The sequence below is a fragment of the Acipenser ruthenus genome, chromosome 50, assembly GCF_902713425.1.
Source record: "Acipenser ruthenus chromosome 50, fAciRut3.2 maternal haplotype, whole genome shotgun sequence".
Taxonomy (NCBI): Eukaryota; Metazoa; Chordata; class Actinopteri; order Acipenseriformes; family Acipenseridae; genus Acipenser; species Acipenser ruthenus.
The window spans coordinates 24,789-168,967 of record NC_081238.1 but is presented as its reverse complement, the minus strand read 5'-3'; the positions used below and the strand labels follow the sequence as shown (position 1 = coordinate 168,967).

General features: G+C 43.5%; 3 protein-coding genes across 9 annotated transcripts in view; 1 reads left to right on the top strand and 2 right to left on the bottom strand.

Moving 5' to 3' along the window:
• Positions 1–21,532, bottom strand: part of LOC117404581 (lysine-specific demethylase 6B) — a 78,265-nt gene extending 56,733 nt beyond the window's left edge. For 2 of the 5 annotated variants that reach the window (XM_059015505.1, XM_059015506.1), the window contains exons 1-3: positions 20,901–21,531; positions 18,278–18,396; positions 17,131–17,233 (exon numbers count right to left, since the gene is read on the bottom strand). The gene's annotated coding sequence lies outside the window, so the exon portion shown is untranslated. Of the gene's footprint in view, positions 1–10,217; positions 10,498–17,130; positions 17,234–18,277; positions 18,397–20,900 lie in introns of those variants that run through there. The other 3 variants (XM_059015507.1, XM_059015508.1, XM_059015509.1) reach the window with 2 other exon arrangements.
• A 7,777-nt stretch (positions 21,533–29,309) lies between these two features.
• Positions 29,310–107,906, bottom strand: LOC131721962 (dynein axonemal heavy chain 2-like). 3 transcript variants are annotated; one of them, XM_059015381.1, is made up of 88 exons: positions 107,645–107,905; positions 105,935–106,216; positions 104,942–105,021; positions 103,896–104,066; positions 102,934–103,162; positions 102,364–102,474; positions 101,584–101,822; positions 100,618–100,809; positions 99,454–99,611; positions 98,315–98,402; positions 97,456–97,661; positions 96,636–96,765; positions 95,762–95,944; positions 94,899–95,113; positions 94,541–94,687; positions 93,714–93,870; positions 93,109–93,348; positions 92,367–92,555; positions 91,622–91,769; positions 90,905–91,097; positions 88,590–88,790; positions 88,022–88,178; positions 87,249–87,423; positions 84,861–85,024; positions 83,884–84,045; positions 82,839–82,942; positions 82,026–82,182; positions 81,541–81,623; positions 80,672–80,852; positions 80,042–80,180; positions 79,165–79,382; positions 78,493–78,591; positions 77,989–78,114; positions 77,319–77,429; positions 75,640–75,828; positions 74,914–75,017; positions 73,513–73,702; positions 72,717–72,897; positions 72,131–72,258; positions 71,546–71,698; positions 71,128–71,253; positions 70,468–70,686; positions 69,711–69,828; positions 65,697–65,833; positions 64,998–65,135; positions 64,286–64,444; positions 63,519–63,671; positions 62,755–62,846; positions 61,857–62,055; positions 61,151–61,375; positions 60,048–60,152; positions 59,260–59,448; positions 58,886–58,971; positions 57,703–57,833; positions 56,782–56,931; positions 55,601–55,768; positions 54,786–54,946; positions 54,205–54,344; positions 53,471–53,603; positions 52,572–52,711; positions 51,672–51,882; positions 51,148–51,264; positions 50,374–50,515; positions 49,672–49,841; positions 49,326–49,442; positions 48,301–48,465; positions 47,904–48,026; positions 46,806–46,954; positions 46,119–46,185; positions 45,546–45,696; positions 44,369–44,517; positions 43,514–43,647; positions 41,581–41,725; positions 40,825–41,024; positions 40,359–40,485; positions 39,063–39,249; positions 38,008–38,156; positions 37,130–37,313; positions 36,554–36,744; positions 35,711–35,902; positions 35,015–35,199; positions 34,339–34,570; positions 33,817–33,968; positions 33,487–33,601; positions 32,443–32,619; positions 31,621–31,695; positions 30,684–30,834; positions 29,310–30,438 (listed from the first exon to the last, which is right to left on the bottom strand). In XM_059015381.1, exons 2-88 carry the CDS (start codon positions 106,161–106,163, stop codon positions 30,284–30,286), a joined length of 13,608 nt encoding a protein of 4,535 aa, XP_058871364.1. In that variant the 5' UTR covers positions 106,164–106,216; positions 107,645–107,905; the 3' UTR covers positions 29,310–30,283. The 3 variants fall into 3 exon arrangements, 2 of the variants coding, with proteins under 2 accessions (XP_058871364.1, XP_058871365.1); XM_059015382.1 differs by having other exon boundaries at positions 105,935–106,205; XR_009319966.1 differs by lacking the exons at positions 29,310–30,438; positions 33,487–33,601 and having other exon boundaries at positions 30,773–30,834; positions 107,645–107,906.
• A 4,895-nt stretch (positions 107,907–112,801) lies between these two features.
• Positions 112,802–114,592, top strand: LOC117404508 (T-complex protein 1 subunit theta-like). The gene has a single exon (XM_034007375.3). It carries the CDS (start codon positions 112,899–112,901, stop codon positions 114,549–114,551), a length of 1,653 nt encoding a protein of 550 aa, XP_033863266.3. The 5' UTR covers positions 112,802–112,898; the 3' UTR covers positions 114,552–114,592.
• Positions 114,593–144,179: the final 29,587 nt, after the last annotated feature.

Genomic DNA, 144,179 nt, shown 5'->3' with positions numbered 1-144,179 from the left:
TCTATCTCTCTCCCCCTCTATCTCTCTCCCCCTCTATCTCTCTCCCCCTCTATCTCTCTCTCTCTCACTCCCTCCCCCTCTATCTCTCTCCCCCTCTATCTCTCTCTCCCCCTCTATCTCTCTCCCCCTCTATCTCTCTCTCTCACTCCCTCCCCCTCTATCTCTCTCCCCCTCTCTCACTCCCTCCCCCTCTATCTCTCTCCCCCTCTATCTCCCTCCCCCTCTATCTCCCTCCCCCTCTATCTCTCTCCCCCTCTATCTCTCTCCCCCTCTATCTCTCTCCCCCTCTATCTCCCTCCCCCTCTATCTCTCTCCCCCTCTATCTCCCTCCCCCTCTATCTCTCTCCCCCTCTATCTCTCTCCCCCTCTATCTCCCTCCCCCTCTATCTCTCTCCCCCTCTATCTCTCTCCCCCTCTATCTCTCTCCCCCTCTATCTCCCTCCCCCTCTATCTCTCTCCCCCTCTATCTCTCTCCCCCTCTATCTCCCTCCCCCTCTATCTCTCTCCCCCTCTATCTCCCTCCCCCTCTATCTCTCTCCCCCTCTATCTCCCTCCCCCTCTATCTCTCTCCCCCTCTATCTCTCTCCCCCTCTATCTCTCTCCCCCTCTATCTCTCTCCCTCTCTCTCTCTCTCTCTCACTCCCTCCCCCTCTATCTCTCTCCCCCTCTATCTCTCTCCCCCTCTATCTCCCTCCCCCTCTATCTCTCTCCCCCTCTATCTCTCTCCCCCTCTATCTCTCTCCCCCTCTATCTCTCTCCCCCTCTATCTCTCTCTCCCCCTCTATCTCTCTCCCCCTCTATCTCTCTCCCCCTCTATCTCTCTCCCCCTCTATCTCTCTCCCCCTCTATCTCTCTCCCCCTCTATCTCTCTCTCTCTCTCTCTCTCTCTCTCTCTCTCTCTCTGGAATTATCTGCAGATTCATTTTGATTTCACCAGTCAGCAGAGCAGCAGCGGGTCCTGTAATGAGATCAGTCAGGACAGCCGGGGAGGTCAGTCTTACAGGAGAGGAGAGCTGGGGTGGGATTACAAGGACAGAGAGAGAGAGAGAGAGAGAAAGAAATATCGCATCGGCCGATTCGAACAGTCATGACCATGGTGTATAAACACACTCTATTTCGATGACTGTGGACTGGGGTTTTGGAGCCGCGGCAGTGGAAGGGTTAACTCCGCCTGCTCTTGGCTAACTAGATTTCCGGGCAGCCTGTCCAAGGGACTGTGAAGGACGGGCCAGCCCGCTGGTTCTGTGCGCTCCTCACTGCTGGAACATATGCCAGCCTGTAATCTCCCTCGACGCAGGCTGACCAGCAGATCACAGAGCTGGGCGATAAGGACATCTGCGTTATCGATGCTCGGCAAATCACGCCTGACAACTGCGAATCTCTCTCCCACTCTTGCATGCTGCTTTATCAACCTACAGCTACAGCCAAGAGTTTAACATTCCTCTGTAGAATGAACTAGTTTTGCTTGGTAAAGTCGGATGAAGCCTGCTGAACAATGTTACGTTAACATATTGAATTATTATTATTATGGAATTATTACTTATGAAAAGCGACTTACAGAGACTAGGGAGTGAGCTACACATCACAACTGCTGCTGCTGCAGTCACTTCAAGTAGGACCGCGTTTGTTTGACATCTCATCCGAAGGACGGAGCACAAGGAGGTTCAGTGACTTGCTCAGGGTCACACACACACAGGGAGTCAGTGACTGAGCTGGGATTTGAACCCATGAACCTCCTGGTACCAAGCCCCTTTCTTTAACCACTGGACCACCAAGCATTGTGGTTTTCCACAAGCGGAATGTAATTCAATATGTTAACGTAACATTATTCAGCAGGTTTCATTCGACTTTGTGAAGCGAAATGAGTTCATTCTCTATAGAGGGTGATGCTGCAAAACTGCTGCCCATAGTTGAACACAAGGCCTTCTGCTGCGGGGTCATGCCAGGTCACAGTGGGCACAGAGCAGCCCCTGCAAATTGCTACCAAATGCTGTGTTAGCAGTGCCGTGCATCCGATTTGAGAGAGAATCACAAAACAGCTTCACGAGGGAAATAAAGTCAGAATGCATCAGCCAGCGTCGTAAATCTAGAAAACTCTGGCTAACGCACAGCAAAATAATAAAAAAATACATTTTAAAAAGCCTGCCCTGGACTGGAGGGAGCCCCTTTCTCTTAGAGGGGGTGCGGGAGGGAGGGAGGGAGCAGTTCAGTCCTCATGCCTCAAGCCTGCCCTGGACTGGAGGGAGCCTCCTTTCTCTTAGAGGGGGTGAGGGAGGGAGGGAGCAGTTCAGTCTCCGTGCCTCAAGCCTGCCCTGGACTGGAGGGAGCCTCCTTTCTCTTAGAGGGGGTGAGGGAGGGAGGGAGCAGTTCAGTCTCCGTGCCTCAAGCCTGCCCTGGACTGGAGGGAGCCCCCTTTCTCTTAGAGGGGGTGAGGGAGGGAGGGAGCAGTTCAGTCTCCGTGCCTCAAGCCTGCCCTGGACTGGAGGGAGCCCCCTTTCTCTTAGAGGGGGTGAGGGAGGGAGGGAGGGAGGGAGGGAGGGAGGGAGCAGTTCAGTCTCCATGCCTGGTTTTCATTTGTGTCTAACTCCTAGGTTGCAGGACAGAAATAGCACTGGCACACGCTGAAGGTGAGGGGGAGGAGGGGCTGAACAGCTGAATTTCCTCACGAGTCCTGGCCGTGCTCCAGCTTTGTCCCTCAACCCTCCAGGAGCACACAGGCTTGGCAGGAAGGGAGCAGTCGGAGCTGGACCGCTGCCAGACTCCAGGGCAGGAGCAGTGGGGCTGTGGCTCTCAGGAAAACCCCAGGCTTCACGGTGAGGCCTACTTCTACCTCTGAAGGTGGCATTCAAAAAAAATAAATAAATAAAAAATTAGGACACAAATTTGCATTCCCTTTCCAAATTTACAGCACATCAACCAGGGGTGAAAGTTAAAAGGGATTTTTTTTTTTTTTTTATAAACAAAATAATCCATCGGTAGCCAATCAGGACCATCTCATCTATCGCGACAGATATCGTATCTCGACCTGCATATCGCGATACGTATCGCGAGATTAGTGTAGACAGGGCAGCCCTCCTGCGATGCTGAGATCATTCACAGAAACAAACACACACTGCGTCTGGATGAATCAGTCAGTCTGGTTGTTTCGCGATGTTCCTCATGAGTAAGGCGACCATACAGCTCTGTGGTCTGCGGGACAGTTTGAGACGGTTTCAGGCTTTTCAACCTCGCAAACCCAATGCATTCTGGTAAGCGTAGTCCTGCTCCTCTTAAAAGGCAAGAATGGTACCTGAGACAGGTAAAAACGAACCAAAATGCATCGGGTTGACAGGACAAACGTACCAGAATGCACTGGGTTGACAGGTCAAACGTACCAGAATGCATTGGGTTGCGAGTTGAAATGCCTAAGCGGTCTCACTGTCCCGCTGAACGCGGAGCCATATGGTCACCTTACTCATGCTGCTTGTTTGAAACTCATTTTTAAAAAGAGTGTCGGGTGTGTAACCCTGTCGAATTGGGGTGCCTCTGTTTAAATCTCCTGAAGTCTTAGAAACCGGAGAACAGTAATTCACGTATGAAGCACGCTTTAAAACCGTGGCTATCAAATGAAGGGAGATAGTACAGCTAGGCCTCTCGCTCTCCCTGGTCTCTTTGATGTTTATTACACAATACCCCGTTGCCGTGACAATGCAATCAGCTACCATTTCAACTGCAAAGCAGGTTGCCACGACGATACCGCTGCCGGGGATTACATCACAGCTGTTTGAATGGCGTTTAGCCCTGGCAGGTTCGTTTACAAAGGCGGGGGTGGGTGGGAGGTATCACTTAGAGAAAGGGAAAGTGGCCGACGGTTTTTTGTTTTTTTTTGGCACCCGATCGTGATTTCTGGGTAGCGCCCAATGCTAGCGAGGTACCGTACTGGCAAAGACACGAAAGTGCTGGCATCGACATGCAAGCAGAAAGCACAAGACACCAGCACAGAGCAGAGGGAGGCTGTCCAGAGAGTACAAGAGCCTCTCTTTCTCTGCTCCACCAGCACACAGCAGAGGGAGGCTGTTCAGAGAATATAAGAGCTTCCCTTTCTCTGCTCCACCAGCACAGAGCAGAGGGAGGCTGTTCAGAGAGTATAAGAGCCTCCAGTTCTCTTCCTCTGCTCCACCAGCACAGAGGGAGGCTGTTCAGAGAGTATAAGAACCTCTCTTTCTCTGCTCCACCAGCACAGAGCAAAGGGAGGCTGTTCAGAGAGTATAAGAGCCTCCCTTTCTCTTTCTCTGCTCCACCAGCACAGAGCAGAGGGAGGCTGTTCAGAGAGTATAAGAGCCTCCCTTTCTCTTTCTCTGCTCCACCAGCACAGAGCAGAGGGAGGCTGTTCAGAGAGTAGAAGAGCCTCTCTTTCTCTGCTCCACCAGCACAGAGCAGAGGGAGGCTGTTCCGAGAGTAGAAGAGCCACCCTTTCTCTTTCTCTGCTCCACCAGCACACAGCAGAGGGAGGCTGTTCAGAGAGTAGAAGAGCCACCCTTTCTCTGCTCCACCAGCACAGAGCAGAGAGAGGCTGTTAAGAGAGTATAAGAGCCTCCCTTTCTCTTTCTCTGCTCCACCAACACAGAGCAGAGGGAGGCTGTTCAGAGAGTATAAGAGCCTCCCTTTCTCTTTCTCTGATCCACCAACACAGAGCAGAGGGAGGCTGTTCAGAGAGTAGAAGAGCCTCCCTTTCTCTTTCTCTGCAGCACAGAGAGAGGCTGATCAGAGAGTGCAACAGCTTTCTCTTTCTGGGTGAGTCTGTTAAGCGTCTCACACACGCACACACACACAGTCACACTGCATCATGTGACCCTGGCAGCGCTGTGTAAACGCAGAGCTGACTCTGAGAACAGGCACTGCTTTATTTCGGAGGCTGCACATGTTCTGCAGACCTTTGTTTGGAAGAGGCTGTCTGAGGACCCAGAGAGAGGCACTCATGCATTTCCTCTTACTAACCCCCCCGCCCCCCCCCTCGCTCTGCACGAAAAAACACAGCAATCCCCTCCGGTCTTTTTTTTTTTTTTTTTTAAACTAAAGATATTTCACTTGGAAAGAAATGTTTTAAAAAGGCTTCATTGAACTGTCTGCTGTGTTCGTTTCAAGTCTAGCGACCGAACGAACAAATCGAAATGTGCCCTTTAATTCCCGAATTGGTTGAAAAACTAAAGCCTGATCCACAACGAATTGCAAAACGAGGTAATAAGACATACCGGCTTTTTGACAGATCCTTTATAACGGAGATTTTTCAGATGCGATTTTATAAAACTGACGTTCTTCCCAGTCAATCACTGCCCTGGAGGGTCACATTCCACTCCAGGTTTAACAGGTAAAATGAAAACGTTAATTACTTTAGGGCTCTGAATGGGAGTTTAATTAGTTCAATTAAATCATTTTGAACAGGGTTGGAACAAAAGACCAGTTTCACCCCTAGTTATATTGAACAGACCCCAGTCTCTGTAAAGTCAAAGTGGCAGAAACACACACACACAAGCAAATGGATTTCTTTGGAGACTGGCTGAAGGCTAGCTGTGATTGGCTGGTATTGCCCGAGCCGGGCTCCTATTGGCCGAGGGGGGGTATCCATTGTGAACGTGCGAACTGCCACAGTACCAGGGCTATAGGATTGAGTTTAGCAGACTGCTTGGGGGCAGAGAAACAAGAGCAAAAAAGACAGAGAGAGACAGAGATGGAGAGACAGAGACAGAGAGAGAGAGAGACAGAGATGGAGAGACAGAGAGAGAGAGAGAGAGAGAGAGACAGAGATGGAGAGACAGAGAGACAGAGATGGAGAGAGACAGAGAGAGAGGGCAGGTAGCTTTTTTAAATTTATTTTTTTGGAGCGTTACAGTTTCTTTTCATTCAAATTTTCCAATAAAATATTTCAGGTAATTCAGATTATTATTATAAAGCACAGAGAACGATTAGTCAAATTCATTTATTACATAGATATACACCTTCATTTTAATCAAATGTAAACCAATTTTATAGGGGGGCTCTGGGACACAGTGGGAGGCTGTCCAGAGAGTACAAGAGCCTCTCTTTCTCTGCTCCACCAGCACAGAGCAGAGGGAGGTTGTTCAGAGTGTAGAAGAGCCTCCCTTTCTCTTTCTCTGCTCCCCCAGCACAGAGCAGAGGGAGGCTGTTCAGTGTAGAAGAGCCTCCCTTTCTCTTTCTCTGCTCCCCCAGCACAGAGCAGAGGGAGGCTGTTCAGAGAGTAGAAGAGCCTTCCTTTCTCTTTCTCTGCTCCACCAGCACAGAGCAGAGGGAGGGCTGTCCACAGAGTGTAAAAGCCTCTGCTGTAGCGTTGGCTTTTGAGATCTCGATTCTAAATTGAAGAATGAAACACAAAAAAATAATCAGAAGCCTTTCCCCAGAATCAGAGTGGGCAGCGGAGACACTGCTGGGGACAGGAAGTGGTCCGGACAGCTCTGCGGCTTGAAGAGGTCAGAACAGGAAGTCTGGATACTGGCTCTCCTAGCCAGGGTCAGCGAGGGTCGCATGAACACACAGTGCCGAGTTTGCGAAGAGAAGGATGGTAAAGCACATTAATAAAAACCTGGCAAAGCACGGCAATCTCTGGTAAATGCATAATATAACCACATGGGGAGGGGGACTGTGACAAAATACTGTGCAAAGAGTCACTGTGAAAACTACGAAGCATGTCCGATCTCAAGTGAATAGCAAGTTCGTTGGTTGTTTGTAAGACAGCTGGGTGTACTGTGCTCGGTGTTAGCTGTAGTGTGTAGCTGGGTACGCGGGGGGGGGGGGGGTCCCCAGGGGTCGTGCACCCTTGTCACGGTGGCAGGTGGCTTTCGGGTCACACGCGTGGTTAGAGAGGCGTGGATGCCAACGGGCAGGTTCAAACCGTCACACAGGTGCTTCGAATTTCCTTTCTCTCGCTCTCTCTCTTTCTGACGTTTCTTTCTTTCTTTCCTGTCCTCCATCTGTCTGTCTGACTTTCTTCCTTTATACACACGAACAGAAGTTAGCTCTCTTATTTAACATCACGCAGAAACTACAGAACAATATCGCCTATGACAAGCCGTGATAGTCGTACAGTAACATTCAGGTTAGATTTCGAAATGTCACATTTCTTTTTTTTTTGTCCCGTTGCTTCGTGAAGTATACGGAAAACTACAAAGCGGTGTGCGATTCAATATGTTAACGTAACCTGATTCAGCAGCTTTCATTCGACTTTATGAAGCAGAATCAGTTCTTTCTATATAGCGGTTGATGCAAAACCTTTGGCCAGAGCTGTATAGACAATGTCAGCTTATTTCCCGTGATATCACATCAAGCAGTGGTAGGTAACGGGTTAATGAAATCCATCAGACAGCAGGGTTCTGTCTCTCTCTCTCTCTGTGTCTGTCCTTGACACAGTCTCTGGATCAGAGACCAGTAACCCTATCCCAGCAGACAGCTCTCTACACAGAGCCGCTCTGAATAGTCACTCGATATGGGAGATACGAGACTCCACAATGGAGCCAGGGTCCCACAATGCACTGCCCGATCAGACAGAAGAAGGAGCCGATTGAGCTCAGGACTTGTGTCAGGTCGGGTCTTGAAGGATCCCAGTGCTTCTGCCTGGACAGCTTGACTAGGTAACGCTGGGTAACCCGTTCCACACCCCCCGCCTCACCGCTCTCTGTGTGAAGACGTGTCTCCTTCCCTCTGTCTCGAGTCTGTGTAAATACAGGATCACAGTGCATCGACACATCTCAAAAAGATTCAGCACTAGTCTAACTATTCGGTATTAGCACGACTCTGTACAGGCAACGTGTGTGTCTGTCTGAAAGTCTGTGTGTCTGACACACTTTACATAATCTCGAGAGCACAGCTTATTCAGTTGGATGACAATTGCTAATAACCTTCTTTAGAACTGGCTGGTAAGTGTGCCATGATCATTGCAGAAGCTCTCTCTCCCTCATTATAAATTTACAGTCCCAGGTTGAATTCCATGTCGCTGGCCCTGTGCACCTGACCCCATTAATAAAGCTCATTTGAGTTCCGTGCTTCCTTCTACAGCAGTGCTGGCCTGTTTAACATGTTAAACCTGGGGGGGGGGGGGGGGGGCAGCGCTCTGAATAGAACAGCGAGCTCGTCCGGGGCTATAAATGGACCACTCCATTCTCACCTTGTTAGGATCTCCAGGGTGAGAGGGGAGAGGAGTGACTTCCAAGAAGGGGCGAGACAGGTCCCAGACACGCTTAGTCACACAACCCGTGTGATTGTATCTGACGGACGGCACAGTTCCCAATCAAATCGCAGAAACCGTGAGAACGGTGTGCATCTCTTCAAAACGAACAGCACAACACCCACTATGTTTGTCCCAGTTGCTATTCTCAGCATCACAATTAAAATCCAGGGAACATCTTAATATTTGCATGGCAATCGGAGGTTCATTTCTGCCGGATTCTCGGACAGTTTGCAAATGATGAACCGTACTAACTAAGAAACTAAAACTAACCAAAAAAAAAAAATGATCGCAACACTCTATTAACATACCATGTACAATAAAACACGCTTTCCTGTCTGTATTCAAAACTCCCAGTGCAGGAGTCTAATCAGACACACCTGAGCTTGTTAGCTATACACACTGTGGCTAATCAAGCTCGTAGTAAAACCTGGAATGGATCACACTGCTATGCAACAGGAGTCTTTGAATAAATTACCTGACACAGCACGCATCTTAAAAGACGACCTCTATACTTAAGAGAACACAAATGAGAGGAGGCCCCATTCAGCCCATCTTGCTCGTTTGGTTGTTAGTAGCTTATTGATCCCAGAATCTCATCAAGCAGCTTCTTGAAGGATCCCAGTAAACAGCAAAAAAACTCAGTCTTTGAAAACCCACACCCCCTACAATATTATTATTTATTAATGAATATTATTCATTAATTATTATTATTATTATTATTTATTTCTTAGCAGACGCCCTTATCCAGGACGACTTACAGTTGTTACAAAATATCACAATACAGAATATCACTACAGACAAGAGAAGCTATAAATCACAATAAAATCAGTAGTAAGAGCAAATTCAAAATGAGAGAAAAAAAAAACACACAGTAAATAATAACATTTCGACTAAGAGCAGTTAAAAAAATGTGCTTATAAGATTGCATTCCATTAAGAGCAAGTAGTCAGTAAAATAAACAGAGAAGAACGATTTCAAAATAAGAGCATGTACCGTCACATGAAGTCTGTGCGTGCCCCGGTAAATATGAAGTCTGTATCTCAACCAGCTCCCGGTGACAAAAGTCCTGGTTGTAAAACAGAACAATGCCAGGAGCCGTGGCACTTCCGTAAACAGTGCCACGCTGTTCTGGAGATGCAGCCACGGGAAATGCCAGCCCATCTTCCCTTACAATAACGAAGGCTTGCCTGACCTCAGCACCACGTCACTGGATCCTCAGCTGAGGCGCTATCCTTGCACTACTGCACTGCTAATCTGTCACTGTAGATTGCAATCCTAACTTGCTGCATCCTACTTCATATTGTATTTTAGGAGGATTATTTGCACTTATTAACTACGCTGTGTTTCAATATGAAGCTTGCATTGTAACCCTGCGCTGCCCTGTAACACCTGCGCGAGTCACCTGGGATAAAGGCGTCTGCCAAATAAATAAATTAATAAATAGTAATAACAATTTGATAAAACTACAGGCTTTACCACAGTGACAACAAAAGAAAAGTTTGGGATTTGTTATTTGGAACTTTTGAAAAGTTGCTATATAAATACGACAGATAGATAGATAGACAGACAGACAAAAGCAGGACAAGCTTTGTATCAAAGTATAATACAAAAATGCATAATCTTGCATAATGCCGTATGTATGTAAAATCTGAGGAAGGAAAAATGCTGTGTACCAAACGTAATGCAGGTCCACAAAAATGTGAATAATTGATAAAGAATCAATTCTAAAAATCGGGACGTCTCGGACTACAAGTCCTTCTGCAGCTGGATGTATAGATGCATCTGCAGGCATCTAATAGGGATAGATGTTTAATATGTAGGTCGACAGGAGGACAGACAGATAGATCAGTTCTAGACTGAATTATTTTTGCCTTCAGAATATCTACTGCCTCAGATAACTGTACACGAGAGAGAAATGCCCCCCCCCTCACTCATGTATTAATTCATTCACATGAATGTCACATGATACTCAAAATAATAAGAAAAAAAAACCACTCACCGCCTCAGAGCTGTAATTCCTTCTCTCTCTCTCTCTCTCTCTTTCTTTCTCTCTCTCTCTCTCTCTCGCCACCCTAGCTACCGCACCCTCACAATAGAAACCGAGCAGAAAGAAAGCAGGCGAGGGGCCAAGCAAAGAGGCTGGAGATACGGAGAACAGCCACCGTGCTCCTGAACCGAACCCGGGCTCCTCCAAGAGAGACTGACTGCCGCCTCCGTGTCCATTCAGGTCTCCGTTAAGCCAGTGTCAGTCTGAGCTTCTGAGAGGAAAAAAAAAAAAAAAAACACGAGCCCCTTCCAAACCGGGAGCTATTTATAAAAAATCCCTAAAATCACAAATCTTTTTTTTTTTTTTTTTTTCCTCCTGGAACGCTGCATCCACATTTATTCCGACATTGACATAGTCAGACTATTATTATTATTATTATTATTATTATTATTATTATTATTATTATTATTAATAATATTGAGGCTAGCACACTCTGTTTTTATAAAACAGTAACGCTGGTATAAAAAGGACCGAATACTTGGGGGAGGAGAGTGAACGACAGAGCGAGAGAGAGAGAGAGAGAGAGGGGGGGGGGGGGGGGAAGAGAGAAAGGGAAAGCTAGCTGTGTACGGATGGCTGGATCAGACTCAAGTAGCCGAACTCTGAATTCTAAGGTCATCAGGAATGGCTGCATTCCTGAGCAGGCACTGCTGCACACACACTTCCATCCAGCTGCATGCAAGGCTATGGAAGATGGATTCTGCATACTGTGTTCCAATATGATCCGGAATATAGCTACTGCTTCACAGGATTCCTCGTTCGCATGAAAACTGAGCACGTTCACCACGTTCATTTTGCACCGTGGTCACACAATGCATAGTTAATAATAACAGACTTCATGAGCTCTGAACCCCAGGACTGGGTGCAGCAGCAGCAGGGCTAGTGTGAGTCTGTAACCCTGCTCAAACTCCTGGCTCCTGATCATTTCAATATTAATAATAATAACAGACTTCATGAGCTCTGAACCCCAGGACTGGGTGCAGCAGCAGCAGCAGCAGCAGGGCTAGTGTGAGTTTGTAACCCTGCTCAAACTCCTGGCTCCTGATCATTTCAATATTAATAATAATAACAGACTTCATTGAGGGGAGCTCTGAACCCCAGGACTGGGTGCAGCAGCAGCAGGGCTAGTGTGAGTTTGTAACCCTGCTCAAACTCCTGGCTCCTGATCATTTCAATATTAATAATAATAACAGACTTCATTGAGGGGAGCTCTGAACCCCAGGACTGGGTGCAGCAGCAGCAGCAGCAGGGCTAGTGTGAGTTTCTAACCCCGCGTTAGAAACTGTAAACAGTTATTTAGATTTTGTTCATCAGAAATAAATAGATGCACGGACTGCATTGTGTTGGGAGCATGACTGTATCCACATACCACAGCAATCCACAGCGTTTTGTGGGGTTTTTTTCAACCTTGTTAAATCCCCTCTCTCCTTCCTTGCAAAGACAAAATCAAGGATACACAAAAGCAGCATGAAATATTCAGGAGGTCTCAACATGCCAAACTGCTCACCTCTTTAAAAGACAGGACACACACACACACACACAGAACAGCTGACTACTGCCAGCGCTCCCCTTAGCAACAGCCAAACACACAGCCGCCCCCATTGGCCAGCCCGGCAGCTGACATCACAATCCTGTGGTTGCCCGGGCCAATGGGGAGGGCGTTCTGCTCCTGGATTCTGTTTTCACCATGGTAACAGAACACTGCTCTGCTCCAGGCTTTGGTTTCAGTGTTATTGGGGGGCCCCCTGGAAAGATAGGACTGGATGCTGCTGTGTTTAAAGCGCCTCTCTTAAAGCGATAACGCTTTGTTTAAAAGATCAGAAAAGGACAAAGCAGAGACGATCAGCCAGGATTTCATGCCTGTTTCGCTCTGAAGCCTGGTGAAACAGTTGCACTGGCTAGAGTTCTTGTTTTGAGTTCTGCGTTACTGGATCCTTATTTAACTGCCTTCCATGTGTTATTTAAAATGACCTGGAGCTTGATGTTTAAATACACTGAGCCTCCCTTACAGCTGCATGAGCAACTCCTATCACTCCAACAGAGTGTACAGAAAGGTGTCGAATTAGAAGAGGCAACGAAATATCGAAGTACAACCTGATCCAGATTTATGCTATCAAAAAATTACACAGATGGAAGGATGGACAGACAGACAGAGACCACGATAACAAGCCCAGGGTCCGACTGGCGCCACATTTCATTACAAGTGCATCAGTGTTTCTGCAGATATACGGGGAGAGGAGACAGAACCTGCTTTACGTTACAATATGCAATGTGAAAGCTGTCTAAACTTAACAGCCAATTTAATAATGACAACGAAAGGAGGGCTTCGGTGCTGAAAGACAGCAGAGAGAATTCCAATACCGAGTTTAAGATTTAAATCAGTTCTTATTTATGGACTGACGAACACACACACACACACACAGACAGACAGACAGACACACACACATACATACACTGACATACACGCAGACAAACACACACACAGACACTGACACACACACACGTTAACAATAGGGTTAGGATCTTCAAAGAAGCGCACTTAGGGCAATTCATTAAATTACTTCGCCACTAAGATATTGTTTCCGAATCTTTTTTTTTTTAAATGTTAGTTTTCTGTACACTGACTGTATTTGAATTAAAGACGACCTCTGTACTTAGAGGACACAAGAAAGTTTACAAACGAGAGGAGGGCAGAGTCCCCTCTCTCTCCCCCAATTCTGTCCCCTCTCTCTCTCTCCCCCCGATTCTGTCCCCCCCCCCGATTCTGTCCCCTCTCTCTCTCAGCCCAGGGCAGGCTTGAGGCATGGAGACTGGACTGCTCTCTCCCTCCCTCCCTCACCCCCAGTTTGCTCTTTGCTTTCCTCTGATAAAAAAAAAAACCTTTCTTTCTTAATGCCAACCTCCACCCCCTACCTCCAAATCACCAACACTGTACAACAGCAGTGCTTTGTACTGAAGTAATTAGTTGCAGGACAGGATATCAAATCTAAAGGGGTTGAGATAATCATCTGCTAATCAATCTGATGTCTTCATTGTGTCGGAGGGTGTGTCTGTGTTTTCTTTAGGGGGTGGGGGTGGGAAAACAGGAAGCAAGCAGCAGTTGACTTTACACATTAAATTAGCCCCCCCCCCTCCCCCCTTTCCTCCTCCCTCCCCCTTAACTGGCCTCTCTTTACAGCAAAGAGGACCTCTTCAGAGCGCAAAACCGGGGGTTGGGGGTGTAGTTTCAGGTCACTGGGTTTACAGAGGAGGGTTCCAGATATATAAAAGGGAGGATGCAGCCCTCTTCAGGGTGCTTCAATGCTTCCCTATGCTTTACCACACCTCTCTGTGCTTTACAATGCTTCCCTATGCTTTACCACACCTCTCTGTGCTTTACAATGCTTCCCTATGCTTTACCAGACCTCTCTGTGCTTTACAATGCTTCCCTATGCTTTACCAGACCTCTCTGTGCTTTACAATGCTTCCCTATGCTTTACCAGACCTCTCTGTGCTTTACAATGCTTCCCTATGCTTTACCACACCTCTCTGTGCTTTACAATGCTTCCCTATGCTTTACCACACCTCTCTGTGCTTTACAATGCTTCCCTATGCTTTACCATGCCTCTCTGTGCTTTACAATGCTTCCCTATGCTTTACCAGACCTCTCTGTGCTTTACAATGCTTCCCTATGCTTTACCAGACCTCTCTGTGCTTTACAATGCTTCCCTATGCTTTCACTGTGTTGCATTACACTTTGCTGTGCTGTTACTAGGGGACACTTTTATAAGCATATAACACAAATCCCTCAGTTAACGTCTAAGAGACACGTGTATCCGCCCCCCCCCCCCCCCCCCAAATAGGTGTGATGTAATGAGTGATGTAATGCCCCCCCACTCACAGCACACTCCCTTTGATGTGGTCAGTGCAGAGGCGTGTGTGAGAGAGTGATTGACAGCTTCCCTGCCCTGTCACCCACTGCTTCCTGTGTGACCTCACCCTAGGACAGCCCCCTCCCTCCCTCAGCGAGATTCACACACCTTTGCAATCATGTGGCAGGCTTGAAGCTCACACTGGCCCTTTTCAGAGCTCCCTTTGAAATGATCAGGAGCCAGGAGTTTGAGCAGGGTTACAAACTCACACTAGCCCTGCTGCTGTTGCTGCTGCACCCAGTCCTGGGGTTCAGAGCTCCCCTCAATGAAGTCTGTTATTATTATTAATATTGAAATGATCAGGAGCCAGGAGTTTGAGCAGGGTTACAAACTCACACTAGCCCTGCTGCTGCTGCTGCTGCACCCAGTCCTGGGGTTCAGAGCTCCCCTCAATGAAGTCTGTTATTATTATTAATATTGAAATGATCAGGAGCCAGGAGTTTGAGCAGGGTTACAAACTCACACTAGCCCTGCTGCTGCTGCTGCTGCTGCACCCAGTCCTGGGGTTTAGAGCTCTCCTCAATGAAGCCTGTTATTGAAATGATCTAACCCCAGGACTGGGTGCAGCAGCAGCAGGGCTGCTGTGAGTTTCTAACCACGGGGTTTGTTGGTGGTGGGATAATTCTGCGCATTTATACTCTACAATATGGGAATGAATGAAAACAAGCAGCGATATGAAACAGCCAGGGTTCCATCGCAGCTGCAGCGGTAAAAAAAAACAGCTTGTAACGGAACCCTGTCCTATACTGAGATACTCAGCACGGGCCCGGGGGCAAGCTGTGTGCTTGAAAGCAGCAACCGCCACTTCCTGCCCTGTAGGTCAAAGGAAACTCGATCCGTCCTGGAGGAGAAGCACTTCTAAATTTAGACCCCCCCCCCCCCCCCCCCCCCCCCCTCTCGGAAGTTGAGGATGTGAGGAGGTCAGAGCGGAAACGAAGCAGAAAGGGGCTGACATCTGTACACATCTGGAGCAGGGATACAAACTCACACATAGAATTTCCTCTGTGTGTGTGTGTGTGTGTGTGAGAGCGTGCGTGCATGTCTCTATTTTAGTGTCTCTGTCTGGGTGTCTGTGTCTGTATGTGTCTCTGTGTGTGTGTGTCAAACCAGAAGCACAGCAGGTCTCTTCAGTGTGAAGAGTCTCTCAGCATCAGCGTGTGTCTCTCGCTGTGTGTGTGTGTCTGTGTGTGCACGTCTCTGTGTCTCTGTGTGTGAATCCCAAGTGGTACAGCGTGTCTCCTCACTGTGGAGTGTCTCTGAGACTGTGTGTGTGTGTGTGTGTGTGTATCTCTGTGTGTGCATGTCTCTATGTCTGTGTGTGTGCATGCGTGTGTGCGTGTGCATCCCGAGAGGCACAGTCTGTCTCTTCAGTATGGAGTGTCTCTCAGACTCTGTGTGTGTGTGAGTGTGTCTCTGTGTGTGTGTGTGTGAGTGTGTGTGTGTCTGTCTGCATCCTGAGAGGCACAGCCTGTCTCTTCAGCGTGCAGTGTCTGTGTGTGTGTCTCTGTGTGTGTGTGTGTGCGCGTGCATCCCGAGAGGCACAGCCTGTCTCTTCAGTGTGGAGTGTCTCTCCTCCTCTCTCTGGGGGTGGACAGGATTGCAGCAGCAGCACAGTCTCTGTTTGTTCTTCAAAGACACAGCGATCGCTCTGTGGAGGGGAGGGGGGCTCCTCTGTATCTCATTATCACACATCCTCTGATCACACAGCGGGTTACAGTCCTCTGTATCTCACAAGCTCAAGTGCCATTGTCCTTGTACTGCAGCTGCATCTCTGTGTAGGGGTGTATTTCTTTTCAGCTCTCAAATACCATAAGATCAGAGAGCAGCTCATTACCTGAGCAGCGTCCTGCGTCTGAAGGTCAATCTACACTGATTACTGCTTTATGGTGTTGGTTTTTTATCACTGGTATTGTGAACTGGACTGAAATTTATGATTATTTTTTTATGGGTATCAAATTATATTGTTTTTTTTTCCTTTTACCGGATCCATTAATTTATTTCATGATATGTTTGCAATTAATAGTCTTTTCAGTTCAGTCAAATTTTGTTTAAATCCACCGTGAACAGTTGGGGCCACCTAAAATTTTAGTGTTGAGATAGACAGATATATATATATAGATATATATATATATATATATATATCTATATACACACACACACACGCTGTATATATGAATATAATTTAGATCTTTTATTTAACATCATGCAATCAAAGAAACTACAAAATGATCTCGCAAAACTCTACCGGAAGCCATAATAGTAGTACAGTAGCATTTCATGTTAGAGTTCAAAATGTCACATTATTCCATTTTTGAAACTCCAAAGCGGTGTGTGATTCAATATGTTGACAAGGTAACATTATCCAGCAGGTTGCATTCCACTTTATGAAGCTGAATCAGTTCGTTCTCTATAGAGGGTGGTGCAACACTTATCTAGAGCTGTACATGCTGCACAATTAGCATTATTACTCCATTCAGTTTGTCATCAGTATAGGCACAGTGCAAGCATCAGCTGCTTTAAATACACACACAGCGAGACATCCGCAAAATGAAGCATTTACACTTTACAGAACTGCTTCTCTCTCTGGGTTTAAAAACGCCACCATCTACGCAAATAACCTTAAATCAGTTTATTTTAATACGAAATCTTCAAGAATTAGACTACGTGTAGTTAATAAACACTGTGAATGCTAATTTTTAAAAAAATAAATCGAATAATGATCACATTACGTTAATAACCACAAAAAAAAAAAAACCTGCTTCCATTTACTGATGTTTTACACCCAGGATCCGTGCAGCGAACATCAGCTCGCTATCCCCACCTTGTGGACAAAAGCCAGAACTGCAAACATGTTCATAGCGATACAAAATGCCGGCCCTGTTTTACAGTATTGGAGCCATTTGAAAATGGGTCAGGCATTGTTCCTGATCATGAGAATTAAACCCAGGACTCACCTTGACAGCTCTTGGGAAATCTTCTGCATTGAATTCTGGGAGATCTACCCAGGATCCTTTGCAGGGAGGTCCAAGACCCGCCCCCTCCAACCAGCATCCTGTTCTGCAGGACAGAGGAGAGAGAGGAGGCAATTGAAATGGCCATCTAAATACATTTGAAATAAGAAGCTAAAATCTGATGCCAAGACATTTCTGATGGCTGAATCACATGACTGTCTGGTTATACAAGGGTAGTAAGTGGATCATATTTGGGGTGCCACTGCACTTGCAGGACAGACCCGCTCATTAAAATCCTTGGCATATTTCTAAAGAGGAGACTGTTGTCTATTCAGGGCTATCAAGAGATTTAATGATCGTGGCGTCCGAGTGAAGTTATCCAGCAACAAACTCCCAGTCCACAGCGGTGCTGCCCTCCTAGAAACAGGAGAGCATTTCGAGGGACCAGGCTACTTCTGAGATGAACTGTTCATTAAAATACTGAACATATGTTTAAAGAGGAGAGGATTTCTCTATTCAGAGATGCCAGGGTATTTAAGTAAGGGGTCTGAGTGAGGAAACATGGGCCCTAGTCTTGCTGTAAATCAGCTGTTGCAAAACTTTTGAACAGTATTGTATATACTGTTATTATAAATTTAGTCATTTAGCAGACGCTTTTATCCAAAGCGACTTACAGAGGCGAGGGGGGTGAACTCTGCATCATCAACAACTGCTGCTGCTGCTGCTGCAGAGTCACTTCCAATAGGAGCTCGTTTGTTTTACGTCTCATCCGAAGGACGGAGCACAAGGAGGTTCAGTGACTTGCTCAGGGTCACACACAGGGAGTCGGAGGCTCAGCCGGGATTTGAACCTCCTGGTATGAAGTCGTTAAAAGAGGCACCCTCACGAGACGATCGCTTCTCAAGTATACTGTAGTACAATAGGATTCTGCAGCCTTGAGTAAACATGACCGTGATCGTATAACAAGCTGCTTACCCACCAGGACTTGTTCTGATGTACTGTGCTCAGTGATTGAGCACCACTGACATGTATATACTGTATTTAAACTGCTGATGGCTCGCTTGTGCTGATCGTAATGTGACAGAGCGGCCGAGGACAGTGTAAATGATCAGGCTGGAGTCTTGAAACCCGTGTCGGAGGCCCCGCCCACCTGCAGTGACACGCCCACTGAACTCCACGAATCCTCCCTCGTGCTCTGAAGCAAATCCGCCCGGATACAAGCCTCCTCTCCCCTCCGATTGGCTGCTCCGTGGGATCCTGCTCCATTCTCTGCCAAAACGGAAAAAAGGGCTTATTAAAACTGATTTCAGTGTGAATCCACAGCTAAAGGAGGTAACGTCTTAAGAAGCTTTTTTTTTTCGCTTTTGAAAATGGACGCGTGTAGAATTTATACAAGATGACCAGAAACAGGACAGCAGTAATTTCACATCCCTAAAAAACAACAACGTCACTCTAAAAGACATCATACGTTCAACCTGGGATCAGAAACATTCACAATTCCATAATTCTTGGAATCTCATATCCCGGATACTCTTGTCCTGACTATTCCATGCCATAAGGGGGCGCTGTAGCTAAATGCTGACCGGGCCAACCCAGAACCTTCTCCAAAGCACTTGATAAATAAGAGCAAGACTAGATTGCAAACTATACTTGGGTAGATTTAGCTGTAGCTACACATCTACTACAGTTTGACACGCAAAAAAATACCCAGCGTAACTGAAATTGAAACTGTAAAATGAAGTGAAAGGTTAGAGGGTGGCATTCTAGTCCAAATCGGGCTGTTTTGTTCATAATCAAACAAAGGAAAAACACAGCTCTGAACATGCTTTCTGCTTTCAACATAATTAAGTAACAGTTCAACACTTTACAAAAAAATGAACCTAACTCGAATTACCTCCAATGTGTGGTTTGTTTTAACAGAATTAAATGGCATAATTTACAATACAGCAGAATAAAGGAAAATAAATGGATGCACAGACGCCTGCAGGTTTAAACAGACAGGACTAGCTAGATCGCTACATCATTAGCTATGTAGTCAATGACATCGCAAACGCGTTAATAGATTTCAATAGAAATAAGTGAGTGTGGTTGCCATGGCATCAAAAGCCTAGAAGCCCCTCCAGTGTTTGTTTTCAGACACAGGCGTGTTAGCATACAGAGATCTAGTATTTTCTGCAGCAAAGTGACGTTCGATGACGTCTTTACAAAGCTCTGGGGGCCCTTTTCTATGCATCTGGCGCCCTCTTGCGGATTATTAACGGTACTGCACGTTCATGCTGTACGTTATTAGAACATCATGTTTTTCTGGCACACTTTCTTTTTGTTAGACCCAGGTGTGTTCTAAACTTTAATGCAATGGGAATGCTGAGAAGCACTCAGGTCCCTTATAAAAATTTACCGTAGTTTACCCTAGTTTCACATTTTTAAAAAATGTTTTCAATTAATGTTTATATGCTTTACCATGCTTTCACTGTGCTTTACTAGACTTTACTGTGTTTTTACTATGGGAAGCTTTTATAAGGGTTAGTTTACCATTTTTTAAAAATATGCTTTACCTCTCTGTGCTTTACAATGCTTCCCTATGCTTTACCACACCTCTCTGTGCTTTACAATGCTTCCCTATGCTTTACCAGACCTCTCTATGCTTTACAATGCTTCCCTATGCTTTACCACACCTCTCTGTGCTTTACAATGCTTCCCTATGCTTTACCACACCTCTCTGTGCTTTACAATGCTTCCCTATGCTTTACCACACCTCTCTGTGCTTTACAATGCTTCCCTATGCTTTACCAGACCTCTCTGTGCTTTACAATGCTTCCCTATGCTTTACCAGACCTCTCTGTGCTTTACAATGCTTCCCTATGCTTTACCAGACCTCTCTGTGCTTTACAATGCTTCCCTATGCTTTACCAGACCTCTCTGTGCATCAGAGTACAGTGCTGTGTACTATAAAATGGAGTTCGGGCGACCTCTGGCGGTCATTGCGGGTACACGCCTAAAAGAAAGTAGGAGGTAACCGAAAAAAAAAAAAATCTAAAGAAAAAAAAAAAATTCAAAATGTTCTTCCTGAAAAAAAAAAAAAAAAAAAAAAAAACTACACCCGCGCGCGCGCCACAATGTAACCACATGACATTTCAGAACGAAAATGCGACACTCCTCCTTATTTCCTAGGCCCAGATGAGCAACTCTGGAATAAAAAAACATTGTGATATTACACACACACACACACACACACACACACACACACGCGTATGCACGTTTTACATATGAAAAAAAAGTGTGCTTGTGCCACGCAACATTTTTGCAATATTATGAAAGACTCCAAATCAAAAACGCTGCAGTTCACGTAAAACTACTCCCATTACAACGCCTCGTCATTCAAAGTGAACAGCGAGACGCAAACACACAACAGCTCTTGTATCTTTGCTAAGTTCAGAAGCAGGGCTACCCATCTTGCTGCAGAAGTGTGTCGCGCACAATATTATTAAACGACCCCCAAATGCTTTGAATTGTTAAATGAACAGAATTGCTTAAAATAACTACACTGCATAACTACTGTATTTCATTATTATTTTGAAAATAAAATAAATCCATGCAACGTTTTCTAGATATATACGAACACAATATACAATATATACACACATATATAAATAAATACACATATGCACACACATTATGGATTTTAATAGAGAAGCGGAAAAAAAAGTGCGTCACGTTACAGTTAAAAGTTGTGAACTATAAAGTCCTATGATATTATTTTCTGGCACGCTTACCTTGTTTGTGGGTGGCGATATGTTGTTACGCCGCACAGTATATTGATGTAAATATAAATATATCCGTATATTTTCCCTGCAGCTTTAAAATAACAATGCGGACTCCAGTTGTATTCTGCTGATTGACAGTCATTCAGCCACGCAGCCCGAAATTGCAACCAAATTATGTAAGACGATCCGCAGCCAACGAATCGAACCATTTTCTTTAACATTATGCCCTTTTGCGCGCAATCCACTTCTGCGGGCAACACAACTTCACTGCAAACGTGCAACAGCAATAACAACAACAACGACACTGTCTCGCCAAAAAAAAAGGAGACATTTCGCATTTTTTTTTTCTAACAGTTATATTGTTCACGTTTAGTATAACTGCATCCCACGGACATCAGAACGTCCTTATATTTGTAGCAAACACGACGGAAGCACCTCTCCCGGTTTGCAGATAGGTAGTTTGTTTTTTCTCTCTCAAGGAAGAAAACAGAAGCGGTCCTGATTTGAAATTGCGCAGTTTTTATTCCTCCGCTACAGCAGTGACACACACACAGCTACACGCTCCCTCCCTCCCTCTCAGTCTCTCACTCGCTTCAGTTCTATTGTCACGGTGGGTTTTGCTGCTCAGAACGGCCCCGCCCCCTCCTCTTCTGATGCGGTGAGTCAGAGAGGGAGAGCGAGCGAATCTCTCCCGCTAAGTTGGACGAATTTAAATGAACAGACTCTTCTTTTCTCCTATACAAGTTTGTATTTTTGCTGTTTTCCTGTGCCTTCCCTCCCCGTGTTTACACTATGCACGTACCACAGTTTACCCTGCGTTGCCGTGTTTCATAATAAGAGTGTGTTTTACCATACCTCACTGTTCTTTACAGTGATTCCCTATGCTTTACCAGACCTCTCTGTGCTTTACAATGCTTCCCTATGCTTTAACAGACCTCTCTGTGCTTTACAATGCTTCCCTATGCTTTACCAGACCTCTCTGTGCTTTACAATGCTTCCCTATGCTTTACCAGACCTCTCTGTGCTTTACAATGCTTCCCTATGCTTTACCACACCTCTCTGTGCTTTACAATGCTTCCCTATGCTTTACCAGACCTCTCTGTGCTTTACAATGCTTCCCTATGCTTTAGCAGACCTCTCTGTGCTTTACAATGCTTCCCTATGCTTTACCACACCTCTCTGTGCTTTACAATGCTTCCCTATGCTTTACCAGACCTCTCTGTGCTTTACAATGCTTCCCTATGCTTTACCAAGCCTCTCTGTGCTTTACAATGCTTCCCTATGCTTTAACAGACCTCTCTGTGCTTTACAATGCTTCCCTATGCTTTACCAGACCTCTCTGTGCTTTACAATGCTTCCCTATGCTTTACCAGACCTCTCTGTGCTTTACAATGCTTCCCTATGCTTTACCAGACCTCTCTGTACTTTACAATGCTTCCCTATGCTTTACCAGACCTCTCTGTGCTTTACAATGCTTCCCTATGCTTTACCAGACCTCTCTGTGCTTTACAATGCTTCCCTATGCTTTACCAAGCCTCTCTGTGCTTTACAATGCTTCCCTATGCTTTAACAGACCTCTCTGTGCTTTACAATGCTTCCCTATGCTTTACCAGACCTCTCTGTGCTTTACAATGCTTCCCTATGCTTTACCAGACCTCTCTGTGCTTTACAATGCTTCCCTATGCTTTACCACACCTCTCTGTGCTTTACAATGCTTCCCTATGCTTTACCACACCTCTCTGTGCTTTACAATGCTTCCCTATGCTTTACCAGACCTCTCTGTGCTTTACAATGCTTCCCTATGCTTTACCAGACCTCTCTGTGCTTTACAATGCTTCCCTATGCTTTACCAGACCTCTCTGTGCTTTACAATGCTTCCCTATGCTTTACCAGACCTCTCTGTGCTTTACAATGCTTCCCTATGCTTTACCAAGCCTCTCTGTGCTTTACAATGCTTCCCTATGCTTTAACAGACCTCTCTGTGCTTTACAATGCTTCCCTATGCTTTACCATACCTCTCTGTGCTTTACAATGCTTCCCTATGCTTTACCAGACCTCTGTGCTTTACAATGCTTCCCTATGCTTTACCAGACCTCTCTGTGCTTTACAATGCTTCCCTATGCTTTACCAGACCTCTCTGTGCTTTACAATGCTTCCCTATGCTTTACCAGACCTCTCTGTGCTTTACAATGCTTCCCTATGCTTTACCACACCTCTCTGTGCTTTACAATGCTTCCCTATGCTTTACCAGACCTCTCTGTGCTTTACAATGCTTCCCTATGCTTTACCAGACCTCTCTGTGCTTTACAATGCTTCCCTATGCTTTACCAGACCTCTCTGTGCTTTACAATGCTTCCCTATGCTTTACCACACCTCTCTGTGCTTTACAATGCTTCCCTATGCTTTACCAGACCTCTCTGTGCTTTACAATGCTTCCCTATGCTTTACCAGACCTCTCTGTGCTTTACAATGCTTCCCTATGCTTTACCAGACCTCTCTGTGCTTTACAATGCTTCCCTATGCTTTACCAGACCTCTCTGTGCTTTACAATGCTTCCCTATGCTTTACCAGACCTCTCTGTGCTTTACAATGCTTCCCTATGCTCTTCCATGCTGTCACTGTGCTTTACTACACTTTGCTGTACTTTTACTGTGGCACACTTTCGCAAGGATTAAGATGCCTTGAATTATATGCTCTGTTTGGTTGTATTTTTGGAGTAAACAAGAATCAAATAAAATGGGCAGAGCTGCAGGAATCGATTACTCGATAGTTGTGATGGAGCTCTCCACAGTCGATGAAGAAACAGCTGCTCGGGTTTGTGAGGGTCGCTGCTTATCTTAACGTCTTCTATAAAGTCTCCTGCATTTTACCACGTGTGGCTCTGTGTTCCTTTTCTCTTATTAAAGTCATCAATTCAATTAGACAATCACCAGTGTGCCTATTTTGATAATTTTCCAAGATTTGTTTCAGCGACAGCGGTCTGATTTCATACTCACAGCAAATCAAAACCACAGAAGCAACGGCGGGGCGTTCTAAATTCTAACCCACATTTGCACACAACTGTACGGGAGAATTATCTTTTGCATACACAGCTCCGGAAGGCGTGGAACTGTTTGCCTCGTGGTATGAAGATGGAATTTGATCACCTCTCTTTCTCTGGTTTTCGTGTGACGGAATGGCTTAGAACAATCTGCCAGTGCTTCTCCTCCAGTCCACTAACAGATAGATACGCGTCTTATGTGTTCTGTAGACTGCTGGTTAAGTTCAATGTTAAGTTTTGGACTTTACTGCGATTTCACTGTTTTCCAGGACCCCCTTGTAAAAGAGGCCCTGGTCCAAATGCATTCATCTCCGGGTTAAACAAACACATGCATAAATACATGAGTTAACAAATGCATCCAATTGGTGTCTAATAAGGACGCCAGTGTGATTAATCCCCCAATGTTAAATCGAAGCTTGCAAAATAAAAAGCCACTGCCATCAGCAATAGATTAATGGAAAAACCAGCACATGGTTGTCAGTGAATAATGTTAAAAGCATGGGCAGGAACAGTAAAGCACAGCACATTAAAGGCAGGGTCAGCTGCAATGCTAAAAGACTCTTAGTGCCATGCTTGCTCCATTGAGCTAGAGGAGGGGGGCAGCTGTGTGTGCAATTTAATTGAGTTTGTATGCAAGTAAATGATGCGGTGGCTAAATGGGTCCTTTCTTTTCTATTTGTGTGTGTGTGTGTGTTTTTTGTGAGCGATTTCCATGTTTTTTCTTCAGAGCAATTGTGGGAGGCCTGAATGGCTGTTTTGCATCCCTCAGAAAAGAAGGACAAAACATTCCCACTTGACAGAGTTTCCAAAAGTGCAGGAGGCTGTGTGTGTGTGTGTGTGTGTGTGTGTGTGTGTGTGTGTGTAACAGTGTGTGCAACTGAGCATGTATGCATGTGTGTGTGTGTGTGTGTGTGTGTGTGTGTCTGGTGAATAAACATGACTAATTATTAGCTTACAATAAGGCTATACACTCCTGCAGTTTGTACAAACGGAAACAATGCTACCTGTTGACTGTAAATCACTCGAATTATAATCTAGAGAGAATCTTTCCCACTTTCACCTGAAGAAGAGACCTTTGAGGTCTTGACAGCTTGTGATTAATTACTGTTTAGTTAGCCCAATAAAAGGGATCACAGCTCCTTCTCTTTGTCTATCATCTGTAGATAATAATTATGGAAAAGGTCACCCGGGTTGAATACTCCACGCTGCAGCATGACTCCGCCCTCGAAATGCGTGGATTAGAAAACGTCACGCACTGCGAGAAAAGGAGACCCTACAAACAGGGCTGCTAATGGGGGGAGGTATGAGTTCATTAATGGTACTAATTTCTAAGAAATATACAACCATAGAAATTTCCCAGAAAACGCAGATGATAGATTTTTGTGTTTACTTTTATTAATGATTTGTCATAGATTTGTATCTCAATCTGGGATCTGAACTGGGGGGGATGGGGGGTGGACACTAGCTTTGAACTGGGGGGGGGGGGGGGGGTATGGCCCCTTAAGCACCCCCCCAATTGGCATCGTTCCAGATCAGCAGCCTTGTTAGCTAACCCAACACAAGAGACCTGGTCTGACATCAGCGCTCTTTCTACTGGAGGAACTGGGAGCTCAAGGGTCTGGAATGCTGGGCTCAAAAACTGGCTCTTGAAACATAATTATAATAGGAGTCCTCTATTGCCATGGTTACACATCCACCACTACAGTATCAAACACTCCCGTGCTAAGATGTGTACTGAATGCCGTCAGGCTCTTTGACAAATGAGCTGAATCTATATTGAAGGCTATGAGAAGGACTTCTTCAGAAATGTGTGTCAAATTCTTTTGTGTTAGTAGCACCCTTATAAAAGTTTCCCGGAGTAAAACAAAGCTTATCAAAGTGTGATAAAGCATGGTTGAGAACAGGTAAACGCTGTAAAGCCCAGAGAGGTATGGTAAAGCGTGTTAAAAAAAAACAAAAACATGGCGAACCATTGCAGACTAAATGCATAGTCTAACCATTGGAGGAGAAGCATGTTAAGAATGCAAAATTACCTGTGCAAAAATAGACAGTTTTTATATTATACTCACATTTAGCAGCGTGCTAGATTTGCACCATTTATATGCTGAATTGGAGGACAAATGTTTCATCTTGTACCATTATTATTATTATTATTATTATTATTATTTATTTCTTAGCAGACACCCTTATCCATGCTCTATAACCATCGAATTAATGCAATTCATTTCAGGTTTAGGGTTGGAGCTAGGGTTAGGGTTGGAGCTAGGATTAGGGCTGGGGCTAGGGATAGGGTTGCGGTTGGAGTCAAGGTTTGGGTTATGGAAGTATGGTTAGGGTTGCGGTTGGAGTCAAGGTTTGGGTTATGGAGGTAGGATTAGGGTTGGGGCTAGGTTTAGGGTTAGAGCTAGGATTAGGGTTGGATCTAGGATTAGGGCTGGGGCTAGGATTAGGGTTGGGGCTAGGGTTAGGGTTGGAGCAAGGGTTAGATTTGGGGCTAGGGTTAGGGTTGGAGCTAGGATTAGGGTTGGAGCTAGGGTTAGGGCTGGGGCTAGGGTTAGGGTTGGAGCTAGGATTTGGGCTGGGGCTAGGGTTAGGGTTGGAGCTAGGATTTGGGCTGGGGCTAGGATTAGGGTTGGAGTTAGGGTTAGGGTTGGAGCTAGGGTTAGGGTTGGAGCTAGGGTTAGGGTTGGGGCTAGGGTTAGGGTTGGAGCTAGGGTTAAGGCTGGGGCTACGTCTAGGGTTGGGGCTAGGATTAGGGTTGGAGCTAGGATTAGGGCTGGGGCTAGGGTTATGGTTAAGGCTAGGGTTAGGGCTGGGGCTAGGGTTAGGGTTGGAGCTAGGGTTAGGGTTGGAGCTAGGGTTAGGGCTGGAGCTAGGATTAGGGTTGGGGCTAGGATTAGAGTTGGAGCTAGGATTAGGGCTGGGGCTAGGATTAGGGTTGGAGCTAGGATTAGGGCTGGGGCTAGGGTTATGGTTAAGGCTAGGGTTAGGATTGGGGCTAGGGTTAGGGTTGGAGCTAGGGTTAGGGTTGGAGCTAGGATTAGGGCTGGGGCTAGGATTAGGGTTGGAGCTAGGATTAGGGTTGGAGCTAGGATTAGGGTTGGAGCAAGGGTTAGGGTTGGAGCAAGGGTTAGGGTTGGAGCAAGGGTTAGGGTTGGGGCTAGGATTAGGGCTGGGGCTAGGATTAGGGTTGGAGCTAGGGTTAGGGTTGGAGCTAGGGTTAGGGTTGGGGCTAGGGTTAGGGTTAGGGTTGGGGCTAGGGTTAGGGTTGGAGCTAGGATTAGGGCTGGGGTTAGCATTAGGGTTGGGCCTAGGGTTAGGGCTGGAACTAGGGTTAGGATTGGGGCTAGGGTTAGAGCTAGGGTTAGGGTTGGAGCTAGGATTAGGGCTGGGGCTAGCATTAGGGTTGGAGCTAGTGTTGGGGTTGGGGTTAGGGTTAGGGTTGGGGTTAGGGCTGGGGTTAGTATCCCCAGTAAAATCTATTAACATCAGCACTGCTTCTTGTTTTAAGCATTAAACCTGCTTGACAATCTGTGAGCCACACAGGAACCCTCCTGTCTCCTCGACAGCAGGCCTTTCACCTCTGAAAACCTGGAGTCAAACCTGGTGCCTTCGACTTCTTTAGTGCTCTCAGGTTTGAGCTCCCTGCAATTGCAAAGCAGTGCGGAATTAACCCGAGAAATAAACGCTGCAGAACCTCATTTACCCTCTTCCACCTCCCCCTGCAAAAAAAAACAAAAAACTTTGCAGTCGCTGTAAATTTCAGATTAAGGATTTTTTTTTGCACCCTTTTCATATACCCAAATCTGTCTTTAATTGAATTCTGTTTATAAAACGAGGCACACACACATACACACAGGGGGGGCTGTTTGTGTGGTTCTCAGGCAAAGCAATTAGGTCGACACAAAGCAGTTGCAACCAAAGTTATATGGTTTGGGAGAAGGACTGGGGAGCGGAGAGGGAGGGGTAATAATCACCTCTTAGAACGGGACCACCGGACATACACATCAAAATAAAAAAAAGGAGGAAAGAAAAGACTTCTATCTTGATCGTGTTCATTCAGGTCGGTGTGACCGAGGCTAGCTGGCCGCGACACTGTGGGAAATCTGCACTCTGGTATTGTGAAGGAGAATTCAAGTGTCTGTCTTTAATAAAGTAAAAAGCTAGCGGTGGGGAGGTGGGGGCAGAGGGGGTGTTCACACACAAACCTTTCTCTGCTGAGATGAGAGGCAGGAAGGAATATTAACAGTACATCCACATTCTGCTCTTTGCATTCAGGACACCATTGGGTCTGTAGTCTAGGATACCAGGGTGATTAACCCTGATTCAAGGCTGCAGTGCCAGTAACTGGGTTTGGTTATACTCTGATGTGGTGGTGGATACTGTCTTCCATAGTCCTCTGTGCACTTAGCAGAAAGAAAGAAGGCAGGCTCTGTATTAGTTTGCATTCCCCGAAAGGTAGTTTCAGCTGTTTTATGGGGTGTTTTTAACTGATCTTAACAGTACCGTATCTAAATAGCATTGTTGTTTAAGTCACTAAAATAACTTTGTCAAAATCTCTAAGTGTATGTGGGAGTCTCTTCAGTGCATATTGAGTAAAATGACAGGCTGTGTGTCTTATTTTAATATCTACAAAGTGGCTGCCCTTATAAAAGTTTACCACTGTATTTTTGCAGCTTTTACCATACTTGGTTATACTATGTATTTAGTCACAGCGGTCTGGTTTCGTATGCACAAGTCAAAACTACAGAAGCAATGGGGTCTTCTGATAAAATGTGCACATTACTGTAAATGAGCATATTATCAATGTTAAAATATTTTTTTTTTCCCCAAAAACTTTCTGTCCCCCTCTTGAGTGTGCGGGGTAATTTTTTTTAATTAGCAACCCACTCACCAGTCAGCCTTTCGAGAGGTCGAGACTGAAAGCGTTGTTTTCCACTTGATTGAAAAAAGCATCACGGTTCGCGTCCTGGCTGAGCGAAGCAGGCCGGTCTTCGCTGGGGACTCCGAAGGGAGCGTCGTATTGGCTCAGGCACTCCCTGTGGGTTTGGGAGGTAAATCCCGGCAGGGGACTCATCGCTCTGCAGCGCACCCTGCTGGCTAGGCGCCCAGTGAGCTTAGAGGGGAAACCTGCAGGGCTGTCCTCCAGAGGGCGGTAGCACACTGCCATCCGCTTTCGAGTTCCTGGGTGAAAAAGGAAGCTGGCTTGGTCGTGGGATCGGAGGACGCCCCCTGAACCTTCGAGCCATGTGGGGAACTGCTGTGGTGAGGAGAAAAGTGATCGGGCATTCCAAATTGGGAGAAAATCGGGGGGGGGGGATTATAATTGGACACACTGAATAAAATAATATAAAAAAATAAAAAACATCACATTTCTTTATTTATTTTTATTAAAGGTGTTACATTTTTTGAACCCGACAACTATGGCACCAAACAAGTAACCGTGGCCAAAAACTGCCCCAGAACAGATTGCATTTTAATATGACCCCTATCTACACAAGACTTCAATAATACTCAATGCACATAAGCATTCAAAAGATTTACCGCTGGTTACACGGGGTCTGATAATCGCTCATCTTGGACTTGCCCTTATCTAAAGTAACTTCAGAGCATTAGGGGTCATGGAAACAGCCGTGAAGAGTAACAACAGTGTTGGTTCGTTTGGGGCTTTTAATAGAAGCAGGTTAATCTGAAACAGACAGGAAAACGTATCAAAACGACAAGCCTGAGAGACAAAACAGAGGGGCAGAGTGTACTGGACAGATAGGGTCAGATCTAGCACAGTCTTTAACACAGCACGTCTTTAAAAACTCGTGACCAAAGCTCTGTGAATAGGTTGCATAAAACACCTTTAGTTTAATTTTCCCCTTAGTGCTCCTGGAGTTTAAAGCTGTTGCACGAAGCAGCTGAACACATTACCCTACCCTTACCCTAGTTAAGGGAAGATCCTGTAGAGTTAAAAACTTAAACTTAATACTTAAGGTGTTTTATGCAACCAGCCCCCGATCTTATAAAACTTGGACCAATTCTGAGTCCTTAAATGAATTCTTTGACACAGTTTGACTTTCTCTTTCACAAAAAATAAATGTCACAGCGGGTTAAAGCTCTTTTATAAATCCGGCCCATATTAAGTTAATAAATAATTATTTTTTAAGTTTTTATATTGTTATCCTGTGATATTATATGTTTTCATGTTATTGTGCTTTCTTTCATAGATACTTGACTGCAGTAGCTGAAGGACAGGAAAGCGCTCCTGAGTTTTTTGTTGCGAGCCATGCTGAGTGAGTTGTGGTTGTGTTTTGCTGTGTAAGGACCGCCCTGATGAAGGCAGCCCGCTCCCTGGGTGGGGCTCCTAGCTGTCCAGGCTCATGAGCAGGGCGGTGCCCCTCTTGATCCAGTGGTCAGGCTGCATGGCTCCTGATTTCAGGTCCACTCCCACCACAAAGGAGGCCCTGCCGGACAGTCCGGCGCGATTCGGGAAGTAGTAGCAAGGGCAAGCGTACGTTCCTGCAGAGAACAACAAGCTCATTAACACCACAGGGTATGAGGGGGGGGGTGTGAGGGGGTATGAGGGGGTATGTGAGGGTATGAGGGGGTATGGGAGGGTATGAGGGGGTATGGGAGGGTGTGAGGGGGTATGCGGGGGTATGCGGGGTATGGGAGGGTATGAGGGGTATGGGAGGGGTGTGAGGGGGTATGAGGGAGGGGTGTGAGGGGGTATGAGGGAGGGATGTGAGGGGGTCGTGCCACACCTTTCCCACTCTTCTTCTTGTTTTCCACAGGTTTGAAGTGGATGGTGGGAATCGGGCACACCAGCTGCATGGGCTGAGCCTCCACCAGACTCGAGTTCTTCTGATCCCAGCCAGCTCCCTCCAGGAACAGCCCCTTCACAAACACGCCGTCCTGGAAAAACAGCAGAATATCCAAACACGTTCCTCCATCAAGTGACAAACAACGACCCACGACAGACTGCGGATTACCCGACACACGCGATTCAGCGCTTTTGAGTTGGCGACACTAAAAGCTTAGAGAAACTTTTCAGCTTCTATGCCTTAACCTCAGGGTATCCGTCGCAATTGCACGTTTCACCTCAGCAGTGCATTCTGGGGTCGTATTACCGGCTGAATCAACAGGGGAAGCAGCAGCTGGTTAGTTAAGGACAGGAAATAAAGCCACTGCAGGGGTGGAGATAACTTCACCTCCCAAGCAAGTGCAACGCTCACTGAAAGCATGGCTTGCAAACAGAGAGTTCTTTAATCGAGTGTAGTACCAGATATCATGCTTTAAATTATTATTATTTGTTTATTTAGCAGACGCCTTTATCCAAGGTGACTTACAGAGACTAGGGTGTGTGAACTATGCATCAGCTGCAGAGTCACTTACAACTACGTCTCACCCGAAAGACGGAGCACAAGGAGGTTAAGTGACTTGCTCAGGGTCACACAGTGAGTCAGTGGGATTTGAACCGGGGACCTCTTGGTTACAAGCCCTTTTCTTTAACCACTGGACCACACAGCCTCTTTAAATACAAAAAACACACAATGTACAATGACATTCTTTCAAAATTGCACTCCTGGGACCTATATAAAGAATAAAAGTGTGCAACCGGCAGGGTTTATGGAACTCATAACCAGTATGCTGTAACGAGGACCAGTTTGTGAGGAGCTGGTTTGGGGTACTGGGGCTTACCTTGGGCGGGAATAGCAGGTTATTGTCGTCCACAGTGGAGACAATGAATTCCCAGGACAGAGTGTCCACTGAGATCTGAAACATACAGTGGAAAGAGTTCATTAAACACTGCTTGCTGTAATCCTAACTTGCTGCTTCCTGGTTCGTGTTGTATTTCAGTGGTATTATTTGCACTTACTGTATTATATATTAAGCTTGCACTGTAACCTCGTATTGCCCTGTAACACCTGTAAGTTGTTAAATAAATAAACAACAATAAAGCTTGTGAAGAATAGTGGGTTATCACTTCATGCTGCTACTCTTGTTTCTTCAATGCCAAAGGTTTAGACTGTAAGAGAAAACTATCTACAGCTATGCCTAAAGGTTTTTCATCACCCTAGTATGTTATGATTGAGACATAATTAAATATATATATATGAACATAATTAAGATCTTTTATTTAACGCCATGTAAATCAAAGAAACAAAGTGATACTGCAAAAAGTCTATACCGGAAGCCATAATAGCAGTACAGTAGTATTTCATGTTAGATTTGGAAATGTCACATTTTTTAAAGCCAGTTGTTCATTAAGTGTATTGTAAAATAACAAGGTGACATTATTCAGCAGCTTTCATTCCACTTTATGAAGCAAAATTAATTCATTCTATAAACTCTTGTCCATAGCTATAGTCTTGTCAATGAGTCTCTCTGGGTGTCTCTCAGTGTTTGTTTCTCTCAGTGCTTGTGTCTCAGTGCGGGTGCCTCTCAGTGCTTGTGTCTCAGTGCTTGTGTCTCTCAGTGCTTGTGTCTCAGTGCGGGTGTCTCTCAGTGCTTGTGTCTCACGTTGTTGAGCCGTGCAGAGGCCTGCAGCACTGCAGTCAGGAAGCCCGTGGGGAAGGTGAACCCAGACAGCCAGAACAGAACTGGGGGGTGGGCCGTCTCGGCCCATTTGGCAAACTGCTCGACCCGCTGCACCAGGTCCCGGGTCCAGGAGCCGAGGGGCTTGAGAGAGGGGTATGCCTTCGAAGAGAGAGAGAGAGAGCGAGAGAGAGAGAGAGAGAGAGAGGGGAAGGTTTAAAAAGGAGAGCGGACAGCATGTTTGCAATTTCATTTGAAAAATAAAACTCTTAAACAGTCAATAGTGCTAAATGGAGGAATAAATACCAGGCTCAGTTAACACAGCTTTAACTTGCGGGTTGTTTGATGTTGTTAATTACTACTGCTGTATTTGTGCAATGTAAAGTTACTGACAATTTTTTTCGGTTTAGCACCTTGAGGCGCGAGTCTGATTTGTCTTTTCTATCTGACAAATGTTTCTTTTATAATACAGCAGTCACTTAAAAAAATGTCACAATCATTTGCAAAAAGCTAAAATGACAAACAGAAATATTACTTATTACCACACATGCGTTGGCCAAACAAGCCCGTATTTTAAAAAATCAATTTGCAGCCACCAGCACTGATAATGCAGGTCGGCTGTTTTGAACGTCCAGCGAGGCAGCTCTGAGCTTGACTCGCTACTGTTAGGAAGCGCTCTCGGCTTGCCCATCGTTCAACAGAAAAAGCCACGCAACGCCCTGGGGCGCTCTGCCCATTGAACACATTCCTGGTGTATCACATTCCTGGGGTTAATTCCAACCCTGGGGCATTCTGGGGGACGTTGTCCTGCTACCAACTATCTCCAGGACTACATTTTCACAATCCTCCTACCCTACTCTGCCACACAAAATAATGTTTTTTTTTATGAATAATACAGTAATCCAGAACAGTTTCAGGAATATCAGAGTTGATTTGAGTCGCAAAAACAGACTTTTTTCTTTTCTTTTTAAAGCTTTATTTGAATAGTGCCCACTCTTCAAAGACATGTCTCTCCCCTTGGGTCCCTACCCTCTCCCACATGGGCGGCACTCTGGCATCGTAGATGCAAGTGAAGGTCTCCTCCAGGCTGGTTGACATGACGACCAGGCCCTGGATCCCCTTCTCCAGCTCGATTAGAGAGGACCTGCGGGGGGGGGGGCAGGGAGGGGGGTAACAAGGGGTTACAGAGAGCAGGGAGGTCTGATGGTCAGATCACGAAGTTGTATAGACAGAGGGACATCTACAGACAGGCAGACAGACAGACAGACAGGCAGACAGGCAGACAGACAGACACACAGGCAGGCAGGCAGGCAGACAAACAGACAAACAGACAGACAGGCAGACAGGGAGTGCACTCACTTGATGGTGCTCAGCAGGGAGTTGTATCTCTGGATCTCCTGCAGCAGCACCACGTTGAGGGGTGAGGGGTCGTCGGCCAGCATTTTGCGCGTTCCTTCGTAATCAAGCTCGTCCGGGATCTTCTGACGCACGTCAGCCGAGATCTCCAGAACCTGCAGGGGCAGGGCGAGAGGAGACGCTTTACAATGCTTCCCAATGCCTTACCGTGCTTTCACTGTGCTTTACAATGCTTTACTCTGCTTTCACTGTGCTTTAATACACTTTGCTGTGCTTTTACTATGGGAAGCTTTTATAAGGCTTAGTTTAACCAGTTTTTTAAAATGCTTTACCAGACCTCTCTGTGCTTTACAATGCTTCCCAATGCTTTACCACACCTCTCTGTGCTTTACAATGCTTCCCTATGCTTTACCAGACCTCTCTGTGCTTTACAATGCTTCCCTATGCTTTACCACACCTCTCTATGCTTTACAATGCTCCCCTATGCTTTTCTATGCTTTCACTGTGCTTTATTATACCGCTCACCTTCTCCTCCCTGCTCTGTCCCCCGGCTCCTGTGCTGGCGGTGAGCTGGGGCTGCAAAGAGAGCAGTGTCTCGAACAGCGTGCGTGCCTCTCTGATCTGGCTGGCGATGTCTGCGTTGGGGTGCTGTCCGAACGCCTCGGGGTGGTCCATGTTGGGCAGCATACTGATGTACTCCTTGTAGGAAGCCTGGTTCCCGTCCTTCGGGATGCAGTATGTGTTCAAGCAAGAGAGCCTGTGATGAGCGCACGCACACACACACACACACACACACACACAAATACATACAATGTTAAGCAAGACAATGCTGTTTACTTGACACACGTACTGCCTGTAAAAGAAAGTAAGCTTAAACCTAAATTAAACAGCTGACTTCAGACAACGTCCCCACCCATCAACAACACGATATTCAAAGAGCTGTATACATGCACCTGCTGTACCTTGCTTTCACACTGCTGTTCTGTCACGAAATAAGAGAGTAAAGCATTAAGAATTAAGAAAGCGTCTTCTCTTTCCCTAAACTTTTTTTTTTTTTTTTAATGTTCTTACAGTATACATGTACATGCTGTACCCTGCTTGGCTATGGTTTGCCCTGCTTTCACGATGCTGAGCTGCGCTTGACTATGCTTTCGCTCGGCTCTGCTGTTTTGTAATGAATGAGCGAGTGAAGCAGACTCACTTGAAGAAGGGCGTGGTGACAGCCTGCTCACAGAAGTAGTCGTTGATGTAGGTGGTGAGTAGCCGGCGGTCCCAGTCGTCCGTCACGTGCCCCCCATAGTTGACCCCCGAGATGAGGTAGCGGAGGGCGTCCCAGGGGGTCTCCTCGTACTCGTCCAGGTACAGGCCCAGCAGGTTCTCCGATACCTGGGTGGAGGGGAGGGGGGCTCAGAGTCACACAGTTGCATTTGGCTCCCTTTTATTCATACGCTATTATTTTGAGCTGCCATTGCGATGTCTGTTTAATCGCTAGCTTAAATGTTTTGCTATCCATAGCTTCAAAACGATTAATCAGAATTCTTGAAGTTGAAAAGTGTAAGAAACTAGGGGCTGTATCTGCAAAGTGTTTGCTCCAGTCTTTAATGAACTCCTGTTTTTTTTTTTTTTTAGGGAGGTGAAAAAAAGCTGCTGGTTTTATAAAACTAAAACTGAACAAAATTAAGCACTGCTATAGTTATACAAACTAAAACTGTTTGCTTCTCAGTTTTTGTATTATGAATTTTACAATACATTAATGTGCAATTCATTTTCATGCACAGTTCACCCCCTAGTCTCTGTAAGTCGCTTTGGATAAAAGCGTCTGCTAAATGAGTAATTCATAATAATAATAGTAATAATAATAATGATGTGGCCGTAGCTGTAGTGTTTGTTCGGGCACCTCAAAGTCAGAGTCGTTGAAGCCATATACGATGTTCCAGCCTAGCTGCAGGAATTTCTTTCTCTCCAGCAGCACGCTGTGGAAGAAGCACAGGGAGAAGAACAGCTTCTTGTAGAGGGGGGGCTTGGAGCAGCGGCTGAACTGCTGCTCTGTGATCAGGTGATACAGTCGCTTCATGTTCGCCTTCAGACCCTGCGGAGCAAGCAAAGAGTGAGACCCCGCCTCTGTTATAATGCACAACCACGGACATGGAAAATAACTCCCTGTGCGTCCTCTCGTGTAAGGTCATCTGCGTGGTGTGTATGCGTGTCTCTTGTTGTAAGAGATCTCGTGCAGTGCGGGCGAGCTGGACAGTTCCTGAGTGTGCGTATGTGTGTGACGGCTGTGTGTGTGTGTGTGTGTGGCATATGTTTGGCGGCTATGTGTGTGTGTGTGAGTGTGTGTGAGTGTGTGTGTGTGTGTATTTGTCTGTTCAGTGGTTCCCTGGCTGATGGTACAGTTTCTGTATGTGTGTATATGCGTGATGGCTCTGTGTATATGTGTGTGTGTGTTTATCTGTTCAGTGGTTCCCTGGCTGATGGTACAGTTTCTGTATGTGTGTATATGCGTGATGGCTCTGTGTATATGTGTGTGTGTGTTTATCTGTTCAGTGGTTCCCTGGCTGATGGCACAGTTTCTGTATGTGTGTATATGCGTGATGGCTCTGTGTGTGTGTGTGTGTTTATCTGTTCAGTGGTTCCCTGGCTGATGGTACAGTTTCTGTATGTGTGTATATGTGTGATGGCTCTGTGTATATGTGTGTGTGTGTGTTTATCTGTTTAGTGGTTCCCTGGCTGGCTGTACCTTGGGCGGCTCGGTGGTCATCTTGATGCCGGCCTGCAGGATGGAGATGGGGAAGTCGGGGTGCGGGCTGGAGCTGAGCCACAGCCGGAAGTCGGGGTGCGGTTCCTCCAGCTGCAGCTGCTCCACCAGCTTATCCAGCTGGGGCATCCAGGACAGAGAGAGGTGGCAGTTCGCCAGGAACACCCAGTTACCTAAGGAGAGGGTAAAATAAGGTCTTTAAATAAAATAACCTCAAATCCACTGCCAGCCAATAAGACCCACCTGTTTAGACTGCACTTGTAGATCTCTTGATCCACCCCTCCTACTATGTACAGGACTTGCCTGACCAGGTTACTGGATCCTCAGCTGATGCACTATCATTGCTTATTTGCACTACTAGTGTCATTGTAGATATAACTTGTTGTAATCCTAACCTGTTGCATCCTAGTTCATATTGTATTTCACCAGTATATTATTTGCACTTACTACAAACTATCCTGTACTTAAATATGAATCTTGCATTGTAACCCTGTATTGCCCTGTAACACCAATCACAGTAAAAAAATAAAACGGTGAGGAGCGCTGCTGTGGCCTCACCGTCCTTGACTCCTTCTTTGATCATGCGCGTGGCGATGGGAGCCTGCCCCTGCCCCAGGGAGAGGGCATGGAAGCGAGGTGCCATCCCGCACACCTCAGCCAGCTGGAGCAGGGAGCTGGTGGGATCCACCCCGGGAGACAGCACGAAGATCAGGGCAGTGCGAGGGGTGGAGTCGTCAAGTACCTGCACATGAAGGAGAAGAAACACAGGCACACGGTTAAAACATATTTATATATATATATACTGTATATAAATATTAATACACACACAGTACACCCCTACACAAGGCAGCTCTTTTTACCAGGTTACAAGGCAGTCCAGTAAACATGTGCTCCATTATGCCATTACACTTTTTTTTGTGTGAACTACTGTGTATATACACACACACACACACACACACACACACACACACACACACACACACACACACACACACACAAGTAGTGTGCAAATCTATTAGAACAGACCATTGATTTGCTGTGCGTATGAAATCAAATCGCTGTAAATGAAAATCTTGGTAAATTGTCAAAACAGGCAAATTACCGGTTGGCTAAATTAGTTGATGACTTTAATAGGCCACACATGCAATGAATTTAAAATAGCAAAAAAAAAAAAAAAAAAAAAAGGATAGCCACAAAGCGGTCTAACATTTTCACACACCACGAGCGCCTACTGTTTCTATATCACAGATTTCCGCACCGAGGCTGTAAAACCGACACCGTTAAAACCGGTACTCAATTGTAAAGGCGAGGCTTGCCAGTAAGCCCTCCTTCCCACTCCCCAGCGCTTTGGGGGTTCACACCTCCTTGTGATGTCAGCATGAGAATCTCATATTGAAATGTTTGCCTGCGCTCCCGCTCCCAGCCACTTTGCTCACCGACTTCATGTCCAGCACTGGCGGCTCTACGAATTTGGAGCCCAGGTTGTTGATGATGAAGGAGGTGACGCAGAAAGCCACCCTGTCCTGCCGCAGCGAGCGCACGATCAGCATCCTCTGTTGCTCGTTGCAGGCGTTCTCCCACTCCCCTGCAAACACAGAGTCACGGCAAGAGCTCAGCTTGAACAGCCTACAGCTGTGGACAAACGTTTTGCATCATCCTACAGAATTAACTAACATAAAGCTGAATGAAAGCTGCTGAATCATGTTACGTTAACATATTGAATTACACACTGCTTTGTAGTTTGCCCCATATACAGTAGATGCCTGTTATTAGCAACCCTGATAAAGATGAAATTTATTTCATTGAAAATTTATTTCATTACATGATGTTAAATAAAAGATCTAAATCATGTTCATGTGTTTTTTTGTATTCAGACGATGAAGGTCTTGTAGTCCGAAACGTCCTGATAATTGATTTGTAATCAATTATTCTACCTTTTTAAGTGCCTGAAATATCTTTCTCTTTTTTCTTATTGATCATTTTGGTACACAGCAGTTTTCCTTTTTCTCAAACTTTATATATATATATATATATATATATATATATATATATATATATATATATATATATATATATATATATATGCCATAGCTGTAGTAATATCAGTATTAGAAGAATCTAACTAATCGGACTTGACAGGGCCTCAAAAAAGAATAATCTTCTAAACTAAACAGGTTTCATGAACTTTTGATTTAATAAATGAATGGCTTCCTTTCGTTCGTCAAACTTTCCTATGTTCTTATGTTCTGCTGTATTTCTAGTTAATTACAGACGCCCCCCTCCCAACCCAACCCAACCGAACCCAACCCTGGTCCTGGAGAGCTACAGGGTTTCAATCAAGCGCTCAGTTACTTAATTGCACCAATTATTGGCTCAATTAGTCAAGATTAACATATGGCATGAAGACACCTTCAAAACCCGCAGGACTGTGGCTCTCCAGGGCCCGGGTTGGAGACCCCTGCTCCAGTCCCTGCCCGCCCCCCTTGCTCACCGGGCAGTGTGGCGGTCTCCGGCTCATCGCTGGTGAACCAGGCTTGCCAGTCGCGGGGGTACTGCTCGAAGGAGTTCATGATGCCGTGGAAGTTGGTGAGCTTCTCCAGCTCCGTGATGTTATCCCAGTTGGCATCGGAGAGCCAGCCTGTGCAAGGGTTGTCCATCTGGCCTTCTTTATCCAGCACCTGAACCCACACGCAGTTAATCAGCATCACTTGTTTGTTTCAGTAGTTCAGTAGGGCAAAACCCACAACGCAGTTAAATTGGAGTTTTAAAAAAATGATTTATTGATGATTATACGATGTATGCAATAACTTGTTCACGAAACACAGAAATTGACTGATTGATTTGGGAAACAGTGAATTTGTTAAAGAGAACATAAAGAACTCTGGATTTGTTATACAAATTCTGGAAGCCACAATTACTGACACCACAGCAGTCAGTTGCTTGTTTGTTCCTGAAAGCCAGTTGCTAAGAAGAGGAGGAATAGCAGCAGTATTTGGCAATGTCAATAGGATTTTAAATGAATTATAAATGTTTTAAGGGACACAAAAGCGGTGAATCAGTGTAACCTGCAGTCTTGTGTGACTGACAGGACTCAACAGGGGCTGAAAATAAAGATTTTAAACATAATAACAGCAGCAAAGACTCCTGAAGCCTAAGTGACATATAGCTGTGCCCAAATGCATTGCATTGCCAAGAACATTAGGATTGAGACATCATTTAAAATTGGTTTTTATATATGAACATAATTTAGATCTTTTATTTAACATCATGTAAATCAAAGAAACCAGAAAATTATATCGCAAAAAAGCCTACCGGAAGCCATATTAGTAGTACAGTAGTGTTTCATGTTTCGAAAACGTCACATTTTTTTAATTTCCGTCAGTTTTTCATTAATCATATGGGGGAAAACTACAAAGCGGTACGTAATTCAATATGTTAACACGGTCACGTTATTCAGCAGGTTTCACTCGACTTTACGAAGCAAAATGAGTTAATCCTATAGGGCACTTGTATTCAATTCTGGCTCTCGAGATTTATTCCAGTCCTGGTCTTTATTCCAACCAGGTTCTGAATTACTTAACTGCCTCTCAACAGCTTCGATTAACTACATTAGAACCTGTCTGGAGTAAAAACCTGGACTGGATTAGATCTCAAGGGCCAGGATTGAGTACCACTGCTATAGGGCGATGCAAAACGTTTGGTTTGGCCACAGCTACCCGGCCGCCTCCTCCTCTGCGCCAGTAACACGCCAGCGAAGGTCTCCGCCGCTGTGCGAGACTCCACTCACCACCCCGCCTCTCAGGAAGAAGTTGTGCTCATCCATGTTCAGCTTGCCAGCCACCTCCAGGATCTTGGAGCACATCTGAAAGCTGAAGAGCATCTTGTGACGTTCAAACAGCCCCCGACACGTGTACCTGTAAGAGAGCGCTACACCAGTCAGCATGGACCATCACTGTGCTTTCACATAGAGTTACAGGACGCCGAATGTACTGCAGGTGTATGTGGGTAATATCAGTAGCAGAAGTGAATGGATTGAGGCTGAAAGCAGTGTCGGGTTATATAACCCATACAAGAGGCTCGCAGTCCTATAACTATTATATAACTGAATTGATAACCAGGTATGGCAGTGTTACCTGCACACAGCGTAGGTATGGCAGTGTTACCTGCACACAGCGTAGGTATGGCAGTGTTACCTGCACACAGCGTAGGTATGGCAGTGTTACCTGCACACAGCGTAGGTATGGCAGTGTTACCTGTACACAGCGTAGGTATGGTATTCGTTGAGGTTGCTGATCCTCTCCTCCAGCTTGGTGCTGCGCTGGCTCTTCTCGATGCTCTGGTTGAACAGGTCTATGTAGGCGTCCAGAGAGAACTGGTACATGGGGTCGATGCGGCCCATGTCATTGAGCACGAAGAACAGGATGGAGGCCCTCTGAGCACAGGGGCGGTACGCCTGCACACACACACGCACACACACACACACACACACACACACACACACACACACACACACACACACGTGCAGAAACACACGCACAAAAGCACACACAAACAACCACAGACACCAGCACACAAACATAAAACAGAAACACACAATCATACACACACAGACACAAAAACAAAAACAATGAGACTATTAATAGTTTATATAATATAAATGCCTCCTATTATCTCTTTGTGTCTTTTTGTTCATATTACTAACCTTTGAGCAAAAAAGTGTATACATCTATCTATCTATCTCTATCTCTCTCTCTCTCTCTCTCTATATATATATATATCAAATCAATCTTTAATTATTTGTTTATATAGCACACTTCACATCAATAAAGGCGTCTCAGAACGCTTTACATAAAATATAATTTATAAAGATGAGAAAATATATACATAGATAAAAAAAATAAAAAATACATTAATGTTGAAATGAAAAACGCCCTGCTGGTTGGTCTGACTCTTTTACCCAGAAGGCTCTGCACTGCTCAGAGCCCTGTTCTTGAGGCGGGACCCCTCACCTCTCTGGCCATGTCGATTTTGATCTCCGTCTGCTCGGTGACCTGCAGCTGCTCGGCCACCTCTGTGGCGGTCACCTTGGAGGTCTGCAGGGTGTTGACCAGCTGGACATCGTCCAGCAGAGAGCCCGTGGCTTCGTTCAGCAACCTGCGGCATTCGAGAGCAACACACTGTGAGCTCCCATCCTGAGCTCGGATCAGGACTCCGCAGTCCAATGGGAAGCTTACACACGACACGGGCTATTCACCTGCTTCTAGCTGATGTGCAAAGCAGTTTTTGTTTGCAGGCGTTATGCATATTATAATGAATGTGTATAAAGTTTTGCATCACCCTCTAAAATTAACTACTTTTGCTTCTTAAAGTCGAATGAAACCTCCTTAATGATGTTACGTTAACATATTAATTTACGTATCGCTTTGCAGTTTTCCATGTACTGACAACAATTGAAAAATGTGACATTTCGAAATCTAACATGAAATCCTACTGTACTGTTATTATGGCTTCCGGTAGACTTTTTTTGCGAGATCATTTTGTAGTTTCTTTGTTCACATGATGTTAAATAAAAAGACCTAAATTATGTTCATACAGATTTTTTTTTTTTTTTAATTATGTCTCAATCCTAAAATTCTAGGTGATGCAAAACTTTTGGCCACATCTGTATTTACTTATATTATAATGAATGCGTATATAACAGGGGTGGAAATAAGACTCCTACTGCATAGCAGTTTCACCCATTCCAGGCTTTCTAGGCTTCATATAAACAGATTAAACACCTTAACATCAACTTTTTATTTTTTTCTATTTAGATTTAACAACTTTATAAAATGTTCGGTGACTGCCTCTAATCGTATTGAGAGAGCACTTTCTCTTGCGCTCTGTGTGACCGACCCCTCAGACACAGCCGAGAGTCTACGAGAAATACACTCTCGTATAGAGTCAGCCACCGAACACTTAGAAACACCCATTTGATGGAGTGCTTGCTACCAGGTTTACTTTGCATCAAATATATCCCTTCACTGTAATATGGTACTCTTGACAATTTTTTTCAGCCCATTCAAAATGCCAGAAAAAAAGCATGTTTTTCCCCAGCAATGATAATGTATCTTTGATGATTAAAATCTAATCTAATGTAATACTGGGCTGTGGTATCAAATGTTATTGAATGATAATGAACAGCGGATGCTCTATGGGGAGAAATGCTACTAAATCCATGGCAACAGATTGGATTAAAATGCTAGCTGCATATGGCTCAGGCTAGGAGTAATATACAGCTCAGTGCAGTATCCAGTTACACACGCAGGCAATTACAGTGTGTCCCAAAACTACCAGGGCTTTCTTTGTCAGTGTGGGCAAACTGTAAAGTGACACATAATATGTGGAGAAAGCAGTGCTCAAGCACAAGAAATCCTTAGGCAAATTCTGTACTGCACTTTGATGTTTTTACCAGGCTTACTAACTATGCCAGAAAAAAAGATTGCTCCTTAAGATAACTCAATTGCAGGGAAGTAAGGGGATGGGGTGGGGGGGGTGGGGGGATACATATTAGTGTAGCGCTGTGGCCACGTCACCTCCCCACAATCAGGCTTTTTTTTTTTTGCTGGAAGAATAGTTAATAGTTAATGATAGCCTGAGCAACTAGTAATCCAAACACAAACAAAACAAAAATACACAAATAAATCACATGTGAAATCTGTAGAAATTCCAGTACGTCTTATCCTGTGTACAGACGTCATCCCGTGCATAGAACCAAACACTTTTTTGAGTTTTAATCAAAGTTGCTGGTGACCAGATCAGGTTTCTGTGATTTAAATGATTTAAATTACGTCATGTGTAGGGTGTCCCTTAATCTGCCAAATAATAATAATAATAATAATAATGCAGTAGTGTAGGTGCCTAGTCTGTTTTAATAATTAATCTCTCGTCGGAGTCTCTCACCGCAGGATCTCGTCCTCCAGCTCCTGCAGTTTGTTCTTCCCTGACGCGATGTTGATGACCAGGGTGTCTTTCTGCTCCTCCAGCTCCGGTCTCTCCTTGCGCACCACGTTCCCCAGCAACTGTGCCTCCAGACCCTGAGACAGGGGGAGAGGGAGAGCCAGCGGGGTTACCACAAATTCATGCTGAGGCTTCCACCTGGCCTTTCAAAGGCCAACTGGCATACCAGGTAAAGCCCACTAGATTCTCAAAGCTGCTTACCACAGATCGCCTTTGCCGTTATTCTTTGTCTGAATTCTAAAACTGATCAGAAACAGCTCCAAGTTGCTTATTTGTTCTGGATTGGGCATTTTATTGGGTGCATTTTTACGATCTGATAAAAATCGTGGTTATGACATTTTCAGAGTAAACAGCTTTGAGAATTGAGCTCACTGTCTTTATATAGGGCTAGATTCTCAAAGCTATTCGATCTAAATCGTCACTATCATTTCCAATTCTAAAAAGAGTGAGAATTTATTTCCGGTTTCGTAACATTTATTAGGTGTGTTATTACTTTGCGAAAATAGCATGCTAATGAAAATTTGATGTGAACAGCTTTGAGAATCTGGCCCTTAGGCTTGCAAGACATTAACAGGACTGGTAAGAAATTCAAGCCCTCTATTTATATAAAAAGACAAAAGTACTCAACTTACACACTGCACAAGGTTTGGTCAGGACACATTGATATTTATTGATTAATTAAATGGACAGAATTTATTTTAAAAGGCAGAGTGAGGGACAGAGAGGGGGGGGATCGGGCAGGGCAAGGGTGGGGGTGATGGGTACAGTGTTAACCCAGTGAGTGCCGGGCATCCTCACCTGCTCTTTGACAGCAAAGTTGACAATGCTGGTTTTGGTGGAGATCTCCGGAGTGTAGTGCGGGTTCGACAGTTTGGTGGTGATGTAAAAACGAAACTCGGGGCTGTACTCCACCTCCTTATCGCCCAGCCTGATCAGCAATCGACCGCCTACACAAAACGGATCACATGTCAGCTCACAAAATCTCAAAAGCAACGTCAACAAAACCTTGTGGCAGGGCAGAAGCCCTGCTGCTGCATGCAGTGTGTGTGGGGATGTAAGGCTGGCAGGGATGGGTTTAATTCTGTCCCTGCCAACAATCACAGGTGTGGCCATTTCCCAATTAGGTAACTGAGCGCTAATTGGAGAATGGTCACCTGTATATAAGGGGAGAAAAATCCATTGCTTGAGGGGTTGGTGTATAGATGAGTGGGAGTGTTTGTACTTGTACTTGTACTTGTACTTGTACTGTTTGCAAGTGTTTTGTTCTTTTGTTTCAATCTTTATTTTGGCTCTTGTTCCGTGTCTGTTTGTCTTTGTCTTTCCAAGCCTCTGAGTCTCCTTTCTGACGCTATCCTCCCACAAACCTCAAGAAGCCTCGCTCATTTATATATATCGAAGAATAAGGTGGGGCGCTGTGGTCTGTGTGAAAGCTGTGGAAAGAACAGTGTTGAACAATCTGAAAAGCAACAGACTGCTGACCTAGTTTGTTCTAAAGCTGCTTATTTACGCTACTCAGAATAATGCTTTTCCTGAAGTTTCTTCAGTTCTGAACAGATTTCCTGGTTGAGTGTTGAAGTTACTGATGATCTACAGCTATGGACAAAAGTTTTGCGTCAGAACCCTATAAAATGAACTAATTTTGCTTCATAAAGTGGTATGAAACCTGATGAATAATGTTAACATGTTGAATTACACACCGCTTTGTAGTTTTCCAAAACTGACAAAATTGAAAAAATCTAACATGAAATACTACTGTACTACTATTATGGCTTCCGGTAGACGTTTTGCATTACATGATGTTAAATAAAAGATCTAAATTATGTTCATATAGTTTTTTTTTTTTTTTTTTTTAAATTATATCTCAATCCTAAAATTCTAGGTGATGCAAAACTTTTGGCCTCAGCTGTAGAAGTCTAACAGTGCCTCCCTCGGCTGCCGTCCTGTCCTGCATTGTCCTGTCTTATGCTGTACTGACCGACTTTGGTGACGGATTTGTTGAGGATGGGGGACAGCGACGGATCCAGCTCCTCCTGCACATTCTGAAGCAGGATGGGCGAGCCGAACTGGACTGCATTCTCCATGACCCGCATGAAATCACTCATCTGCAGGTCGATCACCTTCAGACCCTGTGAAGACACACACACACACACACACAAATAAAACAATCAACTCTCTGCAAAGGAATTACCATTTACAAAACCGCTTGGGAAGAAGACACTGAAACAACTGGCTAAAAACCATCCTGTTTTACAAATATAACACACATACACTCACTCACTTTTACAAATTTGTTACATGCAGACAGCTCTTTATATTCGAGGTGCGCGGTATATATGGGTGATGATATTTGATATAGTGCATGATAGGGCAGGATTACACAAGTGATGAAGCCCACAGTTCCCCAGCCATGTGTGTGGCTGTGTGTTTTAATGCAAAAACTACGGCAGCCAACAGATTTAGCCTTCCTGCACACTGCATATCGATAGACTGTATGAAAGTGTGGATTAAGTTACCATGTTTATTATACAAAGCCATTCCAGAATCCTACCTTTGACATCTCCATGTTCTTGACCCATTTAAGAGCTTGTCCTTGAGGGTCTACCATGAGGGGCCACCTAGAATGAGACACAGAGCCAAGCTGATACAACTGGGAGCAACTTTTATAAGGGTTAGTTTACCTTGTGATTTTGTCTGCTTTACCAGACCTCTCTGTGCTTTACAATGCTTCCCTATGCTTTACCATACCTCTCTGTGCTTTACGCTGCTTCCCTATGCTTTACCAGACCTCTCTGTGCTTTACGCTGCTTCCCTATGCTTTACCAGACCTCTCTGTGCTTTACGCTGCTTCCCTATGCTTTACCAGACCTCTCTGTGCTTTACGCTGCTTCCCTATGCTTTACCAGACCTCTCTGTGCTTTACGCTGCTTCCCTATGCTTTACCATACCTCTCAGTGCTTTGTAATGCTTGCCTAGGCTTTACCAGACCTCTCTGTGCTTTACAATGCTTCCCTATGCTTTACCATACCTCTCTGTGCTTTACGCTGCTTCCCTATGCTTTACCAGACCTCTCTGTGCTTTACGCTGCTTCCCTATGCTTTACCAGACCTCTCTGTGCTTTACGCTGCTTCCCTATGCTTTACCATAAATCTCAGTGCTTTGTAATGCTTGCCTAGGCTTTACCATGCTTTCACTGTGCTTGATTACACTTTGCTATGGCGCAGACGGTCACGTTTACCGGTTGCCGCGGGTGACAATGACCCCGTTCTCCGTCGAGAAGGCGTCGGAAGGCAGTCCCTGACGCTTCCAATCTCGGACCACCGTCGGCTTGGACAGGAAGTTAGCGAAGCTGAAGCTGGGGGAGCAGGGTATGGTCAGATCCCGGATCTGAAAAGAGAGCAAAACTGCGTTCGAAACAGCTACAGCTAGGGCCAAAAGTCCTGCCTCACCCTAGAGAATGAACTGGAATAAAGTGGAATGAAACCTGCTGAATAATGTTACGTTAACATATTGAATTACATACTTTGTAGTTTTCCATATACAGTAGATGCCTGTTATTAGCAACCCTGATAAAGACAACTTTAACAACATTTTCCCAGGAACCAATCCTGTCCCACAGACTTTAATGTTAATGGAATTCTGATATTAGCAACTGCACGCCGCTTATTGACAACTTTATTCCTAGTTGCCAGCGGTACAGAGCGCACTTGCATGATTTATGCGCATACTTCATGCAGCTTTTATAACACACTGACTTCACAACTGCGTATTTCTGGCGGACTGAGGCAGAATCGTGGCTTTGAAACTGGATACCAAGCTGCACGCAAAATTGAGATGGATTTACAGCGGGAGGTGGTGCATTGTAAAAGGCAGACCTTGATGGACAATTTCTTATTTTAAAATTGTGTTCTTTAGAATTGATTGTAAGTACAACACATATTTTTTTATGTTTGCTTTACTCATTGTAAGGACAATTGTAGCACATCGTTGTGTAATGCTGTTTAAGCCGACTCTTTTTGTTTGTTTCACACACGCGTGAAGTAAACTGTTCTATGTTTGGGTATTTTGTGTTTCTCATGTTAATTTGGCTTCCGGTAGACTTTTTTTAAGCAATATAATTTTGCAGTTTCTTTGATTACATGATGTTAAAAAAAAGATCTAAATGATGTTCGAAATGTAAAGTTAGAAATTGCACCCAGTTTATTAGCTGTTAAAATGTAAAATAATACCAACAATCACTTAAGCAATTTAGCAGCAGGTGACTGCCGTGCAGTTTAAACGGTCGGAGAACGGGGTTTGGAAACGGGGGCTGGATTGATACTCGAGCGATACAGACCTGTCTCCAGATTTTCGAGACGATTTCGTCTCGGTAGTTTGACAGGAACGGACCCATGTAAGAGAGGAAGGCTGCAGCCAACAGACAGTCTCCCACCAAGTACCCCATGTCTTCTTCCAACCCCTGCAAAAAAATAAATAAACATTAAATAAATCACGAACACGCACTGGCTGAAGCGCGTCAGGGGCGGCAAAGCTGCTCCTCATTCCAATTGCTGTAATCCTAACTTGCTGCATCCTAGTTCACACTGTATTCTAGTAGTATTGTTGCACTTATTGTAAACCACGCTGTATTTAAATATTAATCTTACATTGTAACACCTGTAAGTCGCCTTGGACAAAGGCGTCTGCCAAATAAATAAATAATAATAATAATAATAATAATAATAAAATAATACCTTGACAGTCTCCTCCCAGCGGATCTTCTCCCCGGCCAGCCCTGAGACCAGCTTGGCGGCCCGGTCCAGTTTCATCTCCATGTCCTCGGACTTCAAGCGCAGCTCCTCTTTCTGAGTCAGTTTCTCATCGTAATGCTTCTTCAGTAATTCCAGCTTCTCTCCCACCTGAGAGACACACACACACACACACACACACACACACACAAGAAAGCGCTTGCATCGGTCACAAGCAATACTGATAAAACACTAGGCTTACTTATGAGACAGACTCTTACCGCTTCCTCGGTTACACAGTAAATCTGCACTGTAATGCTTAAGCTATGGCCTATGGAATTAACTCATTTCACTAAGCTTGTATAATGCTTCACTACACTGTGCTACCCGTTTAACAAGGACAACCCCAGTAACACAGGCAGCAGTGTGGAGTAGTGGTTAGGGCTCTGGACTCTTGACCGGAGGGTCGTGGGTTCAATCCCCAGTGGGGGACACTGCTGCTGTACCCTTGAGCAAGGTACTTTACCTAGATTGCTCCAGTAAAAATTACTCTATAAATGGGTAATTCTATGTAAAAATAAATAAATAAATAAAATAATGTGTAAAAAATAATAATGTAATTGTATGTAAAAATAATGTGATATCAATTGTAAGTCGCCCTGGATAAGGACGTCTGCTAAGAAATAAATAATAATAATAATAACGCTTTATAAAAGGACGGTGTCCCGTTATTAACATTTTCATATTCTGACGTACCAACAGGATTACAGTGGCACAAACCAACACATATCAATACCAGGCAGCGCTCCGTCCTTTCGGATGAGACGTAAAACCGAGGTCCTACTGGAAGTGACTCTTCAGCAGCAGTTGTTGATGATGCATAGTTCACCCCCTAGTCTCTAAGTCGCTTTAGATAAAAGCGTCTGGTAAATGACTAAATAATAATAATAATAATAATAATAATAATAATACTCTGGGGTTAGGGTGTTGTTCCCCTGATAGTGTGTAATGAGGAAAGGCTTGGTACCGACCTCTCTGAGTTTCGCCTGTGCTTCGGCCAGGTCCCTCTGCTTCTCAGCCAGCTGCTGCATTGCTCCGTTGAGACGGGCCCGCTTGGGCTCCACCACTCGGTAAATACGCCCGTACACCTGCAAGACAATTACAAATAGTGATGATGATAATAATAATAATAAAAATAAAAGCAATTAGTTAACTAACATCTAGACTATTTAGAACTGCACTGATCACTCGGATCCGCTATTAATGAATACTTTCTGGTTTGCTAACTAAAGATATTCTGTGCATGCCTGGGTGTTTGGGTCAGGGTTAAGGTTAGGGTTAGGGTTCGGGTTCGGGTTCGGGGGCCGCGTCACTCACCTCCATGGCTCGGACCCACATACATAGGGACTTGGCTGCTGATGAGACACGGCCGATGATCTCAGGCTGGAAGTCGGGCTGGGTGCAGTACTGCCCGATCTTCTTCAGCACGCGGTCAGAGATGTTATCCTTGTCAAAGTGCACCAGCTGCTTGATGAAGTTCGACTCACCTGCGAGAAACCCAATCATTAAAATCAGTTTGTTTTACGTCTCATCCGAAGGACGGAGCACAAAGAGGTTAAGTAGTTCAGGGTCACAGACAGTGAGTCAGTGGCTGAGCCGGGATTTGAACCGGGAACCTCCTGGTATCAAGCCCTTTTCTTTAACCACAGCACGAAAACCCAGGGGAGGTTTGACTTTCTCAGCATGTTCAAGAACCCATATTCCTTTTTCAAACACCCCCTTCCCCCCTTTTAAATATAATAATTTTTCAATACTCGGATGGTAGGAGTTAAACACCAGGAGAGACAGTATTCAAAGATCTTAAAGAATAGGAGAGAGAAACAGCTCTGATATCATCTTAAATACAGTCACGTAAAACTGCTGGAAGAACTGCACGAAGCAAACGACATAATGATAACTTATTATAAAAAAATTACATTTCTGGTTTGGTCAGCATGTTACTAGCCATGTACGGCTCTGATTTGTTAAAAACAGTTGCAGGACCTGACAGGAGGGTCTCTAGTTTGTAGAATGGCTCACCCAGCTGCCTCTTGGCCTCTGCCCAGGTCGGCTCGTTCCCTCGGAGAATCATCACGGCCTGCATCACCGTCTCCACCAGGACGGGGGGACGGCCGTACGACTTGATCTCCGTCATGTCCTTCTTGTTCAGGGACTCGAGAGCCTAGCAAGAGACAGCAAGCCGTCGCCACTTTAATTAGGCAATGCCAGTTTCACAAAGCTAGCACTTAGCAGGCTGCTAGCAAGCAAGCAAGCAAGCTGGGTATCTTATTTTTAAACCTGTTTTCTAAAAATAATATTTTAAGATTAGTAACGATTAGTAGAAATCCACTCAGCAAGTCTATAGCTGTGGCCATAAGTTTTATATCACCCTAGAGAATGAACTAATTTCCCTTCAAAAAGTCGAATGGAACCTGCTGAATAATGTTACCTTAACATATTGTAGTTTTCCATATACTTAACGAAAAACATGAAATACTACTGTACTACAATTATGGCTTCCGGTAGACTTTTCTGCATTATAATTTTTTGTAGTTTCTCTGATTACATGATGTTAAATAAAAATATATAAATTATGTTCATATAGTTTTTTTTTATTTTTTTTATTCTGTCTCAATCCTAAAATTCTAGGTGATGCAAAACGTTTCGCAGTAGCTGTATACACTGGAAAACAAAATCCAATGGGAGGATTAAAGTGGGGGATACATAGGTTTTACCATTGCATTGTAAATCGGCACGGCCATAGCTGTGCACAATCACTGCATGAGGGTGCCGTGCTCGATATGATAGCCGTACCTTCATGGCCTCCTCTAGCGCTGGCAGGGCCTCATCCAGGTCCCTCTGTGCGTTCTCCGCCATCGCTTTGCACTTGATCTCCTCGGCGCCGATCTTCTCACTGTGTGCTGTCACAGTCTGAGGGGGACACAGGGGGTTCATCGATCAATGAACAAACCCCAAAGTAACTCTGCTACCTCTCTCCTCTTCTCTATCCTCTGCCTCCTCTCCCTCCCTCTCTGAAGTAATGGCCAGTTACTCCTCCCTCTATCGCTGAAACTCTGTCACCCCGACCATGCAAAAATATAGTGGTAAACTTTTATGAGGGCTGCCACTCTCCCATTCTCCCCTCTGTCTCCCCTTCTTCTCCTGTCTCTTTTCTCTCTCTCTCTCTCTCTCTCTTTCCCCCTCTTCTGTTGCCTGTGTCTCTCATTTTTTCTCGTTTACGACCACATACCCCCTATCTCTGAAACTGTGCCACCTCTCCCTCTCAGCCTCTCCTCTCTCTCCCCCCCTCCTCCCTTCTCTCTCTCTCTCTCTCTCACCTTCTGCTGCTCGTCGGCCTCTCGTTTCTGCTGCACGATGATGACCAGGTACTCCTCGCACTGCTTCTGAAACTCCGCCACTTTCTTCTTGGCCTCCTCCAGCTCCAGGGACATGGCCTGCACCTTGGTCCGGGTCTCGTCGATCTTGAACAGGCCGTTCTGCAGCTTGTTCACCTGGTTTCCCACTTCCTTGCGCTTCTCCCCCAGCAGTCTGGGGGCGAGGGGGTAAGGAGGAGAAAGCAGGGTCAGTGTGGGACAGGTTTAATAAAGACACCTGGGTGAGAATCCAATGTTTTTTGATTAAAAAAAAAAAAAAAAAAAATTATCAATCTGCAAAGCCTTTCTCTTCTTCAAAAACCCCACAGTTGAATAAACAGAATATCTTTTGACTAAAAGGAGTTAGAAAACTGAAAAATGCAAAAAGATACCTTGTGGCTGGACAAGATAAAAAACAGTAATACATATTAAAAGCCTGAAATCAACTCGATCTAACTACAATTACTTTTACCTTTACCACAAGTACACAGGCTAGTGGACAATAAGTAATTCTTAAAGGACATTAACAACCAGTAACACTTTGACTAAGCAGGAAAAAGTGGTGTGAATTTTGCACTGGAGCAAAACAGCAAAACATAAAAATATAAAAACAACTGGTCATACAGCAGCAACATATGCAACCTCAAGGTAAGGATAACCAGTACTTTATTACAGTTAGGAAGATTCAATTAATCAATTAACACAAGTGAATCAGTTACTATAATTTCAGGAAGAATTACCAAATTAGCTATTAAATAAATTCCACCGGTAATATTGGAAAAGGGCAAATAAACCAGCTGTATGCAGTTAAAAAACCCTGTTTAAAACATCTGTACTGATTATGTGACCCCCGGCAGCACACACTTTTTATAGCCAGACACCAGCTCCAGGTAGTTGGTTGGCGTGACGTAGTTGTGCCTTCGCAGTTCCAGCTTCATTTTCTGGGAATACTCAGCCACAGACTGGTGCACGGTGACAAACACCTGAGACACTTTGCTGTTTATCTGGAAAACCAAAAGAAATGTAACTTTACACAAACTGCGATTGCTTTCCAGGTTTGTCACGCAGTATTGAAACAGCGCGCCCTGTAATGAAAACGTTCTTGGAAAATCTCAGGTCTGTTTGGAACACGGCCACAGGAACCATTACCAAAATGATGCTTCTGTAACTTCACAACACTCCATCATCCCTTATACAAGTAAAATCACATCAAAATTGAAGCACAGTGAAAGCACTATAAAACACAGAGAGGTCTGGTAAAGCATAGGGAAGCATTGTAAAGCACAGAGAGGTATGGTAAAGCGTAGGGAAGCATTGTAAAGCACAGAGAGGTGTGGTAAAGCATAGGGAAGCATTGTAAAGCACAGATAGGTCTGGTAAAGCATAGGGAAGCATTGTAAAGCACAGAGAGGTGTGATAAAGCATAGGGAAGCATTGTAAAGCACAGAGAGGTATGATAAAGCATAGGGAAGCATTGTAAAGCACAGAGAGGTCTGGTAAAGCATAGGGAAGCATTGTAAAAAAAATGGCAAAGTGTATTAATAAACATGGCAAACATGGGTAAACTATGGTAAATGCATAGTACAACCATGAGAAAAGCATGGTAAAACTACACAAAATCCTGTCGTTTTAAAAGAAACTAAGTCAAGCAGACAAACATTTTGGCTACTGCGATTCACCAGATGAAACTTTTGTTTAATTGCCTTCGTTTCTTTTAGGTTTCCCCCATCGCATTGCGCAGGCAGGTTTGGTTCTTGCCTTACCCCTTCGATTGCCCCCAGGGCCATTCCTTCCAGGTACTTCTCTGCCACTTCCAGCAGGGCATCTTTGGGCCACTCACAGAACCAATCGATGGTGGTGCAGTTCACGAGTGCTGGGTACTGACGAAGGCGGTTCCTTTAGGAGTAACATGAACAGGTAGATGAACTGCAGTACAATGGTACATCACAGTTTTGCATCGCCCTATAGAACAGACTAATTTTGCATATTGAATAGGCTGCTAGCAACCAACCAACCACGCAAGCTGGCTATCTTATTTTTGTACCTGTTTTCAAAAAACAATATTTTAAGATTAGTAACGATTAGTAGAAATCCACTCAGCAAGTCTACAGCTGTGGCCAAAAGTTATGCATCACCCTAGAGAATTAACAAATTTTGCTTCATAGAGTCGAACAGAACCTGCTGAATAACGTTACCTTACCATATTGAATTACACACCGCTTTGTAGTTTTCCTCACACTTAACGAAAAATACAGACGAAAAATGAAAAATATGTGACATTTCGAAATCTAACATGAAATACTACTGTACTGCTATTATGGCTCCCGGTAGACTTTTGCGATATCATTTAGTAGTTCCTTCGATTACACGATGTTAAACGAAAGATCGAAATGATATTTATATAGTGTTTTTTTTTGTATTTTTATTATGTCTCAAGCCTCTTTTGGCCGCAGTTGTAGACTGTTTGGCTGCACGGAAGCTGAACCCCTCCTCTCACCGGAACGGGTCCCCCACGGGGCTCATGCACAGGACAATGTGCAGGTTGCTCCTCACTCTCTCGATCAGGTAACTGAAGATACTGTCTGGAGTCTCCGGAAGGCTTTCTGCTTTAGCTGCTTCCGCCAAGGCACTCTGAATCTGCAGAGACAAGGAGGAGTTAGGATGCACGACACTGAGGTCCATAAACAACACAGGCAACCCCCATTGCTGAACTGCTCGTAGCTAAACAGATAGCTACAAACCAATTTCCATTAAGTGTATAGATCTACAACGGGTAGTTTCAAAAAGAAACACATGTTATAGCAAACACTTATTTGACGCTACAGCTATGGGTGAAAGTTTTGCATCACCTAGAATTGTAGTATATATGATTTAGATATTTTATTTAACATCATGTAAATCAAAGAAACTACAAAATGATATCGCAAAAAAAAGTCTACTGGAAGCCATAATAGTCGTACAGTAGTATTTCATGCTAGATGTTAAATGTGTTAATTCTATAGGGTGATGCAAAACTTTTGGACAGAGCTGCAGACAGATTCCTTTGCGATTTTCAGGCAGGCAGATGAAGTCTCGTACTTCCTCAAACTCGTCTGCCTTGTAGAGATTGGGCACCTCCCCAGAGCTCAGGATGTTGTTGATGTCCTCTAAGAAGGACTCCTCCACGATCTGAGTGTCCGGAAACAGAAACACTGTGGGCTTGTTGTCGACTCCAGTCTGACGGTACAGCTTCTTGATGTCTGAAACGCCGGGACAGTATTATTAATCAGTCGTTTAAACAGACACCTTTATCCAAAGAGACTTACAGAGACTAGGGGGGTGAACTCATCATCATCAACTGCTGCTGCTTTCTTTCATCTCCTCCTCCTAACACACATTGTGCCACTCTGCTTCGCTTAAACTGCGCGGAGGTCCTGATTAAAGTGTTGTATGTATTAGTTGCAGGAATCTTGAACTGCCTTACCTCAGTAGTAGAATATTGCTAAATCGGGGTCTGTGAAACTGGCCATGCAGGTACTTGATACACACCTACGTTAGTATGATATACAGTTGTAGCAACTGCTAAATTTTATTCATTTTATTACTGTCCCCTTTCCTTACATTTTTTTCGCTGTAAGAACTTTCCTGTTATCAGAGGCGTACCGCTACAACTATGGCCAAAAGTTTTTGTACATTTTTTCAAGTCTATGGAAAAAACGTATTCAGCAGACTGTATTCGATTTTATGAAGCAAAATGAGTTAATCCCATAGGGTGATGCAAAACCTTTGGCCCTAGCTGTACACTGTCTCCTGTAAGCCTATCAGCATGCCACGTCAGCAGTGTCTGCAGAGAATGCACAGCCAGCGTGTGAGCGGGGAGAGCCAGCGTGTGAGCGGGGAGAGCCAGCGCTGACCTTCTCTGAACTCCTGCCTGCGGTAGATCTTGGTGACCTCGATCTGGAAGACGTCGTATTCGCAGATGAAGGAGGAGAGGCGGGAGAGGCTCTGCCTGCCTGAGCCTCCGATCCCAATCAGGAGCATGTTCCCCCGGGGCTGGCTGACCACACGCACCACGCGGGCAACTGCAAAAACACGCAGACGGCACGGCTCAAAACACACTCGAAGCCCACGGAATTGCATACAGTTAGAACATATTTATACAGTAACCATTTGCCCCATGATGCCATTACACTATATATTATTATTTATTTGTTTCTTAGCAGACACCCTTATCCAGGGCGACTTACAATTGTTACAAGATATCACATTATTTTTACATACAATTATATTATTTTTTACACATTATTTTTTACATACAATTACCCATTTATACAGTTAGGTTTTTACTGGAGCAATCTAGGTAAAGTACCTTACTCAAGGGTACAGCAGCAGTGTCCCCCACCTGGGATTGAACCCACGACCCTCCGGTCAAGAGTCCAGAGCCCTAACCACTACTCCACACTGCTGCCAATTCTCATAAAGTGGAATGCAAATTGCAAGGTCTATTATCTGTGTTTCTATATATACTCAAGTTTGCTCAAGGCACACTATGTATAACAGGCAGGGGTGTGTTGATAGTCCGAATTGCCTTTGAGAAGTATTTATCAGCAGGTATTAAATACATCCATTAATTAATGTGTTGGCTTTGAAACCAGAAAAGCTGCCGTTCCTTCACCTTTACAACCTTGAGTCCCAATCAATGGTGTCAGCACACCACTACCTGTTATTATACATAGTATGCACTGAGGAAACTTTAGTAAAAAAAACAAAGAAACATGTAGACTTTTCACAAAATGCAATGGCAAACATCCCGTGTGTGTATTAATTATTATGCATAGTGATATAATATATCACATTGAGGAGACTGTGAAAATGTAAGCAGGCATTTTCAGCAGCGTCTTCCATTTCTCAATACAACACCAACACAAGCAGAAGAGCTTTGGTCTAGCAATGCACGTGTTACTGCGTAGCTAGCTATGTGAGGTTCTGAGTAGGGACACCAGGGGTGATCCATCTATGGAGGTGTTATTGAGGCTCGGGAAATAAAAGCCACGGCAATCAGTAATTGATCAGTGGATTAGTTGTTGATACTGACTGTGCTCAATGGCGTCTCTGAAGAGCACGAGGCTCATGGGCACCACCCCAGGGGTGATGTTGTAATCTCCCAGCTGGGTCTCCATGAACTGCTTCAGAGCTTTGAAGTCCACCAGGTCCTCGTACACCCGCGGCTCCCGGATAAAATCACCTGGAAAAGAGAGAGAGAGAGAGAGAGAGACAGAGAGAGAGAGAGAGAGGGGGGGGGAAGAGAGAGGGAGTGACAGATAGAGAAAAGAGAGAGAGGGGGGGAGAGAGACAGAGAGAGAGCGTGAGAGAGGGGGAGAGAGAGGGAGAGAGAGATATAGAGGGAGAGGGAGAGAGAGCGGGAGAGGGAGAAGGAGAGAGGAAGAGAGAGAGAGAGAGGGCGGAGAGAGTGACAGAGGGAGAGAGAGACACAGAGAGAGGGAGATAGAGGGATAGGGAGGGAGAGGCAGAGAGTGAGAGAGGGAGAGGGAGAGGGAGATAGAGAGGGAGCGAGAGGGTGGGAGAGAGAAATTTTCAAACCCATTTTCTTACCTCCTGGTAAACCATGTAGTGTTAAAACATGGTAAATGCATAATACAAGCATGGGAAAGGTATGTCACAAATTGACCACTTAAAGGGCACTTTTCACTTTAAAGGACTGTTTTATTTCATGCGTTTCTATAAATATTCTGTTAGAATAAAACAGTTCTCTAACCTTCTCTAAAACAGTTGAGAAAATGATTCAATCAATCAAAACGGGCGTTAAAAAAAAAAAAAAAAAAAAAAAATGTGCTTAACTAAACATTCCTTAAAAGTCTCTGCTCAACTTCCATTTGCCAGGGAGAAATGATATCACGCGCTGTACTGTAATATATGATTACAGATACAGCTGAATCTTAGTAAAGAAAATATAAATCACTTCAGTGCTGGGCGCACTTTTTAAGGTGAGGTTTACCGAAAATGGGAGGCTGTTTGTTGGGGCAGATGTTGTGGTAGGTCTGGCTGAAGAGCAAGCCCAGTTTCTCTGCCATCATCCCAGTGAAGGTGTCCATGTCGCTCTGGTCAATCAGGCGATCTGAAAACACCCTGGCATGATACAAGCGGAACGAAACCATGTCAATGTCACCTTTCCGACTCGCTCAATTTTTTTTTTTTTTTTTTCAACAAGGTACTGCAGTCCAGTTGAAACGTGAGCACGCGTCTGTTGAATGTTTCTAAGTGTTAGATACCCTGACATCAACGCATTTCATCCGTTTATATAGAACCTGTAGTGGTTGAAATGTTTTGAATGCTTTGTCATTGATATTCTGGGTGCGAGAGCTACACTCTCAGCGATAGCCACTCGCTTCAAATCAACTCTGAAGACCCACTTGTTCTCTCTTACTTTCAATTCTCTTTAAGCCTGATATCTGTTATTAGCTGTTGTCTAAATTGCTATTTCAGGTTTTTCACTCTTATTCGTATGATCCTGTATGACACACGCATCCACAATGTCTAGAATTCACATCCTAGCCTTGTATTTAATTGTATTATGCCTGTATTTAATGTATTTGCATTGTTTTTTACTGTTTGTAAAGCGCTTTGTGATGGTGGTCCACTACAAAAGGCGCTATATAAAATAAATATTGATTGATTGATTGATATTATAAGTGTAGTTGATGCAAATAGGTTCCAATGGGGAAGTGACTTAGAATTAAGGTTACTACTACTTTATCCATTTACTAATCGTTTCAACTAATCTACCCTTCGAAACATTTAGTAAAAACACAGCAAAGTTTAATAAAGCATAGGTAAGCATGGTAAACATGGTCTTTTTTTGTTAATATGCTTTGCCGTGGCAAACCGTTGTAAACTGTGGCAGTGCACAGCATAACCATGGGGGGAAAAGTGCAGTACAAAATTAACTGTAGTAAAATGTTATCAGGTCAGATTGTGCTTTGTATTTTTTAAATTGAAACAATCAAGTGTACCCAGCTGAGTTTAGTTTACTGCAGCTGGTGGGTACTGCTATATGCGTTCTGCCTTACAACAAAGTACGCAAGAGAAGTATTAAATGGAAAGCGAGCGCTACGGCCGCACAGCTCCTGCAAAGGCAGTAGCTCATGTCAGTACAATGCCTGATTATTTTTCAGGTTTACCTGAAGCACTCATGTATCCAGAGCCGTGTGATGCTGTGTTTGGTATCGTGGAAGTCTCTGTGAGCCCGCAGCATGCCCTGGAACACCTGAGGGACACAGCAATAATGTTACGTTAACATATTGAATTACATACCGCTTTGTACTGACAAAAATGGAAAAATGTGACATTTCGAAATCGAACATGAAATACTGCTGTACTACTATTATGGTTTCTGTAATACCCTCGTTGCTGCTGTATTAAGCTCTATACTGAACTATGAACAGCTCTCGTTGCTGCTGTATTAATCTCTATACTGAACTATGAACAGCTCTCATTGCTGCTGTATTAAGCTCTATACTGAACTATGAACAGCCCTTGCTGGTTGCTCTGTTACCTTGGAGATGTCCCTCAGGTTGAACAGGTAGTGTATTTTGGCTGGGGTGGGAAGGAACTTCTGCACAATGGCGTTGTAGATCTCCAGCGTGGCTTGAGTGACCACGTTCCCAATGGGCTTCACCTCCTCCTCAAACTCCTGCAGCTTTTGGTTGATCATGGCGCCGTAAATACGCTTGATCTGGGACTCCTGCAGCGAGGCAAAGAGAGAGGTGGACTCAGACACAGAGACAGTTTAGTGTTTCTTTTTTATAAAAAATATTAATAGTTCACAAACTAATTATCGGTTCATCTGCTAGACAAGTATCAGTCGATATATATATACAGCTCTGGCCAAAAGTTTTGCATCACCTAGAATTTTAGAAACCCCCCAAAAAACAACTATATGATCATAATTTAGCTCTTTTATTTAACATCATGTAATCAAAGAAACTACAAAAAGAAATTGCAAAAGTTTACCGGAAGCCATAACACTAGTACAGTGTTTCATGTTAGATTTTGAAAATGTAATTTTTTTTTTTTGTCAGTTTTTCATAAGTATATGGAAAACTACAAAGCGGTGTGCAATTCAATATGTTAACGTAACATTATTCAGCAGGTTTTCATTCGACTTTGTGAAGCAAAACTAGTTAATTCTATAGGGCGATGCAAAACGTTTGGCCACAGCTGTGCACAAACTGTGGTTAAAATGAAAAGGTCAATTCAAGTTTAAGTAATTTAATCAAAACCCCTATCGCCACACTGTTTCTTTACCCACAAAACACATCCCTGGCTCCTCTTCCTTCTTACCGTGGGGAAAGTCATGTTGATGAGGTTGAATCGACTTTGCAGGCGTCCTGATATGTGAGTCCTCCCGCCACCAGGGGGACCCATAGCGGCCATCAGAAACATGTCCTGTCAAAACAACAACAAATTCAAAAACCGTCATCAAAGCGCTAGGAAAATTCCCTCTCGACTACGTTGCTGTTTGCTGTTAAATTTGAGGCCGTCTTGCCAAGCAGTTTAGAAGGTCCTTGCATATCGGGGAAAATGAATCGACAAAGTGTCGTTTGACAATTAATTACAAACTGTTGCAAGATGCGGTGTTGTTTTTGAATTCTTTTTCAGTTTTACATGCCGCTGTGCTTTGTCTGTGTATTTTCATGAACTCAATGTAAAGGCCAGCTTGTGGAAAGTTACTGATAAGGAGACGCATTCTTTATTCGAATAGTGTCTGGGTTTTTTGCAATCTACCGTACCACTGTCTCTGCGTTGTAATCTTTTGGAGCAATATATTTTATTAGCAAGGTGCGTCTGTGTCGAATGCATGGATTGCGAGTCTGTTTATCTTAGAAAATTAGAAAGGAGAGGAAAGGTCCTGGAGAATAGACTTATTATTTACTTCTTAGCAGACGCCCTTATCCAGGGCGACTTACAATTGTTACAAGATCTCACATTATTTCACATTATACAGATAATGTTTTGTTATTTTTTTACATACAATTTTACATACAATTACCCATTTATACAGTTGGGGTTTTCTTTTTACTGGAGCAATCTAGGTAAAGTACCTTGCTCAAGGGTACAGCAGCAGTGTCCCCCCACCTGGGACTGAACCCACGACCCTCCGGTCAAGAGTCCAGAGCCCCTGACCACTACTAGGTTAGTTATAAAAAGGCTTGTTTATAAATCCTTTGTTAGACCAGAGGAATGAAGAGAAGACTGCACACTCTGTCGTCTCCCAAATTAGTAATTACACGCACAAAATGCATTTTTCGTATTGCACGCCATTCCGGAAGCATTAGACTTGGCTAATCCACAGAATAAGACTCCCACCAGTGATCCAGGATAATAACACAGAGCTCCTGTAGAATCACGGCGCTGTCGTGAAAGCCCCGTCGCTCTTTGCTCACCTTGACGTACTTGACGGTCTGTTTCTGCCGGTCGTACCAGAAGCCGTAGTCGATCCAGAGGCGCACCAGCTCCAGGGGGGGCTGGGAGCCAAACGAGTCTTTGGCAGGCATGTTGAGATCGTCCATGAAGGTGATCAGCTTCTTCCCACCCACAGGGACGTACACACCCTTGGTCCTTTTCTCAACGCGGCTCTCAATGATGTCCTGGACGTTGTTCGAGGTGGTCTTGGGGAAAAAAAATAAATATATATATATATATATATATATATATAGATCACTTTCAGGTGTAGTCTAGTGAAAAGGGTGTGGCTGCATGATTTAACAGAGATCATCCTTATTGGTATAATATATGAACTACAGCTGTGGCCAAAGAAACTACGAAATGATATCGCAAAAAGTCTACTGGAAGCCATAATAGTAGTACAGTATTTAATGTATTTCAGTATTAAATGTAATTTTTTCAATTGTTGTCAGTTTTTCGTTAAGTATGTGGAAAATTACAAAGCGGTGTGTAGCTCAATTTGTTAACGTAACCTTATTCAGCAGGTTTCATTCGACTTCATGAAGCAAAATGAGTTCATTCTATACAGAGGTGGATGCCTAATTTATAGGACACCATGTGTATAGACTGAATCTCTGACTTAGATTAGCGAAGAAGACTTATCTTCAGAGGTCTTCTATGATATGTTTTTGGAGTTATCCTTACCTGGGCGGACATGTTAACGGTCAGCACTGACCACTTAGACGAATCGAGGGACTGCAGGGCATTCTGGGCCACCGAGGTCTTCCCAGTCCCAACCGGACCCACCAGTAACACCGGACACTGGTTGGACACCAGCGAGCTCACCAGGAAATTATAGCGCACCGTATCCACTGTGGGAACCATGATCTTATAGAACGGGGCGCTGTGGAAACCAAAAACCGAACACAGGGTTCAAACGACAGAAACACACAAACCTCTGCACTGTGCAAGGGTGTAAAAAACACCCAGGGTTTTTTTTGCGTGTGTTTTTGATGGATTAATAAAGGTTTGTATGCACGGGACTGGGAAAGAAGTCAGTCTGAAACAGTCTCATTAAAATCAAATGTTATTTCATCCATTAAAACAGACAGAAAAAAGTGTTCTTTAAACAACTCGAGTGAGTTAAAGGAGTTTTGTGAAGTTATTTAAACGAGACTTGTTGGTCAATCCTTGATTTGAACTCCACTACGTTATTATCCCTCGAATGCAGCGTGAAACCAAACTCTTCATTGCATTGCTACGGCTCTGGTCAAACGTTTTGCATCACCCTCTATACAGAATTAACTCATTTTGCTTCATAAAGTCGAACGAAACCTACTGAATAATGTTACATTAACATATAGTTTTCCATATATGTTTTTTTTTGTTTTTTTTTAAATGTGACATTTCAAAATCTAACATGAAATATTACTGTACTACTATTCCGTTAGAATTCTTTGATGATGGCATTTTAATGATGCCTCAACCCTAAAATTCTAGGTGATGCAAAACTTTTGGCCATAACTGCATACTAGGCAGAACAGAAATGTGGGGGAAAAAAAGCCTTCAGCCTTTCATAAGGAAACAGATAATCCTCACGTACTTTTGCGGGTACCTCCACCCCTTGGGAAGTTTATCCTCAAACGGGGCCCAGGTCTTGTTCTTGGCGTCCACATAATACTCATAGATAGTGTCCTTGGGGGTGGAAAACAAAATTATAGCACCTTTCATAGTGGACCACCATCACAAAAGGGTTTTACAGAGGCAGGCTGTGAACTGCGCATTATATGCAGAGTCACTTCCAATAGGACGTTGATTTAACATCTCATCCGCAGGACGGAGCACAAGGAGGTGAAGTGACTTGCTCAGGGTCACACACAGTGAGTCAGTCAGTGGGTGAGGTGGGATTTGAACCGGTGACCTTCTGGTTACGAGCCCTGGACTTTAACCACTGGACCACACTGCCTCCTTATTACCCTATGAACACAGCCTGCATGATGCATAGGGGTGGAACAATTCATGGTGTGCTACATTCAAAATCAGGTTTTATGTAGCTAGTGTGAATTCGGGGTTACAGAAGCACACACACAAACAGGAAAGTCACTAAAAGACGCAAGATGTTAATATAGTTATCGACCAGCTCAACATAAAGACCACTGTCTGTCAGTCCCTTTCAATGTGAAGGGTGAAGATCTAATAGGACAAAATTGCTGCTTATCAATAATCTTAATGACTGAAAATCACTTGATTTTACTCGATGTCTTTAGTGGGCGTTCGAGGAATCACAGAGTGATTGGCTAAACTCTTTAGATTTGTTCACCACGACGTGTTACAAGGGCAGGACTCGGAGACGTGATTCATCCTCACCTTGTTGGGGAAGGTGCCCTCCATCTCTCGGAGGAAGTTGTCTATCTTCTTGCGGCCGTCCTCGTCCACAGCGGCGCACACTGACCAGATCATACTGAAGGTGAACCACAGCTCCACCATGCGGCTGTAATTCTCAGAGTCGCTCGGGTTCACCTGAGAACAAATATTAACAAATACGTAAATACTATATATATATATATATATATATATATATAAATGGTAGATTTTTGGTATTTGTTAAGCTCCGGGATTCATGCTTTGGCTTCTTGCACATAAGGACACAGGAACATATAAAAAAGTTTGGGAACGAGAAAAGGCCATCCCCCTTTGGAATGAACTAATTTTGCTTCATAAAGTCAAATGAAACCTGCTGAATAATGTTAAGTTAAGATATTTAATTACACACTGCTTTGTAGTTTTCCATATGCTTATAAACGAAAACTGGAAGACAGAAACATCTGACATTTAAAAATCTAACATGAAATACTACTGTACTACTATTATGACTTTTGCGATGTCATTTTGTAGTTTCTTTGATTACATGATGTTAAATAAAATATAAAAATGATGTTCATATAGTTTTTTTTTTTTTTAAAGTGTCCTATAATTCTAGGTGATGCCAAACTTTTGGTCATAGCTGTATAAACATGGGAAAAAGGTTGGAGAGGGGAAACTGCTAAATTGCTGTGGTAAACCTTTATCAGGGTCAATTGAATAGACCCAGAGAGGTAAGGCTGGGTATGTGAGAGAGAGTCTTCGTTCCTCACCCCATTCTCCAGAGTGGCCAGCGCCTCATAGAGTTTGCACAGAGACACGACCCCGTTGAATTCAGCGATGGGGACCAGCTCCCTGCAGTTAGCCTTCTTGAACTCCATGGTCTTGTGGATGAATTTATCAAAGAGCCGCTGAAGGGGTTCCGCTTCCTCCTGAACAACGGCACAGAATCCTAAACTCGACTTCAGCAGACCAACATGTCTATGTCATGGTGAAAGCCCAAATATTGGCAGATCTCAAGATTTACTGGTAAATGTCTGGTATAAACATGATAACGTTTTACTTCGGACAATTACCAATAAGCTTTTGTTAAATGTCCAAAAACTGGGAACCGCAAACTGGGAACTGCATTGCAGTTTATTGGGGCAGTTTAATTATTATTATTATTATTATTATTATTATTATTATTATTATTATTATTATTAGTTTATTTGGCAGAGGCCTTTATCCAAGGTGACTTACAGGTGTTACAGGGCAGTAAAGGATTACATTGCAAGATTCATATTTAAATACGGTATAGTTTACAGTAAGTACAATAATCCTACTAAAATACAATATGAACTAGGATGCAACCATTTAGGATTACAACACATTATAACTACAATGACATAGTAGTGCAATAGGACATTAGCTGAGTGCAATAGTGCAAGAATAGTGCATCAGCTGAGCGTCCAGTAACATGGTAATTGCCCATTGGTTTGGTACCTTTTTGCGCTTGTCGATCCAGGACTGCACGTAGGGCTTCCAGCCCAGGTCGCTGTAGTCGGTGTAGACCATCCCACACCGGGACACTGTGGCTGGAGAGGCTTCCGAGAGGTCCTCCACCTCAAACAGCAGAGACACCTGCAGGGCAAACACGGACCCTGTAACTAACACTGTGGCACTGCTATTAACATGGTATTAACATCAAAACAGGTTCAGGTACTACTGTAGAACTGTCACTGAGTGATTACAGTTGAGGATGAGCAATGAGGCAATGAACTACTTCAGTTTTAATTGGTTTGATTAAACAATTTAGAACTGCAATTGGAAAAACTGCAATGTATGTACTCTATGTATGTATGTATGTATGAATGAATTTATGTACACCTGCATATGTTATGGAGTTCACAGTGACATTTTCTTTCAGACTATTAATCAGTACATAATCAATTTATCAAATAAACACGTGTGTTAGACGTCACATTTGTTATAACAAGGATGTGGTTAAAACATCACAGAAGCAGTTACTTTGCTTGAATGGGACGGAGGTTTGTGCCATTCCTTATGCCTCTTTTACATTATCCATATGGAAAACGGCTGAAGTTCAAATTCACTGGGGAATATTTTGCCATGCTTTTACTATGGAAATTGGGAAGCAACGCCTGCAAGGGCTCCTCTTGCTCTGGGAGTCTTGTTGCGTACCTGCTCTGGCATAGAGATCCTCTCCCCGTTGATCAAGGTGAGCACTTTGTTGTCGTCCATCACAGAGTTCATGCTCTCGATCCACAGGGTGTCCACCGGGCCGTCGAACATGATCCACTTCTCATCCGGCTTCTCATCTGAACAGCACAAAGCGTTAAGAGAGAAATGCACAGCGCTGTACACGCAGACTGCACGCAGACAGACAGACAGGCAGACACATAGGCAGACAGATAGACAGACAGGCAGACAGGCAGACACACAGGCAGGCAGATAGACACACAGGCAGACAGATAGACAGACAGGCAGACAGATAGACAGACAGATAGACAGACAGGCAGACAAACAGGCAGGCAGATAGACAGACAGGCAGACAGGCAGACAGGCAGACAGACACACAGACAGATAGACACACAGGCAGACACACAGGCAGGCAGATAGACACACAGGCAGACAGGCAGACACACAGGCAGGCAGATAGACACACAGGCAGACAGATAGACAGACAGGCAGACAGATAGACAGACAGATAGACAGACAGGCAGACAAACAGGCAGGCAGATAGACAGACAGGCAGGCAGGCAGACAGGCAGACAGACACACAGACAGATAGACACACAGGCAGACACACAGGCAGGCAGATAGACACACAGGCAGACAGGCAGACACACAGGCAGGCAGATAGACACACAGGCAGACAGATAGACAGACAGGCAGACATATATACAGACAGATAGACAGACAGGCAGACAAACAGGCAGGCAGACAGACAGACAGACAGACAGACAGACAATCCATTCACACTCAAACAGACGCACAAGCTAGTATTGATTATTTATTCTTAAGACTCAACCCAAACTAACTTGCATTTGCAGCAGACAGCAAAACCCACACAAGCAATGAACAAATTTAGCTTTCATAATTTCATCATTCTTTTTTTTTTTTTTTGGATGCAATTGGATGATGTGTGGGCAGGGGGCAGTTTATAAACTTCATTACATGGTCAATTTCCCCACAGTGGAAACCCCCTATATCTCAAAACCATCATTTTTGTTGATAATGTTTTTGATTTCAGTCAGTGATTTGCACACACACACACACACACATAATTATACACCCTTAACTTTATCAACAAAATTATTGCTGATAGTCAGCCGACACTGTTTGGAAGTGCCACTGGTTTGGTTACTGTGGCAGTCTGGCTCGCAGTGGTGATGTGGATGACGTCACGGACCAGGAAGTAACTCAAACCAAAACAGTGGATGGGCGGTTGAAGCTGAGTGCTGGTGCACTCAGCGTATTTAATAAACAAAACAAAAACAAAAGATTTAACAAAACACCAAACCAAAGGGCACGAGGGCCGAACGAATAAACAAACAAGTAAGTTTCGTGCTGGATACTCCAGCACGTTTTAGCAATTGTTTTCTTCCTCTCTCTCTCTCCCGTTCTCCACTCTCGAACACTCCACACCCCGAGTGCAGAGTGCTGCTGGTTTATATACTCTGGCCGAGGGATTTAACTAGTTGGTAATTATCTTATTATCCCCCGGCCAGAGTCTGCACGCGTTTGGTAAGGATGCATGACTGTCAGCTAGTTAAATAATCAGTAGCTGATCAGCCATGCATCCTCACGAGGTTTTTAAATATAACAATAAAAGACGCGGCGCTTTTACCCGCGCCGCAAACAAAAATACAAATAATAATAAATAGGGGCGGGACACTCCGCCACAGTTACATACACACTACGTGGAAATAACAACAATCTTGTCCCATCTGCCCCTCTGCATCCGCGACGGGGCGTTTCAGAACATTCAAAAACACGCCTTGCGGATTCCTCAGGTTCTGTGATTTGACATGCAATGAACAGCGATCAGAGCTGTTTAAACAGGCACTTCAATCCATGCTCACACGCTTTGTGTACCTGAACATACGTCGCGCATGACAGACGAGAGAACACCATCTGCCCAGTCGTTACTGTTAAGGTCAAACTCCCCAAACAACTCCCCAAGACCCAGAGCTTTGGGGTTAATGGGAAACTCCTGCAGACATCGGCGATATTTGAACAAAACAAAAAGCGGGGTTTGAGTGGGGTTTCTGCATGCTACCCTAAAGGCTGTACTGTAATTGCCAATATTAAATTGCTGGCACTTTTCACCGTTCTGTATTTCCAAACTGCTAATGTCTTTCGTAGTTAAATATTCTGTTTTTACCATACACCAACTCCACCTGCTGGTCGGATATATAAAAGCACTCAAATTCATGAAAAATACCAGTGGATAGTGGAATCAAATCAAAATGAATGTGGAAGATTCCATTAAAAAAAAAAAAAGTGGGTAATTTATAATTTTTATTTTTTTTTACTGTCAGACACACAACAAGCTAATATTGGCAAATTTACAAAGATTTTGTGCTAAGCGAGATGTGCAAAAAATGGGCCAACAAAAGTATTTTCTTTTCAGTTTTTACATTTTTTTTTTTTTTTTTTTACAAAATATTTCTTCCAGGTTGTTTAGTTTTTAAAGGATTTGCACCCAGACTTTTCTGCACAACTACATCAGAAATACAAAATAAATTAATTAAGGAAAACATCAAATTAATAAACAAAACTACTCAGTACTGCTGCTGGTTAAGCTCTTGTCAAAGCCCCCGTGGCTATTGCATTAGCCTTTCTTGTCCCTTCTCTAAAATTTTAACAGAAATCCAATATATGTAGGTGTTGACAAGAGCAGTTATGCTAATGAAAAGAAAAAAAAAAAATCTACAGAAAAGCTGAGCAGGAGAGAAGGGTTAGGGGGGAAAAAAATGGGGAAAACAGATTAGAGATGATTGTTTTATTTGTTCAAATCCGGCGACATCTTCTCGAATCCAATAAAATGGAACTGCTACTGCTTGACAAGCGCTAACGTTAAGCACACAGGGCTTCTGCAGTGCTTTATTGATTTATTCGTATTTTCATGGGGAAGAGGGATTCTGAGACGTTCATTGCTCATTGCTCACTGGGTTTGCTCATGGTTCGTTCCCTTTTACATGTCAGTAACTTTACTTAGAACATAAGAACATAAGAACATTAGAAAGTTTACAAACTAGAGGAGACCCCATTCAGCCCATCTTGCTCATTTGGTTGTTAGTAGCTTATTGATCCCAGAATCTCATCAAGCAGCTTCTTGAAGGATCCCAGGGTGTCAGCTTCAACAACATTACTGGGGAGTTGCTTTCCTTCATATTGTATTGTATTTCACAGTAATTTACTGTATAGTTTCGTACTATACTGTATAGCATTGTATCGCATTTTATTGTACTGAGTTGCAAAGATTAGTGCAGGTATGTGTTTATCTGAATTATCATTTGCACCTGTGTAATAGAAGACTGAAAAAAAAAAAAACAGTTTTGCTGCTGTGTTAGCATGTGGAGGAACCCCACTACAAGATTAGAATTATCCGTCCTATGGTATTGCATATATTGATTGATTATTTCCATGGCTATATTCCTGTAATTGATTGAGGTCATTGCACAGAGCTGCACGATTTCTTTAAAATGTCTTCAACGAAAAAAATACACCAGCTGCATGAAAGAAAAATTTCTGCTAAAGATCTCTCTCTGTCCAGTACAAGAAAGGGACATTGCACATTTCTGTTGGCATTTTTACATTTATTTATGTTTTTATTTTGTTTGATAACTCACTGATGGTGAAAACAGAATGTCTTTTAAAAAAGGTGGACATAAATAAAAACATAAAAATAATTAATCTAGAGAAAATTATTTTGAACGAGACAACGCTGTTTATTTCTGCTTTAATAAATATTATGTTTAATGGTGAAATATCTCGAAATACTTATTTTTATAGACAGTGAAACGCTGTGAAATAAACCATTTTGTTTACCGTGATTGCCCTAGCTTATAACCCAAAGTGGTTGTTCAGGAATCTTGTTTCTAGTGGGCAAGTTTGGCGGTCTGCTACACTTGTGCACGTGATTCGTAGGAGACACTGGCGGCTCTGAGCGCGTCTGTGTTTGTGTACCTGCGCAGGCTGTTCTCATAAGACTGGACAGGACTCCGTCTGTCCACTCATTGGTCGTGAGGTCATACTCTCCGTAGAGCTCGCCAAGGGACAGCGCCTTGGGGTTCAGAGGGCAGTCCTGCCAACGGCGGGGTTGAAGGTCAAAAGGGGTCACAGGGGGAGAAGGGAAAACCAGAGAAACAGCATGAGAGAAAAGGGGGGTGGGGTTCAGGAAATAAAAGAAAGAGCAGTGAGAAAATTCACAGTGTGTCATGAGGTTGATTTAACAGGTAACAGGTTTGAAAAGGTTCTGATTTGCTGCAAACATACGAGGTAAAACAGGAATGAAGCTTTGGAACCACGCACAACTTTGTAAAATCTAAGTAAAATACAGTACATTGTTAAATAAATAAATAATAATAATTTAAAATTAAAATACAGTGTATATTACGTGATGCGTCCATGGCCTATAACACTATCTAAAAGTACAGAATCTATAACCCTTTGAAACTTTCATGTCTGTGCTACACAACACCAGTAAACGATGTTAATGTTAGGGTGTTTGTATTGGTGTAATGTGTGAGTGATCCTAGTGGATAAATACAATCTAAATCTTTAATGTCTTAATGCTAAAATTCTAGGTGATGCAAAACGCTTGGCCGTAGCTGTAAATGTATTAATGGATTCAGTATTCGGGGCAGTTCAGGGTTCATGGGTTAGGGTTCAGGGTTCAGGGTTGGGGCTCAGGCGTGTTGGTTGTCTCTGTGCTGTGACTCACCCTGACCAGGCAGTAGCCCGGCTCTCCCTTTTTATACAGAGCGTTCATGGCAGACTGCAGGGTCCTCCACGTCACGGACTTGCCGCTGCACGTCTTGCCCACGATCACGGTGGAGTGGCGCGAGTTCTTCGTCTCGTACAGCTGGATCACTTTGGCCATGGTGAAGGGGGTCGCCTGCAGCCCGCTGGTCTTCAGCTCCGCCTCGATTGTTTCTCTTAGCTGGGGAGAGAAAGCCGCGCACGCACGCACGCTGTTAATGTAAAGGCAGCCCCCACAGGGATCAGGTGCCCACAGAGTGCCGGGCATTGCCGTTGAAGGCAATGCAAAAGACCTCTATAGCTATGGCCAGTAGTAAGAAAACTGCAAAGGGGTATGTAACTCAATACGTTAATGTAATATTATTCAGCAGGTTTCATACGACTTTAATGAAGCAAATTTTGATAATTTTATAAGGTGATGCAAAACCTTTGGCAATAGTTGTAGTTGAAACGCCACTGTGGCTGAATTCTCTTAAGTTCAACAACGGGAAAACTGCAAAACTAACGAGCAAATTTACTGCAGTAAACGTTTATCAGGGACCCCTAAACTACCCATATAATCCTGTACACCAATCAAAACGCAAGCTGAAAATAGCAGTCGGACAGGCTCAAGAACGGTTACCTTTCCGTAGTCGATTATGGGGGTGTCCACGCCTGGGAAGAGGTCCTGAACAATGGCTGTAAACAGGGGGAGGTCCATCGAGGTGAGCTTAGCAATGTTCATGTCCTTCATTGACATCAGGAGGATCTGGAGAGGCAGGTAAAGATATGTGATCACCGGCGGAAGAGAAACGTGAGTAGGAAATGACAGACGGGGAAAATACGTGTTTGTCTACTTTTTGAATCCCAGCTGAGCCAGTTTAATGAAGTTTTCCTTGTGCGTGTCCATTAGTGCTACATGGACTGATTATCCGATTACTGAAGTTCTCCGGTAGCTGGTTCCACCACAGCGGGGCTAGGGAAGAGAAGGAGCGGGCATGGGAGAATGGAGAGTGGAGATGCTCTACTCCCTATACAGGAGCTGTATGGCAATGGCTCACCTCCTCGTCAGCGGCGTCGGGTCGGACGCGCCGCTTCTTCCCGGCGTATCGCAGCAGGGAGGTCAGAGCCCGCAGCCCGAAGTCGTAGTGATCCTGCTTGGACAGCTGCTGCACAGCCAGGGTGTACAGAGTGAACACCTTCTTCGCCAGGACCTGGGGATGAACAGAACAAGAGAGATGGGAGCACACGCGACTCAGCACCACAGCTTCTTGGGATTTTAAACAGTGTGAAAGTGAAACAGTGTGAACACGCCTACAGCTGCGGCCAAAGGTTTTGCATCACCTAGAATTTTAGGATTTTTTTTTCAACCATATAAACATAATTTATATATATTTTATTTAACAGCATATCACTCTTTTGACATTCTACTCATTGCCTAATGTGCAATAAAAGGACATTAAAATACATCAAATGGCACAACAGCAGAAATTGAGAGCACAGAGTAATAAAGTGTAATGACTTCAGTACCCCTTACTAACACATGAGTACTGCAGTATCCTGGTCTCGCACAGCTTTGAGGAGCGTGGCTCTAGAACGTGTGGAGCGAGGCTCTAGAACACGTTGAGCGCGGCTCTAGAATGTACCTTGCAGTTGTTGAAGCCCTCTCCAAAGAGAATGATCTCAGCGATGAGGGTGGAGTCTGGCACCACCATGGAGATGGGTCTGAACATGGACTTCAGGTTGTCAGGCAGCTCCGTCCTGCCCGCATACCCTAGAGGCACGGGGAACAGCAACAGGGTTGGCTATGCACTGAGAATTTGTCAAAACGTTTTCACATCCAGTAAAACTAAAAGAAAATTCTTTGAGAAACATTTATTCTGCTCAGGCTTGCTCAGTGTCGTCAATGATGCTTTAGTACCCTTGTAAAAGTGTCCCATAGTAAAAGCATAGCAAAGTGTACTAAAGCACAGTGAAAGCATGGTTAAGCAGAGGGAAGCATTGTAAAGACTAGCGAGGTATGGTAAAGCATATTAAAAAACAAGGTAAACTATCGTAAATGCATAATATACCTATGGGGAAAACTGCAGAAACACCACCTAAATAAACGTTTCTCATAGTAAAAGCATAACCAATTATAATGAAGCATTGCTCAGTCTTGCTCAATGTTTCCAGTGACGTTTCAGCATTCCTACACATCACTGCCTGCAGCTCCGGCTGCTCTGAGCTCACCCGGGTTCATGGTGATGAAGATGCCGCAGGACCACACCAGGCTGATCTCTCTCCCCTCAAAGATGAAGCGGTCCAGGTTGGCGGAGAGAGCTGACAGGATGGACAGGATCTGCTGGGCTACGACCGACAGCACCTCGATATTGATGCGGTTAAACTCGTCGAAACAGCCCCACGCCCCAGTCTGCGAGTAAGACAAAGATGATCAATTATCAGTTATCGGCTAAAAAGGATCACGACAAACCCGATCGCGTTTTAAACAATTGTAGAGACTTCATTCTCGGGAGTTATTTTCTTTCTTTCTCACACTCTCCCAACACTTTCTGCTTGTCTTGTGTTGGCTTTATTTTAATTTTTTTTTTTTTTAAACAAAAACCATGCCACTGTACTCTCACACAAACTCTAAGACTGATGTAGAAAATTATAGTTTTAAGTCATATTTAAAGATTTGCATTTTTATTATTAATTAAGTTTAGTACAGACCTTTCCACTTTTTTTTTTTTTTTTTGCAATTGGACAAAAACTTCCTATTGAAAACAGTGAGTAAGTGGAGGATCCCTAGTACAGTAAAGCACTGTATACATACACAACACAATACACGCCTGTCCAGGAATTAACCACATTGGTGAATTAACGAACCACGAAGCAGTCCATAGTTAAATTGTGTGTGGTTGTGTGTGTAACTGTGGCAGTCCGGAGTTTATACATGGATTTGAAGCCTCTCTCAGTCTGTTAGTAACTGTGTGTGTGTGCGTGCGTGCGTGCGTGCGTGTGTGAATCTGTGTGCGTGTGCAAGTACCTGTGCAAGTCCAGAGTACATGCGGCCCATGGATTTGAAGTCCAGCCCCTCGGAGCAGTTGACCACAATGACGTACATGCCCAGTGCTTTGCCCAGGTCTTTCACGGACTCGGTTTTGCCTGTGCCGGCGGGTCCCTTGGGTGAGCCGCCGCGGTGCAGGTGCAGGGCTGTGGTGAGGGTCATGAAACACCTGCCGGGAAATCAAGAGGAGACCCTGGTCATCCAAACCTGGCACACTGACAAACCGCTGCACTACCATAGAGGGGAAACATCCACGCCTTTGAATAATCAGGAGGAAGGAGCATTTTGATGTAAGAAATTAATAATAATAATAATAATAATAATAATAAAAGGGTAACAGAGTAAAAGCATAGCAACGTGTAATGAAGCACAGTGGAAGCATGATGAAGCATAGGGAAGCATTGTAAAGCACAGAGAGGTCTGGTAAAGCATAGGGAAGCATTGTAAAGCACAGAGAGGTGTGGTAAAGCATAGGGAAGCATTGTAAAGCACAGAGAGGTCTGGTAAAGCATAGGGAAGCATTGTAAAGCACAGGGAGGTCTGGTAAAGCATAGGGAAGCATTGTAAAGCACAGAGAGGTCTGGTAAAGCATAGGGAAGCATTGTAAAGCACAGGGAGGTCTGGTAAAGCATAGGGAAGCATTGTAAAGCACAGAGAGGTCTGGTAAAGCATAGGGAAGCATTGTAAAGCACAGAGAGGTCTGGTAAAGCATAGGGAAGCATTGTAAAGCACAGAAAGGTCTGGTAAAGCATAGGGAAGCATTGTAAAGCACAGAGAGGTCTGGTAAAGCATAGGGAAGCATTGTAAAGCACAGAGAGGTCTGGTAAAGCATAGGGAAGCATTGTAAAGCACAGAGAGGTCTAGTAAAGCATAGGGAAGCATTGTAAAGCACAGAGAGGTCTGGTAAAGCATAGGGAAGCATTGTAAAGCACAGGGAGGTCTGGTAAAGCATAGGGAAGCATTGTAAAGCACAGAGAGGTGTGGTAAAGCATAGGGAAGCATTGTAAAGCACAGAGAGGTATGGTAAAGCATATTAAAAAACTAACCATGGTAAACTAACCCTTATAAAAGTTTACTAGAGTAAAAGCAAAGCAACATGTAATGAAGCACAGGAAAAACCTCAAAATGACTGTGCAGAATTACAGTGGAAAACTTTTATAAATTAGATTTTTTAATATATATTTTTTAATGCTACTGTACAGGTACAAGGTACACTACTTTAATGTAAAGTTTTGCTACACATACCAGTGGATGTGTTAATTGTGTGTTTTTATTTTTGACATATATTGGTGAGGACCTAAACTTAAAAGCAATATTAAGGTAAAGGTTTGCTTGTGTTGCCTCAAGCAGCGCTGTGTGGAATGCAAAGCCATTGTGTACCGGTCAGTGAGAGGCGTGATGACCAGGCGTCCGGAGTTCCCCAGGTACTCATATCCATACTGGAACTGGGTGTTAGTCTGTCTGATTATACAGTCATCGATGTCCTGCAGATCACAAGAGAACAGATCGCATACATAAGACTCATCAATATCTTTTTTATTTTGTTTAATTTTAAATGTAGCGTGCCCAATTATTTTACCCTTAATTTCCTCCCCAATTTGGAACACCCAATCATTTTCTCCCCCCACACATCTAAAGAGAAGGTTCAGAGGGCGTCCTCCGATCCCACGACTGAGCCAGCTTCCTCTTCCACACCCAGGAACTCCAGAGCGGACGTCAGCGAGCTACCGCTGCCTTTTCACAGCGGGGCCAAGAAAGTTTGGGAACCCCCTGATCTGAAGTGTGCTACCTCTTATTGTTAAGGAGGCAGTGTGGTCCAGTGGCTAAAAGTCCAGGGCTTGTAACCAGAAGGTCACAGGTTCAAATCCCACCCCTGCCACTGATTGACTCACTGCGTGTGACCCTGAGAAAGTCGCTTAACCTCCTTGTGCTCCGTCCTGCGGATGAGGTGTTAAATCAACGTCCTATTGGAAGTGACTCTGCATATAATGCACAGTTCACAGCCTGCCTCTGTAGAAGCGCTTTGTGACGGTGGTCCACTCTGAAAGGCGCTATATAAAAATAAAGACATTATTATTATTAATATTGACAGCTGAGCTGTGTTACCTTGTCCCAGTACAGCCGGAGCTGGGACAGCCACTCGAAGGCGGAGACGTCCATGCAGCCAGACTTGATGAGCTTGTCGATCACATCCCTGGCATGCACCTCCACTGTCACCAGAGCCACGATCTTCAACCGCATGATCTTATTGAGGTTCCCTCGGATAGCCTCCGAGTACTTGTTCAGCATAGACACCTGAGAGGGGAGGAGGAGGGTGAGGAGTGAAACCATTTCTTCTTGTTTTTTTTTAGTTTTGTTTTTTTTTAGTATGGTGTAAGAGCTGATTTGTTTTTCTAGTTTTTTTTTTTGGGGGGGGGGGGGGGGGGTGTTATTTAACGCTGAATTGGCAAAACGTAAAATCCTAGACATCGTTGTCTGCTTTATTTTGAAGATGGTGAACATTTTTCTCTCAATTATACAGCTAGCGGGCTCCCGAGTGGCGCATCCAGTGAAGGCACTCTGCATGGAGTGCAGGATGCGCCCTATAGCCTGGAGATTGCAGGTTCGAATCCAGGCTATGTCATTACCGAACGTGACCAGGGGTTCCTAGGGGGCGGCGCACAATTGGCTGAGTGCCGCCCGGGTAGGGAGGGCTTAGGTGGGCAGGGCAATCCACGCACCAGCGACCCCTGTGGCTGATAGGGCGCCTGCGGGTCTGCAGCGGAGCCATTCAGATCTGTGTTGTCCTCCGGCACTACAGGTCTGGTGGCTTCGCTGTTGATCCACAGTGCGAAAAACGACGGATTGACAGGAACACGTTTGGAGGACGCGTGTTTCAGCCTCCGTTCCCCGAGTCGCCGGGGGGTTGCAGCGGTGAACCGGGTTAAAAATAATAATCGGGCATTCCAAAATGGGGAAAAAACCACTGGCGACGACTAAATAAAAAAAAATTGATACAGCTAGCGACAAACTGCTTAGTGCAGCAGTTTAATTATAAAAAATTGTTCTTGCTTCAAAATAGGGAACCCCAATTAGTTTGTAAAAAAACATACTTTAAACTTGTTTTGCTTCCCAACAAACCACTTATACAGTGCACTATTACTGTACATATTATACACCAAAATGTACCCCACACATGTAAAGACAAGTTTCTCTTTTCGTCTTTCAGTTTCTGTAGTGACATAAAACAGGTTATCATTACATAAGCTTCCAAAAATGCAGTGTTACGATGAGATAATGTATTGGTTTAACTGCGTGTAAGATGCAAGACAATGTAGAATGCCTAGCAATTAATCTCTTGTGAAGATCAAACCAAATGAAGACAGTGTCGGGTGTCTGCAGGTGGTTTCCATGAAAAGCCCCATTGAAATCTACAGCTGTGGCCAAAAGTTTTGCATCACCTAGAATTTTAGGATTGAAAAAAAAAACAAAAAAAAAAAACACTTTTTATTTATCATCATGTACTCAACGAAACTACACGACGATATTGCAAAAAGTCTTCCGGAAACCATAACAGTATTTCATGTTAGAAATGTCACATTTTTCAATTTTTGTCAGTTTTTCGGAAAACTACAAAGCGGTATGTAATTCGATATGTTAACGTAACTTTATTCAGGTTTCCTTATGAAGCTAAATGAGTTGATTCTACAGGGTGATGTAAAATGTTTGGCCATAGCTGTACACTGTGTTGTATTTCACAATCCCCTGAGTGAACCTGCTTGTGAGGTTCACCAGCTGGGCTGCACCTGTTTTTTCTTCATGTTTTTCAGAGCACTCTTGTCAGCTCTCTCCTTGCTGGTGATCAGAGACTTGGTGACGTCAGTGGTCCACTGGATCTGACTGGAGGCGATCAGCATCTAATCCGATAATAATAATAATAATAATAATAATAATAATAACAATACTGTACTACAAATAATAATTACAGTAATAATTCTAATAATAATTACAACATTAATACTACTATTACGTCCACTTCTACTACTGCTGTTACTACTAATAAAAATGACAATAATATTAGCAATATTAACACTATAGCTACTATAATTAATAATAATAATAATAATAATAATAATAATAATAATAATAATAATAATAATAATAATAATAATAATAATAATGCATTTATCAATAAATTGATTCATGGAATTTGCTAAAATTCTGCAACACACAATAGGGTTGAATTGTGTGGTGACTCACTAAAAGTATTTGTGACATGAGCTGGACTGACAGAGGTAACAGTCTGGTGAATTATCCTGCTCAAAGATGAGTGTGTGTGTGTGTGTGTGTCTCAGTGTGTGCCTGTGTGTGTGTGTGTGTGCATCTCAGTGTGTGCCCGTGTGTGTGCCTGTGTGTGTTGGTGTGTGTGTGTGTGTGTGTGTGTGAGTAGTGCGTACGTGTGTGCGTATAGCTGACCTGTCCTGGCCAGTCCTTGACCCACTTGTCCCTCTTCCCTGTCATCTTCTTGAGCGCGATGCGGCAGTTCTTAAGGGATTCCTTCAGGGTCCAGCGCATGGTCTTCTCCACATCACACAGCCAAGCCTACACCGTGAACACAGGGGGGGTCATAGGAAATACTGAACAACAACCATATGGGATTCATAATCTGTGATATAGAACCCCTATTAACAAACTCAAAGTAAGTATCTGCATTAGGTATATATATATATATATATATATATATATAGTTTTTGCTCAGAGCCAACTTGAAAACAAACAGCAAACTTATAATTTGATAAATCTGTATTTTAATATCACATTTTGGCAGATGTTATTTAAGAGAGCGATTTCATCATCACCCTCGACCTCATGGGAAATGTGCACATGTTGCCCGTGGTCAATAAGCTATGAAGACCACTGTAATAGATGCATGAATGAAGGCCACTGTAATAGATGCATGAATGAAAGATGAACCCGCACCTCCACTGGCCCCTCCAGCAAGACAGGGTGGGTGAATTCCACTCCCTCCCCGTCGGCTGAGAACATCGCAGAAGCTTCATACTTGCTGGTAATCCCCATCTGAAACGAAACACAACCAGGTTAATATGATAAAATGATCATTCGTGATTGATCAAACACAAAACCGAACACAGAAATCCGTTACTTATCATTTTGGTGATGTATTCATTGCTTCCGGTAGTCAATTAATACTACAATTACAACAACTTCTACTACCGCTAATACAAATTCAGACAGTATTAACAATATCAACACCACAACTACTATAATAATTAATACTAAGAACTAGGAGGAGGAGAAGGAGAAGGAGAAAAGGGAGGTGGTGAAAAAGGAGGAGTAGAAAGAGAAGGATGAGAAGAAGAAAAAAATGAGTGTGAAAAATGAGAATGTGAAAAAGGAGGAGAAAGAGGATGAGAAGGAGAAAGAGAAGGATGAGAAGAAGGAGAATAAGGAGGAGGAGAAGAAGAAGGAGGAGGAGGAGAAGGAGGAGGAGGAGGAGGAGGAGGAGAAGAAGAAGAAGAATAAGAAGAAGAATAAGAAGAAATAATAGAAATGAATCACTGCACGCTTTGTCAGAAGAACTCTGGTTTTGAAGTTCCCGCGGTGGCTGCGCTTCCAGCCCCTTTTCTTTACCTTCTGCATCTTGAGGGACTTGATGTTGTCGAAGCACTTCTTCATGTGGGGCTGCACGGCTTCAGGGTTGCGCGACTGGCCCAGGATCTCCAGCAGGTCGTCGTTGGACAGGAAGTAGAAGCGGGGGAAGATCTGACGCTTGGTCTCCAGGTACATGTCCAGAGACTTCTGAATCTCCTCCAGCTTTGTGTTCATCTCCGTCAGCTTCTCCAGCAGGCCTGTCAGCAACACAGTGCACCCCGTGTTACCCGTGTAAAAGCTTGGCATTGTTTTTCTGCAGTTTCCCCCGTGCTTTTCCCACGGTTGTACTGTGCATTTACCATAGTTTACCCGGGATGCCATGTTTATCAACCAATCTTTATTTTATATAGCGCCTTTCGTAGTGGACCGCCATCAGAAAGCGCTTTACAAGATAGTGAGGAACAATGCATAATACATTAAATACAGTGAAATACAGGGCATAGTACATTAAATACAAACAGTAAAAAACTATGCAAATACATTAAATACAGGCATAATACAATTAAATACAAGGCTAGGATGTGAATTCTAGACATTGTGGATGCGTGTCATACAGAATCATACGAATAAGATGGAAAACCTGAAATAGCAATTTAGACAACAGCTAATAACAGATATCAGGCATTAATGTTTTTTACCTGTTCTCTACCATGCTTTCACTGTGCTTTATAACGCTTTGTTATGCTTTTACTGTGGGGAAACTTTTATAAGGGTTAGTTTACCTTGTTTTGTTTTTTTAATACGCTGTACAGGCTAGGGAAGCTTTTGGAAGCACGGTAAAAACATGGAGGTAGTGTAAGTCAGGTGGAAGTGTAGAGAGGCTTGGTAAAGCACCATGCCTGTGTCCAGATCATACCTGGGTGGTGGGTCCCTCTCAGCGCGTTGCTGTCTTTGTTCAGTCGCTCCATGATGGATTTCCAGCTGCTGTTGATTTCATCGAACTCAGCGGACTCTCTGGGCAGCTGCTTGCGGATATCCTCTCCCAGGAAGATATTCTGCAAAGGGTTTCAAAATCACAGGAGCCGCTATCAGAGACAATCAGGGACCTTGTTTTATTCCTGTGCGTTTGACACCGTTAACTCTAGTTTTTAAAAAACCTGAGTTTTAATCTCTGTAACTGCATCAACTTAACTAAAAATTAGACGTATGCATAAAATGTAGATATCAACTTTTGGACAAGGGAATCATTTTTTTTTCCTACAAGTTTTTTCACCTATAATGGAACAATATTTTTTAAAGTTTACCAAGGTAAATCTGCACTGTAATTTTGCACTTTCCCAATTGCTTTTCCCATTATTTTATAAGAGAAGGATTCTATACATAAAAAATAGCAAAAATAGTCTGCAAAAACACTGTACGGTAGTTCAATTAAAAGTGAAACAGCTTCCACAGGTAAATATTTCATTGCAGGAAGACTTCCCTTGCCCTTTCTGAAACAGAGCGAATGAAATCATCCCGATTTCCACCTCTCTTTGGGCTTCGTTACCTCCAGGTACATCCACTGCCGCTGCACTGTGAGGATCATCTCAATGACCTCCAGGATGAGGGACAGGCAGCGCTCCCAGCGGTCCACCTCCTGCTCGAACGCTTTGACGAAGCGGGACGCCTTCATTGTGGACAGGGACACCTGGTTGTCCTCCAGCGCCTGGAACACGTCGTCCGTGCCTCTGAGTGAAAAAAAGAAGTGAACCAGTAAATAAAAAATAGCTGTCAAACAATTTAGAAAAATAAAAATAAATATATGAACATAATTTAGATCTTCTATTTAACATCGTGTAATCAAAGAAACTACAAAATGATATTGAAAAAAAAAAGCTACCGGAAGCCATAATAGCAGTACAGTAATATTTCATGTTAGATTTCGAAATGTCACATTTGTTTTTTTATTTTTGTCTGTGTATAGCAAAACTACAAAAGCGGTGTGTAATTAAATATGTTAACATAACATTATTCAGCAGGTTTCATTGATCATGCTAAACTTTTGTCCATCACTGTGCATGTTAGTCTGGCTCTGAAAGACCAATGTAGTACCACTATAAAGTCACTAGGTGGTGATCTTGCTCCAGTACAGTGCATAAGAACATTCCTTTTATTGCAGTATTTGATGTTATGCTTGCTATCTTTATATGTGAGACACTTTTAAAAGCAGCTACAGCAAAGTGCGATGATCTACAGTGAAAGAATAGCAAGCACAGTGAATCATGGTAAACAACAGTATAGTAAAGGATGGGACAATTATAAACATTGCAAATTTGACATGATACACGATTATAAAGTAGAAACACGAGCATAAACATGGCATTTCCTGTAGCAAACTTTTCTAAGGGGAACACTAGCCGCTCCTGAGTTTCCTACCTCAGTCTGTGGTGTCCTTTGTCTTTGTAAGGTCCAATGTCAAGGGATGTAACATTCCAGGTCTTTGCTATTCCTTCAAGAGACTGCGGAGTAAAACAGAAATCAAATTAAAAAATAAAAATAACAACTACACCTATCAACCAAAGCTGCTGACTCCAGCGGGCTGTTTCACATCACTTGTGCTTTCCTAATATTTCATTTATTCTGACTTGTTAGACATCCCATATCAATGTGGGTGCTGTGTGTCTCCGTTGTTCTTTCTGCTGCAGATCGCTATTTGCCAGCCTTCTCAATTTGTTCAGGAACAGTTAGGAAGCATGACAAATAATGATCGAAGCAGAAACAGCGATAGAAAACTCAAATGCAGGGGTGCACAATTGTGGTCCTCCTGGTCTTTGTTCAGCCAGTCCTCGAGGTGTCTGGGCCTCGAGGACTGGCTGTGTGCGCCCTTGTCCCAAGGAAAGCCCATGGGCCTGTTTTCCTACCAGCTCTATGGAGAGCTCCTTGGTGGCAGCCCCCGATATCTCGTTGATCTTCTCGACATGTTGGTCCAGCCCCAGCTCCACAATCTTCTCCAGGGTGAAGTCTTCTGCGGTCTGGTCAAAGGATCGCTGAACCTCGTGTCTGATCTGATTCCAGTGTCTGGGAAGATGAACAGCAAATGTTTTGTATCACCCTAAAGAATTAACTAATTTTGCTTGATAAAGTCGAATGAAACTTGTTGAATAATGTTACGTTAACCTATTGAATTACAAAGAAAAAAAATAAAAAGTCATTTCAAAATCTAACATGAAATGCTACTGTACTACTATTATGGCTCCCGGTAGACTTATTGCGATATCATTTTGTAGTTCCTTTGATTACATGATGTTAAATAAAATATCTAAATTATGTTCATATTTTTTATTTTTTTATTATTGTTTTATTATTATTATTATTATTATTTATTATTATTTATTTCTTAGCAGACGCTCTTATCGAGGGCGACTTACAATTGTTACAAGATATCACATTATTTTTACATATAATTACCCATTTATACAGTTGAGTTTTTACTGGAGCAATCTAGGTAAAGTACCTTGCTCAAGGGTACAGCAGCAGTGTCCACCCACCTGGGATTGAACCCACGACCCTCCGGTCAAGAGTCCAGAGCCCTAACCACTACTCCACACTGCTGCCCTTATTAATGTCTCAATCTTAAAAATTCTAGGTGATGCAAAAAATCTACTGAGGGTGCTACTGCTTGCTTATGTTGTAGAAATGTTTTTGTGTGCAGGCATGCGTCTCCTTGGTCCTACCTCTCTCTCATTGCTGAGTTCCTCAGGTCTGATATCAGGGGCATCGTTCTCCTGAACTGGTCGACCTTGTTCCTTGACGTGTCCACGATCTCCCAGTTCTTCTCCTGTCCAGTACAATTAAAGGTGTGTGAGCAAACATTATCTGTGCAGTAACAATGAAATGACCTCTAAACAAATCAAGTTTACTTAGTTTGTATGTTTCTAAGTGTTCGGTGGCTTTCTCTAATCAGGTTAAAAGTGTATTTCTCAAGCGCAGTCTTTGCTCTCAGATAAAGAGTGCAAGAGAACGTTCGCTCTCAACTCGATTAGAGGTAGCCACCGAACACCTTTAAGCATATTGTATGTTGTTAAATTTAAAAAAAACAAAAAACAGACGAAACATGATATTAACGCACTTAATATGTTTATCTAGAACAAATGCCTCTGAGTACGAGATCTACACTCTCAGAGAAATGATAAGTGTAGCTGCTGGTAACCCCCTTCCTCAAGAACATTTTGGAAAAATTATTGGATTAATCTGACCTGAATTATTAAAATTACAGTTCTAATCAGTAAAAGAAAAAGAAAACAACATTGGTTACATTTAAAAATGATATTATTATTATTATTATTTATTTCTTAGCAGACGCCCTTATCCAGGGCAACTTCCAGTCGTAAACAAAAATACATTTCAGAATCACAGTACATGTATTAACACAATTAAAGAGCAAGATAAAATAAAATTACTTTGGTTCTAGCAAGTACAAGTATATGACAATATAAAGATGATATAATTTGCATCTTGAATTAAGAACCCATCAGTGAGTGTGTTGATAATGACAACATTTTTTTTTTTTTTTTTTTTACATTATCCAAATAGTGATCTATCATTTTTTATTTTTTATTTTGCAGGGCTGTAGAATGACTGTCGCGGATCTGCAGGTTTTAATGTAAATGTGCTGTGTCACTTGGGTGCTCTGCCATTGTCTAACAGACTGAGGAGTTTCTTTAGAACGCATGTGACAGTGTCACAGTGTCACAGACGCCCTGCTGCTGCCTCCCTCACCTTGAGGTCCCGGCTGAGCTTGAGCAGCTTCTTGAACAGCCCCTGTGCCACGGCCTCCATTTTATCAGTCTGCAGGTCCACGAATCGGCCCACCTTCCAGTCGTTCCAGTGGCCCTCCCACTCCTTCGTGATCCGCCAGGTCTGCTGAAGCATGTCCAGATCCTGCAAAGGGACTCAGAATAACATCCTGTGGTAGAGCAGAGGCTCTGCACATGGGTGCAGGGGTGTGTGTGGGAGTGCGTGTGTGTGGGGGGGGTGTGTGTGTATGTGTGTGGGTGTGTGTGTGGGTGGATGGGGGTGTGTGTGGGTGGATGGGGGTGTGTGTGTTGGTGTGGGTGTGTTTGGTGGCTGGCAGCCATCTTGGTGAAGGGGCAGTCTTCTATTCAACACTAGTCAATAGCGCTGGATTTAGAAATGAACACAAAAACATACCGCAGATTTAATAAAGCCGAGCTGGCTGTTATTCTGCGCTTATAGCTACAGCATCATCCTATAGAATTAACTTATTTGGCTTCATAAAGTCAAAACCTGCTGAATAATGTTACGTTAACATATTGAATTACACGCCGCTTTGTAGTTTACCCATATACTTAACGAAAAACTGACAAAACTTGATAAAAAGTGGCATTTCGAATTCTGACATGAAATACTACTTTACGACTATTATGGATTCCGGTATAGAATATATAATTTTGTAGTGTCTTTGATTACATGATGTTAAATAAAAGATCTACATTATGTTCATATAGTTTTTTTTGTTTTGTTTTGTTTTAAGTATGCCTCAACCCTAACATTCTAGACAATTGAAAACTTTTGGTCTACGATTGTAACTCAGAATCAAGCCAAACTTTACAATCCTGCGGCTCTGCTTCTTTTAGTGTAAAAATCAAGACTTTCTTTTCCCAGCAGGGTGCTTCCATCTGTATGGATTTGACGCTGGGTTTGTTATCACAGTGTTCTCTGTAGGGGTCTCTCACCTTGTCGAGTGCCAGGATCTCCTTGGAGGTGGGCTGCTCTAGCTTGAAGATGCCCAGGCCGTGTCGAATGGTTGCCTCCTCCTCCTTCAGGAAGTCCAGCTGAGAGCGTATGGCAGCGATCTGATCCAGAGCTAGGTCTGGACCCACCGAGCTGCTGAACGGACCTGGAGGAGGAGTGGGGGGGGGGGGGGGGGGGCGGTGGACACACACACACATGGATCAGCAGGGATGCTGGGACATCCAGAAATTCTCCTGGTTTATTTCGCTACCTGACTTACTATTGATAAAAAAAAGTCTAACACTAAAGCTTTGTACTTGTACAATGTACCATCAACATGACGTAACCAGTGAATCCATCCTTCGGATGAGACGCAAAAACCGAGGTCCTATTGTAAATGACTGCAGGAGCAGTTGAGATGCATAGTTCACCCCCTAGTCTCTGTAAGTCGCTTTGGAGAAAAAAAAAATGACTAATGAATGAATGACTTAAGCAGTGAATTAACTAAATTCCTGAATTACAGTGAAAAAAGAAAAAACAGGGAGGAGTGTAGTTCTAGCTGATACGTTTGACGTCGTTTAGTTTCTCTCAGGATTTCTAAATTTCTAAGTGCTACTGAGCGTTTCCTAGGCACAGGGGGGTACGGGACGCTAGGGATCCGTCTGATGCAGAATAATGGAAAAGAAAGCCCATTTTCTGAATAACTGCTTCCAAGGTACGGAATCAATAGGCTTTCCGGTTGAAAAGAAATGTGCAACAATAAATACACCGATTGCTTGGTTAGCTACACTGCGGCAGGGGAGAATTTCAGCGTCACAGATTGGAACAGTTAATCATATAACACAATTCCAATACACTGCTTACAGTAATTACGCATTACTATTACAAATAATAATAATAAATAAATATTATTATTTTATTATTTATTTCTTAGCAGACGCCCTTATCCAGGGTGACTTACAATTATTTCACATTATACAGATATCATATTATTTTTTACATACAATTACCCATTTATACAGTTGGGTTTTTACTGGAGCAATCTAGGTAAAGTACCTTGCTCGAGGGTACAGTAGCAGTGTCCCCCCACCTGGGATTGAACCCACAACCCTCCGGTCAAGAGTCCAGAGCCCTAACCACTACTCCACACTGCTGCCCATAAGTACTATAAGGGGCTGTTGGATTCAAGCTGATTTCAACCCCCCTCAAGGTCAGAGCAGCTGTAGGGGGGACATCTGCTTGTACAGCAATACGATATTTGATATCAGCTGTATATAAACTTGAGAAAAATTCTACCCTGTTCTTAATAGCGCTGTGCAGCCGCATCTAGCTCATTGGAAATGCATTACTGCACCAGAGCAGTCTGTATTTAATAACAGTTCATAATTGTTCTTTTTCCGCCTGGGAAATGAGAGTTATCGGGTTGCACCCTAAGCAGAGGAAGAAGTGATAAATTATTACTGGGCTTCTAACAAGACAGCTGGCCTTAAACCAGCCTACTGGCCCTTGGCAGAGCCTGCAGCTTCAGAGCTGCCAGTTCAATAAACAGCTCCATCTCCGAGTCCGCCTGTCAACTGTAAGCTTTGATTTACGAGGCATTTGTTCCTGAAAAAAAGGACACATTCCTGGACACACGCCTAAGCAGTTAACAATGGGTGGTCTGGTTGTGGTTCAAACAATAGAGCTCGCTTTTCAAGCTGAGTTGATAGTCACTCTGTGTGCCCTTAAAGGGAAAATGCTTGTCTCACAAAATGTGTCTGGCTGTCAGCCCTGGTTTGGATTTGCTACACTGTTTTATGTATGTATTAAAAAGGTCGAGCACCCTACTGCACTTCAAAGTCATTTGAGAGTCTTGCTGGGATGAAGCCAATATACAGCTATGGCCAAAAGTTTTGCATCACCTTACAGAATGAACTCATTTTGCTTCACAAAGCAGAATGAAACCTGCTGCATAATGTTACGGTAACATATTGAATTACATACTGCTTTGTAGTTTTCCATACATTTAATGAAAAACTGACAAATAAAAAAAAAATGTGGCATTTCAAAATCTAACATCTGTGCTACTATTATGGCTTCCGGTAGACTTTTACAATATAATTTTGTTGTTTCTTTGACTACATGATGTTAAATAAAATATCTAAATTATGTTTGTATAGTTTACCATGGTCTACAATATGCTTTTCAATATGCTTTACCAGATCTCTCTGTGCTTTACAATGCTTCCCTATGTTTTACCAGACGTCTCTGTGCTTTACAATGCTTCCCTATGCTTTACCAGACCTCTCTGTGCTTTACAATGCTTCCCTATGCTTTACCAGACCTCTCTGTGCTTTACAATGCTTCCCTATGCTTTCTCTTCTAAGGGATTGTAGGATGCTTTGCTGTACCTGACGCTGTGAATTCTTCGCTGATGCCGTGCGCCTTCTTCTTGAACTCCTCTGCAGAGTGGATGAGGCTGGTCTTGAACTTCTCCTTGTGTTTCTTCAGCATGGCGTCGCTGTCTATGATACACTGTTGGAAGGAGAGCCATTCACCATTCAGGTCCTCCAGCATCTGCTGTACCTGGGGGACGGCATTGAGAGACGAGAGAGATTATTATTATTATTATTATTATTATTATCATAAATGGTATAGATAAAGTTAACCCAGGACTATAAGTTTAGCATAGACAGAAGAACAAGAGAGCATACATGGAAGCTGAGTAGAGTTTAGAATAGAAGGTAGGAAGCCCTTTTCAATTAATCAATCAATATTTATTTTCTATAGCGCCTTTCATAGTGGACCACCATCACAAAGCGCTTTACAAGACAGTGAGGAGCAATGCATAATACATTAAATACAGTGAGATACAGGGCATAGTACATTAAATACAAACAGTAAAAAACAATGCAAATACATTAAATACAGGCATAATACAATTAAATACAAGGATAGGATGTGAATTCTAGACATTGTGGATGCGTGTGTCATACAGAATTATACGAATAAGAGTGAAAAACCTGAAATAGCAATTTAGACAACAGCTAATAACAGATATCAGGCTTGAAGAGAATTGAAAGCAAGAGAGAACAAGCTGGTCTTGAGAGTTGATTTGAAGCGAGCGACTGTGGGAGCCGCACACACTGAAGCTGCCCCCCCCCCCCCCCCCCGCTTGACTTACGGTGTAGCTGATGGAAACCTCGTACTTCTCCAGGATGGCAAACTGCTCGTGAATGGGGGGGATTCGAGCCTCCGTCTTGGACAACTCGCTCTGCAGTGTCTCCAGAAGCTTCAGGCTGTCTCCAAGCTCCACAAGGGTCTGAGGGGGCCTGCTGACTCTGTGGAGGGGAAAAAAAATAATAATAACTAAGCGATAAACATTTAAATCTGTTACAAAGTAAGTCAGTGAGACATTTTCTGATAGGAAACAAAACTAGCAAGAAAAAGCTGCGCTGCAGGAGGAAGATGCGGTATTGCTCTGAAAACAGGTATGGCCCAAGGTTTTGCATCACCCTACAGAATTAGGTTTGCTTTATAAAGTCGAATGAAAACCTGCTGAATAATGTTACGTTAACATATTGAATTACACACCGCTTTGTAGTTTTCCACATAAATGAAAAAACTAAAAACATGTGACATTTCTAACTCTAACATGAAATACTGCTGTTTAACCGGTTCGATGTGGGCGGAAGCCTCAGTGGTTTTTTTTTTTGCGTTGAGGGAATTTGGGGGCTGAAACTGGGGCTTACTTGTCACCATTGTCCTTCAGGAACAGATGCAGCTCTCTGAGCTGCTCGCTGGCCATCTCGCTCAGCAGCGTGGTGAACTTGTTCTGCCACTCGTTGCAGTGCTGCACCAGGGAGAACTTGAGCGGGGAGCAGTCGAGCAGCACAAACTGGATATTGAGCACCGTCTCCTCCTTCTGCACATTGTTCGCCACCTCTGTGTACCTGCAAAACGAAAGGAGGGGACAAGCGATAGCGTTAACCTCACTGAATCAGAGCCACCCAACCAGTATTGGATGAAGGAGCCAATATTGATGGCCTAAAGAGTCGTAAGAAACAAAACCAAAAAAAGGAAAAAAAGGAAAATCAACAACTGGGCTACAGTTATGGCCACAAGTTTTGTATCACCCTATAGAATTAACTTCATAAAAGTCGACTGAAACCTGCTGAATAATGTTACGTTAACATCTTAAATTACACACCGCTTTGTAGTTTTCCCATAAACTCCATGAAAAAACTGAAAAATGTGACATTTCCAATACATGAAATATAACTGTACTACTATTATGGCTTCCGGTGGACTTTTTTTTTGTGATATCATTTTGTAGTTTCTTTGATTACATGATGTTAAATAAAATGTCTAAAATTATGTTAATATAGTTGTTTTTTTTTTTGTTTTTTTTTAAATTAAGTCTCAATCCTAAAATTCTAGGTGATGCAAAACATTCAGCCAGAGCTGTACACACAGCGTCTGTGTTTTTTGTGCTCATAAAGCAGGTCTAATGTATAAACTGCTACACGCATTTGCTGTTGCACTTTGACACTTTTATTATTATTTATTTCTTAGCAGACACCCTTATCCAGGGCGACTTACAATTGTTACAAGACATCACATTATTTTTACATACAATTACCCATTTATACAGTTGGGTTTTTACTGGAGCAATCTAGGTAAAGTACTTTGCTCAAGGGTATAGCAGCAGTGTCCCCCACGTGGGATTGAACCTACGACCTTCGGTCAGTCCAGAGCCCTAACCACTACTCCACACTGCAGCCATACTGTATGTCCCGCCCTCGTCTCTCAATCGAGGCGTATTGTGGAGCTCAATGAGACACATATATTGGGGCTCACGGGCCACTGGACTGCCCCAGACTAAAGCATTTACTCTACTTTTTCCAAAGGGAAAAACAAAATGATAATCTTACAAATTAAGCTGCAAAATTGCAACAAAAGAGGGAGGAAGGGGGTGGCTTAAACTAACACACCGGCTTGTTAGTTTAAAGTCCTGTGACATCACTGGTTTGTTTTTCCATTTCCCCCCCCAAATAAAGGAAATGACTGACCCATTTGTACTTAATGGCACAGGAAACCTGAGAGAAAAGACTCCTTACTACTTACAATACAATATATATTTTACTCAGGGAGCTGTTTGTGCCAAGCATTCCTTTTACACTGGCTCCGTTCAGAGAAATCGATAAAGACACTCAGTACCAACTTCAAATCTATTATTTTCAGTGATTGTGTATTGACAGAGGTACTAAAAAAAAAAAAGAAAGAAAAATTGGTAGACGGCTTGACGAGAATCATTTTGTAAAAATAATGTTTACGAAGCAATCAGAGAAAGTGCAAATTATCTTGAGTTAGAATTTTAAAAAAGATGGGCACAGAACTCGCATTTAGATGTGCCTCTGTTTAGATCAACAGAATGCAGACCACAGCCCTACACACAAATATGTGTCGCATGATTTATAGAGGGCCTCTTAACAATGGCTTTTCTTTTTGGTTACATGTGTTACCAAATACAGAGCTCCCTTTTCATTTCACTATCTATCTATCTCACTTACACATGAAAAAGCAGTGCAATAATGAAAAAAAGACACTGCAGCTCAGAAAACATGTTGCAGTGAACCAGCACAAAATGAAATGGGTTATTTTTCCTCTGGAGTTCGCTAACCATAACCATTTTATTATTATTATTATTATTATTATTATTTATTTCTTAGCAGACTTACAATTGTTACAAGATATCACATTATTTCACATTATACAGATATCACATTATTTTTACATACAATTACCCATTTATACAGTTGGGTTTTTACTGGAGCAATCTAGGTAAAGTACCTTGCTCAAGGGTACAGCAGCAGTGTCCCCCACCTGGGACTGAACCCACGACCCTCCGGTCAAGAGTCCAGAGCCCTAACCACTACTCCACACTGCTGCTCCGCTAACCATAAAATAAGAAAAGGCCCCTTGAACATGTTTAATACTGCTGGGGAAGCTGACCACCTCCCCCTAGTTTCAGTAACAGTTTTGAAAGAAGTTTGGAAGGCCTGACCTGGCGATGTCAGCGTCGAAGGAGGACACTGGGGGGTTGAGCCGCTGGTATCTGCGGATGAAGGAGTCCTTGTTGATCTCCCAGATCTCCCGGTACGTGTCCCAGGTCTTCTGGTAGCTCTGCAGGTGCGCAGCGTTGGCTGCCATGCCCGCACTGATCTGGGCTTGGATCTTTTTGATGTCGTCATCGCGCTCTGGAAAATCAAAACGGGATAACACAGGGTGTGCCGAAGGGGTGATCGTGAATATCGAGTCGCCCTGTTTATTTCAGGTGTGAAATGTCTTTAAGCAAAGGTAATTCAGATCATTTTGTGTGATAGGCAACGGGGTGTGGCCATCTGATTTAATATAATATAATATATATATTTTTTTTATATAGCGCCTTTCATAGTGGACCACCATCACAAAGCGCTTTACAGAGGCAGGCTGTGAACTGTGCATTATATGCAGAGTCACTTCCAATAGGACATTGATTTAACATCTCATCCGCAGGACGGAGCACAAGGAGGTGAGGTGACTTGCTCAGGGTCACACACAGTGAGTCAGTCAGTGGCAGAGGTGGGATTTGAACAGGTGACCTTCTGGTTACAAGCCCCTGGACTTTAACCACTGGACCACACTGCCTCCTTATTACCCTATGAACACAGCCTGCATGATGCATAGGGGTGGTGGCTTGGTGTTTCGGGGTGTTTGAAGTTTCCGGGGGTGTCAGACTCACCGATGATCACGTGGATGGGCTCTCTCTGAGACTTGCTCTTGGTGAGGAGGTCAGGGAGGCGCTTGAAGATGGAGATGGTGCTGATGAGCTGGCTGCAAATGCTGTTGACGATGTTCGCCAGGTTGGATAAAGTAGGGGAAAACTCCACCTGAAATACACAACAGGCACACACAGGCACACACAGGTACACACAGACACACACAGGCACATACAGACACACACAGGTATACACAGGCACACACAGACACACACAGACACACAAAATGTTAGTTGAGGTCCTGTCTACAGATATGGCCAAAAGTTTTGCCCTTGAATTTTAGGATTGAGTCATACCGTTATTAAAAAAAATAAATAAATAATTAAATAAAATATAAACAGAATTTAGATATTTTATTTAACATCGTGTAATCAAAAAAACGGCACGTTTGAGAAATGCACAAGAAGTAATATTTATGGAATTATTTAGTTTAACCTGAAAGATCCCTTTGACATCTTTTAAAGAAGTTACATTTGTTAAATTTGGCAAATGTGCACTCTGATTTTGCAGGCTTCCCATGGTTATGCTACACATTTACCATGCTCTCCCATTTTATTTATTTATTTTTTAAATATGCTTTGCTGTACCAACACTATTACCTACAGTATGTACACTATCACTTTGTAATGCTTTGGCACAGACACCGCCACATTGAAATTGCATTGTATTCTGTGCTGCACTACACTGTGCCAGTGGGATCTCTGGTACCTGAGCGGTGGAGCCTGGCAGGTCGCTGAGCAGTACCACCATAACTCTGAACAGGGGGTTGGGAGTGGTCTTGCTGTCCCCATTGATGGCTTTGGCCAGCTCCTGAAGTGACCACTTGATGTTGAGCCGAAAGGCCTCCTCCACCATGCGGTCCATCTGGTCTGTGTAGTTCAGCCAGTGCTGTTGCACCTGTAGCAGTAATAAACAAGTTAAAGGGTACATAAGGACCTTTTTATATTTTATTGCGTTACATGTTCGATCAATCAAATCTTCCACAACTGTTAAACACCTGCTGAAAAATTAGAAATGCTGAAAGAAACTAAAATTCAATGAGACACGTTTCGACTTGGAGTATTTTTTCAATGTCTTTCATTCGACCAGAAGTCTTTCTCGGTGTCTTCCTTTCGGCTAGAGGTCTAGCACTCTGTAAAAACCCGAAACTAAAATTCAGTGACAAACGTTTTGCCTAGAAGTACTTTCCATTCGTCACGTTGAAAAAGACTTTGAGCGGAAACGTTTGTCATCGAATTTAAGTTTCTTTTAGTATGTCTCAAGATCACAACATCAGCGGCTTGGCTTTATTTTACAGCAGAGAGAAAACATCGGAGGAACTTGATGGTACAGTAGTCTGTTAAACAGGTTACACATGACTGTAAATATTAGGGATTTCCTAAACAAATCAAACCAACACCCTGATAAACGGGGGGCGAGCGCGGGGAGGAGAGAGGGGGGCGGGTGGTACCTCCTGCCCGTCGTTCTTGAAGGTCTCGTAGGTGCGCGCCATGGTGTTGACGATGTCCTGGTGAACGCTCTGCAGCTTGCTCAGGACGCTGTCACGCTGCCCCTGCTGGTCCTGCTCGAACTCCAGGTCCTTGTAGACGCGCTTGCCGTCCACTCGCACCAGCAGCAGCTCGCTGATTTGACGGGCGCACTGCGACACCAGCAGGTTCGCTGACTTGTACTCGTCCACCATCAGCTGCACCTGAAAAAAACAAAAACAATCACAGCAGACTTCGTTTGAGAAGACTAGCCAGATTTCACATTGACTGTGTTTCTTTTTTGTAGTTTGTGAAATGCATCTGGAACACTTTTGTTTTGTGTCTGTAATCGAAGAGCCACTGGCTCCACCAGCTCCTGGGTCGGGAGATCAGTGGAGAGGGTTTTGACGCATCCCGGTTTTCAATCCTCGGAATGCAAACAATATTCCCATACTTCTAAGGGGTGTATTCAAATTGACCTTACCCTTATAAAAGTTTGGCATTTTTATGGAGAGGCAATTATTATGTAAAAATAAAACCAGTTCAATACAAACCAGCGCCATCTAGTGCACGGATCTCTGTAGCTCACCTTGCTGGCGTGAAGCCTGCACTCCTGAATGAAGTAGTTCGAAGCCCCTTTGGAGGACCAGAGGAGCTTGGAAAGCCCGGGCTGGATCTTCTTATCCAGGAACCGGATCCGCTCGCGGAACAGACCCCTCTCCTCACTGGACAGAACTTCGATGATCCTGCGATTAAAAAAAAACAACAAAAAAACATGAATTAATTAATAACACATTCTAATAATGGCCCTATTTGGAACACAGTTGTCCTTAAAAAAGTTTACCATGGTATTTCTGTAGTTTCACCAGGCTTTTCCCATGGTTATAATATGCATTTACCATAGTTTATCCTGGTTTGCCATGTTTATTAAATTATTATTATTATTTATTTCTTAGCAGACGCCCTTATCCAGGGCGACTTACAGTCGTAAACACAAATACATTTCAACAATCACAGTACAAGTATTAATACATACAATTACCTCTGTGCTTTACCATACCTTGCTGTGCTTTACCCTATGCTTTACCAGACCTCTCTGTGCTTTACAATGCTTCCCTATGCTTTACCACACATCTCTGTGCGTTACAATGCTTCCCTATGCTTTACCAGACCTCTCTGTGCTTTACAATGCTTCCCTATGCTTTACCAGACCTCTCTGTGCTTTACAATGCTTGCCTATGCTTTACCATACATCTATGTTCTTTACAATGCTTCCCTATGCTTTACCAGACCTCTCTGTGCTTTACAATGCTTGCCTATGCTTTACCATGCTTTCACCGTGCTTTATTACACTTTGCTATGCTTTTACTATGGGGAGCTCTTTAAGGGTGCTTGTCTATAATGACTAGGTCTCACCTGTTGTAGTCTCGGACCACCAGCAACACATTCTCCCGCAGGTTCCTCAGGTCCTCTTTGCGATGGTACACCTCCGCCACGTAATGGGGGATCTCAAACAGCAGACGCTCCCAGTAGTGGATCTCATTAAACATCTTCAGCAGGTTCCTGACAAACACACACAAAACACACACAGACACACACACACATATACACACACACACATTAATACCATTAATAAATCAAAAGGCACTTGGAGATATCTTGGAATAAATTGTTAAAGGAGGCAGAGGGCGGGGGGAGGTTTAACAAACATTTTTTTTTTTTTTTTTTTTAAATAACAATCCAGTAAATGGTCTGGTGCATGCCGCTCCCTCACTTGTCGAAGTTGACGTCCAGCATGCCGGGCTTCTCAGCACTGCGGATCAGGAGGGGGGTGTCCAGTCTCCTCTCACACTGCCGGTCCAGTCCCTGGGTCCAGTCTGTGAAGATCTTCCTCACCAGCTCATCCAGAGTCTGCAGCAGCTGCTTGTACACGGCCCTCGTCTCCACACCCAAGCCGATCTGCGGCACGTAGTGAGCCTTCGACAGGATCTGCAGTCATTTCAATGTGTTTTACTGTTATAGCAACCTTTAATATCACGGGTATCTCAATAAGTATGCTGTATCAAGAAGTAGTAAAAAAATTCAGAAACAACAGTAAATAATAATAATAATAATAATAATAATAATAATAATAATAATAATAATAATAATAATAAAAAAAAAATTTAAAAATCTAAATAAAACAATTGAACAGGAAATGAACAAGAATGATTGCGTTACCAAAATAATTCCTCTTCATATCTAACCGAATCGTGTTCAGCAGTTCAGGGCTAAACCCCAAGCCAGTGTATTTGAGAATAGTGATAGATATATATATATATATATATATGTATAGAAGGGCTTTTGCCCGAAACGTCCTGAAAATAAAATTTTTTTTTATATTCTTTTGTGTACATTTTTTAAAAACCTTTTCTTTCATATGCCTTCAATTTTGTACACTGCAGTTATATATATATATATATATTTTGTATTGATGATTATGGCGTGAGATGCAGAGATGAGCCATTTGGACCCCACTTGATTTGAGGGCCCCTGCCTGACCAGCTGACCCCCCCCCCCCCCCCCCAGTGTCCTGAAGTGCTCTGGTATTACGGGACCCAGAGGGGGAGGAAACGCTGGTCGTGACCTCAGCCCTACCTCCATTGGTCTCTCGATGCGCCGGCGCAGTACTCTGGCCCAATGCGCCTGTCCTGCGTATTGTGGCATGTGGGCCGGCAGAATGCAGATCTTCCTGCTTAACTCTCTGCTGACCCGGCTCAGCTCGTCATTGTAGAGGGCATACACATCCACTGTCTTCTTGTCAATGGTGCGTTTGATTGCCTGAGTGAGTGACACAAACATAACATCCCATAAAAAAAGATCCCCCCCGCCATATCAACCTGGCTCAGTCTACCTGGCTATTTCTACCATGCTGTCCGATGAGGGCGGAAGCCGAAACGTTAGGGCTAATTATTAAAATGGTGAGTTTTCAGTTCAGCGGTTGCTTTTTATTCTTCATGAAGTATTTCGAGTGATTGATGAGTATCTTGTTGGATCCTGATTCTCTTTGGATAGAGAGCTGTTTCTCTCTAAGTTTTTACCGTGGTATAAACAGCAGTACATTTTTGTAAGGGACACACACACACACACACACACACACACACACACACACACACACACATGAACACACACACACACACACACACACACACACACACACACACATGAACACACACACACACTCATACAAAATAGAGTTTAAGGACTTTGCATTGATTCCCATATAGTGTAGAGTTTTTATTTTAAGCTCCAGTGGAGCACAGGGGTTAAACATAACAATGAAAGTTGGGGCTCAAGTAAATACTCCTGCTGCATTGAAAGTTTTAATACCTTTTTTTATGTTTAAAATATATTTTAAAACATTATGGAGACAAGTCCCTGTGTCTTATAAGGTAGGATTTGTCAGATTTTGTTTTTCCCCCTCTGCAAGCACTATAAATGAGTCCAAACATACACACACACACAGACTGACCTCTCGTGCAGACAGGTGCTGAAAGACGTCCAGCAGCTTCACTCCTTGCTCCACCGTGGTGACCGTCTCGAAAGCAGTGGTGATCAGGTTCTGCATCATCACCTCCAGGTCTTTCATATTTGACCGGAACCTGCACAACACACACACAAAAAAAACAACACATTTCACTATAAAAACTGCTGTGGTTAAAAGGGGAAGCCATTTTAGCCATAATTATTATTACTAATTATTAATATGAATGAGTCGTTCCGCAGACGCTTTTATCCAAAGTGGCTTACAGAGACTAGGGGGGTGAACTATGCATCATCAACAACTGCTGCTGCTGCTGCAGAGTCACTTCCAACAGGACCTTGTTTGTTTGACGTCTCATCCGAAGGACGGAGCGCAAGGAGGTTCAGTGACTTGCTCAGGGTCACGCACACAGTGCGCAGGTGGCTGAGCCGATGCTTGAACCGGGAACCTCCTGGTACCAAGCCCTTTTCTTTAACCACCGGACCACCAATCACCTGCATTTAAGTCACACCTGCATATAAGGCTACGGGTGCCAGTTAAATATAGGGGTTTAATGTTAAATGCATCGTTCCTCTCTTAAAGCTGCATGAACAACTCTTATTAGTAAACCTACAGCCTCACTGTTCAAACTCCCGACTGGTCATTTCAATAATATACCTAAACAAGGGGAGTTCTGAAACCCAGGACAGGGGATGCAGGGCTAGTGCCAGTTTCAAGCCCTGTGTACCTATATTCTCTTTTGTTTTGTATGGTCATCATTATATCATTTTTAAATATCTGTAATAGAGGGCAGCGCAGCAAGTCTAACCTGTTGTAATCGTCATGCCAGGACGTGTTCTTGACGTCCAAGATGGTCTTCTTGGCGGCTTTGAGGATGAGCAGGTTCTTCTCGAAAGTGCCCTCGATCTCCAGCAAGCTGCGGGCGATCTCTGGTCCCTTGTGCCCGGTGAAGCAGGGCAGCGGAGTCTGGTTCCCTTCCTCTCGCCGGGCAAAGTGCTGCTGGCACTGACACACCTGGGAGTGGAGAAAAGAAACACCGTAACAAACTCAAGCAGACAAACGTTTTGGCCGGTGTCTTCTCCATTTCAAAACTATTTTCTTGTGCTTCGCATAGCATGAAACACTATCAAGCAATCAATCAAAACCTTTATCTAGCCAGACGAGTCAATTGAGAATAAATTCTCATTTACAATGACGACCTGGCACGAGGCTCACTACACCGTCACAGCAAACAACATGAAACACAATGAATAAGAAGTAAAAAAAAAAAAAAAAAAAAGATGAATCATAAAACATAAAACATAAATTACTGCGGTTTTCGTTAATTTATTAAACCACGGGTTTGTTAAAGATAAAATAAAGCACAGTTATTAATTAATAAGGTAAATGCTGTAAAATATTAAATCTTTGCAAGCATGAAAACATTTCACAAATTTTGTGTTAATATTTGTTGTCGTAAATGAGCCCGTTGGGAGATCACCAAAATATCATTGCCACAGACTCTGTTTTACAGTATCTGTAATTTACCCCCTAAATAAAACAGTAACAAAAACAAAATGCACGTATTCAATAACAATCTTAATTCCTGGTCATTGTAAGAAAAAAAAAAAAAAAGTTACAGAAAAAATCTCATTGCAAAAGTAGAAAGTAACAGCGTTGTTTACTACCTCCAGCAAGTCTTTACAGCGTTGCATAAAAGCGTCCACCTGTGCAAAAATACTGGTCTGATCCAAAACCCAGCCTGTGGATGAGCACCTGTCAAAACACAGAACGGGTCAGCCTTGGAACTGGACAGGCGTTCCAATCAACCAGAATGAGAAGACCGGTAGGATTTCACATTGACACTGGGTGTGTTAAGTTACTGAGCGGCTCAGAGCGAGGATTTTTCTGCTCACTCTGATCACAGATGAAATCTCTGCTCAGAGGGAGCATAACTCAGAATGCCGTTATTAAGCGGGCTCTTTCACTGAGCTGCTCTGAAGGACCTGGTCGGACTCACATTTCATCACATTTACACAAATGACTTTGGTGTAAGAGAACATTAAGGATTTTTTTTGCGTGTGTTTTTTTTTTTTTTTTTTTTTAGTTTATATAAGCGCTTGTAAAATAATGATTTTATAATTTAAAAAAAAAACAAAGATTTTTTTTTTTTTTTTTTCACCACAGCCTGGCAGCCAAAAACCCAGGGGTTTCATCTTGACAGCCAAATGTGTTAATCGGGATACAAGTGGGGTGAAATCATTTAAATACATTGATTTGAAAACCTAATTTCATTAAGTCACTAAATTAAATAACGTCTGGAATCACTGAACAAAAGGGACTGCCAGAGGAATAAAAAAAAAAAACAGGCTCGACGGTTGGCAGTGACCATTAATCATTCTGTCACTCACTGTGTGTCATTTAAAGACATTGAACACGCAATATCAACATACTGTAAACACTGTATTGTTTTGACTGAACCTCACACTCCCCACCCTAAAGGGAGAACAGGGATGGAACTAAGACTCCCTTTGCATAGAAGTTTGATGCATTCCTAGTTTTACTGTGAGTTTAATAAAACACAGGGGGGCTTGTTACCTATACACACTGTGGCTAATCAAGATCGTAGTAATAAAACCTGGAATGGGTGAAACTGCTATGTAACAGGAGTCTTATTTCCATCTCTGTTAAGACACACCTGAGCTTGTTACCTATGCACACTGTGGTTAATCAAGCTTGTAGTAGTAAAACCTGGAATGGGTGAAACTGCTATGCAAGAGGGGGAGTCTTACTCCCATCCCTGGAGTAACGCTACGCAGGGTCCTACTTGTGATGTAGCTGGGAGATGTGAAGGTAGTGCTGCTTCCAGGCCATGCAGCAGCGCACACACTCATTGAGGCTCTGCTTGCTGGATACGATGTACCCCTCGAATATCCGCTCCAGGGAAATCTCCTTGCAGCACAGCCGGATGATCTCGTTGCTCAGCTGTCACGTGACAAAAAAAAAAAAATCAAACACACAACACTTTTTCAGCGCCACTTCCTTTCTGGCCCTGCACGTGCTCGCCCGGTGATTCGGAGAACTTTCTGTGCTGTGCTGTGCTGTGCCATTCTTTGTCGCCGTGTTTTAGCACACTTTGCTATGGCAATTTATTAAAAACGTCTCACATGTAAAAAGATAGCACGCATGTGAATTAACATCATATACTGTAGTGCTGCAGTAAAAGGAATGTTCTTATGAAACCTTTATAAGGATTAATGTGGTATCTTTTACTGTACTATATTTTGATATGTTTTACTGTACTATGCATGCATATCCCAATTACCACTATTATACATATATATATATATACACACACACACAGCTATGGCCAAAGGTTTTGCATCACCCTATAGAATTAACTAATTTTAAGGTCTAATTAAACTTGCTGAATAATGTTATGTTAACATACTGAATTACATACCGCTTTGTAGTTTTCCATATACTTAAGGAAAAATGTGATCTTTTGAAATTTAAAATGAAATACTACTGTATTACTATCATGGCTTCCAGTAGACTTCTGCAATATCATTTTGTAGTTTCTTTGATTACATAATGTTAAATAAAATGATGTTCATATATATATATATATATATATATATATATATATATATATATATATATATATATATATATATACACACACTATATAAATATATACATATATATATATGTATATGTACATAGGTTTACCACATCAACACACCATATCATTTCATTGACGTGGTAAACTTACTTTCTAATCACCCTGTGTGTGTGTGTATATATATATATATATATATATATATATATATATATATATATATATATATATATAACATTTATTTATTTATTTATTTTTATTATGTCTCAAACCTAAAATTCAAGGTGATGCAAAACTTTTGGTCATAGCTATAAATATATATACATTTATATAAAATCACACCCTAACTATACACACACACACACATACCTTGCGGAAGAGGGAGGTGAGCCTCTCCCGTGTGTTGTAGTAGACTGAGTTCACCCAGATGACTCGGATAAGGCTGAGGAGATGAGGCAGCTTGTCTGGGATGTCACGCGGCTTCAGCTTAGCCAGCTCCTCACAGGGAGACCCCATGATAGACAGGAACGAGAGGTTGGACTGAGCCTGCAACGACCCGTCCTGAAAACAAACACAGAGCAAGAGGCGCAGAAAAGCAACCGTTAGTGCACAGCTAGGGACAAAAGCTTTGCATCAACTAGAATTTGAAGGATTGAGTCATAATTAAAAAAAAAAAAAAACTATATGAACGTAATTTAGATCTTTTATTATTTAACATCATGTAATCACAACAAAATGATATCGCAAAAAGCCGTAATAGTAGTCCAGTAGTATTTCAAGTTGGATTTTGAAATTTCAATTTTGGACGGTTTTTCATTAAGCATATAGGAAAACTACAAAGCAGGATGTAATTCAATATTTTAACGTAACATTATTTAGCAGGTTTCATTCCAGCAAAATTTGTTAATTCTATATAGAGGGTCATGCAAAATTTTTGTCCGTAGCTGTAAGGGCCGAGCAAACTGTGTCTGTACACCACAGAGCAACGGCAGTTACAGAGAACGAAATCAAAACCCTTTATCTTACAGCTATGGAAATGCCAGCCATTAACCATTCGGAGCTAGAAACCCGCACTAGTCTGACATCCAGTCCTGGGTTTCAGAACTAAAAACTAAAATGATCAGGAGCAATGAGCGACCAGGCCCCTGTTAATGATAATTAAAAAAAATAAAATAAAAGTTATTATCCTACTGTACAGCTGCAAACAATTCCTTAGTAAAACCTACAGGCTATTTCAATCGACGAGGGGTGGTTCTGAAACACAGGACTGATTGCCAGCGCCCGCGTGAGCTTCTCACCCCGAACCTGCAGTCCACACCTGCCCTGCCCTGTTACCTGGATCTGCTTGGAGAGCTTGCAGAAGGGCGTCACGTAGGAGGACTTGGAAAGTTCCAGGATGGTTCGGATGTGCTTAACCCCGGGCTTGTCCAGCTGCTCACTGATCCCGGTCAGGTCGGCACAGCGGCTCCTCCAGAACTCGATCTCCTCCAGCGGGCCCGAGTTGTCCCCGGTCTCCACTGCCTCCTGAGCACTCAGAACCTCCTTGATCTGACGGGTCCAGTGGATCATCGCAGCTGAGGAGAGCCCACAGCAGAGACAGGGGATCTTAAACTTGTGCAAGGGGGCTGTGAACACACAGCTATGGCCAAACGTTTTGCATCAATTGACTAATTTTGCTTCATAAAGTCGAATGAAACCTGCTGAACAATGTTACGTTAACATACTGAATACATACCGCTTTGTAGTTTCCCATAAACGAAAAACTGACAAAAATTGGAAAATGTGACATTTCGAAATCTAACATGAAATACCTCCAGTAAACTTTTGCGATACCATTTAGTAGTTTCTTTGATTTACATGATGTTAAATAAAATATCTAAATTATGTTCATATTGTTTTTTTTTGTTTTTTTTTTAAATGATGTCTCAATCCTAACATTCTAGGTGATGCTAAACTTTTGGCCACAGCTGTACATGCAGCCCATCTATGCCAGGGGTGCACAAATCTGCTTAAATAATTGAAAACCAGAGTTTCAGAGTAACAAGCATTTTAGTCTTATGAACAGCCTGCATTCCCTCCAGCATGCTTGTAACCATGAGGCTTTTCTCTACTTACTTTCCAGTCTCTGAACAAGCTCTTTATCCTTGGCTGCGATGACAGGCTTCAGTTTGAGAGCCTCCCCAGGGATGTACAGCACAGTGTGTCCTTGCAGCTTGTACCGGGTGTCTGGGGAAATGAGCGTGTCAACAGCTTTGAGGTGCATCAAAACAAGACATTTCAATAAATCCAATGCAACTGCACTCGAACGAAGATGTGATTTGGATACGGAATCCATCGTAAGCAATAATGTTGCGTTGCAACCCCTAATTATTTAGTGTAAGGAGAAATCCTGCAGGTCAAATCTGGTGGACATGTGTATGTTGAAAGATTATGTAGCAATGTACAGGTAGATTCCATGTACAGGTAAAAGATACAAACCTGAGAAGAAAAAAAACGCTTTAGTGTGTTGTGTAAAAGGCCATGAACAGTTGCGCTTACGTCGTTCGGATCTAGCTTTATAAAATCAACAGTTTTTCCTCAAAAAAAAAACAAAAAAAACCTGGATTTAATTAAAGACGGGAGTAAAACGCTTTGCAAATACAGCCTCCCCCCCCCCCCCCCCCATCCCTCCCCTCAGAGGCTCACCTGTCAGGCTGGCGAGGAAGCGGTGCAGGTGAGCAGAGAAGTTGTTCCTGATGCTGTCCGGCCAGGTGTTGTTGTCGAATATCTGCGGAGCGTAGATCCCGTTCATGAGTCTGAGCAGGCTCTCGGTGTGGCCCGCCCGCACCGTCCCGAACTGCACCTCGCGCTCAAACCCCTGGGCCGTGATCCGCTGGCCTTCCTTCCTGATGAAGTACGTCAGCTGGTCAGTGACCTGGGAAACAAACAGAGCAGGCAGACTTGGTTTCTATAGGTACGGGTTGTAAGGCTGACGTTACAAAACTTTAGCATGGGATTTTTGCAGGCCAATTTGACAGCTTTTCCCATGCTTTTTCCCATGGTTATCCTGTACAATGCATTTACCATGGTCTGTCATGTATTTTAATATGTTTTACCAAACCTCTCTGGGCTTTACAGTGCTTCCCTATGCTTTACCATACCTCTCTGTGCTTTACAATGCTTCTCTATGCTTTACCATACCTCTCTGTACTTTACAGTGCTTCCCGATGCTTTCACTGTGCTTTACAATGCTTCCCTATGCTTCACCACACCTCTCTGTACTTTACAATGCTTCCCTATGCTTTACCAGACCTCTCTGTGCTTTATAATGCTTCCCTATGCTTTACCATACCTCTCTGTGCTTTATAATGCTTCCCTATGCTTTACCATGCTTTCACTGTGCTTTATTACACTTTTAAATGCTTTCACAATGGGAAGCTTGTATAAGAGTTAGTTTACCATGGCTTGTTTTTTAATATGCTTTACCATACCTCTCTGGTCTTTACTACACTTTTACAAGGGTCACAGCAAAGCAACTTTATATTAGTGTATCATGTTAAATTTACTACTTGTCTATGCTTTGCAATGGGGAAGCATTTGTAAGGGCTGCTTTTTAGCCTGCTGAGTTTAGTGGTGTGATTCCAGCTCCCCTACCCTGGCGGTATTACCTGTGTTGGTATGAAGAACTCCAATCGCAGCCCTGCGTAGGAGTCCAGGTATACGACCAGCAGTCTCAGTGCGGGGTCTCCAATGAACTTCTCCAGGATATTATCGTGCTCCTCCAGCCACACAGCATCCTCCATGCCGCTGAGAACCACCCTCTGTTTAAACAGGGGCTTCTGTGGAAGGGAAAACAACACTCAAGCCCAGGGTTCTTACGCTTTTTATAAAAGAAAAAAAAACGTTTTATGATGAGCAGATCCGTGTTGCTTTGACACATAATGTCTCATTTTAAGGTTGTTCGTACAGATCATAAGAAAATGTATGAACGAGAGGAGGAGGTGTCTGTCCAGGTTCCTAGCAGCTGGTTGATCCCAAAACCTCGTCAAGGTGGGTCTAAAAGGATCCCAATGATTCTGCATGAGCAACACGGCTAGGAAACCCATTCCATCCCCTCACCACTCGCCGGTATAAAGAAGTGTCTCCTTCCCTCTGTCCTAAGTCTGTTTCCCCACATCATAACTTTTCCATGTCCAAAGAAAAGAAAAATCTTCACTGTATGCAGGTTTAATACAGACCAGCAGTTTATTTTATTTTAATTTTTTGTTTTAATGTGGGAACGACCCCACTCACAGCGAACCTCACAGTAAACAAAAAACAGGTATTTATAATGCTTGTAAAAGTCACCACGGTTTAAAAAGGGGATGAACAATTTAGGATTGCCACAAACGAAATATTACTGTTTGGATGTATTGCTGCAGATGAATTCCTCAGACAGAGTACAATAAATCAGTTACAGGCTTTTCAATCAAAGCTACATTTGGAGCCTCTATATCTATGGTGAAAACAAACATATACAGTACTGTGGCTGAAATGGCTTAAGATTTTTTGAACATTTGATTGAAGCCCTGTTATGTAACCTGACACTAGTGTCTGAAATACAAAATCCCGTTATCGGAGGGGGTGCACTAAACGAGTGTAAAATTACTTTGAAATGTTTCCGGAAATGAAAAAAAAAAGTTACATATTTTTTCTCTATTACTGCAGAACTTACCAGATCTGGTTCTTCTATGACCAGAGTGGGTGTAATTTCTGGGTTTTCGGTTTGCTCTGTCACCCCAACAGCTGCATTCTCTGTAACACAAGAACAAAAACAAACAAAAAAAATAACTATCCTTGCTCAACAGTGAGGTCATGAACAGCTCATCTTTCCTGGTTAATCTAATAAACAGTATCAACCCTCCAGGTCTGTTATCTTCAGCGTATAAATCCCCACAGAGCAGTGAAAAGGCAAACACGGGGTGATCCACCGCCACCACTTTGTATTTCTGCACATTTAAAATAATAGGTTTTTTTAAGCGAAATTAAAATGTTGACGGGGAATGAAAAAGGAAACGAGTAATTGAATTATAATGGGTCTTCAACTGGAATATTTAGTGACTATCTGCACTGAAACAGAACATTTCCAGAGGATCATTAGGCTGCATTGCTCTGCCTCTTATGGAAGAGTGATAGAGTCTGCTCCCTCACTGTACTGTCTTCTCCACCTCTTATTAATTTGTCATGTAGCAGACGCTTTTATCCAAAGCAATGTACAGAGACTTGGGGGTGCGCTATGCATCCACAACTGCTGCTGCAGAGTCACTTCCAATAGGACATCGTTTGTTTTACGTCTCATCTGAAGGACGGAGCACAAAGAGGTTAATTAGTTCAGGGTCACACACCGAGCGAGTCAGTGGCTGAGCTGGGTTTTGAACCTCCTGGTAACAAGCCCTTTTCTTTAACCACTGGACCAGCAAGCCCACCTCTTCCAGAAGAGCTCAAGAAAAGGATCTGGTCTTCAGTTCAAGTGTGACCTGGTCAGCAAGCTACTGTGCTGGGGCTACAAACTGTCATTCTGCCCCCAGCACAGCTCCGTACCTCCTCCCCCCCCCCCCCCCATCTCCTGAGCTTTCTTTAAGTCAGCCTCTGCTAGAATGAGAAGCTGACAGAGGCAAAGGAACACACCGAGAATCAGAAAGCGCTGACAGGCGTGGAGGACTCTCACCTGTCGGCTGCGGTTCCGGATCCTTGATTGGATCTGCCGGGGTCGGTGTGGACCCGGGTCGAGGAGAGTGTCCTTTGGAAGATTGTGCGGCTGTCTTCCTTCTGCTGGAGGACTTTGGAGACCTGGGAGACTTCGGAGATTTGGGGGATTTGGGAGACCTGGAAGACCTGGGAGTCCTGGGAGACTTGGAAGACCTGGGACGGGTGCCGAGTTTCACGGAGTCCGCCATCGTTCACTGCCAACAGTGCTCTCTCTCTCTCTTTCTCTTTCTCTGAAAAAAGACTGTAATACTCTGAGTTTATAAATAAGTTGTATGTTGATGCAATAGCTAAGGCTTTAGGTGAAGCAGTTTGTTATTAGCTCTCAATTAGGTGTGTTTTCGTTTAAACTTGAAACCTTTCCTCAGTTTAGTTTATTACTTTACTTCAAAACATTTAGGCATTCACTTAACATTTGACCCGAACTGAATGCATAGTACTGCATTGGTAAGCATTTTAAAGCCTAGATAGGTATGGCAGCATATTAAAAAAAATGGTAAAATTTATATATAGGCCTAAATACTATTTTAAACTTTGATTTGTATATACCCTTATAAGGTTTACCAGTTTAACTATGGCAGTTTTACCATAGTTTAGCCTGGTTTGTCATGTTTAATATGCTTTACCACACTTCTCTGTGCTTTACAATGCTTCCCTATGCTTTACCAGACCTCTCTGTACTTTACAATGCTTCCCTATGCTTTACCAGACCTCTCTGTGCTTTACAATGCTTCCCTATGCTTTACCACACCTCTCTGTGCTTTACAATGCTTCCCTATGCTTTACCAGACCTCTCTGTGCTTTACAATGCTTCCCTATGCTTTACCAGACCTCTCTGTGCTTTACAATGCTTCCCTATGCTTTACCAGACCTCTCTGTGCTTTACAATGCTTCCCTATGCTTTACCAGACCTCTCTGTGCTTTACAATGCTTCCCTATGCTTTACCAGACCTCTCTGTGCTTTACAATGCTTCCCTATGCTTTACCAGACCTCTCTGTGCTTTACAATGCTTCCCTATGCTTTACCAGACCTCTCTGTGCTTTACAATGCTTCCCTATGCTTTACCACACCTCTCTGTGCTTTACAATGCTTCCCTATGCTTTACCACACCTCTCTGTGCTTTACAATGCTTCCCTATGCTTTACCAGACCTCTCTGTGCTTTACAATGCTTCCCTATGCTTTACCACACCTCTCTGTGCTTTACAATGCTTCCCTATGCTTTACCACACCTCTCTGTGCTTTACAATGCTTCCCTATGCTTTACCAGACCTCTCTGTGCTTTACAATGCTTCCCTATGCTTTAACTGTGCTGTTCACAATATTTAATTATAAAATATATATTTTCTTATAAACTTTTTCTTTTCTCTAAGCAGAGTAAACCTGTATACAAAGCTTTATTAAGCAAACAAAATACAGGTAACTCCCCTGTCCATACCTACGTATTGGGTACAGCTAAGTATTATATTTTGTCATGTTTGTATTAAAACTTCGGTATAGTTAGCGCCGTACACGGTGTACCACTTTTTAATGCGTACCACAAAATAACACGACACCTGTATGTAATATTTAATGTTTACAAATTAATGTCTGTTGCACTTGTTTTTAAGTAAGCGTGGGGCAAAACAGCCCGAAACCAAACAGACATACCCCGTTAACATACGCATCCTCACCTGTTTTTTTTTCCTGAAAAATTATGTTCATAAATAGGCAGAGTCGGGTGTTATTCATTCATGGCCAGTTTCGTTTCACTCCTTTATAAAAGAAAAATGTACATTTAAACTGGTATTTTGTAGTTGTTTATACTGCTGCGTCGTCATCGGCAGTTTGAGTTCTGTTGCTATCTCTGCCGCCGCCGACGCGTCTCCATAGCAACCACGGGGGGAGGTGGGTAAGGAGCGCTCTCGAGCACGACCTTTGGGACTATGGAAGCGCGCGGCCGCATGAACAGCGGCGCGTGCATGTAAGTAATACAACTCGAAATGTGATTTAAAAAAAAAAAAAAACGGTTATTTTCTTTACTGTTCAGGTTACAACTCCTTAACAAATATATATGAATTAAAAAAAAATAGAAAGTGCTGTATCGGTATTACATTCGTCTTTTATTGTGGAGGTAAGTTTTTTATGAAACGTATTTTTAATTTTTGTGAAATTGTTTACCGGGATATTGTATTTTTTTTTTTTTTTTTTTTTTTTTTTAAATAAACGTAATCTGCTTTTTATGTGAACATACTAAATGTAACTAAAATGCATCACACCAATATTCCCCCAAAAATATATATTTTGAAGAAAAAGTGGGTCAGTAAAAAAAATAAAACTATTTATGTAAATAGGCTGTGCCCCAAAGGATTTATATAGCAAACAGCTCCATATCCAAGGAGAATCAGGACCCAACAGGCTACTTACTCATCAACCACTAAAAATACTTTATGAAAAAGAAAAGTAATTAATATATATATATATATATATATATATATATATATATATATATATATATATATATACTGTATATCTTTTTTAATTACTATATATAATGTATTCTTTATATTAAAGATGTATATCCCTGTTGCAAACTAATTTCAGTTATGATAGGCAAGACATAAGATCTGAAAGTCTATATAAATAAGGGAGAGCAGGAAGTCAGTTGGCATGTGCTTCACTATGCAAGTCTGTATAAATAACAAGGATAACTCTTAAAAGTAAGGCCTATTATGACGCATTCTGGAGAAGACTGCAGATTTCCACCCCCATCTTCCCCTCACGTATTTAATTACCTCGCCTTTCTCTGCCAAATCAATGCCCTCCTTGTTGCCCATAGTGGTCCGCTGATAGATAAGGTTATTTTTTGTCCAACCATTTTTTGTCATAATTATATATTTTTCTTTTACCATACAGTCTTGCACGACAGATATTAATACAATTCTAAATTCCTAACATAGAGTTAACATACCAGACAGAGCTGCATACATTTTTTTATTTTTTTTTAAAAAACAAGGAAAAAAAATGTCATATTCATAAGGCACTTCCATAAGCAACAGTAGTAAAGTCTTAGTTTTTGATCTCCTTTCTGTATATTCACAAGCTGTGGTTACCCAGAGGGACAGGAGAAGCACCTTGTCTGAAAGCTGTGGACTGTCATCTTCTGAGAAGTGAGCGTTTTAAAGGAGCGCATCAATCTTGCATACTGTGCTCTTTTAAAGATTCATGGAAGAGTGAAAGTAGGCAGTCTGCTTTATATTATTTCTCAATAATTTATATAGAGGAATCTGCTTGCTTGGGTGCTGTTTTTTGTTTTTTTTTTGCATTTGAGTTTTTTATGCCACACATAGTTATTTGCAATTAACTGTTCCAAACTTAATACAATAAGAATGTATAATGCTTGATAGGATTGGGACATAATAATACAAATAGTATATATATATATATATATATATATATATATATATATATATATATATATATATATATATATATATTATTCTCTAAGAGCCAGCTGCCCAATGTTTCGATATGTTGTACATATATTTCTCAATGGAGCATGTGTTTGAATCAAAACATTGGAGGTATTTCTAGGTTTTTGACGGCATGACAACTACTTGTTATTGTTTATATTCAAATCCATGATTTATTCTTACAATTATTTTTATATATATATATATATATATAGTAACATCATTTAGATCTTTCATTTAGCATCATGTAATCAAAGAAACTACAAAATTATATTGCAAAAGTCTACCGGAAGCCATAATAGTAATACAGTAGTATTTCTTGTAAGATTTCGAAATGTCACATTTTGCAATTTTTGCCAGTTTTTCATTGGGATATGGAAAACCACAAAGTGGTGTGTCTATATAGAGGGTGATGCAAAGCTTTCGGTTGTAGCTGTGTATTGACTGTTTGGTCCAAAATTGCCCGAAAAACCTGCCTCAAGCTTATCCCTGGAAGGAATGTTGTGGAAAAATCCTGTTACATCTTAACAAAACCTAACCAATGTCAAATATACCGTAATAAATGAAACACGCCAACTGATTTATATAATCTTTTGAAAAAGGTTTGCGAGATAACTAGGAGCTGTTCTTATTATTTGAAGTTATACGTGTAAGTTATGGCCGGGGAAAAGCAAGACCATTGAAATTACACATTAGAAACTGCAGAGTCAGCATGTTCTAATCCCCAGAGAAAGCTGTTTGTCTATAAATTTAAGTCTGGAAGAATTCCAGTGTGAGAGAATTCATTCTCCATTGTCTAACTTTTTAAGAATTTAAGAACAATGCATTTTAAAGAATAGGCTTTATCAATCTGAATTATTTATTTATTTGGAGGCCGTTTTCTTGAGATGCAACATCTTGTATTCCCGTATTGCAGAAAATGATCATTTAAATATCCAGGGCAAAAGAAATATAGGCAAGGAAAATGTAGATAGCTTTTGTGAATAAAACTTAGAAACTACAGGCTACATTTAACACTGTATCCTTAAATGTGTAGTTAAGGTTTTAAATCAATTATTCCTTTAATTAATTTTAAGTGCCCTCTTTTTCATTGGTTTTAATTCAATGATACATTTTGTTAACTTAGAAAGCATCTCTAAAGAGCCAATAAGCTAAGGATTATTATTCTCAATGGGCCTATACTGTACACGACTCCTCTCTTCAAAATATGCATGGTAAAACTAAAGAATCAAAGTAAGGCAGGCAAACGTAAACGCATGACTGACTTTAGTTAACAATATGTCCATTATTTAATTAGGTATAAATGCATATTCTAACCATCCTGACTAGGGGTGGTAATAGTTTAAAACATTTGACCATTATCAGAAAAATGAAAAATAGTCTAAATATTTCATCTTATTTAGTGTACGATTATTTAATATGCAGTGTCTATTTCATATCCGTACATTAGTGTTGCACACATGTAGTCAAATTAATAGTGTAGTCATTTATTTGAAACTCAGTTGGCGTGCTACCAAATATGGGTTGTGCTTCCCAGCATTCCCATATGTAAAAGTTTAAACATTTGAAACGTGTGTTAATCTGAAAGTCTAATTGTTTAATTAAATGGAATATAATGCTTCTGGCAGAGTAGACTTCACAAGGACACACCAAGTCTTGGGTTAAAACTCCCAATACATAATTAATGGTGCTGTATTGAAGATTGCTCCAGCTAGTCTGTGCCCAGACAGCCAGTGAACGAATGCATCATTTATCATAAAAGATACTGCACCTGGGTACCAAATATAAAGACTCACAACAAACTAAAATATGTATTTGGTGCAGCCTAGCCAGACATGTTTGTTTTGTGCCCAGAGTTATCTCCTATGATGAATGCAGTGCTGTCTAGAGCAGCCGTTTTCTCTGCTTTGGGGCTGGAGTGCCCAGGCAGATGCATTTCTCAAGGGTGTGAGCAGTACACAGAACACCATTTATAATTTATCAAGGATGTCTCCCTACACGCCTCATAAACATGCTTAAAGACTATAAAAAATACAAGGATTATTGTTGATAAAAGATTAAAACTGCCAGAGCATCCAAGGCCGCTGATTCCTGTCTGACACGTAAGCTGTAATGCAGTGTAAAAAACACAAAACTAAACGAATGTACGTAGGAGAGGAGCTCATTTTGTTGCTTGATAGTCATTTTCCTGGGACAGATCTATTCGCTGGAGATGCTGTGTAACATTCAACATGGCAGGAGATAAGACTGCCCTTTGCATTGGCATTTTGACCATTGACAGTTTAAGCAGTGAGCCTCAGGGCCTGCACCTTAGCTTGTTACCTAAACACTGTGGCTAATTAAGCTCCTGGGATGGATCAAACTGATATTCATCCCTGATGGCGTTCAGAGAATGTTAATCCCAGGTGATAAACTTTACTTCATTGGGTCCATTCTGTGCAATGATTAATTGCAATGGAGGTTAACAGTACATAGTTTCTCTCACTTAATTCTGACCACTTCTATAGAAATATGCTGTATCCCTTAAAAAAAGTAAACCACAGTATTTTTGCACTGTACTTTTTCAGTTTTATAATGCATATATTGCTTCACTTTGAAATGTTTTCAATTATATTTGAAGGCTTTTATGAAGAGTCTATACATTTTTTTGTTTGTTTGTTTTTTTGAATAATAAAGTGTTCATCAATTACTATCTTTCCGATATTCCATTGGGAAATTGGTTGCTGATTGCATACATTGTTCAAATTGTACCGAACAGTAAACAGCTCTGATAAACAGTGGCACATCAAGACTAGGCTGGCAGGTTCATTTTGCTATTAACAGAAGCATTCTTACTGAGGTCATTCCCACAGTGTGAATCCTCTTCTTAAAAACCAAAATGTATTGAAATGCACGTACCGAAAAAACAGTTAAAAGCCCTGGATTTATTCCACTCAATACAGGAACTGCCAAGTCCGAAATTCTGGCATGAATATTGCATAGTAATTAGGCTCATTTTGCAAAGCTTCCTTAATGTTGTATGTATTCCTAATCTTTGTCATATTGTAATAAGAGATATCATCCCGTGCGGAGGACCGCCAAGCAAAGCCCGCTGCTTAAACTGTGGGAAATGATTTCTGTTCTAATAAGACGCGCCCACAACATATTAACTTACTATAAATCGTAAAAAAACGAAGATTTTAAATCATAGCAGCTTTTTTTTTTATTCCATATATTCGGTGCACGGGATGACATCTGTACTCAGGATAGTGGACATTTTGGCAGCTCTATAACAGTGATGGGTTGATTGCTCGTGTGTGATTTTGTACTGTACTGTAAGCACATAAACAGCTTCAAGCTGTAACTTGTAACATTATCATTTCTGCTTGCCAGGTGCTGATGAGCGTGGATAGAACCGGCAGACAGAGAGAAGGGTGATTTAAGCAAACCTGACTACAGGAATCTCACTATAATAGCCCTCCCTCATTACAGAGAGATGGCTGCACATGTCCCAGTAGCCCCGGGATACCTCCAGATGCTCAAGCAAGGAGCCAGGTATTACAGCGGCTTGGAAGAAGTGGTCCACAGAAACATCGAAGCCTGCAAACAGCTGAGTCACTGCCTGCGTACCTCCTACGGCCCCAACGGGCTCAACAAGCTTGTCATCAACCACCTAGAGAAGATCTTTGTGACTGGAGATGCCGCCCTTATTCTCAGAGAGCTAGTGGTGGAGCACCCAGCAGCCAAGATGCTTGTGATGGCGACTCAGGCTCAAGAGCAGGAGATTGGCGACGGGACCAACTTTGTTCTCATTTTGGCCGGTTCGTTGCTTGAGAACGCAGAGGAGCTTCTGAAGCTTGGGCTTTCGGTTTCTGAAATCACTGAAGGCTACAAGGTGGCATCTAATAAGGCTCTGGAACTCCTGGAAAACCTGAGCTGCTTGTCCTTAAAGGACATCCGAGATGTGACAGAGGTTGCAGCAGCCACCAAACCATCCCTCGCCAGCAAGCAGTACGGGTATGAAGACTTCCTAGCCACGCTAGTAGCCAAGAGCTGTGTGTCCGCCATACCCAAGTCTGGGGAGTTTAGCGCAGAGAGCATAAGAATTTGTAAAATCATCGGGGCCAGCGTGGAAGATTCAGTGATGCTTGAAGGCATGGTCTTTAAAAGAGAAACAGAAGGGACCGTCAACTCTGTACAGGATGCCAAGGTAGCGGTCTATACTTGTGCCTTTGACTCCGCCAAGCCTGAAACAAAAGGTACAGTGCTTCTCAAGAGTGCTGGGGAATTTATGGATTTCAGAAAGGGCGAGGAGGCCTTGATGGACAGCCACGTCAGAGACATTGCAGAAGCAGGAGTCAATGTGGTGGTGGTTGGAGCCAAGATAGGAGACCTTGCACTCCACTACGCAGACAAGTACAAGCTAATGGTGGTCAAAATGACCTCCCGGAATGATCTGAGGCGGCTGTGCAAAGCTCTAGGCGCTACCCCCTTGCTGAGTCTCATCCCCCCAACAGAAGATGAACTCGGCAGCTGCAGTAAGGTCTACCTGCAAGAGGTTGGCAACACCCAAGTGGTCATTTTCAAGCAGAACCAAGAATGCCCCATGTCGACCATCCTACTGCGTGGTTCTACAGACAGGCTTCTAGACAACATTGAAGAAGCTGTTAATGATGCAGTGAGCACCTACAACACTCTAATCAGAGACCCGCGTCTGGTGCCAGGGGCTGGGGCCACCGAAATGCAGCTGGCAGTCAAGATAGCGGATTTTGGTCAATCCGTTCCTGGTCTAGAGCAGTACGCCATTCACGCTTATTCCAAGTCTTTGCAGTCCATCACAAGAGCTCTGGCCGATAATTCAGGTACCCAGACCAACCCAGTGATGTCGAAGCTGTACTCCCTGCACCAGCAAGGCGAGAGCAGCGCAGGGGTCAGCGCCGATGGAGAGGGCACTGATTTGATAGACGCCTCCGAAGCTGGCATCCTAGACCCTTTGCTTTTGAAGCACTGGGGTATAAAGCTGGCTTCCGAGGCTGCAATCACCGTACTGGGAGTAGACCAGATCATAATCGCCAAGAAAAGTGGGGGGCCCAAGCCAAGAGGGGAGAACCCCAATTGGGACGTCCCCCATGATGCAATCGACAACTGAACGAAACCAATAAAAACAGAAGAAACAGAACAGGAGTTGATGTAAAGATGCAATGAAATAAAAAGTCTTGTTACTTTATTTTCCCCCAGTCACGGTTTTGTAGCTTTCATTTTCTTATTTTGGGATCTAAAAAAGTCTGACGATGTAAATTCTAGTTGGTATGAATACAGAACATTGTGGTGCTGTTTATATACTCATTTTTTAAATTGCTCCTTCCTTCCGTATTGCTTCTAGTTAGTTTTACAATATAACAGAATTTATGTCAATGTGCTATTTATTGGGTTTGCGTTACTACACTGGCTTGAATGAATTCTCAGCCAGCCCTGGAGTTTAAATCCTTTCCAGATCATTCATTCAGTTAGTTAAGCAGAGCCACTGACAAAAATAAATAAATAAATAACAAACTATATATAAATGCTTGTCTAAACATAACAGAATAAGGGCTGGATATCGGATTGCTGCCAAATTTATTATTGGCATGAACGACAGTGTTTAGATTTCATACTTTCAATTTCATTTAAATGAGATCACTCCATAGAGATGGTTGGGAACAGCTATCTATTGATCTGCTTCTAATATAGAACGCTTGTTTATTTTGATTTAAAGTGTGTGATCGTGGTCATTCTGGTGTTGGAGCACTATACACTGTACTGTATAGTGTTGATTCAAATAGGCTTATCAAATCCTGTTTGTTCGTACTTCCAGACTGTACAGTAACATCTTCACTCGCCACAACCCTTGTCATTTTATTGAGGATGAGCAATAGCAGACATCTGGTCCTAAATTATAATCTGAGGTACATTCTTGCATGATAATAGACTAAATAAAAAACAAGGGAGGGAGGGAGCAGTTCAGTCTCCATGCCTCAAGCCTGCCCTGGACTGGAGGGAGCCCCCTTTCTCTTAGGGAGGGAGGGAGGGAGCAGTTCAGTCTCCATGCCTCAAGCCTGCCCTAGACTGGAGGGAGCCCCCTTTCTTTACAAGACAGCAGTTATAATTGTGCGTGTACTGCACAGATGACAACTATGAAGTCCAATATCTTTATGCTGAATTAGTGACACTAATTACTGTAAAAACACTACCAGCTGCATGCAAACTTCTGGACACGATTAAGATACAATTAAATGCACTCAAATCTCCCTGGCGCTTTGTCATGCTGGGTGTACGAGACAGTACTGAATAAACATCTTCACTGCAGCTGACTACAGCTAATTGAGCCAGCTCTGTTAAAATAAACTTGGGAGAGCAAATCACATATTTCAGCACAGCGTAAACAATAGCATGACAAAATCCTTAAAGGGGAAATCAGTAAGCAGACACCGGCTCTCATTGAATTACTTCAGTGCAGAGTCATGTCGTTTCCTGCTTTAGGGTGTGCAAGATCATGTCATTTATTTTGCCAGCGAATCATTCAGGTTATTAGTTTCCAATTCTCTTACATTGCCTCCGTCTTTTCATTACATCCTCGACGTTTAGAGATTGAGACTAATTGCAATATTTGTCTCACCTTATGTGCGGGTTTCCCTGTTGACTCTTATAAAGGTTTTTGCATGGTATTTGTGCAGTTTTCCCATGGTTATATTATGCATTTACCACAGTTTGCCGTGTTTAATAGTATGCGTTACTATACAATGCTTTCACTGCGCTTTATTATACTTTGCTATGATTTTATTATTATTATTATTATTATTATTATTATTATTTAGCAGACGCCTTTATCCAAGGCGACTTACAGAGACTAGGGTGTGTGAACTATGCATCAGCTGCAGAGTCACTTACAACTACATCTCACCCGAAAGACGGAGCACAAGGAGGTTAAGTGACTTGCTCAGGGTCAAACAATGAGTCAGTGGTTGAGGTGGGATTTGAACCAGGGACTTTCTGGTTACAAGCCCGTTTCTTTAACCACTCGACCACACAGCCTCCTGTGTACACTAATCCTCCTATTCTTATACTGTTATTATTTCCAAAGGAGATATTAGGTAGAAATTGTAAGCTTGTTCAGTGTGATTAACATTAACCAGTGTGTGACAATCACCAAAGTGATGTGATACTCAAGAGCTCGCCTCCCGTTATATTCTGACCAGGACATTTCAATGTGGTGATTATAAGCACAGGCTGACATTCCCTGGAGTGGTATTGACTGTACTCTTATTACAAACTCAGCCAGCGCAGAAGCAAATTTTATTCTAATGCAACAAACCACACCAGCTACACCTTTCAGTAAATTTACACAAAACACTGTTTCCTATTTCCAGTTTGAACTCAGGAAAGGTGAGACGCTTTGACAATGTAAGTGTGAATGACTTCTTTTGAACAGCAGGTGGCGCCAGTGTTCTATATCAAACCCTCCCTTTCCGCCCCCGTTTTAAAGTTACTGGGTGAGTTACTGTAATGAGGTGCTGTAGCACAGGGGCTGGACAAAAAATTGGAAACACCTACCCTACATAGCACACACTTGCTGGCACTCATTTTTAACTCTTTAATGGGGTTAATACACAAAATTGTGTGTGTTTTTATTGGAGGATTGACTCTGCAGCCAAATAACAGATCATGCCTGACTTATAGGACACCTTAGAATCTATCAAATAGGTGAATTCCTTATAAAAGTTTACCAGGGTCAATTTGCATGATCATTTTGCAGTTTCCACCATGCTTTCTGCACAGTTATGCATTTACCATAATTTACCAGTGTTTTCCATGTTTTTTTTTTTGTTTTTTTTTTATATATATTTTTTACCATACCTCTCTGGGCTTTACAATGCTATATGCTTTACCATGCTTTCACTGTGCTTTATTACACTTTGCTGTGCTGTTACTATGGGAGACTTTTATAAGGCATCGATAGTATGGATTGCTGAACATTAACACTGGGGAGATACTGGGGAAGAGAAGATAATTGCAGAGAGAACTGGATTAACAAAGCAGAACGTGGAGAGCTGGCTGGTATTGAAGAGAACCACAATCATTACAACAGAGAAAACAGGAAGATATTGCTGCCTGCCCGGTGGGTGCGTGACAGCACATCACACGAGGCAATTATGAGCCTTGGCAGAGTAATCAATACTGCTTTCTCCTCAGCATGCACAGGGTAACAAGAGATATATCTATCTGTCTATTTATGAATCCATCCTGCAGTTTATCTAGCTATATAATGCCATATATCTATGTATCCTCGCACACAGGCAATTCTAATTTACAGGTACCAAAACACCTGCTGTGTGTAGCACACACTTGTGCGTCCCGTGCCCAAATTTGCTAAGTCTAAATATCCCTAATTCTGGATTCGACACCCTATTGTCAGTGTTATGGTGGGTGGCGCTACACTACGCCTTATTGACACTGTTATGGTGGGTGTTTAGTCCTGGGTACTCATGGTGGCTCTACACTAAACCCTGTTGACAGTGTTATGGCGGGTAAATCAGTCCCATCCTGGCTGCCCGTAATGATTCTACGCCCTACTGACAGTGCCTTGGCAGGTGTTCGGTATTTGTGTAGCATTTGCTCTGTCTCTCTCTCTGCTGCTCTTATATTCCAGTCTGCCTGAATGACCTGGCACTGAAATCCTCGGCTCAGTGTCACCTCATTTCCAGCTCCTGCATAATTAATCAGAGAAGGCAGTGATGACAGCAATTACTGAGGGAGACAGAGTGACCGAGAGTGAGAAAGTGAGAGTGAGAGTGAGTGGCTGCGGCAACAGATTGCATGCTTTTGTAAAAAGAGTGGTTTACATAAAATCTTTTAATTCCAGGGTCCCCTGAGCGTCTCCCCTGGTGAAGTCACGGCCGCGTGGTCGGGGGGGCAGGGTGAGCCATACAGCCAGGGGAGAGCAGGTTCCTGGCTGTGCCAAGTTACTGATCTTCGCTGGGGATTCCACAGGGAGCTTTGGCTCTGGCGCTAGGTCAGGGACTGTTTCGCCTCACTGCGCTATAGCTCCCCCTATGGCCAGGTGACTAGAGAGCTCATAGCAGACACCGGCTGGGCTGGCCTTTGTCCTTCACGGGAAGTAAAGAGACAGTGGGCTTGTGGGATGTTATTCCTTTATCGAACGAACTACCGACTGAATCAGACGACTGATCATCTGAATCCGCAGGAGTGCCACAGCGCAGAATACATTAGGCACATATGCCTTTTCCATATGGGTGCACAAACTGTGTGTACAGTATATGTGTGTGTTCTGTAGCTTTTAAAAAAAACACACACGAAAAAAACAAGTCAATCAAAGAGGCAATCCATCAACTGACTTCTTGAACTGCAGGGCTGTATTCAAGCTGCCACCATTGTTCCACAACCCCATGCTTGCAGGGGCCTCTAATTAAGAAGGAATAGGCAAAGAACAGAACCCCAAAACTGACATATGGGACCCTCCCGGAGGTGACAAGGGGGCAGACCCCTTCCGACGGGCCGCCGCCCCTTGCCCCTAACCCCGGGGCCTCATGCAGGGCACAGTCCTGCTCTGGTGACCTTCAGTTCTGGCTTTTTTGGGTCTGTGTCAACAGCCCACGCGATCCATCAAAACAGACTTGGCACCTCACCAGGAAGCAGGCAGATGAGTCTCATAACCCTCCCCGGCTCTGTAGAATCACAAGGCAGCCATGGAGATGCCCATTTGATATATTTTTGCTATGCGTGCACCGTTTTATTTCAACGTAATGAAAACTTTAAACCAGAATTAATAACAGGGGATGCCTGCGTATGTATATATATATATATATACCCAGTTATGGATAATGACAGCATTTCATCTATAATTACTGTATAAAACACTATAAAACGTGGTACATTTAGAAATACAGCACATTGTGAAAGACTTTAATTTGAAATGTTTGTCATTAAATTAACTGATTTTCTAAGTCCACAAAAGGATTTTATTTTTGTGTGTGGAGGGGAGGGGGTGGGGGGGGGACAATAACAAGTACATAAGAGCATAAGCATCAGTCAAACTAGACAGTCTGTGTATCCTTGCAGAAGCCACATTGCTTTAATGGCAAGCCTGCAGGAAAAAGGTCAGTGTCAATAATATCACAGAAAACGACTCAGTGTGTTGAAAGATGACGCAGAATAGCGGTGTGGTGTTATAGTTTCATAAAACCTTTGTGCCTTCCATCTGTCTGTCTGCCTGCCTGCCTGCCTGCCTGCCTGTCTGTCTGTCTGTCTGTCACACTGTACAGCAGGAGTCTCCAGCCCTGGTCCTGGAGAGCCCCAATCCTGCAGGATTTCTAGGTGTCTTCACATCATCAGTGGCTAAAGATCTGGAGCACCTGTTAATCTGGACTGATTAAGCCAATAATTTGGGGACATTTTCTTAAATTCTGTTCCGCACACTGATGGTAATACCTGCCCACGCTCACACACACACACACACACACACGCACGCACACACACACACTCACCCCCACACACACTCACCCACACACACACACACTCACTCACTTACCCACCCACCCACACACGCACACACGCACGCACACACACACACAATCACTCACTCACTCACCCACCCACACACACACACACACATACATATATATATTTATATATATATATATATATATATATATATATATATATATATATAACGTGTTTCAATTTGTTTGTGTCTGCCTTTGCAGCCGTCTTTTTCATTTCAAGTTGACCTTTACCTGTAATATAAAGCCTCTGGCTTCAAACACACAAAGAAAAAAAAAATTATAAAACATTACCACACTCCAGCAATGCTATATTATACAATTGATCAAAATATTTAAAAAAAAGGGAATAAACTTTGATAGGCATCTTCAGAAAAGGTCACCTTCAAAAAAAGAGACAAAAAAAAAACCCCCTCTATTAAGAGACTCGATAAAAGGTTACAGCATAAAATATATGACATGTTAAACAGTGGTCTAGACTTTAAAAAAAAATTCAAAATGTGCCATCGGAAAAGTACTCAAATGTCAAACGGCTGTAGAAGACTACTATTGGATTCGGACAAACTCAAAAAAGATGTGATTAAACTCTCCTTTGTGATGGATGTGCATGGTCAGCACTCAGAGTGTGCAGAGATACCCTCAGTGTAGACAGTGTCACTTGTGGGGATCGTCCAGGATTGTGGGTTCAAGGTTAATCGGAAGAGGTTCTGCCCGTCATTAAATCCGCCCGTCTCTTTATCTAATCAGCTGGAATATGCCGCGGCTTTAACCCTTGGTATAGCCTGGATCTGCTTATCACACGAGAGCTGGAGCGAGGAAACGCTTTCGTCCTTAAATGAGAAGCGGATAAACTATTATTCTATCTGCTTCTCCTCCTTCTACTTCATCTTCTGTTTCTTCTTCTCTTTCATTCATTCATTCATTCATTCATCCATATCTTCATTCGTTCATCCATTCATGTATTGTTCATTGCTTTGCCTTCTCCTTTTCTTCTCCTCCTCCTTTCTTCTCCTCCTTTTCTTCTTCTTCATCATCATCTTCATTCATTCATTCATTCATTCATTCATTCATTTCTTCATTGGTTCATCCATTTCTTCTTCATTCATTCATCCATTCATGTATTCTTCATTCCTTTGCCTTCTCCTCCTCCTTTTTCTTCTCCTTCTTTTCTTCTTCCTCATCTTCTTCATTCATTCATTCATTCATTCATTCATTTCTACATCATCTTTGACTGTGATCTGCTCAGATCTCAGAAAGCTAAGCTAAGCAGCAGCTGCAGCAGCAGGGTCAGGCCTGATCAGCACGAAGGTGTTCGTTTTGACTTTTACATCTTTACATCTTGGAAAGAAAAATACTCTTGGCAACCCCCAAAGCGATGAAGAACACGAATCCCCTGCGCTGGATAAACTGATTCATTTCAAGAGTCAACGCAGCGCTCTTTCATTTGGGTGGGAGTCATAGCACAGGCCCAGCAGACAGCCACAGTTTCTATTGTCCCGTAGCTATGACAACACGGACGACTCAATCTCCTCTCCGGTACACTTTTCATATCCCAACTCCCTCTATTAATACAAGCAACGCAAAGTTAACATTTCTTATCCCACGGCCGCGTCTGGCTAGAACAAACACTGATGGCTATTTCTTTTAATCGCTGGGGGGGGGGGGGGGGGGGGAATGAAACTGAATCTTTTTTCGCCTCTATCTAAGCGGGGGGCGACTGTGGGAAGAGAAAGCCCTTTCCCTTTTCCAAAAAAAATAAAAAAAACGAAGCAATTAAGAAGTTGTGTTTAATCGTCTGAAGAGGAACAGTAACAAACGACTTCTAAATTATCATTTTTTTTTTTTTATTTGTACAGCTTTTTAGATTCAATTCCCCCCCCACCCTCCTCCCCTCTCCCCTCTCCCCTTTCTCTCCCGCTCTCTCATTCCCCTCCGTTTGTATAATAAGGAGATTGATAGCGGAACACAGCGGGACTTGTTTGGGTTGTCAAGGCCCAAGCGAAGAAGGTAAATGTAAGATCGCTACAGAAATGTATTCGGACGAAACATAAATCCTCACCCCTCCGTACCCACACACTGCTTTCTGCTTGCTCTGGTGCAACAGGGCAAATTTAATATCGCGTCGCTGTAAATCACTCCGGGTGGGAAATGTTAATATCGGAGACGTTTGTTGGCCGTAGCCTAGGGGCTGCTGCTCACAGTTACAGTGAGAGGATAATAAGGTTTTTTCGTTCTCGTCAGTCTTTCTCCTTCGCTTTTATGTGTGTGCTGTAGCAGGAGAAATGATTTTAAAGAAATTCTGGGGTTTTTTTCTCTCTAATCACTGAAAATCCACCCCACTTGATCCTTGCTCGGGTTTGGAGTTATTAAGCCTGTTGGTTGACACATTTAAGGACCCCTGACTGTGTGACTCTCCCCTGCACACCACGCGGCCGTGCCTTTACCAGGGGAGACCCTCGGGGACCCCTGCGCTCCCCTGACTGTGTGACTCCCCCCTGCACACCACGCGGCCGTGCCTTTACCAGGGGAGACCCTCAGCGACCCCTGCGCTCCCCTGCCTGTGAGACTCCCTCCTGTAACTGCAGTTCAGCTGTAACTGAAAAGCTTGGGAAATTGTAAAAATAGGCAAATCAGTGATTGTCTTATTTAATTGATTACTTTAATCAGCCACACATGCAATTAATTTAAAACAGAATTTAAAACAGAAGGAGGGGTGGATCAGGAGATCTATAAGCACAGTCTGAACAGCAGGGGTCCATATAGACGTCTGTGTCAACAGATACAATACACCTAGCCTGGAGGTACCCCTGCTGCACTCAGACTGATCCGGAAAGAGCTGCATGTTGTAACTGTATCGTGTGTGTGTGTGTGTGGGTGTGGGGGGGTGTCTGGGTGTGGGGGGGGGGGTTAGTCTGCTTGTTGGGACCTGTTGGAACTGTCATCTGCTGCCTGCATTTCAACCCCCTCCCCCCCACCACCCCACCCCCCGGGAAATGATGGCTTTCACGGCTTAAGGGAGTTTCAACACAAACAAAAGGCAAAGAAAACAGTTCCATTGCAAAATGACAGCGGTCTGTCCCGACAAGAAGGGCTATTGTACTGCGCTGTGGTGAGGACGGAGCCTAATTTTGGCGTAGGTGCAGAAAGACGGGCCAGGGGAAAAACTGTACTACATTCTTTCCATTAGGGTTAGAGCTGGGGTTAGGGTTAGGGTTGGGATTGGGGTTAGAGCTGGGGTTAGGGTTGGGGTTAGGGTTGGGGTTAGGGTTGGGGTTAGAGTTGGAGCTGGGGTTAGCATTGGGGTTGGGGTTAGGGTTGGAGTTGGCATTAGGGTTGGGGTTGGAGCTGGGGTTGGGGTTGGGGTTGGGGTTGGGGTTGGGGTTAGGGTTAGGGTTAGGGTTAGGCTGATTTAAATCCCAGTATTCTAATTCTCTCAGCTGGCCCGTCTTTCTACACCTCTGCCCTGATTTTAATCTCAGCTGGAATTTTAGAGCATTTTACAGCACTGGGTTTCCTGGGACTATAAAATGCTAAAAAATTAGCCCTTTAGACAAGCTGACAAATGTTTCACTGAATGGCTTCCTCAGTGTTATCGAGGCACATTTATAGTAACCAGAGCACTGCAGCTGTGGCCAAAAGTTTCGCATCACCCTCTAAATAGAAATGAACTCATTCAGCTTCATAAAGTCGAATGAAACCTGATGGATAATGTTACGGTAACATATTGAGTTACACATCGCTTTGTAGTTTTCCCAAATACTTCACAAAAATGGAATAATGTGACATTTCAAAATCAAACATGAAATCCTACTGTATTGCTATTATGGCTTCCGGTCTAGACTTTTTTTGCGAGATCATTTTGTAGTTTCTTTGATTAGATGATGTTAAACAAAAGATCTAAATTATGTTCATATGTTTTTTTTTGTTTTTTTTTTTTAATTATGTCTCAATCCTAAAATTCTAGGTGATGCTAAACTGTAGCTGTGGAGCTGCCCTGGGAAGGTGTGTTCACTCTGGAATGCTTCAATACCCTCGGATTAGCCTTTTCCAGATAGCTGGCAAGCGAGCCACGTGAAACCACTTACACCTAATCAGTGCTTCTGATTGTATAATTTGCTGAGAGCTCTCTGGTCCGCGGGGAGTTGTAGGAAGAGCTGAACGTAAAACCCGGACTGGATTACTGGACCGCACTGCTCAGCATTGACTCAAACTGGATCGATTATTCAACTGTGTGGATGTCTTTTTACTGATTCATCACATCCTTTATGAAACTTCCCCACAGTAAAAGCATAGCAACGTGTACTCAAGCACAGTGAAAGCATGGTACAGCATAGGGGAGCATTGTAAAGCACTGAGAGGTATGGTAAAGCATATGGAAGCATTGTAAAGCACTGAGAGGTGTGGTAAAGCATAGGGAAGCATTGTAAAGCACAGAGAGGTCTGGTAAAGCATAGGGAAGCATTGTAAAGCACAGAGAGGTCTGGTAAAGCATAGGGAAGCATTGTAAAGTACAGAGAGGTGTGGTAAAGCATAGGGAAGCATTGTAAAGCACAGAGAGGTATGGTAAAGCATAGGGAAGCATTGTAAAGCACAGAGAGGTCTGGTAAAGCATAGGGAAGCATTGTAAAGCACAGAGAGGTATGGTAAAGCATAGGGAAGCATTGTAAAGCACAGAGAGGTCTGGTAAAGCATAGGGAAGCATTGTAAAGCACAGAGAGGTGTGGTAAAGCATAGGGAAGCATTGTAAAGCACAGAGAGGTCTGGTAAAGCATAGGGAAGCATTGTAAAGCACAGAGAGGTCTGGTAAAGCATAGGGAAGCATTGTAAAGCACAGAGAGGTATGGTAGAGCATATATATATATATATAAACACACCAAACCAGGGTGAACTATGCTAAACGCATGGTCTATTATCTCCCCTCAGAAAGCAAGGAAGTAGCACAGTCAGTTTCAAAAGCGAGAAAGACAGCAACTAGTCATTAAACAGAGGCTCTGATTCCAGTAATTATGATGCAATTACAGCCATTCTGAACCGTAATTACATCCAGAACAATGAAGCTATGGAATGCAATCCGGAGGCCTCGAGCGGGTTTAAATTGAGCTGCCCGTTGTCGCTCCAGGGGTCCCACCTAAACAAACAAAAAGAAGCCTGCAGCAAACTCTAGGCTGTATCTCAGTGTGGACGGACGCACCCTGTCCAAAAGGACACGCACTGTCATCCCTGTCACCTGCCTTGCACAGGCGTCCCCCTCAATAGCTAAGACTGCCGCTGTATTTGCAATCTTTCACTGTGTAAAAATAGAGATTTTCAATCAGTCTTTAGCACCTTATCACCACCCACTTAAGTGGCTAGTACCCTTAGAAACATTTCCCACAGTAAAAGCACAGCAATGTGTAATGAAGCATTGTAAACATAAGGAAGCATTGTAAAGCATAAGGAAGCATTGTAAAGCACAGCAAAGTGTGGTAAAGCATAGGGAAGCATTGTAAAGCACAGAGAGGTGTGGTAAAGCATAGGAAAGCATTGTAAAGCACAGAGAGGTCTGGTAAAGCACAGGGAAGCATTGTAAAGCACAGAGAGGTGTGGTAAAGCATAGGGAAGCATTGTAAAGCACAGAGAGGTCTGGTAAAGCATAGGGAAGCATTGTAAAGCACAGAGAGGTCTGGTAAAGCATAGGGAAGCATTGTAAAGCACAGAGAGGTCTGGTAAAGCATAGGGAAGCATTGTAAAGCACAGAGGGGTCTGGTAAAGCATATTACAAAAACAAGGTAATCTAACCCTCGGAAACGTTTCCCACAGTAAGAGCACAGCACAGTGTAATACATGAAGACACAGCTCCTGTTCTCAGTAAAGCTGCCCGGCTCATTCCTGGCCAGGTGACTATTCAGACAATGCAGCCCCCCGCTCCCTCTCATTAGCTATAATTGTAGACTCTATAACAGCTGCTTGGCAATTGTTGTGTCAAACCTGATCCCACAATGAGAATTAGGGAGCTGGTTTGTGGAAGTGATGGAATTAAATTGGCTGTGACCCCCCCCCCCCCCCCGCCCTTTTCAATAACACAGAATTCTTTATCTGTTTAAAGCATCACCCACCCCCCCAGGCTAGACGAGCAGGGTCTCACTCAAACCCCGTGGTCCAGCCAAGCCGGGACTCACTTCATAGGCAAGCTGAGGCACATGACTCCCCTCTCCACCACCACTGTCTCATTGTCAGTCCTCTTGTGCTTTACAATGCTTCCCTATGCTTTACCACACCTCTCTGTGCTATACAATGCTTCCCTATGCTTTACCACACCTCTCTGTGCTTTGCAATGCTTCCCTATGCTTTACCAGTCCTCTCTGTGCTTTACAATGCTTCCCTATGCTTTACCACACCTCTCTGTGCTTTACAGTGCTTCCCCATGCTTTACCAGACCTCTCTGTGCTTTGCAATGCTTCCCTATGCTTTAACCACACCTCTCTGTGCTTTGCAATGCTTCCCTGTGCTTTCTCACACTTTGCTGTGCTTTTATAAGGGTTACAGGGGGTGAGGACCCAACAGAAACTGAAGATAAATCCTGTCTCGTTAGCGCTACACTCTGTTGTCATCTCATACCTATAAAGCCTTTTTTGATGCTGTGAGACTCAAACATCCGCTGGAGCAGTCTGAGCCGTTAATATTTAATGAGACAAATCCATACTGTGAATTTTTAATGAAGATAAACCATATTGTGGGACCACTGCCGTTTCATTTTGATTATCTTAAAGGGGAATTTTCTGTACTTCGTATTGTTTATTTTTAAAGCATTTTCTATCAGTTGCCATCATTGACTCAACAACCTCGGAGTCACTGCAGCTACTAAACAGTTCTATACATTTCTGCCGCACACATCAACTCCTTGCATGGGTTCAAAACGTTCAGTTTTGAAAGAAACACATGCTTTTAGCAAAAATGTTTTGTTTTTTTTCATTTTAAAACAACATATCCGGTACTTCAGCTGTGTTCAAAAGTTTTGCATCCCCCTCTATATAGAAATGAACTCATTTTGCTTCATAAAGTCGAACGAAACCTGCTGAATAATGTTACGTTAACATATATTTGAAGTTTTCCCCAGATACTTAACGTAAGCAGCGGAGATAGAAAAATGCGACATTTCGCAAATCTAACATCAAACGCTACTGTATCACCATTACAGCTTCAGTTAGACTTTCAAACTATATCATTTTGTCATTTATTTGATTACACGATGTTAAATAAAAGATCTAAATTATGTTCATAGTTTTTTTCTTGTTTTTTTTTTCTCATTCCTAAAATTCAAGGTGATGCAGAATTTTTGGGCATAGTTGTAGAAACTGGACCGTTAACGACACAGCTCTAACTCTGAACAAGAATTTGCTCCTTTCGAGGACTTCATTGGGGTAGATCCCTCGTCAAACTTCTCAAAAGCTATTGGAAAGCACAGTTGCCAAGTCAGCTTACAATAAGCGCATCATGGTTGGGATCTGAGAGTCGCGGGTTGGAATTTGAGAGTCACGGGTTGGGATTTGAGAGTCGTGGGTTGGAATTTGAGAGTCTTGGGTTGGGATTTGAGAGTCGCGGGTTGGGATTTGAGAGTCACGGGTTGGGATTTGAGAGTCGCGGGTTGGGATTTGAGAGTCGCGGGTTGGGATTTGAGAGTCACGGTTGGGATTTGAGAGTCGCGGTTGGGATCTGAGAGTCGCGGGTTGGGATTTGAGAGTCGCGGGTTGGGATATGAGAGTCGCGGGTTGGGATTTGAGAGTCGCGGGTTGGGATTTGAGAGTCGCGGGTTGGGATCTGAGAGTCACGGGTTGGGATATGAGAGTCGCGGGTTGGGATTTGAGAGTCACGGTTGGGATTTGAGAGTCGCGGGTTGGGATTTGAGAGTCGCGGGTTGGGATTTGAGAGTCACGGGTTGGGATTTGAGAGTCGCGGGTTGGGATTTGAGAGTCGCGGGTTGGGATTTGAGAGTGGCCTTTTGGGATCTGAGAGTCACGGTTGGGATTTGAGAGTCGCGGGTTGTGATATGAGAGTCGCGGGTTGGGATTTGAGAGTCACGGTTGGGATTTGAGAGTCGCGGGTTGGGATTTGAGAGTCGCGGGTTGGGATTTGAGAGTCGCGGGTTGGGATTTGAGAGTCACGGTTGGGATTTGAGAGTCGTGGGTTGGGATTTGTGAGTCGCGGGTTGGAAATTGAGAGTCGCGGGTTGGAATTTGAGAGTCGTGGGTTTGGATTTGAGAGTCGCGGGTTGGAATTTGAGAGTCGCGGGTTGGGATCTGAGAGTCACGGTTGGAATTTGAGAGTCGCGGGTTGGGATCTGAGAGTCGCGGGTTGGAATTTGAGAGTCACGGGTTGGGATCTGAGAGTCACGGTTGGAATTTGAGAGTCGCGGGTTGGAATTTGAGAGTCGCGGGTTGGGATCTGAGAGTCACGGTTGGAATTTGAGAGTCGCGGGTTGGAATTTGAGAGTCGCGGGCTGGAATTTGAGAGTCGCGGGTTGGAATTTGAGAGTCGCGGGTTGGAATTTGAATAAAAACTCTAACGCGGGTTGGGCTTGTTTTGAAAAGGCAGTTCCACTTTTTTTTTTTCCTCGTGAGACTTGGCAACAGCAACAGCTGTTGGAAAGGTATAGTTAAGCAGCAGAGATCAGAAACAACACAGTCGAATACAGGCTTCGGAAATGCAATTAACAGAAACCCGAGGGAAAGCAGCGATGAATTCCCGCTGCCTTGCCCTTCCACTCGTAGTTAAATGCAGCTCTAACGACGCTAAGCCGCAGTGGCGTCGTGGCGCGTTTCCAGGGCCATTACTGCAGGCTCTCGCATTGCAGCGTCCCAGCTGAGGTTCGGCTGGGCGTCGGACGGGAGCAGCTGTAGCTTGTTAATAAGAGTGGGGACCCGCAGCGCATCCTGTAAATTGAAATAACAAAAAGAGCGACGGGGAGCAGAGGGGAAAATTGCCTCAATTTACAGCAGCATCCATTAGCGACTGATTTCCTTGTCAGGGCCGCCACGCTGTTTAAAAACAAGGCGAGGTATAATCAGTTGTTTTTGTTTTGTGTTTTTTTGTTTTTTTTAAACACTACCGTTGCAAATTACCATGCTTGGAGTGTTCGCATCCACCACAGAGCTTAGTCAAGCTTCCCCCAAAGCAGCACGGCCAGCTGAAAAAACACAACACAACTCGCTCAGGCAAGCCCACAGCCAGCCAGCCCTGTGCTGCCTCTCGTTGAAACATCTGTATCTCTGAGATCAGTCAGCACCTCGGTATGGGAAAAACAAGATGTTAATTAAACAAGGCTTCCCTATGCTTTACCAGACCTCTCTGTGCTTTACAATGCTTCCCTATGCTTTACTAGACCTCTGTGCTTTACAATGCTTCCCTATGCTTTACCACACCTCTCTGTGCTTTACAATGCTTCCCTATGCTTTACCACACCTCTCTGTGCTTTACAATGCTTCCCTATGCTTTACCACACCTCTCTGTGCTTTACAATGCTTCCCTATGCTTTACCAGACCTCTCTGTGCTTTACAATGCTTCCCTATGCTTTACCAGACCTCTCTGTGCTTTACAATGCTTCCCTATGCTTTACCAGACCTCTCTGTGCTTTACAATGCTTCCCTATGCTTTACCACACCTCTCTGTGCTTTACAATGCTTCCCTATGCTTTACCAGACCTCTCTGTGCTTCACAATGCTTCCCCGTGCTTTACCAGACCTCTCTGTACTTTACAATGCTTCCCTGTGCTTTACCAGACCTCTCTGTGCTTTACAATGCTTCCCTATGCTTTACCAGACCTCTCTGTGCTTCACAATGCTTCCCCGTGCTTTACCAGACCTCTCTGTGCTTTACAATGCTTCCCTATGCTTTACCATACCTTTCTGTGCTTTACAATGCTTCCCTGTGCTTTACCAGACCTCTCTGTGCTTTACAATGCTTCCCTATGCTTTACCAGACCTCTCTGTGCTTTACAATGCTTCCCTGTGCTTTACCATACCTATCTGTGCTTTACAATGCTTTATTACACTTTGCTATGCTTTTACTAAGGGAAAACATGTAAACAGAGCTCTCTGAATCTAGCCTCTCAGTACATCTGCCACACTCTGCCCCTTAGCAGATGTTAGAAATCCCGAAAACACAGCCAATCAAACCCCCCCCCCCCAAAGAAAATTCCATTTGAAAACCGTCACTAAATTATAAAAGCTGTGAATACGACAGAATGAAAGTGATGAAGTCTGATGACGATCAGCCTGCCCTGGTGCAGGGTTCAGGATTTAGAATAAGCCAGTTCACCCTCGTGGGGTCGGGGCTGGACCAGAGGTGTCGAACTCCAGTCCTTGAGGACCGCGGGGTCTTCCGGTTTTCATTCCAACTTTGAGCTCTCAATTAACTTAACTGATCTCATTATTCGTTCAATTGGACACATTTCAAATTTTTTCAAGGTCTTTAACAGTTGATGATTTAAAAAAAAAAAAAAAAAAAAAATTCCGCCCTTGACTCAAGGTAAAACAACCTACGAAACATGTTGAGGTCTGGAAAGAAGTGTTAAATTTGTCCAATTAATCAAATCATTAGACCGAGTAAGTCACTGAGAGCGATCGGGGGAAACGACAGCCAGGAGACACTGCGGCCGTCCAGGAGCCGAGTTTGACAGCCCTGGATTAGACCGTCTGCTGCATATTGAAATATTAAAGCGAGCGATCTCCCTGGCTCTCAATCCCCGCTCCATGCTCGTGCCCCTATCGCGTGGAGGTGAACACAAGCTTGTAATGAAAGCCAGATTTAAGCACAACAGTTGCAGTGGCTGCCCTGTGGGTCTCTCTATAATAACACAGGTCTGTTTGCTCCACACACACACTGACACACACTCACACACACAGCCCAGAGGATCAGTGGGGCTTGTTTGTCTGACTGTCAATCATATATATATATATATATATAGAGAGAGAGAGAGAGAGAGAGAGAGACAGAGAGAGAGAGAGAGAGAGAGAGAGAGAGAGAGAGAGAGACAGAGAGAGAGAGAGGGACAGAGAGAGAGAGAGAGACAGACAGACAGTGATAGAATTCAGAAACAGCTCTCTATCCAATGAGAATCAGGATCCAACAGGATACTCATCAACCACTAGAAATACTCAACAAAGAATAATATTATATATATATATATATATATATATATATATATATATATATATATATATATATATATATATGTATCTGCTCCCTGTTGTACTGTGTTTAATCCTGCACTTAACCTGATCTCTAGTATCTTGTATTTCACTTGCACTCGTATCTAACTCTGATGTAACTATCAACACTGTTATCTGCTCTTGAACTGCCCTGATCAAAATGTACTGTGTTTTGTATTTGCTCTTATTAGGATAAGGGCGTCTGCTAAGAAATAAATAATACAAAAAAAAAATATATATATATATATATATGTGTGTGTGTGTGTGTGCGTGTGTGTATACATGTGTGTGTGTGTGTGTGTGTGCGCATGTGTGTATATATATATGTGTGTGTGTGTGTGTGTGTGTGAGTGTGTGCGTGTGTATATATATATATGTGTGTGTGTGTCTGTGTGTGTGTGTGTGTGTGTGTGCGTGTGTCAGTGTGTGTGTGTGCGTGTGTGTATATATATGTGTGCGTGTTTGTGTGTGCGTGTGTGAAAAAAGTATCTGCAGTGCACAACAATTAAAAAATAAAAAATAAAAGATTTTTTTTTTAAATTTTTGCATGTACACAAAAGGTTTAAATAATTAAAACATAATTTATTTCAGGCCGTTTCGGTCAAATCACAGCCCCTAAAACAAACTTATGAAAAAAAAAAAAGAAAAGCTATTATTTTAGTAAATGGCAATGGGAACTGCTTGCAATGAAAAAAATGAAACTGTGTCATTTCAGCTCCCTGCAATTTGAGGAGACGACAAAACTGCTTCCGAACAGCAGCTTAACGTCGTTAGCAGAAATTAATTCACAGAGGCGGTTACCCTTCCGTATGGGGTCGTTAAAAATGCAAAACAGATTAGCCTCGTTAAATATTAATGAGTCAGACTGTCGCTTCTTTAAAAACAAGAAATATCTCTTCCCGAGGTTCTCGTGGTATCAGGATGTTCCGAGCACCCCCTCTGGAGAGCTCCGTGAATCATGTCTGTCTTCAACGTGCAGCATCCCAAACCATCAAACAGTGCTGAATTTGGGCAGCAGTGTGGAGTAGTGGTCAGGGCTCTGGACTCTTGACCGGAGGGTCGTGGGTTCAATCCCCAGTGGGGGACACTGCTGTTGTACCCTTGAGCAAGGTACTTTACCTAGATTGCTCCAGTAAAAACCCAACTGTATAAATGGGTAATTGTATGTGAAATAATGTATAATGTGATATCTTGTAACAATTGTAAGTCGCCCTGGATAAGGGCGTCTGCTAAGAAATAAATAATGAAAAGAATTTAGAGAGAAGAACATGAGCACGGTTTGGGAATGGGAAAGAATCGAGACAAATAAACTACCGGTATGAACATAATTTAGATATTTTTATTTAATGTCATGTAATCAAAGAAAATACAAAATGATATCGCTAAAAAAAAAGGAAGCCATGATAGTAGGGCAGTAGGATTTCATGTTAGATTTTGAAATGTGACATTTTTCAATTGTTGTCAGTTTTCATTAAGTATCTGTATATGGGGAAAACTAAAAAGCAGTGTGTAACTCGAAATGTTAACGTAACATTATTCAGCAGGTTTCATTCGACTTTATGAAGCAAAATGAGTTCATTCTATTGGGGCAGATCTGTTGGCCAGAGCTGTACTGGAGTCCTTTGCTGTCTATCTATCAATCTGCTTTGTTTTATCTACCTGCCTAAATGTTTTATAATGCAAATCCGCGAGCCTCTCTTTGTAGCTGCCTCTCCCAGCGCCTTGTTTAATTGCGCTTATCGCAAAAATAGATGCATGTTGCTTCTTGAGTGCAGTCGGTAGCAGATCCCTTCCCCTCCCCTCCCCTCCCCTCCCCTCCTCTCCTCCTCCCCTCCCCCTCTCTTAAGAAGTTTCAGATGCTGCAAAGAGAGCTGTGCTTTTCAGAGGTGACCTCCGTCCCCTCATTGAGATGATGAAGCGAGACGGCAGCACTGAAGCCGGTTAAGTAAAAATCACTACTCCAACCCCGTGTCGTGTTTCCGAAATCCGACAAGAACAAAAAAAAAAAAAAAAAAGAAAAGAAAAAAGGGTTATTTTTCAATCGGCGGGGCTTTTATTTAAAAAAAAATCTAAATCATAATACTATACAGAGCGGCTCATGGGGAGAGACATAACGTTGCCGTGGAAACCGGCTGACACATGCTGGTGTTGGGGGGAGGGGGGGGGGGCTGCGTTGGGGCTCATCGAGCAATCGGATATTCATGAAAAGGAAAGTGGCTGCATGTTTATACCTTAATGTACTTTATCTAACTGCTCCCCTGTGCTGCACCCTGCTCCCCTGCGCTGTACCCTGCTCCCCTGCGCTGTACCCTGCTCCCCTGCGCTGTACCCTGCTCCCCTGTGCTGCACCCTGCTCCCCTGCGCTGTACCCTGCTCCCCTGCGCTGTACCCTGCTCCCCTGTGCTGCACCCTGCTCCCCTGCGCTGCACCCTGCTCCCCTGTGCTGTACCCTGCTCCCCTGCGCTGTACCCTGCTCCCCTGTGCTCTACCCTGCTCCCCCGTGCTGTACCCTGCTCCCCTGTGCTCTACCCTGCTCCCGTGCTCTACCCTGCTCCCCTGTGCTGCACCCTGCATCCCTGTGCTGCACCCTGCTCCCCTGTGCTGCACCCTGCTCCCCTGCGCTGTACCCTGCTCCCCTGTGCTGCACCCTGCTCCCCTGCGCTGTACCCTGCTCCCCTGCGCTGCACCCTGCTCCCCTGCGCTGTACCCTGCTCCCCTGCGCTGTACCCTGCTCCCCTGCGCTGCACCCTGCTCCCCTGTGCTCTACCCTGCACCCCTGCACTGTACCCTCCTCCCCTGCGTCAGTGGTTGTACCAGATGAACTTAGAGATAACAGATAAGCCATGTTTTAGAGCTCTATGGAGGCCACTGGATGTGTTTTTAGACTTTTCAAAACGCACCAGGATGTGACAAAGAAGAAGAAGAAGGAGAAGAGGGACATTAGTTGAGATATTTGGGATATTTCAGAACTATACCAAGTAGCTATTAAAACAGCAGAACAATACACTTATATTACTTATATATATATATATGTGTGTGTGTGTGTGTGTGTGTGTGTGTGTGTGTGTGTGTGTGTGTGTGCGTCTGTGTGTGTGTGTGTGTGTGTGTGTGTATGTATGTGCGTGTATGTATGTGCGTGTGTGCGTGCATGCGTGTACACTGTATATTTCTATCCACAGCACACAGACAGTAATGAAGCAGCTCATACATATTATAAATACAATATGTGGCAGAGGCAGCCCCCTGATGCAGTCCCTGCCTGTCTGAGCCAAGCAGACAGTGACAGACGTGGCCAGGAGGCTACAGGTCTTTGTGACTCCTGTTGCCAGGTGACCCGTCGCCCTGGCAACCATTAAGAATTCGGTTCTGATAGAAATCTCGTCTCCTCGCCCGATAGAAAAGTACACCTCATGTCGGGGCGAGAAATAAAGGAGACGTGCTGTAGTTTGTTTGATTTCTGTGCAGCTGCTGGAGTGGACAGTTTGAATGGAACGCTGTTCTTTTAAAATGCACCAGACTTGCACTTCTCAACAGATTTTTTTTTTTTTTTTTTATTGAAAGCATTAAATCATCTGGCGCCTATTGTTCAAATAGCAACGGGGTGCTTAACACTAAGAGCAGCATGGAGTGAAATTCAGTTGAAAGTTTTGAACAGTGTCCAATGGTGAGGTTTTAACCAATGAGCTACTGAGACCAAGGTACAGCACAGGGATGCAGGGTACAGCACTGGGGTGCAGGGTACAGCTCAGGGGAGCAGGGTGCAGCACAGGGGAGCAGGGTGCAGCTCAGGGGAGCAGGGTGCAGCACAGGGATGCAGGGCACAACACAGGGGAGCAGGGTACAGCTCAGGGGAGCAGGGTGCAGCACAGGGGAGCAGGGTGCAGCTCAGGGGAGCAGGGTGCAGCACAGGGATGCAGGGCACAACACAGGGGAGCAGGGTACAGCACAGGGGAGCAGGGTGCAGCACAGGGGAGCAGGGTGCAGCACAGGGGAGCAGGGTACAGCACAGGGGAGCAGGGTGCAGCACAGGGGAGCAGGGTGCAGCACAGGGGAGCAGGGTACAGCACAGGGGAGCAGGGTACAGCTCAGGGGAGCAGGGTGCAGCACAGGGGAGCAGGGTGCAGCTCAGGGGAGCAGGGTGCAGCACAGGGATGCAGGGCACAACACAGGGGAGCAGGGTACAGCACAGGGGAGCAGGGTGCAGCACAGGGGAGCAGGGTGCAGCACAGGGGAGCAGGGTACAGCACAGGGGAGCAGGGTGCAGCACAGGGGAGCAGGGTGCAGCACAGGGGAGCAGGGTACAGCACAGGGGAGCAGGGTACAGCTCAGGGGAGCAGGGTGCAGCACAGGGGAGCAGGGTGCAGCTCAGGGGAGCAGGGTGCAGCACAGGGGAGCAGGGTGCAGCTCAGGGGAGCAGGGTGCAGCACAGGGGTGCAGGGTACAGCACAGGGGAGCAGGGTACAGCACAGGGGAGCAGGGTGCAGCGCAGGGGTGCATAATGAATGGAAATGACCGGGCTGTTGCAGGCGGAGAGGGGAGGGGGTGGAAAATGGGATTTGTCAGAGGACTATTGTAGCCGTCACGGTCCTCTCTTTGTGAGCCAGCGCTGCAGAAAGCTCATGATGCGCTGCCTGTTCACTCCACCGTGCCATTCTCCACGCTCTCCGTCACAGAACGCACTTTTATTTCTTTTCTGTTGAGAAAATCTATTACCGTCGCTCTCTTTGACGCTCTGCGTGTTGGTGCTGGCGTTTCCACAGCTTGACTTATCAAGCGAGGCACACAGGGGCGTGTTTTCAAACCTACTGCCTCCCACACCGCAGTCCAGCGCTTGCTTCATTTCTTTCGTTCTTTCTTTCTTTCTTTCTCTCTTTCTTTCCTTCTTTTCTTTTACCACTGCAGCCAAGGACACTTTCTTTCTTTCTCTTTCTCTCTCTCTTTCTTTTCTTTCACCACTGCGCTACACAGACCCCCCCGCCCCCCCCCCCCCCCCCACGTACAGTATGGGGCTGTATTGATGTTGTTTCACTCACCCCTGAAGGGGGCAGGTTGAGGGGTAGTGAGCGTTGTGTTTTTGTGTTTTTTTTTAAGCCCATCAATCAGCCTCACTATTCACCCGGCCGTGACGGTAATTAGCTACAGAAAAAAAAAACTCGGACGCCCGTGTCGACACCCAAACGGTACAGAGAAGAAGCCATCTGGCAGCCCAGAGCTGGGGACTCGCCCGTCCCTTTGTTCAGTCCCTTCTTTTAACATTAGATATATATAGAGAGCCATTTTTATTTCGCTTTTGTCAACCGGACACAGGGCTTAAAAACAACAAGAAAAAAAGACATCATTTCTGATTTCATCGGACCAGGCAGACAGAAGAGAAAGCAGGATTATTGGTCAAACAGCGGCCTGTTTATCCAGGGCTTTGCTCAATGCGTGTTTTCTCCTGCTTGATTTATACAGTGGATCTACAGACAACAGGAGAGAGACGTCGATAGCAACGTGCACCACGCTGTTGGTAAACTCTGTCTTTGTCTGTGTGTTTGCTCGTCAGCCCTGCTCTAGTAGATAAGTGTAACTACTTCAGCAAACACAGCTTTCTGTACCCGCTCTGAGCAGACGCCTGCTGTCATGGCTTGTCGGTGTGATCACGATATTTGTGATTATTGATTATTGATAACCTCCAAAACTTACATCCAATTGGAACAGCTTCCCTCAGTACTAAAAGAAAGAGTTCATATACTCCCTGAACAGCCTCCCTCTGCTCTGTGCTGGTGGAGCAGAGAAAGAGAAAGGGAGGCTCTTATACTCTCTGAACAGCCTCCCTCTGCTCTCTGCTGGTGGAGCAGAGAAAGAGAAAGGGAGGCTCTTATACTCTCTGAACAGCCTCCCTCTGCTCTGTGCTGGTGGAGCAGAGAAAGAGAAAGGGAGGCTCTTATACTCTCTGAACAGCCTCCCTCTGCTCTCTGCTGGTGGAGCAGAGAAAGAGAAAGGGAGGCTCTTATACTCTCTGAACAGCCTCCCTCTGCTCTGTGCTGGTGGAGCAGAGAAAGAGAAAGGGAGGCTCTTATACTCTCTGAACAGCCTCCCTCTGCTCTCTGCTGGTGGAGCAGAGAAAGAGAAAGGGAGGCTCTTATACTCTTTGAACAGCCTCCCTCTGCTCTGTGCTGGTGGAGCAGAGAAAGAGAAAGGGAGGCTCTTATACTCTCTGAACAGCCTCCCTCTGCTCTGTGCTGGTGGAGCAGAGAAAGAGAAAGGGAGGCTCTTATACTCTCTGAACAGCCTCCCTCTGCTCTGTGCTGGTGGAGCAGAGAAAGAGAAAGGGAGGCTCTTATACTCTCTGAACAGCCTCCCTCTGCTCTGTGCTGGTGGAGCAGAGAAAGAGAAAGGGAGGCTCTTATACTCTCTGAACAGCCTCCCTCTGCTCTGTGCTGGGGGAGCAGAGAAAGAAAATGGGAGGCTCTTATACTCTCTGAACAGCCTCCCTCTGCTCTGTGCTGGTGGAGCAGAGAAAGAGAAAGGGAGGCTCTTCTACTCTGTGAACAATTTTTGACCCGAACCTAAAAATACAGTAACAACCAGACTCTTTGATAAAGAAGTAACATTATATATATATATATATATATATCAATATTTTGAGAGAGAGAGAGAGAGAGAGAGAGAGAGAGAGAGAGAGAGAGAAAGCGGTCATGCGTGCAACAGGGCATATTTTGGTTTCCTTATTTTCTTTGTAGCCCCCTCCCCCACAAAAACCAGTAAAGGGGGGGGTGAGGGGTTAGCTTTTCCAAACACAACCAGCAGAGGCCCTGTCAGGGAAGGGGGTTCAGCCGTCAGAGAAAACAGGTCGTTTTTCACCTGCCAGTGAGGGAAGACAGACGCGATGTGATGGGGGAATTCTGCGGAAGAAGCTAATAAGAGAGCTGCGGATCACATCAGAGTCAAGAGACACAGACAGCCGCTCTCCCCTGATCGACTCAGCGACAGCGCATCTGGTGCAAATTAACCCACCCCCCCATTCCCTGTTTTAACTCAATTTGGCCGGCAAATAAATACTAAGAGTGAAAGGAAGGTTTGCAGGAGGCACCGGCACAGCCTGTTTTCTTTGTGGGAGCTGCAATTTATATCCCTGCAAAAGGGAAAGATTGATGTACTGAGAGTCTTTTGATTTCAACTCGGCTGAAGGAGAGCTGTGAAAGAATCTGATACCGATGCCAAATTACAGAAATCTCGAAAAAAATAAATAACGAGATCGCTGTCGGTCTCCCCGTACAATGCTTCCCTATGCTTTACCACACCTCTTCCCTATGCTTTACCAGACCTCTCTGTGCTTTACAATGCTTCCCTATGCTTTACCAGACCTCTCTGTGCTTTACAATGCTTCCCTATGCTTTACCAGACCTCTCTGTGCTTTACAATGCTTCCCTATGCTTTACCACACCTCTCTGTGCTTTACAATGCTTCCCTATGCTTTACCAGACCTCTCTGTGCTTTACAATGCTTCCCTATGCTTTACCACACCTCTCTGTGCTTTACAATGCTTCCCTATGCTTTACCATGCTTTTACCATGGGAAACTTTTATAAGGGTTAGTTCACCATGGTTTGTAAAGCCCAGAGAGGTATGATAAAGAATATTAAAAAGAGACATGACAAACCAGGGTAGACTATGGGAAAAGAATGTGTTTTGAAAAAGTTAGAACTAGAACTAGAACTCCATTAATGAATGGGAGATGGGGGGGGGCAGAATGGGGGGGCTTTTAAAAAGTTCAGCTCAACAGCGTAAAGGTGGGTAGTGAAATGGTCCTTACCTTAATTCATTGAAACACTACAGGCAGCAGCGTTACAAAAACGGATTCCCAAGTGCAGTGCTCCTAGCAGGAGCGATTACCATAGTAACAGATTGGAACACAGCCCGGGCATTCCAAGGATGACATCACCTCAGACCCTCCAAGCCTTTCCTTCCTGCTGCAGGGCAACAAGCGAGGCCGTGCAGTTCGGGGGGGTTGGCCAGCAGATGGCGGTAGCGAGCAAAGCTGAAAAAAAAAAAAAGCTATTGTTCAGAGTTGCTGGCAGCTTCTTTAAAAACGGTTTTGCATGAAAACTGAACAGTTGCTTTACTAAACAAACGAAGTGAGGTTTTGCCAGGTTCAGAACGGCAGAACGACACTGCTGTGCACTAGATGACGCTAGCTCTTACTATAATACAGGCTGATCTAGCCTAGGTTAAGTATGTCTGTGGCAGACAACTAGAACTGAACAGGGAGGGGAATAAGACTCCTGTTGCACAGCAGTTTCACCCATTCCAGGTTTTACTACCAGCTTGATCAGCCACCACAGTGTGCACAGGTAACAAGCTCAGGTGTGTCTGATTAAACTCATCTTTAGACCAGGAGAGGATCAAACTGCTACGCAATAGGGGTCTTATTGTCACCCCTGCTGAAAAGTAGCTCTTGAATTCCTAGTCTCCTTAACACATAACAAAACAAGACTGCATTAATCGAGTAATTAATTACACCAAGACTCAATCTGAATGCAAGCACGGCATTTAAAAAAAAAAAAAACGAGGCGTTATCAAGTAATTGCATTGAGAAGCCAAACTTTGAAGGGAAAAACCTGTTAAGAAAGAATACAACTTTTAGCTTTTAAAACACACACACGCGTCACTGATGAAGTCAAAGTCAAACTTAACCGCGTTGCCTTCACGAGTAATGATTCGGGTTTAAGCAGACGCAGGATTTTTCTAGTTGAGAGGTTGAAATGGGAGGACTGGGGGGTCGGTACTACGCTAACTTATATCCTAAGGGCATGATTTTAAAACAAAACCCGCTCTAACCGGCTGCATTGGGAACCTCTGTGTTTAGATAAGCGGCTGCTGTTGTCACACCTTCGTATTGTAATTCGAGTTAAATTAAGAGTTAAACCGGGTTTGTTGCTGCCTTCTCATATTTCATCACACGCCGTCCCAAGTGCTTTTTACCAGCAGGTGATGAAAACAGTACACAAATGCAGGCTGGAAAACGCTACTGTCGGCGAGCTGGGATTGAGGAGCTGGGAATTTGAACCAGCAGTATTATTCACCGGGCAGACAGCAAACACACTCACCGAGGAGTGGACCGCTGTGGCCAAAAGTGTTGCACCCCCCTACAGAATTAATGTTGTTTCATAAAGTCAAATGAAACCTGCTGAATAATGTTAAGTTAACCTATTGAATTACACGCCGCTTTGTAGGTTGTTGTTTTTTTCGCATATACTTAATGGCAATCTAACTTGAAATACTATTGTACTACTATTATGGCTTCCGGTTGACTAATTTTTTGTCAATATCATTTTGTGGTTTCTTTGATTACATGGTGTTAAATAAAATATGTAAATTATCTTCGTATAGTTTATTTTTTTATTCTGTCTCAATCCTAAAATTCTAGGTGATGCTAAACTTTTGACCAAAGCTGAAGACAACAAAAACAGTCGGTTTAAAACGTATCTTTTAACGGACTCGTTTTTTTTGTTGTTTTTTTTTTTCCTTGGTCATGTTTAACCAGATCCTCGACCAACACCGAGTCTCCTGAACCATTAAAACCACCAGCCCCTGACCAGCATACAGCAAAACTGGTTATTACTGGAATTTACCCTTCAGGGGTGTGTGTGTGTAAATTTGTAGCTGTGAATTACCTTTCGAAGTAAGACCACTAGCACAGAATTTATTTTCTTTTGACTGGGTTTTCAGTCACCCGTCTCCTTAACCGTCTAGAATGGTTACATTTTTGTCAGACTTTTACTATAGACTTTAAAAAACGTGATTTAAATGTCTGTTACTAAAGTCATCATCATTATTTATTTTTGAGCTATTTTCCTTTAACGAGCACTTTGTGGTGGTCTTTATTCCCAGTACAAATGTTACAACCAGTAAGAAAACCCAAAGAGGCTGCTGCCAGTAGTTTAAATACAAAAAAATAAAAAGAAAGGAAAATATTTATATTGTATTGACCTTCAGTTTTAAGAGAAAGTTAAGCGGGTGGTTATATTTAGAATATGTTTTGTGGAGCTACTGGCGGTAGAAAAGTAACCGGTTATTTGGTACCTTTATAAAAATATATATATATATATATTTTAAATCCCTAAATTTCCTTAAGTTTTAGAAAACAAAGTTTGAGGCGAGACCCGATTACTTCTTTATAATTAGGTTTTTTGTTTTGTTTTCCTTCCAGTAGGCCTGCACTATTGGGACCTGTGATTATTAGACGTGCCCTGTGGTTAAATTGACCTCATATTTGCTTCATAAATCTAATTTAAGTCGGGAGTCCTGCCAAAAAAAAAAAAAAAAGCCTGTCGCTGTCTCGCATCACAGTCCGTTGCTCCCATCTCTTTCCCTCCGCGACGCCGCCGCTAATGAGTGTCTCCCCTGGCCCGTATCGGAGCGCACCTGCTCGGCGGCACCTGGCTACCCCAGCCCGGGGCTCCCGCAGTCCGCGGACGGGGCTCGATTCGCACGAAAACGCAGCTCTGAACTACCTCCAAACACCGGGGTGCGGATTCAAATCCTACCCGCCTCCTAGGGAGAGCAGCGCGGCAGAACTGCAGCAGGTGCGTGTGTCCGGAGAAGGTGCATCATTACTACAGTTTGGTTATAAGTCTGGCGGCGTTTGTATCTGCATATTAATAAAGCCAATTGGCCTATTTCATCTGAAACCGTGTCGTTCTGTCCTCTCTCTCTCGCTATATTTATTATTATTATTATTATTATTATTATTATTATTATTATTTATTTCTTAGCAGACGCCCTTATCCAGGGCGACTTACAATTGTTACAAGATATCACATTATTTTTACATACAATTACCCATTTATACAGTTGGGTTTTTACTGGAGCAATCTAGGTAAAGTACCTTGCTCAAGGGTACAGCAGCAGCGTCCCCCACCTGGGATTGAACCCACGACCCTCCGGTCAAGAGTCCAGAGCCCCTAACCGCTACTCCACACTGCTGAATTATATAGAATTCAATTGACAAGAGGTAACAGGGAGGGTAACCATGCCCGTGTCACACAAAAGTATGTGCTGCATAATGCAGGTGTTTCTAATATTTTGTCCAGTATGTGATATTGTACTTTGCTAGCTGGCTACAGCAACCACAAAAGTGCCTATATTATGTGATTCAAGCAGTGGTTTGGTACCTCTGTCTGTCTGTCTGTCTGCCTGTCTGTCTGTCTATGTGTGTGTGTGAGGGAGGGTTTGGTACAGCTGTGTCTGTCTGTCTGTCTATGTGTGTGTGTGTGTGTGTGTGGGATGGCTCAGTACAGCTGTGTGTGTTTGTCTGTCTGATTGTATGTATGTGTGTGTGTGTGTGTCTGTCTGTCTGTCTGTTTGTTTGTAAGTGTGTGTCTGTCTGTCTGTCTGTATCTATATGTATGTATCTATCTGTCTGTCTGTCTGTCTGTGTGTGTCTGTGGGAGAGCTCAGTTATAGTGCTCATGGGCCAAAGAAGCGACTATATGGTAGGAAACTCTGACAAAAACGACCTTATGAGGACACAGGCCCTGTAATGTTTAAACAGGTATACCAAACACAGCAATGCAGCAGTATTTGAATACAAGCCTGGGTTAAAAAAAAAATGACTTCCAGACATCCCCACGGCCATCCCCACTGATTCTTCTCATACAATCCCACGATGCACCGCTGTGGAGCAGGAGTGGGCGGCACTGATCAAACAGACCATCCCCCCCCCCCCTCCCCGCTTCCACCAAACGTGGCGCGTGGGCAAGGAGTGGCAGCTTCTGTATTGTTGAAGAACTTGTACAACGGCAATTGTGTGGCAATTAGTGCCCTTCCACCCCACACACCCCCTCAGCGTCACGCTGCGTGTTCTACGCCATGCCACTGATTCCGAGTTCCGAATTCCACCAGAGTGGAAGAATTCACAACCCACACTTGGGAATTCTTACAAAGGATGGCTTCCATTGGCCTTAGTTGCATCATCCACAGCCCTTAAACATGCCATCGTGCAGAATTCTGAAATACTAAACGAAACCTAATAAATGCAATGCTTTCCTATGCTTTACCATGCATTCACTGTGCTGTGCTGTTACTATAAGCCACTGTTATAAGGGTTAGTTTACCCTGGTTTGTTTTTTAATATGCTTTACCACAACCTCTCTTGTGCTTTACAATGCTTCCCTATGCTTTACCAGACCTCTCTGTGCTTTACAATGCTTCCCTATGCTTTACCAGACCTCTCTGTGCTTTACAATGCTTCCCTATGCTTTACCACACCTCTCTGTGCTTTACAATGCTTCCCTATGCTTTACCAGACCTCTCTGTGCTTTACAATCCTTCCCTATGCTTTACCACACCTCTCTGTGCTGTACAATGCTTCCCTATGCTTTACCAGACCTCTCTGTGCTTTACAATGCTTCCCTATGCTTTACCAGACCTCTCTGTGCTTTACAATGCTTCCCTATGCATTAGCTTTCACTGTGTTTGATTACACTTTACTATGGGAAACTTGAAGAAGACAAGGTTGTCTCTTATTATAACATAATTTCGCACAGTTTCATCAGAGAGCGTATTAACCAGACAGCCAATAAAATTGAAAAATCAAATCTTTACAATAGAAAGCGATAAAAAATAAAAACACATCTAAAAAGCACAGGCTGAATTGACTCATAAAGGTAGCAAATATTGTGAATGCTTAATGCAGCGCTACGCACTGCACTCTCGAGAGCGACCTGCTAATTATTCCCATCGTTACTGTAATGTAATTCATAGCATAGTAATTAATATTTATTAATTAACTCCAGCTCCCTCTTCTAAGCCCTGTGGTGAATTCGCCACTGCAGACACTGGGCCCTTGCCTGCTGAAAGTGCTCAGGAGAATATCTTAATGAAGCAGACGGTGGCACACTGGTGCCGTGGCCATGTGGGATGGATGGAACATGGCACGTGACACGTGGCCAAGGGCATTGCCCCCACCAGCAACGATGACTCCACCCCCTAAAAATATCAAAGCAGATACTTTGCAGATAGGCTAGAGGATTTATTGCCCATTTTTTC

What these genes read in the sequence shown, in the direction of transcription:
- LOC131721962 (XM_059015381.1), bottom strand. Translation starts at nt 106,163, where the DNA reads ATGGCGGACTCCGTGAAACTCGGCACCCGTCCCAGGTCTTCCAAGTCT. An exon ending in GGCAGTGGATGTACCTGGAG is followed by an intron (nt 80,181 to 80,671) that starts GTAACGAAGCCC and finishes AACCCTTTGCAG; the next exon opens with AATATCTTCCTGGGAGAGGA. An exon ending in CTGGAGGACGAGATCCTGCG is followed by an intron (nt 41,726 to 43,513) that starts GTGAGAGACTCC and finishes CGAATGCCGCAG; the next exon opens with GTTGCTGAACGAAGCCACGG.
- LOC117404508 (XM_034007375.3), top strand. Translation starts at nt 112,899, where the DNA reads ATGGCTGCACATGTCCCAGTAGCCCCGGGATACCTCCAGATGCTCAAG.